A 144,179-nucleotide genomic window follows, 5' to 3' on the forward strand; every position below is an offset into this window, starting at 1 on the left:
AAATTAAAAGAATCAATCCCTGTCACACTCTTGTGGTTACTGCTCTGGTTCCCTGTCATTTATTAATTCATGTAACCTTACAGTGACAGATATTAAAATTTTTAAAACTGAAATTTAGCACATCCTCACATTGTCATGACATTCATGATTTAACAATAATAATAATAATAATAATAATAATAATATACTACTACTTATAATATTAATAATAAATGTTGCTATTTGTAAGAAAATTTGATTTTTGAGTCTCATTCTTAACTCGTCACATTATGACGCTTTGGGATGGCGGCCGACCAGTCCTACAATCCCAGACCATCATTCTTTGACGAGTTAGGAATGAGACTAAAAAATCAACTTTTCTTACACATAACAACTTTAAAGGTGCACTATGCAACAACTCCAAGTTGTTGAGCTAACATTTTAGATGTGTTTTGTAGCCATGTGTTTACATTTGCATTTGTAAACATTAGAGCAGGCTTGTATTTATGAGCTATGAGAACAAGAGAAGTACGACAGTTCAAGAATATAAGGCTATATAACCAAAATTGTGTTGCATATTGCACCTTTTAATATGTTGATTTTCATCATAATTCCCCTTTCATCCCACTTTTGTCAATTTTTAGTTGTATTTTTATTGTATATTTCATACTTTATATTGCCTATATTTTTTACTTATTATTTCTTTTTCAATCTTTCTTTTCACTCTTGTATTTATTCTTCACAAATATGGAAGTCTTAAAAACAAATGCATCATTTGAGGGTTAATGCAATTGCAATTCCGTTGTGTGTGCACATTGACAATAAAGTTTTTGAATCTTTCATATTACAGAAGAGGACATGTTTAAGTAACTGCATATTTTTATTGTGTTAATCAAAAACAATCTGACATGACATTTCACAAAGACCTCTGGGAGTATTACAGTGCACCATGTTAACTTTGGCCTTCCACCTTTGAACTTTCACCTACAGACCGACACACCACTGTTTCTTTGCCATTATATACAGAGCTCTGCTTTCCCCCAAAACTCACACATACACACACACACACACACACACACACACACACACACACACACACACACACACACACACACACACACACACACACATAAACCACAAGCACACGTTTCTCTCTCTCTCACACACACACACACACACACATACACAAGCCTCTCCTTGTGAGCTATCGTACATGGGGTGCGTCACATGGCATGGGATACAACAGGGGTGTTGATTGGAGGGCTGTGTGAACAACAAAGACTCTAATTGGACATTGTGTTCAGAAGGAGCTTTCCCATTGGCTGTAATGTCCAAAAGAAAATGTTGAGGATGAGTCCTTTTTCAGCAGAACATGAACAATACAGATGTCAATCTACATTTATAAGAAAAATAAAAATCCACCACAACATATCAGCTTATCTTTGCACATAAATACATAGGAATAATAATAATATTCAACATTGTGCTTTCTTTCTCTCGCTCTTTCTCGCCACCGCACCATTGTCAAACGCGTTAGCCACGAACATTGGTCATGCATTTTCAAAAGAGCACAAAACAACTGCTGGCTTAAAAGGGAGACTCGAGCAAGTTTGACATCACTACCAATGTAAATATTGAAGAAAAAGAAGTACAAGACGAACACGTTAAATCTCCATTTAGTGAGTGAACTCCGTTGGTTCCGTGGTTGAAATGCATCTTTAAAATCATCGGTTTCGCTTTAAATCCTGGATGTGGTGTCAAAATGCAGCGTGTCCCTTTTTCTTAGGAGTCAGTCAGTTCGGTTCAGTTCGGTTTAAAGAGTTAATTACATCTCTAGAAAGAAGGTATATAAATAACAACGACAATGATTCCATACATCTAAAATCCACTCAGATCTAATTTGTGCTGCCTCCTGTTATCAGGCTTCGGTTGAATTACTGAACACTCCAAAGCCTATTTAGCCAATTTCAGTATATTGATCTTTAAAACCATGATACTTGTGAGATATGTGTGGCAGCAACACAAATTAGACCATATATTCATCATAAAAATCATACTGAGTTTCCATGACTGCAAAACATAACTGCATGTTTTATCTTACAAGGCCTGTTGCTTTCTTTCATGTGGATAGACTATGATATAATGAAGCATCGTACGACAGGTAGGCTCTGTACACACAATAGACACTAGGGGGCAGGCTACACACACCATGTTAGCACAGACAACAAACAAGGTTTCTTTACAGATAATACACAGAGAGAGATCAGACTAAAGACAGAGAGAAGGAAGACCTTATCGTACTAATCGTCCGTTAGGAAGAGATGACATCGTTAAGCAGCAAAAGTCAATGATATCAATGACTGTAACACTATGTGGAGAAGTGGTTCCAACAGTGTGTGAAGTCAGATGGAAGTTTTTTGTTTGTTTTTTGCAGACAGTGAAATGCATCGTGGGTAGCACAGAATAGCAGCTTTCTGTGCATTTTACCATGCTGAACGAGGCGACTCGCTCATCTCATATTATTTGCATATATCTATTTATCGCAAACAACATACGCAAGAACAGTGTGAAAGAGCAAGGAGTAGAAGTACCGCTTAGAATATAAAAAAATCATAAAACTCATAAATATCATGCTAATATATAGATATATATGTATACTGTACTGTCACCCAGAAACATGGGTTGTCATTCTAGAGTCTTTCCTCTACCTCCTCATCGTGTTAATGCTTCTCACCCAAACCACCATGTCTGTAACTTCTCTTTAAAGGAGACATATCATGCTTTTTGTTTTTTTTACTTTTCTTTGTTTTATATTGGTTCATGTAAAAGTTCATGAAAGCTCATCTCTCGCACAGAAAACACTGCTCCTGAAGTGCCTGAAATGCCTCATCAGTAGTCCCGCCTTTAATTCCATGATTTTGTGAAATCACTACGTCAACACGTGACACATTGGCATAATGTATGCCTTTATTCACGGTAGAAGTGAAGCCAACTGGAAGTGGAAAACATGGTGAGTGGTGCTGGCCCAGGTGTGTGTGAGCTGACCAATCAGAGCAGACTGGGTGTTCAGGAGAAGTGCCTTAAAGAGACAGGAGCTAAAACAGAGTGTTTCAGACAGAGGGGGGATACAGTGCAGCAGCACAGTATGAGAAAACTGATGTATTTTTTGAGCATTAAAGCGTGTATAAAGCATGCATCTATTCTAGTAGTAACCCAAAATAAAATGATGAACCTGAAAATGAGCATAATATGTCTCCTTTAATGTTAGCGCACAAAACATTGAACATAGCCAAAACTAAAACCAATAAATAGCTAATTTTAGAGTGAGATTTTGGATTGTGTCAAAACTCTGTTATCTTACACACTTCCAATTCTTATTATAATATTTCTGAGCCACATAAAACCTAAAACGTGTTTCTACCCAGGTCTTTTCTGCTTTTAGAGATTGACGTCTTCGTGCTCCAGCTTTGCCTGTGTACTGTAAACAACTCATCTTTCTCTCACATCATGGAATGCCAGTAGTTTTTCCACCCCTCGTTCTCTAGTGGTTTTGGACCAGTAACGCAACATAATCACATCTGGCCAGATACGACTGCTCTCTAACCACGGCTGCATTTGTGTTGTGTGATTTATTTTGCTGCAACATGCCTCAATGTGCCTAAGGAAAACCGCTAAGAAACCTACTATATAATATAACCAGTTCTGCAACATGCTGATCTGTTCCACAGGCTGCCCCACGCACCTCTACCTCTTCTGTGACTGCGTTATGTAAGATGCACACAAAACCGTGTGAGAAGTGAGGTTACTGGAAATATATGCAACAAGAGCACCACAGGAAGTTGATCAATTCATCGGTTTATGAATGAATGTCTAAAAAAAGTGTTTGTCTGCATGCCTGTGCAAATGCACATAAATAGTTCCAGTTGGAGACCATTACTTTCCAGTTTATTCCAGTTGTCACGTTTCTCCATTCCTTCCCATTATGGTACGAAATCTTCAGGTAAGACAAGTTGTGGGGAGAGTTCATCCAAAACTCGGGGCTGTTTTTGTTCTGAGTGGTGTAGTCCAGAGAGTGGGTGTTCATAATGTGAGCAACTATCCACAGGTAAGCTGGCATGTCGTAGGCAAACTTTAATACCCAACAGAAGATATGGTAATGCTTCCATATACAGTCAGTGGCAAAGAGGACAACGGGTGAGTGGAAGTTTATTGTTGCGCACAGATAAAAGTGGATTCATCCCCACGTACCTGCTTGTACACTCGACTACGCTAGTGGAACAGTGTAAAGGGATCGTGCAGAATCAATTTGGGCAGTAAGGCAGCACATGCAGGGGCTGGCCAGTGGGACAAGGACTCGAGGATCAGGGGTACCTTATAGTGGGGGCATCCATAGATAAATATACACAATAGAGGAGGTGCCGTGTGTGTGTCTGCATGTGTGTATCTGTATGTGTGAACACCTCCAGGAGTTCATGGTCTCTCAGTCTCTTTCCACCAATCTCCTCCTTTCTCGTTGTATCAGTTCTTTTCTCCTTCCATCTCGTTCTCCAGGCTGTTACTCCCCTGCGCTGCGCGGCGCCCGAGGGTTCGGTTTCCCGTCGTGGGTCCGGCGGTTTCTCCCCTTCCTTATCTCCTGAAGATGCTTCCACTTCTTGTTAGCTGGGCGGACGGCGGGGCCCTGAGGCGGGACGTCCTTCCCAGGAGCAGGAAAGCTCTTATCCGCCTGGTCGATGCCGGCGTTCTTCCGCGCCCAAACTTGCTCACAAATCTGGTCGACGGTGCTCAGGTTAGGGTGGTCCACCAGCTGCATGAAGTCCCGGTACCAAAGCTTTTGATTGGTCATTGGGGGCCCACCTCCACTGCGGGGTTCTAATCGGACAGGGGCGTCAGAAGGAAGATTGGAGACTGAGGAGGATGTTGAAGGTACGACTTCCAAGGTGATGCCTAGTAATGTTTGGGTGAAGCCGTGTTCCATGGCGTGGCATTGGTAGATGCCGATGTCTCTCTTCAGGACACGGCGAATCAGAAGGCCTCTGTCTGTCTGGAGGATGCGGTCATCTAGACGCACCTGGAAACAGAAAGAAGTTTCATTTAAATGTTGGAGCTTAACAATGTGTACTGCTGCCATTTAGTTTGATAGTACAGGTGTACGTCTGAGCACCAATATCATCGAGTGAAGTTCCATGCACGTGTGCAAAGTTGTTTCTGATTTTTACCAATTAATGGAAGAGCTAAGATCTAAACAGCGACAGTGTAAACCCACATTCTTTTCAAGAGCTTGCACTGTGCATGCAACCTGATCTGTAAAGATTTGCAGCTGCGCAACCAGTTCACTGTAGGTGGATGTTCGTTAATATCATTTAAGTTTTGAAGATTCTTGCATTTTTTCCTGACTTCTTGGTAATGATTATTGATGCCAATGTTATGGTGCAGTGTCTTTCAGTGCCAGTGACCTTGCTTGGGTGGTACTTGCTGGGAAAAATGATTAAATCTGAATAAAATTAACATTTTAAAATAAATGTTGGTTATACCTTCTATGAAGCCCATTATGAACATACTTAAATGTGTTATCATGTGCCTATAGTGCCATGTAATCATATAAGCACTTATGAATATTCAAAATACTTTATAATAACTCCTTATTATATCAATAATGAACTATGAATATTAGTATAATGGATTACATTGGTGTCTTAGTCTTATTTTCTTCACTTTACTTAGAATACTAAAACATAGAATGACCAATTATAATTACTTATAAACAGCAGTGGTAGAAAGAGTACTGAAAAGCTACGAGTACAGTTACATTACTGAAATATTACTCAATTACAAGTAAAACTACTGGCATTAAGATAATACTTAAGTAAATGTATAAAGTATTCTTCTCAAACGCTTCTCAGATTAATAGTTACTTGTTAATGTTTGTTATCAATAGCAGGCATTCAATTAATGAGGTTTATTATTATTATCTATTATTAACAGTGGTCATGGTCACCTCTCCAACCCTGGGCCTGCTGCACAGTTTTGTTTTTGCCTGTATCTCAGGGTTTTCATTGGCCCGTTTGTGATCAGAGAGCCTTATTTGACCACAAAAATGCAGATGAAAGGTTTAGACATTAACTCAGTACTCAATTATGAAGTAGATTACAAGGTGCAATGCATTACTTCTTTACGGGTAAAATTACAGACTTGTAAAAATACTCCAAGTACCACAAAACATGACTTAATTACAGTAATTTGAGTAAATGTAATTAGTTACTTTCACCCCTGATAACCAGCTTGTAGTTACCTTATGAGTCAATATAAAATACTTTATATTGTAGATATACTGTATGTATATGTGTTGTGATTATTGTTATGAAGCATTTTAATATTTATGATTGCTATAACTATAGGCACATTATAACATAATGCGTTATGATGCATCATAGACATGTGCTTCATAGAAAGTCTCACTCAAATGTTTATTCTAATTGTACATTGTAAAAGATATGAGTTGATTTACTGATCCTGTAAAACATGTGACATTGCACAATGTCCTCGTCAGATTTCTTCGTTATAACCTCTCTCCTCTCTCCATCATCCCTCTCACCTCTTCCCGTGGGTTCTGTGGATGTTTCTGGTAGGTCCAGGTGACTCTGGCCTGAAGGGATTTGGGGATACACTCCAAAAATGTGCTGCTTCCCTCGACTCCATACAGCTTCCTCTCCGCAACGCGGTACTTATGGTGGTCTGCAGGGGGCAGCAGAGACAAGGACATTATGAGTCTAGTACAACTGGGGACATTCACTCACTAATAACAGTCCAGGACAGGAATAATACAAGAATGGAAAATGCAAAAAAGGAAAGAAAGGAAAGAACAATGCAGAACCAGTCAGGAGAGAAAAGAGCTAAAAGAACAGGACAAGAGCACAAGAAGAGACAGGACAGACCGGGGAAAAGACAGGACAACACGGGACAGAAACAAACTGAGCTGACATGTTTGGCAAAGAAATGAAACTTACGTTGAAACTGTTTTGCTGATTTATAAAGACAAAATTTAGAACAGTTACTGGATCTTTTGTCAGTTTTGTGATGTCAATGTACAGTTGACATAAAAAATGCTAAATACATGGAGTCTTAGTCAACACTAACTAATGACAGCCTCTGTGTGACTGCTGCTACAACCACACATAATGACAGCATCCTGTTGGATACTGGTGAATATCTGTCAGTTCTTTGAACATTTGGTCTCATGTTTGATGTTTAACACTAAACAAGGACTCTTATGTTTCAGGCTTTGCTTAGTCATGTATGTTGCCAATATGAGTGATGGGGTATAGACACTGATCCTTTGTCGTGAATAAACCTTCATCTTAAATACAAATATAAGATTTATAACAATAAAACAAACATTAAGACCTTGATTGGGTCAAAAAAGGCCAGTTTCTTTTCTAGGCACCAGCACCACGCAACTCATTGTATAAACTGCCAAACTGCTTTGGGCCAAAGTCATCAGAGACAATTACTCTGACCTTCGTTAGTTTTACACAACCCGGCTTGCATGCCACATGATGTAATCGTATTACTCGGTAGTTCCTTCAGTTTGAGCGATTAGGTTGATTTAGTTATGTGGCAGAAAGACAGATAGCAGCAGAATGCTGCTATTGTGGTCTGTGTGGACGGAGGTCACCAGGGGTGAAGGATTTAGTACTTTTTAGCAAAGGGACAGTGACATGTCAGATGCTGAGAGTCTCTGTGAGTCAGAGCAGGATCAGAGTGAGGCTTTGTTCTTTTTCACTGAATATACCTCTGCAGCAGCAGACAGAACTGATCACTAACATCAAGACAAAACAATAGTTTAGGAATAATACCTCCAGAGCACAGAGTGTTGGGATCTCCGTTCCTCACATCCTGGCGACGGAAACGTCTGTAAAATGTAATCAAAAAGGGTTTATTACAATTTACATAAGGAAAGTATTTGAATACACTCAAAACACAGTGCAATGAATCATAATCTGGCGTGTGTCATCAGTGTTTGTGTCATACAGACCTCTTGGTGTTTGGCAGGTAGCGGGTGCACGACGTTCCATCCCAGGCACAGTACGGGTCTCTGGCCAGACAGCACTCAGCACAGGCCTTCCCATACACACTGCAGCGGTGAAGGGGGACCTGGGCGATGCCTGTGTCTGAGCCAAGATACAGCTGTTGCTATGGGGACACAGCGGAAGGACAAGTCTTAAAAGAGGCTGGACTCAGGACTGTGCTCATATCAGAGTTAAAATCAGTTGTTTCTTTAATCTGAACATCCAGCTCTCTGTGTCTGTGACAGTTGATGGTAAAATGTTCAAAAAGAGGCTCAACTAATGAGAACACCCTTTATATGCAAAGATTAATATTCTCCTAAAAAGGGATATAATAAACTTACCCGTTTTGAGGAGATCTGCATGTCGATGATAGATGAGGCATCCTGAGGAGCAGAGAAGATACAGAAAATGAATTACAATGTTACATGTGAAAAAAATTAGCATTTTTAAATACATAGTTTAATGGTAGTTTTCTTACTTTGAAGACCTCCAGCTCTTCCAGTAGAAGTTCCTCCATGTTGTTCCAGCTCTCCTTGGGAACATTGATCACCTTTAGCACTGTCCCTTTGTCTGAAATAGGAGATGCAGTCCATCAAGTCAGTTTTCATGCATAATGTCGTCACTATCACGATTAAATATAAAGTTCAGAGTTCGAACTGAAAACAAGTAATTCACCTGTGCCAATAAACATGACATCATACTGTCCGTCGGCAGCGCTGACTCTGTCCACGGCGATCTGTGTGAAGCTGTAGTCCACGTTAGTTCTGACGAAGACAGGCCGTCGGCTCATAGGGTACACCGGGTTATACATCAGAGGGTGGTGACGCGCAAACTGGATCACATCGTCTGGGAACCCCTTCGTGGACTCAAAACTGCCAAATGTCTTGCTGGGACACTGATGGAGGGCAATGAAGAAAGGTTTCATTCATATTGCAGCATAAGGTCTTTATTATTTTAAAGTAACAGCTTTAAAATCATTTTGATGGAACAGTGTCTTGTAACAGGGTGAAGCTAAGGATTAAGCTACGGCCAAAAGTATTTAAATAATTCAGACAGCTCTGCAGAACAGGACTGACTGCATGTTCTCAGAGACTCTTTGCCTCATTTGGACAGAACATTAAATCATGACTCACACTATATCTGATAAGGAAGTTTGTCTTGTGTTTGCTCTGGATGTATAAAATGTCTGACTTGTCAGTCCAACGGGCCACAGGGAGGTGATTATGGTGTGGTGGGGTCACAGGGACGTGAGAGATTTTCTTCTGGGTGGTGTTCAGCCTCTCTTATTAAAATTCCAGTCTTGAGCTTGTATTCAGGATACTAAATTTCATCAAAACATGCTGCAGCATCAAGCAGTTTTAATCCTTTTTTATGGCTTGTACAGTAGATACAGTTTGCTCATTAAGTGGAAACCTTTTGATCTGGTTTAGGCATTTCAAACACTTAATCTGCTATCTGGGCAGTTTTGCCTAATTCACTTGTAAGTGTGATCGTTTCCTTTTTAATTCGATTCGTTCCGCTACTTTTACAACCCCGGTGAGGTGATGGTGGCGTGAGAGAGGGTTTACTGTAGGCCAAATACAATTACTATTCTGCAATAACACAATAGAGATTGTTCTGCTGTGAAGCTCTGCATAACAAATCCTGCTGACGCTACGCTTGTGTGCTTAGCAGAATGTAAGAGCCCTAATACAGTAAGCACATATTGATTGGAAGGATTGTGGAGAGCTTTTGGATGAAATGATGTCTAATAATGAGCACTACAAGTGTATGGTAAGGCTTATACCACAGGAATATTATACGAGATTGATGAGTTCATATTGATCTGACTTTGATGTTACAGTCCTGCGCCCCAATTAGAAATATTAAAGACCAGAAGTTTTCAAATCCGTTCTTATGACAGACACTGCGGTATGCTACAGTACTCATATGCAAAAGTACTCCATTACCAGTAAAGATGTTGCATTAATAATTTGATATAAGTAAAGGTTATGCATTATGCATTGTGTACAAGTCTAGAAAAATAAAACGTTCTTCAGTAAAAGTACTCATTAGGCAGAAAGGCTCTGTTCAGACTGTCTGCTGGTTTAAAGGTGCAATATGTAAGAATTGCACATAACAAACATGTATGTAAAATCTGAATTTACAAAGCAATTAGTAACTATAGCCATAATATTGTAAGTGTAAACGGGTGATGAGTGAGTACAATATTTCAGTAAGTCTATAATAACCATTTTTTTAATAAATGTTTTAATTTATAGTTAATTAAACTTTAGTTATTTGACTGTAAACAAACAATGAAGTGCTGTATAAACTGTTTATTAAAAGTGCAAGGTGTAAGAATATGTAAGAATTGGAGTGTCAAATTCATACTCAAAACGAATAGAGGGCAACATATCACTAAAATAACCGCTAACTGCTGCTAACTGTAGCTCCCGTTAGCTAGTTAGCTCAGTTAGCTGTGCAGCTAGCAGTCCAGATTGGGAGCTCGGAGCACTGGGGGGTGTGTTGGTGTTTACACAGCTAGCACAGGAGCTTCTGACTGTGAAGAGCCGGAGCTAGCTGGTTAGCATGCTAATTTCAGTAGATTTTTCTGCCACATAATACATAGATGTCATAATGTCAAAACTGTTATGTCTTTACATTCTGTAAATAGTCATTTTTTAAAATGTTTTCCTTTAAAATTCTTATATATTGCACCTTTTAAGTAATTGTTTATTGTAAAGTTGCAACTAATGTCTATTATACATTAAATTGTTATTAAATACTGTGTTTAAATATTGTAATTTATGAATGCAAATAAAAACCAGGAAAGTACAGGTACTTCAGGTTTGTAACGTTATTCTGTGCTTTTCACAGGGGCTGACACTACTCTTTGGATGGGTGTGACTGCTATTGACATACCATTCCCGGGCGGGGATAGGGCACTTTTCCCTGGAAGGGGACCCACTGGTAGTTGGGCCCCTCTTTGTGAGCGAAGGGCCCCAGGAAGGCCCTCCGGATGTCATTCATGGAGTAGAGACACACAGCTGAGCCTTTAAATACACTGCTGCTGGGGGACAGGGGGAGCTGGGTTAGAAACATCAAAACACACACACACACACACACACACACACACACCGTCTTTCTCTCCGTTCTCTCCATTTTGCAAACACACACACACACACACACACACACACACACACACACACACACTTTCTCTCCGTTCTCTTCAATCTGCAAACACACACACACACATATGCACACACACAGAACACACAACATGAATCGACTCTGACCTGGAAGTAGAGAAGACAGTGTAGACCAGAGGGTTCTTTCTGTCCCTCGTCTGCAGCAGGAACACATCGCCTGAGGACGGATACACACACACACACACACACACACACACACACACACACACACTCAGGTCAGGTGTTGGTGGTCCAGAGGTCAAAGGTTGAGAGAAAGATAAGCAAAGCCCTATGGCTGTGTCTAACTGCTTTAAAGAGAGATTTCACTAATAACTGAAGGTCGTGACATGGAGCAAAATCCACTACGGCTCCGAGCAGTGGGTTGTTAAATTAGTTTAAACATGTCCCATTAAAACAGTTTTACACTGGTCTGCTTGAGGTCTGCCACAAACAGCATGCAATATCAAATCTTGGCCCATAGTCTATCAAATACTACAGTTAAAGCTGTGTGTCTAAAGTGGGGAAGGTATTTCAGTGGAATGATTTCAACAGGTTCAGATCAACACAGATATTTTTACAGGGAGGTCCTTCTGCCTCAGGTATGGTCAGAAAACTCCTGGTCAAGATAAAGGACTCATTGTTCAGATGAGGGAATGTGATGGACAGATTTAGCCTCGGGTAGGAGTTAGGATTTGGACAAATTCTTCCACTTAGTTTACCTTTCACAGCATCCCGAGATAAGACAGATCATATTCTTGCCCACAGATATGGTCAGAGAGATCAATCAGAAACATCTTGAGAGCTGAAACTGCTGCACCTGGTTGGTTGTTTCTCTTTGTCAGATGTGATATTGTCATGTATTGATTGTTTTTACGAGACATTTTGCATTATTTTCATAGCTTAATTCCTCTAAGTCATGGCCTCTGAAGGAAGATGTGTTTTAGTTTGGTCTGACTGGGGCACATTGAAGTTTTTTGCAATTTTTATAACAATAGATCTTGTTCACACGTCGGCCATTTTCCTCCAACGTCATGCTCATGGTGGGAAACTTGAACGCTAACATAACGTAATGCTGCTGTGCTGCAGGTTGCAAGTGGTATAAACTTTGGAAATTTCACAAATTGTTGTTATTTTACAGACTCCAAATTGATCAGCAAATTAAAAAAATGATGGATAGTGAAAATCTGAAGGCGCATTCGGCCATATTTCAAGGTAAAACAATATATTTGATAGCCTGTTAGCTGATATTAGCTTTCAACAACTTCCTAGCTAACATGATTGTTTGATTTGATTGACACGTGCCAACTTACAATTACAACAATTGCTTGGAGAAGGGCTAATTGTTGCAGAGGAGCTAACATAACTTAGATATCTTTCCATGGATTCCCCCTCGACTCACCCACATTATTTCTTATTGTATAAAGTCGTAGCTTTCTAGCAGTTTTGAGCAGTTTTATCTCTAAACTTTACATATTTATGAGCACAATGCTCGGGTGACCTGGCACTAGAAGTTTGTGGAACAATCCTCGCGAGTGAAAGTGAAATTATCTCGTCTTTATCATAAAACATTTCCTCTGCCCACAATCCGTGCTTCAGAAATATAGCCCCGCTTCTGGCTCAAGTCTAATGAAAACACATTATTGCCTTTTGTCATACGAAGACTCACCAGAGACGAGCCTGCAACTTACTCTGAACCCACAGAGAAAACACACTGGCTTCAGATCGGGCCAGAATCTATTACCAATTAATCTCTCACTCATGCTTCCTCCAAGTCTGCAGGAATGTGGGTCTGAATGATAATCTACAGTTGAGGTCAGAAATCCTGGTTAATTTATTATGTTTTCTTCAACTTTCTCTTCCTTTGCACCCACAGAATGTGCTTCTGGGTAAAAATCTGACAGACACAACGAGGTTGGAAAGTTTGCCCCAAATTTCAACTCTTTGTTTTGCTTTTTCTTACATCAGATTAAATCAGATTACTTGATCATCCTGTTTTGGATAAGGATAATGTTGGAAATGGGGGCAGAAAACAGAAAACTTGATCTTTATTGTTTGAGTTGAGGAGTTCACATGACATGAGGAAATTTGTTGTGCTGGAAGTGGTCAAAAGGGTGATTTTGTCAAACTGAAAAAGACTTTTACTTCAGTATCATGCCTGGGCTTGACTTCAAACAGCAGTCATGTTATGTCACACTTTCACCCGACATAATCTTATTCAGCATAAATGAGCTGATTCAGTACAGAATCTGTCCGTCTGTGTACACAGTGACTTACGCAGCTCGTCGAAGTACGTGTCGCTGCCGTCGGCTCCTGGTACCGAGCAGATCAGACGGGTCTTGAGGAATGTTGTCCACTTGTTCACCAGACTTCGCTGACCGCCCATGTCATTCTGATTCAAGACAAAATGGTCGAGAGGCGTTAAACAAAGTTTATATGTAATATCCTGTCAACCAAATAAAAATTTTTAACCAGAATATGACCTAATTTTGTAACAGACTGTCAAATAGCTGGGTTGAGTGGGCAGATTCAAGTGATGAAACAATGTCTCACCCTGCACAGCTGTCCAATGCGGGAGTAAGTGGACTTCCCCAGCCCCTGGGCCTCCACCGCCGTCTCACGGAAGAAGAAAAACACCTTGTCGTCATCAGGGTTTTCACTCTCCGGAACCCAGAAGGAACCAACAAACTTTGGTTCTGGTAGACGCAAAGAGGAACAATGTCAGCTTTTTATTTCTCAAACGAGTTTTGTTCCAAACGCGATAGAACTGTTATGGAAGCGGACACACAAACACACACACAGACCATTGAGCCAGCGTGAGTCATGCTGCTCGGTGCGGATGGAGGGCCGTTTCCCCAGGCTCCTGAAGATGGTGAAGTCTCGTCCCATTAAGTCTGTCGCCACCCCTGCATACAGCTCATCACCTAGGAGACGAAACGGATCAATAAGTCATTGATTGGTAATGTGATCTTTCACTGATGACTGGGTCTGTAACATCTACCAAAAGCAGATAAAATGATGGCATGAAAATGTTAAACAATGATTTATTCCAATAATACACCTGTGAGGCAGAATCAATCTAACTTCGGTAAAGCCACACTGAATAAGTGATGATAAAACTTTATCACTCAATCCAAAATTTGAAGTAAAAGTTAATCAGCTCACCGACGAGTACAGACGCAGCATTGTGTCGAGGGTCATACGGACTCTTCCCCTTCCCGTCCTCCACCTTAGAGGGGTCAATCCTGAACACATGGTCCTGATGGAGAGACAGGACAGGGAGGGAAAACTGGATTTAAGATGTGATCACACACACACACACTTTGTTTTCTACTCTCAGAATCATACAGTGCAGTCATTTGTGGGATGAGATTTCAAGTTTGGGATTTTGGCAGCGTGAGGGACTAAACAAATTCGAAACCAGCAACTTCAGCTCACCATGATGGATGTCTGCAAACTTTATCGTAATTTACCTTCTCTGCATCATCACTCTAGACTAAAAAGTTTCCAAGCTTGAGTAACAGCTGGATATCAGATGTCAGCATTCACAAGAACCTTGTGTTTTGAGGTTCTTTTCTGCAGTTGTTTCAGATTATTGCATAATCGTTATTTAGTTATTTGGTTGGCAGAGGACTAATGTTCACAATTTAAGGCATTCGAATAACTTTTTGTTTGAGCTGGTGAGAACAAACAAAGGAAGGGGTAACCAGATCTTCTGAGGCACTTAATGAAAAATAAGAAAGGAATACTGCATCTCAGTAGTTTGTGTTTTTGGTATTCCTCACCTCCATCCTGTGTCCCACCTCTACGAAGGCACAGGTAGGGTGGAAGGCTCCGGTTCCACAGGCGTACAGGTGGGTGCGGTTATAGTGGTGCACGATCTTCACATAGTTCACACAGTCAGACTGAAAGGCAAACACAGATACACAGTCTGAGTATGAATAGCAGTTGGTGGTCAGTCTTTATTGATTTGGATCTTTGGGGATAAATTCTTCAGAAATCTATTGGTCTAAAATGCTCAGATTCAAATATACTGATTCAAATATACTAAAGATTTTGGTGGGATTTCCCTTAAAAATAAACCCACCATATCTAGCATGTGCTTGCACAATGTCAACTATACTTCAGGTCATCAGAACTAAAAAAAAGTGTGACCTCAGTTAGCTGCAGCCCCGCTAAACGTGTGAAAACAAGTTCACAAGACAATAAGAAACAGACAGTTAATCCAAGATCGACCACAATTTGGACTCTCTCTCTCTTTGGGTTTAGTGATGTACATTCCTCACATAGCTCCTCTCGCCCTGGCTGCTTGTGACAACACTGTCCCGTCCCCAGCTCCACCTCCCAACACACTGTTGTGACAGCCTTTGTGTCCTGGCTGGACACACACATGCTGACTAAAATGATCATATGAACCTCCACGTGAGCACGCAACACGGTCGAAAGTTGTGGGATTTCATACGACGCACTGGACATTTTGAACATGCATCACAGTGGTTGTGAAAACAGAAGAAGACAACTGAGAAAAATGTATTTCAGTTTTTGTATGAATTAGAGAAAATGGCTATAACGTTCTAGGTGATGACCCTGCGGACCCTGAGAAGAGGAGTTCAACAAAAACAGACTAAAGTAAACTGGTGCTTAATTTTCTCGCTTTTTATAGCAGGCCACCACTTATTTCTCGTCCTCCTTCACATGAGCAATTTTTAAGATCCTTATCCTTTTCTGTTCCCTCTTTTTCTTATCCAGACAGCAGGTTATTGATCCACAGTTACATCTGTCTATCTCAGACTCAAGTTACAGTAAACTGGATCCCAGGAGACCTCTGGAGAAAAGATTGACTTTACACTAACAGACTTGATGGTACACACCCCACCTTTCACCATCGTCCTGATCTTAACAACAGGCTTTGAGGAGATTGGCCTATTTTACAACTACCTCATTAAGTAAAGATAACACAGATACCATGATTATCTCCATGATTATCAGCAGCCTTTAGCCGCAGGGCTGGAGCTCTTTTCATGGTGTCAGTAATGTCGCTGCAAAACGAGGCCTAAAATCATTCACATTCACAACAATTCACTGCCTCTACACACTGCTTCATACACACTCTTCTGTCTACTTTTCCCCCAGACAGACCACTGTAACATCTGTCTGTCGATCAAATTACAAACACTGTAGGACCCCAGGGGCCCACTGGAGAAAAGGTTCATGAAGACATGAATCTGACTGTCAGACTGGGATACAATCATCCTGTGTACAAAGTCTGCACATGATTTGATATTTTTAACGTATGAAATACAAATACAATTGTAAACATATAGCTCATGCTAGCTCTCACAAACTGCTATTCCTTGTAACAACAGACCTGTCTCTGTTCATAGCTCCTTTAAAAACTTGCACACTGCATCTTTAATATTTGTACTTTTAGATTTTTTGTAGATGTTTTCAAAGATGGATTGTGCTTGTTGATAAAGATTGATCTGTTTCTATATTTTTCTATCGTCTACACCTTTAATCTCTTCTATGATCAAATTAATGAAATGTCTTTCCGTTTGTTCAGCCTTTCAGCCTCGCCCAAGGGTGACAGACAGACAGACCAGGTTGTGAAAGCAGTTACAGAAGCGGAATCGTGGCTCATTAAGCCCAACACACCTAATACACACACACACACACACACACACACACACACCCTCAGTGGTTAAGAACAAAGACCTTTCAGTCTTTGAAAAACTACCAGGGGGTTAAAGTTGGAGTTGTTGGTGTGTGAATACATACATGCCTGTGTGTGTGTGTGTGTGTGTGTGTGTGTGTGTGTGTGTGTGTGTGTGTGTGTGTGTGTGTGTGTGTGTGAGTGTGTTCACATGTGAAGGTGTTCAGCCAGTCGACAGACCGATTAAGCTGTTGACAAACACAGGAGACCTCTGTTTCCTTCTAAACAAAGGCGCACACACTTCACTTTTTCCTCCACCCTCAGGCTGACACACACATCTACACAACATACACAAACTCAAACACACACCTGACCGTCTCGTTCCATGTTCCACTGATAAAACATACTCGTGGCAAGTTTCAATCAGCCTTTCTTCTCCTGATTCCCAGGCAGTGAAGAAACAAGACCTCCTCATCCTCTGTCTAACTCCCATTGTGTTTTAGCGCTCAATTTGGGTGTGTGTGCGTCTTTGTGTGTGTGTGTGTCAGAGGGCAGAGGAAGGTGAGGGAGTCAGCAGAGTGGCATTTTTGACAAAGTCAATTCTTTGATGTGACAAAAGTGAGAGAGAGCAGGAGGAAAAGAAAAGGTAAGAAGAGAAAAGACGCTTGAGAGGCTTTGAAAAGATCAGAAAGGAAGGAGGAGAACAAGGGTGGTGAATTATGCCAGCAGTCGCATTTCCTCAGTGTGTGTGTGTGAAGGGTTCACCGGCCGACCTTTGACCTGCCACTGACTCATTAGTTGAAACAGTGAGCAGAGGCAGGCTGTGACCTCAGTACGGCCTGAGCTTTAGCTTTCTCCTTCATGTCTTATAAAGCTGCATTGTTCCTCAGTGGATGTCTTTTTTCCGCTTTTCTTTCTTTATCCTTTCCATTCTTGAAATGATTAACCCGATCTAGCGAATCATCATTTCAGCCATTATCTGTCCTTCTGCTACTTCTCCACATGTCTCCAATACTGTTTTCTTAGTTAAGCATCTTGTGTTATGAGTTATAAAAGTACAATTTGCTCAATATTGCGGAAATTTTTCATGATCCCTTGAAGCAAAAAGTTGGACGTTCAAGGCATTTTTACCACCATACTCATGTCATTGGCCAAAATCTGCTAATTCTTAAGAATAACCTCCCTCATTTCCCCATTTATCTGGCACCGACACCTATCTAAACACATATTTTCAGCTATCTTATTGCATCATTATAAAAGTTTAGATAGAAACAGAGCTACTGTTTATCTTTCTCTCTGTTTTGATTGCGTCTGAGAGCAAGGAGTCCCAGTGATCCAGCGAACTTTAATAAAGTTAATGGCTGAGAGCCTGTGACTGAACACACAGAATGATGGCATACAGTGGACAACCATTAGATACACAACACAGCACAGTGTAATAAACCAGGAATGCCTTTGATGGCTTCTGCTGAACAGGACAAAGAAGCAGCGTTCTGACATATTTCTCCCGCAACAGACTGATTTCTGCTCTCAGATAATACCACAGCTGTACACCGTAGAAGGTCAGAGGAACCCCATCAGCGGCTTTAAGCATTCACAGTCGCTCAGCCACAACATTAACCTCTTTCCCCAGCCACAATATCCCGGTCGGTCATTGAATTTTAAGTGGTAATCTTCTGTTAACGGGTGCGAACATGATGGTGTAAACACACAGACCATCACTTCTGTAGGTTTTAATACATGTCCCCTGGTCTATAGTGACGCCTCATTCAAAGTGCTGAGTCAGACTGAGTGTCTGGGTGAACTGTCAACTGTTTACCGCCGCTGTCTGACTGTGTTTATGTGCGTGAGTCTGTGTTTGTGTTAGTGTGTCTGCGTGCATGTTAGGTGGCTTTCCTGTGGTCAGTGGGCGTGTGTGCGCGTGTGAGTGTTCATTACTTGTTTTTATGTGGGCGACGTGTTAAGCCCATCACATGTCTTGTGCGTATTTGCTGAGCTACCGTGATAGTGATCATTTCTGAGGTAGCACTGCAGTTTGTTTGCATTTTTATAATACAAAATAAGGTAATGGGTGAAAATGCTGTATGATGTGCTGTTTATCAGACAGCACGATATACTTTTCCTGCCTGTAAACGAATGGTTTGACTTTCTGGAAGAAGCTTTTTTGCTTTCTTGCTGCCGGTTAGTGTATGTGATGATTGATGCAACTGTCCTATTAGGTTAGCCGAGCATAAAGGGTGGAAACAAAAGTTGGGGAGAAAATATAGCCTGGCTCTGACCATTTGTTGAAAAAACTGTCGTTTGTTTATTCCACATAAGAATAACAAGCTGCGTGTGCTTTATGTGGGTTAAAAGGCTGGATGATTTCCTGGTCAGGCGCAGTGACTTCTTGTCATCACCGTGAGGTTACCAAGCAACCAGCTGTGAAAAGCCACGGCCTCTTGTGACCAAGACTGCATTAGATGGATTAACTGTTTAAAACCAGTAAAGTCCTTGCATTGTAATCAAAATCATCCGACTTGGCGGCGCAAAGTGAGTACATTGGAAATTTGAAAGATCCAATCCTGCACCATGCTTGACTAAAAAAGGTCATTTGGTCTGAATACCAGGCTGAGAGAGAATCGCTACTCCAGCGAGTAGGATATGATCCCTCACTGGCTTCCCACCTGAGAACACTGGAGACTGTGTTCGATTGCTCGCTTGGTCAAAGTATAAATATTGATTGAACCCTGTGGTGCTTCTCCACACATCGTCCCTGTATTGTGAAGATGCTTCTAATAAAGAGTAATAATGTAATTAAGAACACAAATATAAAATATTTTGTTCTTTTATAATTAGCTTTAAAAAAAAAAAAAAGCTTTCCTGATCGATAGTAAATGTAGTGAGTGTGCAGGGTGGGACCGGCGTGACAGCATACACATCTGCTACATGTAACCACGACTGAACTCATGACCCTCTGTGATGCTCTCTGGACAGCTTCTCCACGTCCCTCTGTCTTTTTATTGGCTGCCAAAAAAAAGTTAAAAAAATCAAGATTTTCTATTTTGATCTACAAAAAGAGAAGCAGTCAGTTTCTAAGAATATGCTGAGCAAATACTGTATGTGATGATTATGTGAAGATCTGTGGATGGAGTCTGGGCTCGGCCTCACTGACCGACATGTAGAGGCCACGAGAGCCTATAGACCACCCAGGATTACATCACACACAATTAGCTACCTCTACATATATATAGTGTGTGTGTGGAACATTTACTTCAGTGTGTGCTGACATGCCACAAATCTGTCTATATATACTGTATTTATGCTCCTGTGTTTGACAGGGTGTGTGTCCATTTGTTCATGTGTGTTTAAGTATCCAATATGTGTGTGTCATTCTTTGTGTGTGTAAAACAAACCCCTCATCAGTGTGATTACACAGCTGTAACACACAGACAACGAGCTCCATTCATACAAAACTCCGGGCTCCAGTTTCACCTGACCAGGAATCTGTCTGAGTGAGTGTGTGTGTGTGTGTGTGTGTGTGCGTGTGTGTGTGTGTGTTGTGTGTGCTGGGGATTCTGTGTGTGTGTGTGTTTGAATATAGCAGTGGAGATGGTGGAGAGAATTAGTAATTGCTCAAGAAAAGGGGAAGGAGAGATGGAGGCAGACAGAGATAAGAAAATACAAGAAAGATTGGGGTTATTTTGAAGACAAGTTTCCCCCGGTCAGTTGTTATTCCTGCATTTCTGGCCTTTGAAATGTTATTTTAATCCTTTGTTTAACACCGACTCTCCTCTTATTCCTTCTGACTTCTAGTATCTTTGTGAACACTCACCCACACACTGAGAACTGAGCTGACCTCACGCCGTTGACCCTAATTACAGAGAAGTGTGTTTCTCTGTTGGAGGAGGCCAACATCTCTCTCTCATCCCTCCTACTTTCCTTACTCTCTCTTTCCCTCGCTCGCTCAGTGTTCTCTCTTCCCATGCTCTCTTTATATCTCATATGATCCAATCTCTGGGAACCAGAAGTTTCTCATGTTGTTTACGACCCCTCTCAGTCCCTTAATCGTCTCTATGTACTTGTTTGTTCCTCCCCATAAAACAACATTGTTTTTTTTAAATCTAAATACAAACGTACACAGTTACCCTCATATAAACATTTTCACTGTTGGATCTGCCTTACACTGTAATGTTTACTGTTAATTTGCAAAGAAGCACGTGCACTGCACAAGTTGTTTCAATCTGCATGCAATTAACATAACTTCAGACTTTAAGATTGCATGCAGTGCGTACCCCAAAGTCCAGTTTTTGTGCAGGTGCTACACCAATCTTTCCCATTTCGTTCACTTCCCAGAGTGAGAAAGTCCATACAAACCCTTGACTTGACCAAAAGTCATCATGGATTTGATGAACCTGTATCCGTAACTAAACAGACGTAATGTTTTAACTTACCTACATTAAGTACTTAATTTAACCCACTCTGAACTTAATCAAACAGTTTTTAGTCTCCTTACTATAGACGATGACAAAGGTCACCCGACTATGGATCTTTTCTTCACAGAAGTTAACGTGAAGGAGTGGTGTATCACTTGCATGCAAATTTAGATTTTTGTGTATGTACTGGACGCAGTTTGAAAGTGGAAAGTTATTTGAATGGTTAACTAGACTGCAGTTACTTTATCTGTGATTTTTTTGGCTTTATTGCTGAAACATGTATTGCCTTTGGCAGAAATAAAATTATTCAGCATTGGAGAAGAAAGCACAGGTTTTGGATTAAGATCAGCAGACTTCAAAATGACCACTGCCCAAAACGTCTTTCCACCATCCAACCTCAGGCTGGCCAAAACAAGAAATCAGAGACTGTTGTGTCATCATCTTTACAGAGACCCGTCTCCACCGCAACATCTCGTATCAAGCTGCTGCACTCGGCAGATGGACCGTGTTCTGAGCCAGCAGAGCGCAGGGCTACTAGAGGATGGTGAGAGGTGGACTCTGTGTTTACGTTATTGATGCTTGTTGCACAAATGCAGTCAAAGATGATGGACAGAGGTGAAACTTTGGATATGAAGATGCCGACCATACAATCATCACCATGTTGTTGCTGCTGTTTATACTCAACCTGATGTAAATTAAAAAAATGCAATACCTATTTATGTATATGTGTGTAGATAGTATAGTATATGTGTATATACTGTATGTTCTATGTTTATGTAGCATAAAACTTTCATTATTCATCTTGCTAGTCTGTACCTCACTGTTATTGCTGCCTATCATGGCCAGGGCACGGTTATTTAACTACAATCAGGCCTTCCTTGTTAAATAAAGGTTAACCTTGTGCAACCCTAATGTACGTGAACACATGTTTACATCCAGTGGGTCATTAAACAGATTTCCTCATCTACTTCTGACCTTATTTTGGGACCACGGCTTGATTACTGTTCATTAAGTTTATTAGTGATACAAGACGCGTCTGTGTTGAACTGTTCAGCTGTGTAACTGACTTGGAGGAGACAAACCATAGACTTCTATAAGCTACTTAGTGTTAATGTCAGTTGAAGTCTGACTTTTAGGTAATTTATTTAAGAAAGAACTGCTAAGATTACCAGTCTTTCCTTATAGTAGTATAGCAGTACTTTCCCTGGCTGAGGTCGTTCTCCCTCACCTCGATGTGTTTTAAACGCTGTACATTGCCAAGAAATCCAATTTTTCCTGCACAAATCTAGCAGTGCTGACAAGGTTTATCTAATTCCTTAACCAAATTAAAGTTTCTCATTTACTTAACATTTAAGAAATTTGTTAACTCCATAAAGCAAAACAAAACACACACTGTGGCGCTGACTGTAAAACTGCTGTGGAAAAACAACAGCTGCCTTTGGTTCAGCAGTCAGATTGGGTTTTACAGGGTTTAACTGATTCTGAGGAGGTGATCTCACCGCAGGGCAGGTCCAAAAGTAGGAGTGTTGAACCTATTATTACATGTTATCTGTTTAAACTTGGTGTTTCCGTCTTGTGATGACTCCCATGACTCCAGTGGATTAAAAGGTAGCATTGTGTTGTGCTGGAAAGGAGTGGACAGTTAACTCCTCCACGAGGGCCTCCTCAGCCCTCTTATTTTACCCAGTGTACAATGTCTGAGGGCTGATGGGGAGTACATTTTATAAAGGATGTTATGTATTGCATTATGGTTCACACACTGTTTCACTCAGAACTATTTTATTTAAGTTAATGATAAGTGTGGTCTTCTATTACAGAAAATGTAATTCACTTATCCAATGTTGAGGTTTGATCAAGACTTTTGCCAAAGAACACGATCCGACATCTCTTGTCAGAGATGTAGATGTAGATACGCATTTTCAGGTTCCACAGAACTGTTTATTTTTGTAAACTAAGGTAAAAGTGAAGCAGAACATTTTGATGAAATGAGATCAGGTACAGTGAAGTGTTGTGAAGAGACTTACAGTGATGTCCTTGCCAGCCCAGTTACACTCCTCCCTCCAGTCGACAGGAGCGGGCCAGTAGATCTGAAACACAGCAGGCAAAGATTAGATGATCCTGTGACCAGTGTTTTTTTTATTTTATTTTATCTTGATTAAGTTACCGATTAGAAGCTTGGTGGGACTTTTCAGAAATGATTTATCCTTTATCCATGCAAAACAATAAACGTTGTTTCCTCTAAACTAATAATAGGCCCTTGAGCAACGCACTTATCAAATCAGATGCCACGAGGTAAGAATAAATCAAGGTTTTCATCTCATTTCCTTTAAACCACGACCATACTTCCGTCCAACTTCACTTCCTTTCTTTCTTGTCCTCGCTCTTCCCATCTGCGTGCTTCTCCTCCTCATCCACCCAGCTCATTGTAACGGAGGATGAACCAACCACATTGCCAACCCTGGTCATAAATCAAACTCGCCCTTATGCCTAAACCCAATAGAGGCTTCACATCTAACGCACCAAGCATGTAATTTACTCCAAACAGCTGTGAACAGATGTCTGTAGATAGTATTTTACTTGAATATCTGTGTCTGTCTCTTTGATTACTTAGCACTGCTATGTGCACTGCTTTTCCCAGTGTGTACATTTATGTATATCAAACTCTGCGCAAGTGATTTAGGATGGATGCCCTCTTTTCATCTCCATCCACATCTTTGATTTGATTCTACCTTTGTCCATTAATCCCACATTTCTTTTTCTTCTCTGTGAGGCTTGAGTGGTCTCACATGTGCAACAGTGTGATTCAGATATTTTCAAAGGGGCATGTTGGTTAAATGTGTCCATGCTTTTTAAATATTTCTCTTTCTGCCACGTCTCTAGGACCACATGAAAACACACTCATAAAGGGTGTCTGGCCAGACTTTGATAACAACAGTAATAAAGGATACTTAGGAACCAGACAATACAGCACTTGTTGTAAATAAAAAACACTTCCTCGTTTCCATCCCTTGCCAGAACAATCTCCTTGATCTATTTTTATGTAATAAAATGCATATGTAATAAAGTATTTTTATGGCAGAAACACATAAGGTCACCAATTAAAGCAAAGTTCTCGTAAGTTCATCTCTTGATTAGATAAAAAAGTGTATCACCATGAAAATTATAAAAGATTTTTTTTAATGGGCTCCAATGAGTTCCTTCTTATTCGGCAGTATATTGCTGAATCCCAAGATATGGCGTTCACGATGGGACGCTGTGAGGTCACAGCGAGCTTGACCGTTGACCTTTTACCACCAAAGTCAAAACAGTTCATTGTTGAGTCCAAATGGACTTTAAAACCACAGAAAGAAATTTCCTCAATAATTCTGAGATATCGTGTTCAAAGAAATGGGTTGGACAGACAACAGGTGGGCGGGCAGACGGACACACAACCCGAAAACATGATGCCTCCGTCCACAGCTAGCATGGAGTCAAAAAAATGGTTCAGTATCATGTTGTGACATGAAAAGTTTGTTATAACAAAAAGTTCTTTATGTTAAAACAAGATATTTTAAAGCAACATTAACACATTTTTCTGTGATTTGGCGCCCCCCACAGTTTTTGACTGTGGTAAATACAAATCCCAGGTCTGTAACAATCTGTCAGATGTAATGAAGTGCTAACTACAAACAAAACTCATTGAAACATAACAATGTTATGTGTTGGAAACTTGTATTTTGTAGGTACGATCCAACCTGATAAGTTTGTATTTCATAATAACATTAAAATATCTTGTTATAACATGAAAACTTCTTGTTATCAGAATACATTTTTCATATTATAATGTGACACTGATCCATTCTTCTTTTTCTGATGTGGCAGTAATACACTTCTATATAAAACAAAGTATATAAACCCTCAGCAAAGTCATGGCTGAGTCATTAGTATTAATCAACAAACTGCTGTTTTTTCCTATTATGTGGCAGTAAAACATTAAGTTTTTTATTGTGTTACCAACAAAAATTGTTCCCGACTTATCGTGGTTTTTACTGCGTTTGGTTCAGACCAACCTTGTGCTCCTGCTTGGCAATATTGTCTAATGATAGAGATAGCAGGAAGTTCTTGGCCCCCACGAAGAGCCGGCCTCTCTCTTCATCCAACAGCAGAGCGCTGAAGCAGCAGGAACGCTCCAGCTCGAACCGCCTCACTCCATGGAACTGCTGCAACTCTGCAATCATACAGATATAAGGGATTACAGAGAGTGGCAGCCCTGAATCTGTCTTCTGTTACATGTGACATGTTGCATCCTGCTGTTGCACGCCACATGCAAACTCTCACAAGCTAATTCAACTCACATTGAGCTGTCGACAGTCAGGCCAAATTTAAATAAATCATGTTTTTTTAATGGTTTTTTTTTGTTGTTAGATAAAACAACAAGTAACAGTAAACAATGACCTCAGATAGAGTTCAGAACCAGCTCCAGTCATCAGATTCTTCAGATCTGAATCAGTTCGTTGGCCACAAGACTGAAACGAGTCATGTGGTTGATAAAGAAGATTACCATTTAATTTTTGTATTTCTGAGTCCTGAGGCCAGTGACTTTTCTACCGAGAGGACAAAATCCCTTGAAAGTAATGACACTATATTGGTTTCAATGGAAAAATTGAGCGTCCTTGCTATGTTTCCAAACTGGCAAGAACAAAATTCTGAGGGAATCGAGCCCAGGAAAATTGAGCTTGTATTTGTAAACTTAAGCTTTAATAGTTACCTCAAGCCAGTGGAAAAAAAAACACTGTTCTTGGCCTGAGCAGCAGAAGAAATAAAGGGACTGCATCCTCCCCTGCTGGCCTGGCTTAAACCAGGAGCTTAAGAAAACAAGACCAAGGGCCTCTTCGCTTAGACATTAAAACAGCTTTATTAGTCTGTTATTGTTCTAATGGGAATTTATAACTTTGTTTAAGACTCTGACGCCACCCAGCAGCCGCCTGCATGACATCAGGACTTTAAATCCGCTGCCTTTGTTTTGTATCAATGTGCCATTTTCAGCAAATGTGTTACTACTCAGTTCCACTAGACTGTGGTGACTATAACCTTGGGCCCAACGGGGACACTTATAGTACTAAGAAAATTACACTTTTTGTTTAAGGCATTTGTTTAAGGCACCTACGTGTTAAAAGTCTTATGTAGTCGACAGCTTTTAAATAGATCAAAATGTCTCAGTGTTACTTAAGTCTGCTTTGATGTCTCTTCTCTTTCAGTCTTAGTACACATTTTATTTGTCAAAACAAAGGAAATTATTCACTGGCAACCTCAATTCCTCCACTTAAATGGTAATTTCACTCAGTGGCTAAATTGCATTGTGGGTAATGTAGGCATCAGGTTTTTGAAAAAGCAGTCACCTGGTCCAGCATTTCACTCCTGGAACACAGTCGCACTCGTGAACAGTTTAAAAACAAATGATCAAACTCAACACAGCAGAACCAGAGGTATCGCCTTTTTTATTCCACATCACTTTCTTGGCAAAATCTGGCAACTTTTGAAAAACCAACATGTTCTATTTAGCATGTTAGCGTACTGACAGGTACCACACATTAACAGACTATTGTTTAGTATGCAATACACAATATGTAAGCAAGTGTAATGTTTAATATATTAGCATGATGATGGTCTTGTGTAGGGGTGTCACGTTATCACAATATTCATTATAACTATGATATTAAAAAATGAAATATTGATACCATGCTGACATTACATCTTACAGCTTGTGCGTCTTTAGTTTGCGTTCATCTCGTTGCCATTCTACTATTTATTAAATGTAAAAAGTATTTTTGTACACTATTTTTACAGCTCTCTCTCCACCTCCCTACACTTGAATGAATTTTAATTGCTAGCATCTTTTCTATAGATATCACAATAATATCGTTATCGTGAACTATTTGGCCATGATAATTGTGCACTGAAAATCTGATTGATGATAGCAAAGGCATAACCCCCCCTACTCTGCCTCCTATTGGCTTACCCGATATTCATCAGTCTTAATGCGTACACCTAACAAACACAGCTAACGAAGGCAACAAGCACTAGCCATCAGAAGCAGAGTAGGGCAGGCCATTCTGGGAAAAACACTGCTGAGTAGGGTATGTGCACCATTTGGGACAGCTAGGTACAACCACACCTCTTGTACAAACCACAGAGACAGATTTGCAGTAAAATTGTCAAATTGCTGAGTTTAGTTATGATTATGATTACATTTGATAATGATTATTTTAGCTGGTGGTGCATGGTTGCATGTCATAGCCTGTTGATGAGCGTGCGCTACTAAGATCAGGTAGTGAGAAGACCAACTTATATTGCCGTCCCATGAGCTGCTCTGCTAGGGTAGCTGAAAAGAGTTCCTCTGGAACCCATGATATTTATGTTAATGACCACCTACTTGCACGTTATCCTTCTTCTTCCTTATTACGAAATGCATTGTTTGATTAGCTTACAGCAAACCCGAAAGTAATTTCAATGATGCACAAGGTCATCAAGATCTTTAAGTCCATCACGTGCCAACTGTACTGAACTATTCTGCAGGCGTTCCCTTCCTGTACTGTATGCTATACATGTTACCTTCAGCCTAAATTAAAGGCAGCACATATCTCAGCTGGACAGACGGCCCTGAGCGAGCCTCACGTCCTTGTGATATAGTTCAGCCTGTAATTGCTGGCTTTCAATGATGGAACACATCCCCAGTTTATGTGGTTGTGTTTGGCACTGAGCCGCCTTCTAACTCACAATGCTCCAGATGAAAAGCAAAAACCCTGCCAATGTGTGTTTAAGTCGTGTGTGTGAGTGTGCATCTGTTTGTGTATGAGTGTGGCTGTGAATCAGAGCGACCGCAAATTACTTCTGGCTACCGTTCACGACTGTTTACTTTGAAAAGGATATGGCGAAATCTCACGTGAAACAGAGAAAGTGTGTGAGTGCATTACAAAGCTTAAAGTACATATACGAGGCAAAGATTCACACGCGGACCCATAATTAACGAGCCATCGCACACGGGCCGAAACGCCTCAGCTTCCCTCCTCAAAGCCTTGGTTCTTACCTTTGTATGAGAGCTTCATGCGTGGTGAGGAGGACGAGGAGGAGGAGGAGGAAGAAGAGGAGGAGGAGGAGGATGAAGAGGAAGTGCGGGTCATGGTGCCGGAGGAGGCGTGGGCGGCGGCCAAACCCAGCAGGAACAGAGAGCTGCAGGTGACCATCATGGCCGCCATCATCATCATCATGGTCATCATCTTGGCACGTTTGGAAAAAACTCCCTTCAAAAGTAAATTTCTTTGTGGTTTTCAGGTGGATTATGGGATATTTTTAGATCCCGCTCAGCAGTATGCCCAAGTCCACCTGCCTTCGGACTGGTTTAGTTCAGCTCTGCTGATTCTCCTTCTTGTTTGTTTTAACCAAGCTTAGGTCTCTTCCAGTCTTCCTTTCAAGTTCTTAATATTCAGTGTGATCTTTATAATATCCTCCTCGGCTCTGAAGAGTTCTCTTGGCAGATCCACAGCTCCTCCCGTGAAGGACGACCGAGTTCACCTCTCACATCCGAGACGGGACAAAAACGTCACACATGGGCACAGAGACCTAAAAATAGAGACAGAAAGGGAGAGGATTTAGAAATGGACAGGACTGAAGTACGTGTGCTCGTGCCAGGGATGCCCCTGCGCGCACACACACACACACACACACACACACACACACACACACACACACACACACAGAACACTGTCTGAGGTATATTTAGTGAGAGTCAGATTGATGCCCCTGCCAGGCTGTGTTAATGCCAGCCTCCATTATGGCAACAACACTATAATCTCTTCACATTACAGCAAGACTCGGGACAGTATCCAAAACACACACACACAAACACACACACTGACCGTGGCGATGAAGGCTGTGTGTGTGTGATAGAGATATGCCATGCCCACTGCCAAGCCAAGCACAATCTCTCCCTGTCTGTGGCACTGCCAACTCAAAGTGGCTTCCCCCTCTCTCTCTTTCTCTCTCTCTTACTCTCTCACACTCTCTCTCTCTCTCCTCCACAGTGGCAGACGGTGTCACCAGATGAGATCTCGTCACTGCTGAGGACTAATGAGCCAACAGTGATGTGGATGGATGTAGTGGATGAGTGCTCGGCAGAGAGTCATACAAAAATCTATGTTTTTCAAAAGAGATTCGGTGTCAATATTGGATCACAAATGACATTAAAAATTATCCAAAGTTGTCTAAATCTTGTTTAAACACAGCTTCTATAATATGAATGTGGACTTGCTGGTCAGGGAGTACAGAAAAAGAATCTTTATTAAGTAATTTGAGACTTGAGTCGAATTCAAAGCGACAGATTTCTTATTGTTTCGGAAAAATCCCCAATAACTCGCTGCCTCGGTTGCCAGCGTGTTGTTGTAAACCACAGCTCCACCACAGCAAGAGTTGGAATGAGGTCACCGCTTTGTAAGTCCACATCTATATGAATGTTGTGTGGTAAAAAAAGAAAAAGTGTGCGCACAGGACACACACACACACACCTCTCTTTCAGTACTTTGGACTCTGTGGTCAGCTGCAACAATAAAGCCTTTCAGTAGAAACAGTCTCCTTTATTATATTACACCTCACAGTTGGCACTCGGTCAGTAAGAGGCAGAGAGTCTGCTTTGCTCTATTCACTTTTAGTCTTATTCTTCTCCGTCTCCTTAAAAATATCTCTCTCTGTTCTTCATCAGGTCTTTTCTGTAAAAACACCTCGTGTCTTGGAGTGAAATCAGCTACTTGGCCACTACGAGGCTGGATCTGTCTGTGAGTGACCGGGGCAATATCACACATAAAACACCAGTTATTATATTTCTTTATATGGCAAAGAGCCAATTTTGAAAAGTTGGCCCAGCTGCAACCCAAACTTGGTACACTCACACTTCCCAAAGCTAGCCAAAGCATTGCTGCTGGAGCTGACTCTCAGCACAGATTGGCCCAAATATGCAACCCCAGAACTTATCCAAATCAGTCATAAAAATGGGCTAAACCTAATTTGCATTTTTGCCACTGGGGAGTCCATTGTCCCAGTTCCCCTACCAATGTGGTGGGCTTTTAGGATACTTTAATTGAAGGTAACACCTGTCTTATGGCTGTACCAACAGAGAAGATGCTCAAGATGCTGCAGCTTGGCGTTGTTTATCACAGTAAAAATGTATTCTGTGCATGTACAGAGGTGGTAAGCGTTGTATACGCAAATGAACTCTGCAGTAGACATGGTCCGCCAGTGTCTTCGTTGACATTTTTGTTTATTGTGATGTCATTTCTTGGAGGATCTTCAGATGCTCTCTTTCAAATCTGAACAACTGGAGCTAAATGTTTATGTAAGTGAAAAAACAATAATAAATGATAAAAGTTTTTTGATCAAATTTTATCAAATAAAAACACATTGATCCAAAGATTTCTAAATGTATGAACATGAACACAAAATGTCACAACTTATTTGAACTATGTGCATATTTTGCTTTTTGAGAAATGCTTATTTTTTATGAGCACAGTTTATTTTAGATTGATTAAAAGGTCCATTTCCACAGGGTTAATAAAGGAACTGAGATTTTTGATAGATGAATTCTGGTGATTTCTTGACTTAAATCGGTTATCAGTGACCAGAGATGACGTTTGACAGACAGCTCTGCTGTCTATGATCGGTGTTGATGAAGTGTGGTTTTGTGACAGTATCACCATCATCATCTCGACTATGTTTAAAGCTGAATTAACCAATAAACCCACTGAAAATTCACCTGATTTGTTTTTTAGCTTTACATCCATGTAAGCTGCAAGCCGCAGTGATCACCTTTAAGTATACACTATATGTCGACTGAAATACATAAAGATGAGAATACACACACATGCACACACACACACACAGAGCCGTCCAGGCTGTTGGCACAGAGTTTTATGAATAATGGAGCTATTGAGGCGTGGAGACAGGAGAGCTCTCATAAGCTCACGCTCCCAGGCCACAACACAACAGAACAGAGCTGAACAGGAACATAAACTCTCACATACCCTGCAGTATGTATACACGCACACACACATGCACACACTCATGAATGAACAAAAGCGCATATGCAACCTCTTGGACAGCACGAAACCCTCTGAAACAGTGAGTTGTAGCAGAGAGGCGTTGTGAGGTGTGAATCGTCTGGGATGCTGTTAGGGCTCTGGTCTGCTAAGTTTGGGTGTGAAGCAGAAAACAGTAAATCTCTCCAGCCGATGTCAAAGAAGTGATTATGTGTGTGAAATTCATCAGTAAAGTGTGTGAGGGAGATTGGAAGATGTGTGTGTGCTCCAGATTCTTTGCTGAGCTGCAAAGATGCTGCAGTATTTCAAGGAGAAGGACGTCAGTGCTTTCGTCAACTGCAGCTCCGTGACACACACACACACACACACACACACACACACACACACACACACACAATTCACCTCAGAGTCCCTGGGAGTGACAGGGGCAGAACTCTTACACTCTTGTCGGCTGCTATAAAAGGAACGGCCGGTCCCATTGTTCCTCTGAGTCTCCCCGAGCTGTGTGTGTGTCTCAGCATGTGTGTGTGTGTGTGTCTTCCAAATCAGCCATCATAAGTTGAAGAGAGCATCATTGTTCCTCACACATCCTCGCACAGGCACACACGTGTGCAGGAGCATATATACTCATCTACAAACTCTGACTTCTCAGCACTTAGATCTGCACACACACACACACACACACACACACACACACACACACACACACACACACACACACACACACACACACACACACACACACACACACACACACACACACACACACACACACACACACAAACTCTTCACATGCTCCATAATGCATCTTAATAAAAAAGCCATTGGGCCCACTGACACTTGCATTCAGTTCAGCTTCAATAGACACGGAGCAGCGGCATGCCAAGAGGGAGTGGATTAAAAATAAAGACAGAGAGAGATTCTTTAGCAAGGGGGGGGGCCGTCCTGTCAAAAAACAGCCTAATAGACGTGGGCAGACAAAGCGGGCCGCCTCCAGGGTGAGACGGGCCTTTCAGAGCGAGGTTAGAATGCAGCCCTACAGTACAGCACACAGTAATGAATGAATGGGTATCAGCAGTTTAACCTGTAGCCCTCCACGACAACAGGTTAGAGAACAGAGGAAGGAAATAAAGAGTCAGAGACAAATAGAGAGAAAGCAACAGAGAGCGATACAGAAGGAGAAAGTACAGAAATGGAGGACAAAGATGTAGAGGAGAAGGAAAAAGTGTAGGTGACAGAGCAATGTATAGACGGTACACCACTTCAGTCCTGTCCCACGGAAAAAGGGAAGGCGACTGAGACGGAGGGATGGAGACGAACATGAGCGAGGTGGGGGAGAGAAAGGAGCCAATTGTTTGGCCTTTGGGAGAAAAGAGTTCCCCTGGCCTGGAACCAACAAGTCTAAGCCTCCCTGCGACGGGGAAATGAAAGGAGAGAGGGATGGATGGAGGGGAAGAGAAGGAAGAATGAGGAGGAGGGAGGGCTGAAACAGCAGGTTAGTGAGTGATAGAGAGGAGTTAGAGGGGGCAAGAGGCGGTGGGAGATTAAGTAAATTATTTGACATGCACAGCCCGTCCTATAACTTAAAAAAAAAACTATAACACTGGCTGATTGTTAAGGGGTTAAATGACCAATGTTTATGTTGGCGGTAACCACTACTGACCCTAGTAATTATAATGGGAGCACAAAAAAAGAATTTAATAAAAATCTAATTTGTTATACAATAATATTTTTGCCTAACTGTTCTGATGTTTGACGATATATTTTTGTTAAACAATGAGAAAAAAAAATCCATTTCAGGTAAAAAGATTTTTTAAAGGAGACATAATATGCTTATTTTCAGGTTTATAACTTTATTTGCGTTACTACTAGAATAGGTTTACATGCTTTAATGCTCAGAAAACACATCAGTTTTCTCATACTGGCCAGTGCTGCATCACTGTATCCCCCTCTGTCTGAAATGCTCTATTTTAGCTCCTGTCTCTTTAAGGCCCCCCTCCTGAATACCCAGTCTCCTCTGATTGGTCAGCTCACACATGCCTGAGCCAGCACCACTCACCGTGTCACTATTAATAGTCTGAATGATCTGTTTTTGATTCATGTAACCACATAACAAAGAGTTAATGTGTTACATTCTTATCAGACTCTGTCATTTTGATGATAATAAAACACATCTGAAACACATTGGAACACGTGGCATGGCACTAGCTGTTTTCATTCTGGCAATTTACTGCTGTTTGAATCAAGTTAATAAATTGCGTTGCCATAAATTTGATATGCCTATCATAAAAAGTGCTCATAGTATGCATAATATTTAACACAATGTGAGGGTGCACGCTGTGTATTTATCACATTATGAAGACTCACCTCCTATCTGAGGACAAGTAATCCACACAATGTTAAACTTTTTTGTTAATCTTCATATTTGGTTTCAGGGTTGAGGTTGGAAATAACAACCATTTCGATATTGAAGGTTTGGTGCTCAACATGTAATTGTGTTGGTTAAGGTTTGGGAAAGCATCCAGGGGCTGAATGTGAGCCAGTGTCTTCGCAAGTTAAGTGCAGCAAGCATGCAAAAAGTAGGAAGAGTTGGTGTTTTGATTCAGCTCAGATAAAAGTCTGTTTGGCTTGAGGGTCTGATTGCTTCGTTTCCAGGCAGAAGAAAAAAAGCAAATGGAAGCAGAAAGCCCTAAATGTGCAGCAATAAACAAGGGAGGAAGAGCAGATGATGCAGGGCAGCGTGGCTGTGCGTCAACATGCTGCAGACCTCTCCAATGTCTAGAGGGAATAGATGCAGAATACAACAAGCATATAACAAACAGCTCTTTTACAATGACTTGAAGCATGAGGTCTTTTTTTCTTGTGCAGAACAGGGAGAGGAGCGCTGCCTCATTACCCTTGAAACCAAGGAAACGATAAAAACAGACCACCAATGGAGAGAACGAAGTCAGTAGAAATTAGTGTGTGAAGTGAAAGTACAGGATTATACTGTTCTGTGTTGTATTTCATGCTTCTAACACAATACTTAAGTTTGCGGACAGCACTGTGGTGTGGTGTGCAGACAATAACCACGCCCTTAACACCTGAAAAACCAGGGTGATTACAGTGGACTGTAAGGAGCGACGCACTACCTCAAGCTGTGAGTGTGTGTCAAGCTTCCAATTCTTTGGCTTTCACATCTCTGATGATCTCATCTGGTTCCTTGACTCCTCCATCCTGATCGTAAGGGCACCTTTACTTCCTGCAGAGCCTTTAAAAAGCTCACCTGTGTCCCAGGATGCTGAAGGACTTTTAACCCTGGTATCATTGAGAGCATACTTAACAACTGCATCTGTGACTGTGGTCTCTTAACTGCTCCGCATCAGACCGTAAAGCACTCCAGCAAGTGTTGAAAACTTCCTACTGGATGCCTTTGAGGATATTTACCATAAACACCTCCTGGTCAAGGTGAAAATCAAAGATGCATCCTACCCTGACCGTGGACTTTTAACTTTCCTCCCATCCGGCAGGTGTTACAGGCACGTCGGCTGAGGAAGAGCTTATTCCCTGAGGCTGTGACCCTACTGAACCTGTCGCAGCGCTTCGCATTATCGCATTACATATATGACATTCACATATATGAAACCTATTTGAAATTGGAACCATTTAATATATTGACATACACTGTATATCCAGCCAATACAAATGTGTATGTTCATACATGTAAATTACGTATTTAGACATACATGTCACATACAGGATATTGTTATTTCTACATATAACATACGTATTTGTATAAATAGCTAATATACAAACTATACATATATGCATATAATATAATGTGCACATATTTGAATGTTAATGTCTGCGCATATATACATTTTATCGTGGGTATTTCATATATATTATAAACTTTTATCTTTACATATACATATTGTTAACAGGTATGAGCGAGCATATAATACCAACATATAGACATGTTCCATATATGTACAAATCCAAATTTTACTATGGGTATTTTATATATGTTATAAACCTATATCTGGATATATCCAAAGGATGTATGTACCGTTGTTAACAATCATTTATCGCCTTATAGGTAGCATAAATGGCAGCATCACTCTTGATATAGGGCATACGTGTGATATATTACATTTCCATATGGGGGTAGTAGTAACTTCTGCACCTGCACTTCTGGATAGACGCTAGGCGCATTTTATAGGCTTTGTACCTGTACTCTACACATTGACAATAAAGTTTAATTGAATATAAATGAGCCATAACTGTTACTAAGAGCTACAGAGATTTACAGGCTCAGTTATATGAAGGCTCAGAAAAGAATTTAAAAGGCTCTCTATCCTCTGTGTAATGTGGCTTAGAAATACAGTCTTGTGTTCAGTGGAAGTTCTCGGGACAAAGCTGGTTACAGGAGTAAATGTTTCACACACACTCATCCACACACTCAACCGGCAAAGTAAAGCAGCTGTAAGCCAAGAGTGACTACCACTCTTTATGGGATTTAGGCTGAAAAAAGAAAGTGAGAAAGAGAAAACGAGACAATCCGGGGCTGGAAGCCTGGTTGTTCTGAAAGACACCCAGTGAATGAAGGAGCCGGGGAGGCTACAGCGCTCTGCTGGTCGCTGGTACCGAGCCATCTGGCCCAACATCATGAGTGGAAAGTTTCCCAGCCTGCGAACCCGTGGCTAGCGTTTGTTCAGTCTGGCTAAATTGTTCTCAAAGTTTGAATGGGAAAAATAGAAGAAATAACAAAATAGTGTCCGCCAAACCTGCTCGGCTGGTGCACAGAATGCGAAAGCTGTGCATCCTGCCAAGTCAGATCTGTCCTACTCATGATTATGGATATCTTTTTATTCTTACTCTTATTCTTTTATCTGAGTAGGCTGCACAGTGAGAGCCAGGAGTGGTGATTGGATTAGTATTTTTGTGGATACCCTGCTACACAAGGAAGAAATATATATTGGAGAACTGCCCTGCTGTGGTCAGAAGAAGGCTTAAACCTCTTGTCTGGAATAACAAGCTCTGAAAAAAGAGACAATGAAGGAGCCACTAAGGCGAGGGCAGCCTGCTGGTAGCTGGTCGCTGGCCATTTGGCCGTGTTAAACCCAAGAGCAGCAGTAAGTCAGGACCTTACAGAGCTGCCTCTGGTCTCCTGACTGGAGCCGCTCCAAACAGCTCTCTGAGGGAAGACAACTCACTCTACTCTCTGAATGAAACAACAGAGCCGATTTCAAAGCAGTTCTGTGAGGAAGAAGCCCACATGTCATCAGCATGACTTGTTAAAATATATTGTGGCTTGAATTGGCTCTGAAGTAGCACTGCTGCACAGGATCAGGTCACAAACACAGCAGGCTAAGTGAAACATGAACTTTATATAACTTTATTAATTATTTCATCATTATTTTACCTCTGCTCAGTGTGCCACCTTCAGTTAGTTTGTGATTGAATGAATCATTTATGGAACCCAAAGTGACAAGTGTGTTATTAAAGTCCAAACCACAAGATTGATTAAAGCATTGATAGAAAAGCCTGAAGTATTTCTGCACCACGTCATTATGTTGAGTCTAACTTGAAATGAGTATAAGCAGTGACCCTAAATCTCCTCCTGACTGGACCGCAGTCCAAATGAACTCACCTGTCCATCCGTTTCCAGGGGAACCGAATTCCAAAGGAGTTCAGAACATTCCGGGTCGGGATCAGCGTCCACCTGAGCCCAACAAGCCTCTGACAGCACTGACTGTTTCCATAGTTACTGTTCTGCTTTTTCCTGCTTGACCTCTCATAGTCCTTCCATTGCAACCGAAAAGAAAACAAATGTCCATATGAGACAAACCCTCTTGATTATATGCTCACAGTATAGAGAGTGCTGTATACACACCTACACAGACTCACTGAGCTCTTGATATGTGCTTGCAAAGCAGCCATTCTCAGGCTTGTGCATGTCTAAATTCAAAGAGAATGCACAGAAAAGTTTGTCTGGAAGCAGGTGGAAAGTCCATGAATTGGGAGGATGAATAAAATTAAGTATGAGGCAGGTAGAAATTCCTGTAAAAAATGGTTTTCAGAAAGCTGTGAAAAAAGCTCTTGAGTAATTCCAATGATGGGAATGGTGCCTGGAGGGCAGAAAGAGAGCAGCGACACAGTGCCACTCTGGTGCGTAAAAGTCCAGTGAGTCTTAAAAAAAGTCCAAAAAAGCAGCCGGTGTGTGAGTTAAAGAGCGGCGCAGTGAGATCTGAGTATTCTCCCTGTCTGCAGTCAACTCCACTGATGAACGGCTGCACTCCAGCTCCACTTAGAAAAACACACAGCCCTATGCACACACATAAAACTCCTCTTAACACACACACGCGAGGAGTTCACACACACACACACACACACTCACACACAGAGTTTTCACGGGAGCTGAGCAGAGTAGAAGTGCTCAGAGGGAGAGCAGGCAGGAATAATGGACTTAATTCAAGAGGAGAGAGAGAAAGAGGGAGAGAGAGGGAGGGGTTGAAAAGGTGGGAGGTGAGCAGAGGGGAGTGGAAAGGGGCAGGGACATGCACTGTGTTGCTCTGTGTATGCATGTGTGTGTGCTACTGTATGTCCATTGGCCTTTAAACTCCATCACTGCGATCAGTGACTTTAATTAACATCTACTGAGACTAAATACGGCAGCAGAGAGACTCCCCCAGCAGCACAGACTCGTGACTTGGGCTCGAGTCAGTCTGAAAGGCCTCTATTCACTGTGTGATTCCGGTGAAAGTTGAAACTGTGAACTGTGAATCACTAAAACCATAATTTGATAAGCGTGCAATGGAAATTGGCTCAGTGAACAATGCTGACGTACATGAAGCAAGTAACCGAAAACGTCCACTGAAGCTTCGGCTCTGCTTGCATTTTTTAAGATCTGCATTCGGGGTGTCACCACATGCAAATTTGAATGTTAACCGTAATATTTAAATATGAAATATACAAGGTAATTTATGGGTCATTATACAACACAGGGGTCGCAAAAATGAAATTACAGTTCTTAAACTCCTTCATACTGCAAAAACATGGGACAGATAGTATTTACAGTTATTTATATACATAAACACGTGGTGCATCTTTTGAATTTGCATCGGGCTGAATGTAAACAGCAGCAACAAGATGGTGATGATAATGTAATCACCATCTTCACAACAGAAGTTCCACATCTGGGAAACACTGTCCATCAACTTTGACTGTTAGCACCAAGCATCAGTATTATAAACACAGTGTCCACCTTTCCTTGTCACGCTGTTCTGTCGGCTCAGAACACAGTCTGTCCATCGCGCGCAACAGCTTTCAGATTCAAGATGTTGTGGTGGAGACCGATCTCTGTAAAGATGTGGGCACAACAGTCTCTGATTTCTCGTTATTTGTCCCATTTGTCCATTTCATTTAAAGATCGCTGTTGTTACACCGTAGAAGCCTCAAGTCACAAAAACAAAGTTTGAGACCTGCAACTGCTGTGTGATGTGACTCGACTTGAGGCGAGACTTGACACTTACTCTAACTCATGACTTGCCTCTAAAGACTTTGGATAACAGAGCAGTTTGGATAAAAATCACAACAAACACAAACAGAGAGAAAGGGAGATATCCAGATTACGACTATATGCTGGTGTGGCTGATAAGATGCTGTAAATACAGTGATTGGCATTATAACATATGAGGGTTTACATCATCCACTGCATATCAAAGTTGAAGTATGGGTCAGCTATTCATGGCCATGTCAGCCTCTGACAACATGAATGTACATTATGAAAGGAACGAAAAGTGATATGAAGTTTCAAAAAGTTTCCTCAAAGGTGGTGTGGTAGGACTTAAAGTAAGGGCTGTTTGTGTCCTTTTTTTTCTTTTTCCTCACAGAGTATTAATTTCATGACAAATTTTCACGAGGCATGAAAAGTATCAAAGCATCTATTCAATATGTCAAACTCCTCCTGCAGCATAATCCTCTCCTCTACTGTCCATTATATACTTAGAATGCTCCTAACACGAGGTGTGGATGGAATATCACATTAAAATATATGAGAGAATGGACAAACTTTCTTAAATAGTTCTACTGAGGTAGTTTCATCACCGTCACAGGTGCCATGTTTTGCCACAATATGTAATTTGTGTTCCATAAGAAAAGTGTTTGAGCATATTCAAAATAATGTGGCTGTGATAGCATGCAGTTTAAGAGCTACACACATCCTCAGAGAACTAAAGTTGCATCCAGTAACTACTGTTTTCTAACGCCGACTTTGGTATCACAAACATGTTAAAGTAAGCCAATTTTTCCGTTGTTGTCTGCAAGAACCAACACAAACATCTTCATCTACTCCAGCCATTAGTGAGGATTTTCTTTTTTGATGGACATGTCGTCACTGTAACAACAACTGTAAAACTCTGTTTGTGCTTACCATTTTATGTCGGACTGATCTCTCAACGAGAGCCAGCAACATGAATAGTAAGATGCGCTTTCAAACTCAAACTCAAACTCAAGGATGGATCATTTCCAAGTTCAACTTTTGAAGCTGTATCCTTTGCCATTTTCCATCTATTGTAGCATGCTGGAGCAACGTTATAATCGAATATTGTGATATAATACTGTCACTGCATAAAACACAACAAAAAAACAACCACGATGGAAATTTTTGGTCATATCACCCATCCCTTGTGCCAACTACCAGAGTTACATGGTCTGCAGGGCTTTGCAGACCACATGGGATGTGACACCAGAGACTTTATATGGACCAAATTCCAAAATATGAGTTTTTCATCACATTACAGTCAGTTCTGTACCACTGCCAATTCTTAGTAACAGTGTTACACTCACAATTTTACTCTGTGTGTGTGCATCCATCTTTTCTCCAATTGCCCCTCTTCTTTAGTTTTCATTCCAATGACATTTGCAGCGCTGTGCCTAGGCAACCCAACATGCACACACACACCAACAAACCCAGTAGGGGCAGGGTCCCAATACAGAGAGGTCATGGGTCACACATTAGGGGTTTCACTGCAGTATGTGTGTGTGTTGTTTTCAAGTTTGCCTGCATTCTTACACACAATGCACACTTGCTTTCAATGCTTTAAACACTTTGATGCAGATGGGCATGTGCACAATTAAAGCTATGTAAGCGAATGTGTGTGTGTGTGCTTGTGCAGTACTTTTTCAGCCCACTGGCTGCCCCCTGCTGACCTGTCTGTCATAAACCAGTCTGATGTCTCTACAGGCTGCAGAGTGAGCACTGTGATCCTGACAAAGGCTTTTGTCTCAGCGTAAAACCTCTGTGCTTTTGAAACAGATGAGGGCTCAGTTTCCTAATAGCGTCTTAGTGAATCTTTGTTTTATTGCGAGTCAATGAAGCGAAATGATCTTTAGATTGCAGTGGGACCACAATCAGACTGGTGTCTCCCACGTTGGAGTCTCCTCCTGTGGTCTATTGGGTCTATTTATTATTCAATTATTCAGGTATTCCAAGAATAGATAAAGAATAGAAGAGATAAAAGCAGAAATCTATAAATATTTAATTTATTATATGTCATATTTTCTTTTTTGAGTTGATTTTTGAGTTTTGCACGCAAAGGGCTCCGTGGTCAATTCACCACTAAAACTTTATATGCTACGTCCAGTGAGACTTTCAAAATAAGGGCTTCTTGGTAAAGTTAGCAACAGTACACAATATACAACACCCGGTTAGACTTTCAAAATAAAGCATGCTGACAGACAGCTAGCACACATTATGACTTTTAGAGTGTTATTAACATTTAACGATCTCAGTTTGGTTAGGCTCAGGCAAAAAAAAACTACTTGGTTGGGTTTAAGCAAAAATACTAATTGGTAAAATAGGCAAAATAAACTTCTTGGTTAGTAATTCAGACTTGCTTGCTCTTTATACTACTTTACTAGAGGGGCGCTTCGATAAGTGATGCTAGAGGGGTACCTCCAGGGTCAAACGTTAATGTTAAGGGCCACTGACCAGGCGGCTGTATTTGATGAGCTGGGAGTGACAACAGGCTGATTTAGCAGAAGAGCTTGAGCCATGCAGTACACCAGTTATATATTTAACTCACATTGTAAAATGCATATAGTCACATGTAATAATACCTAAACAGAATATAGAACCATAAAAGAAATCGTGACATTATTGGGCTGGATTCATTCCCAAAGTCAGACCTCACCATAAAGTGATTGGGATATTGTTTTGTGGCTTGTGTTTTACATTGTGCAATCAAACGAGCAGAAATGCTCACATGACAGCACTAACTACTGTACTTACTTATACAATACTATTTATGTGAGTACTTCCAGAATGTGCTCTTATACTACTTATACATTTAGTGTCTCCTGAGTAGGTTTGATTTGTATACCAGAACTAGTTCATTGAGGGAGCCTATAGTCTAACGCTTTACCTTTCAACCTAGAGCTGATTAAATATTATTTAATGCTACTTTTCTCAAACTGTGTTACAAGTACCATTGGTGGTATGCAGGCTCCCTATAGTATGTGGAGGAATCCCAGAAATGTGTTTTGAACATGAAAAAAGCTTGTATTAACTGTATGTTTTTTTATGATCAAATTACTGTAGAAATTCAACGAATAATACTTCCTGTAATATCTTTGTTTCAGCCAGCTACGTAGTCACATTCACACACGGCTTGTGTGTATACATCATCCATGACTGGTTATGAGCTAAACTGATGGCAAGACAGTAAGCGTCAGTTCAGAAACACTACAAATGTAGCTCCAAACGGGAACTATCGGGAAGAGGAATGTGGAAGAGAAGGGGAGTATATTGTGTAGCCTTGTTGAAATGGAAGTTGACAACAGCGAACTCAGCACGAGTGCTAGTGGCCACTTAAGCAGTGGCACTGAAGTGACCACAGCACCTGCTGACATTAGCAGCCCATCAACGCAGAAGAGTACACTGAACAGAGTAGGCCTACTGCTGTATTTTAATGTCATCATAATGGTGGTACCTGAAGAGCCAAATATTTTCTGAGGTGGTACAGAGTGTAAAAAGTTTGAAAGCACTGATTTCATGAACAGGAAACATCAAAATATCTTTAAAAAATTGAAAAAAAGAGCCGATTCCAAACATAACCTAGCTTATTGCATATAGACTTTTTTTTCAACACATGACAGAAATAGAAAGGACTGTTGTTCTCTTAAGATGATTATCTTAACCATGTGTGTTATATAATGCTCAGTATGCATAATGCACAACATCATACACCAGCACCATCAAAGAAAAATGTTCTCCTGCTGGATTACGTCACTGCTGCAGAAACATTCCTGTTTATTGCATTACATAAACATGCTTCTATGGCGCTTACAGATTCTAGAGGATATACCAACATTTTGAAAATGTTATAACCTACTCAGCAGATACAGTAACACTAACCTGAGTGTAGCTGCACAGTGACAGCTGCCAGCTACTCTTGACGTCTGCTGCTAAATAGAAATATACAGTCAGACTGGGCCAGAAGGGTCAGAAGGGCCAGACCCAAGAATAGGTCTACCAGGTATTTAGCATAAGGTATTCCAACTGTGAGGGCACATTATACTAATATTAATGCAGCAATGAATCACTTTGACGGCATGGTTAAACAAAACAGCCAGAATAAAAGGATAATACAAGTGCCTCAGGGTTGGGAGGTCATGCTTCATTGAAGTTAATGACACCATATTGACTTTAAAAACTGCACCTATTAACACAAGTGATGTGGAGAGCAGAGTGTTGTTGTTGGAAGAGAATCTCTGAGCAAAATATTGGATTCAAATAGTGATTTCAACACTTTAAGACGTGATTTTGTGTGTGGCTGTGAGGTTCAACAAGCCTCAAGCTTGATTCTGTACTGACTGACATTGTACCTGTGTCCAATTTCGGGCCACCTTCTTGGAAAAAAACGTGGCCAGTGAGTGTGTGATGTTCATTGGACCGAAGACAAGTAGGCTGATTGTGCATATCCTTCCTAAAGAAGATGGGTTACAGAGAAATCAGTAGCCAGCATGCAATGAGTTTTGGGATTTGTACATGGCTTTTGAAGACCTGACTGTGCTTGGTGAAATCAATCGATGAATGAGAGTGTTCATCTGAATTAATCTGAAAAACTATAAGAACTGGGCATTCGCCGTACCTCATCATGGATGAGTACATTGTTGAGAAACTAATTCAGGAGGCAGCATACAGCACTTTTTGGCGCCTGCTGATTCCTCCTGATGATGCCCCTCTTTCCGGTACAAGCTGGCTTTGTTGGAAACATGCTTCCAGCCTATTCAGTTACGCTGAGTATAGTTTGATCGATTGTAAATGTACTGTCTGCTCCCTTCAACATCTCTTCATATTTGACTGGATAACTGGCATAAATCTACACTGGCACATTACATTGCTTCGATGAGGACTGGTTTTAAAATCCTGTGGGACAGATGCTGTTTTTAAAGATTCTTCAAAAGCAAGGGTGGAACAATGGATTCAAATGGCATGTATCTACAGCAGATGAACCGTGGCAGTAAAATTAGATTGATGGTGGGTTAGAGTGACAACTGCCAACAGTCATGCCAACAACAGTGCAAGTGTTGCGTTATAAACATTTGCTCAACAGATGCAGAAATATCCGTGCCTAGATGCCATGCCTGTAAAATTAGCAGCATGAAATACCAACTAGAAGAACTTTTTCTATTTCTCCATGTGTTTTGAGCGCTTAGTTGGTGCTGCACACCAACCTGACATAAAACAAATACCAGTACTAAGTGGATCATTAGTACCATTGCAACTATGGAGCCCGTTCTGCCAGCTGTAACCACATTCGTGTCTCATTTACTGTACGTGTGTGTGTGTGTGTGTGTGTGTGTGTGTGTGAGCTTTTGAAGTTAATTTGTCTATTAATAGCGTCCACAGTATTGGGCCAGGAGTTGAACACACATGAATGATGGAGTTTAGATTGGCGAGGACAAAAATGGTGTTTTGTGGGGGTTTATGGTGAAGAGCCATTTGTTCACTCGGGCTGACCTAAATTCTTCGAAGCTTCTACCGTTGCTGTTGTAATCAAACTCAATTCCAGATTTGAAGGAAGGAGACATTATGACAGCTGCACTGCAAAAGAAAAAAAAGACTGATAGATGGGGCCCTTCTATTTGGGTTCGAAGAGTCTCAAAATCCGCAAGATAAAAACCAGCAAGGGAGCAATTCTGCTGCATGCACACAAATGCGATCTCGCGAGCACAGGACAGTGACCAACCTCGCTTGCAACTGCTCACACCCACTTGCTTTGGACTTTGGAGTTGGGGACAGTGGCAGTCTTCATCCCCTATTAGACTCATAATCAAAATAATACCAATATGTATATAATGTACAACCCAAAATAAATAATGACAACAAGTTTGATAGCTTGTGTTGTGCCTCCCACCCAAGCCAAAGATTTAAACGTTTGTTAATAATTCTCACTAAAGATTCAAGCCCGGGAAAGCCCTATTTTTAAAGGTGTCAATGGTAAATTATTGCCAGATTTCAAAGGTAGCTCTCCGAAAACACAAGGGGCGGCAAAACAGCAGATTAATTACAACTGCTGGTCTTTGGCCGTGGAGCGAGTTCTGGGAAGCGTGGACACGAGAGGCGTGCAGCGGATTGAGGATTGAGTGATTGTGGAAAGACAAACCAAGACTGTTTTGGTGAGTTTCATTTAGTTAATGTCGAGTTTGAATGAAGTGTGGTTTACAATGAGTATGTTTGGTTTAGTTTTTTCTTAGGTAAAAGAGAGAAACTTGGATTCAGAAGGTGTACAGTTGTATGTCTTCTGTTTAGTAAGGAAAATAGCAGTACAAGTATTTCATTTCTTGTGGATTTACATTGTTCATTTTATTTAGCTGTGCTATCAGACTATTGCGTCTTGCCGAACTATTACAAGACAGGATGGACCGGGGCTAGCTGGTTAGCATTTATAATGTTTTAAAGTATAATTTCAAATACAAATAGCTCCTTAAACAATTAAGCGATTCTGCCTCTGAACAGAAAGAAATTACACAAACAAAGGTTGGAAAAATACAGATGAAAGGTAGAATGAAAATAAGCATAGAAAGGAAGGAAATATGGAAATGAAAAATGAAAAATGACACAAAGAAGCAGGAAAAAAGTCTCGTCTTAACTAGTCTCTGTATTCCCGCTCAGCTAGCTTGCTATCAATATTCAGCTGTACAATATGTATCCTGACGAGTCATCCATGACACGGTCCCCTGACCTCCTGACACCACGGGGATTATTGGGGCCCCGGTGGAGAGTGGCAGGAACGTAAAAGAGAGAGAGAGCGTTACAGTTAGAGACTGAGAGAGGTGAACCCTGGGGGCACAGGAACCCGTAATCCTCCCTGTTTCACTTTGATGTGATCACACCCAACTGAAGGATGGAGGATGAAGAGGGGGGCCGTGGTTTGGTGTGTCAGGAGGGCAGTTTGTGTGGGTGGGTGAGGGGACTAACTGTGGTGCCAGGAGGCTCAGAGGTGGGGAACACACACTCACAGGCACGCAGTCACACACCATCTGGCTCAGAGGGTCAACGGGTGGATGAGACCACCTCCAAGCACAAGCATGGTTTTAGTGACACATTTTCACACACACCTCGGAGCAGGTTCTGAAGGTCACTGAGTGGATTATAGCACCTTGCATGACCATGGCTTTGTCTCTTCCACACACACATACATATAAACACACACACACTCACTCACAATAAGCAGTATTTCTTGGTGGAATGCACACTGCTGCACTAGTTCCCACCACTATTATGTCTAGCTGACTGATCACCAGTGTAGGCCTGTTTCTACCAGATTTGAGAAAAGAAAAAGTGATCAGGTTTATAAATCAGGACCGACTGTCTGACCTAAAGTAACCTGAATTTCTCTTCACATTTGTGAAGAAATATTATTTTATTTCTGTCATATATAGACCTGTGTTAGAGCGGGCAGGCAGAGGCTGGTTTTCGAGAGAGAAGTACTGCAAAGGGCCCTGTAATCCTGAGCTTCACTTTAATCAAACCTTGGCTGGTGGTACACTGCTGCTATTTCTGAGAGAATTCAGCACAGATCACAGTGAGGACGGATGAAAGACAAAAACCTGGGAAATCACCTAGTAAAAGAACGAAGCTTTAAACTTCAGCCCGCACACAGACAACACACTCAAACTTGTAGTCTTTAAGGGGCCCACACATACATCATCTGTACGGTTGGGTACCGAACTCTGAATTACGTTGGTAGGCTACTACTATCAGTAAGTACTGATTCACAGTAAATCAAATTTCAGTAGAGTGAGACTACCTCACAGTCACAGTGAGGAAGGGAAATGGCAACCCGAAAGTGTGGTTACACTTAACAAAATCAAACACCAACGAAACACTCGTCATAGCTGGCCAGGACAACACACCATGCCCAGGCGTGTGGGGAGGGTAGAGGGAGGAACAGGGATCTGGGTTTTATTGTGTGTGGTATGAAAATGTTCTAAATAAAATAACTAAATATTCTGAATAAACAAACAGTGTTGAAATTGAGAAGTTTGAACTCATTTTTTGACTGAAATTACATTTTTCTAATTAGAATGATTAAGTACAAAATAGGTTACCGGTACTGAATTCCAGGTACCCAACCCTATAATGTTTCTGTATGCCACTAAATCAGTTCTGGATGTATTTCCTTGACATTTTGAACTTATGTTGTACATGTTATACAACATACCATCCCCTCATCACATGGTATGTTACCATCCCCAACATACCATGTGATGAGATTTTGTCTTTAAAATCATTAGAATAAGAAAATGTCTTTCAGTTTATTAACTGAAAGACATTTTCTTATTCTAATGATTTTAAAGACAAAATCTCAAAATCCGGACTGTCATTAAAACATTTGGATTTGGAAAGACATTTTTTTGCTGAAAAGCAGGCAGATAAGGCACACACACACACACACACACACACACACGGACACTGCAGTGCTGCTGTGCTGCCTCATTAAGGCCTGAGACGTGATAGCAGTGAGCAGACCCAACGAAATGATTCCTGATCCTGATGGGCACTGATCCAACCAGACAGGCTGCTCTCAGCACCACTGCGGATTAATAATGTGTGCACACACACACGCACACGCGCACACACACACACACACACACACACACACATCATCGCAGAAGCACACAGTACCCAAGGGGTTGTTGAGACACTAGATTGTGCAGTTATTAGTGTGTGAGTGTGCATATACACCCCCGGGGTAAATCTGAGACAAGCTCAGCAATGAGCAGATTTCATGAGAACATTAGTGGTTCTGACACACACACACACAGGTGGATGTACTTGTTATGCACATACACATATATGCACACTGTATGACACTATCTGGGGCAGTGTGAACACAGTGGGTCGAGCTATAAGTCACAATATGTGAAAATGTATTATTTATATGTAAACCCAGTTTTGACTATATTTCATTTGTTACCTTAGCCTTTCAGCTAAAACCTGTCATGCATGGTATAAGCATTGCAGAAATGTGTGGATTCAGAGTACATCACATTTCTTAGGGACTAAGCTGCTCTGGAGGCAGAAATAATCCTCCTGGTGAGGTAAATCTCACAGAAAGAGTTGTTGAATGAAGCTCAATGAAAAAAGAAAAGGGCAGTGGAAGTGCAGGAGGTAATTTAATGAAGCCCTGAGCTTTTGCAACCACTGAAAGAAAAATGCAAATCTAGCCATACTGACCAACACCAACACATGTTCATTAGTCTGATTCACATGCATCTTTCACATTATAGCCAATCAGTGTCAGACCTTAAAACCAAGTCGGGTGCAGGGAAAGGTCAGATAATGTCTAAACCTGTCAAACCAATGAGGGAGATTCTTCCTGGCACTGGTGGACTCAGGGAAGGGGGACTGGGGGTCGATCACCCCGCTGGTGCCCCCATGTTCAAAACACTCCTACGGTAGATAAAACGTGATAGAGTGGCGTCTAAGGTGCCCTCCCTGCGGAGAAAATGTGATAAAGTGTCCTCTAGAGTCCACCACTGCTTCCTGGATACTTGTTTTGGTCTAAAAGGGTTTTTTTCAACCAGTTGTGCATCCATTAAATTCCTCCAATCAGGGCATCTACCTCAGTGTTTCACTTACTCATTAACAAGTGAGTAAGAAAGTACAAACTTCAATCAAAATTTTCAATTTCAAGTCCTTTCAGTTTCAAAATGTGTCATAACGAAGCCGGAGAGATTTATCACTCTGGTGAGAAGAAATGACTGCTTATTCTGAACCCCTTGTACACAACACGCTATCAGCCAAACCTGTAAGTACAGACTGTGTCAACCCTCACTTACAATCACTTTCCCAAAGTGAGGCATGCAAAATATGCAGCTGCTCACTTCTCTCAGCCAGACATGGAGAGCAACAACACACATGTGCACACACAAAGACACACACACGTTTATCCTGCAGACGTTTATCAAACACGCAGCCTGTGATCATGACTGCTACAGCGGATTACACGAGTGGTTGAAGTACTTTCAGCTTTGCCATAACTGTGATTTCACTTTTATATTCAGGCTGTCAAAACAAATGCTCACACACAAACACTCAACTCCAGCACACACACATTATTTCTTAAGTGTATTGAGCGCTGTCTGTGTCTGGCGGGCGAGAAATCCCCACCGTTAACTGGTAATTGAAGGAAGCCAGAGGGGGAGCATAAAAAGGGTGAATGAATGAATGAATGAATACCCAGGAGAGGAGCAGGGATGGAAGAGTGGATGGATGGATATGTAGCAGTTGTAAGACCATTAATGTGGGGCTTCATCTCCTTGAGTGCAGTATCTCTGGCTAGAACAAGTAACAGACTCTGCTATGTTAAAAGTTTTTCCATTGAGGCCACCCATAAGGCACCTGATAAAGTCTTCAGTGGAGGCAATGAGCAGGGAGGATGATAAAGGACTGGAACAGGAACTCTCACAAACTTAAAATGATTAGATGATGAGAAGATGATAGAAGAAGAAGGGATATAAAGAAGACCGCAGTGGCCATACACATTCTTTCCACCATCTTTATAAATTTTTCTTTTCATTTGGGGCAGATCCATGTCCCTTTGTTGTTTCAATTTCAAATATCCACCTCCCTCTGGACTGCAGATCTTGTCACTGCTAACTCCTCTGTCACTGTGCTGGGAAGAAGTGCTACATCCATGAAAGGCTATGGAGCTACCCATCTCTGATCCACCTACAACCATGCGGATAACCAACCTATAGAGCAGAGACATGATCCCTCACCGGCTTGTTCAAACTCAAAACTATAGCTTGATTTATGCTTCTAAGTCGAATCTACGCCATGATAGACGCATGGCCTACGCTGTAGCTTGACGCGCACCTCCTTAGAAATGTAACTGCATGCTGTGGTGACTCGGACCGCGACGACTGTGATTGGTTTGCTTGGTAGGATCCCATTTTCCAGCTTTTGTTCTGGGGCTTAGTGGTGGTGGTAACACAGGGAATTGTGACCTTAGTTTTATTTTTCTTTTGCTGCTGCAGTTGCTCCTTACCGGCTGGATGCTGCTTTTTGCTGCCAAAGTGTCTCTGGGCTACAGAAAGCGGACAGGCTGGATGTCTATAGTGCATGCAGCCCCTCCACAAGCAGCCTGGTTGCAAACGCCGCCTGGCTGAAACATAGTCCTTCACGCTCTGCCTGTCCACTCTGCTTAGCCCAGAGACACAGCTGCCAGCCGAAGGGGTCCGTTCACCACTGCCAACAATGCAGACATGCCAGCGCACATGCATAAATGCTCACTATGGCATCATCTACTTACATATCTTACAGCGCGGGCTCTGCATGGAGCCTACGTGCAACCATAAATCAGCCCTTAATCTGGCAGCCCGTCCTCATCAGAAAAACAATCATATAAATTGACTGTGAACGCAGCTTATAACAACCCATACTGACATCTGTTCTGGCAGGTGGCAATCTCTAGTGGCTTGGTAATTATTGAGGCCGCAAAGGAGGAAGTCAGGTGAAGTAGAATTAAGAGTGTCAGTCATTGGAAGGAGGTAGGCACAAACAAAACCTACATCCTATTCATGTCCAATAGAAAAACAAAAGTCAACAGTGAGTTATTTTAACATACTAATGTAGTGAGGTTATGTCACGTACATAAGTTTAGTTTCATATATAAGTAACCTAGTTTCTTAAACCTAACCGAGTAAATTTGACATGACTGAACGACGGAGGGCTGGTATGTCTGTCACCGGTACGCTACAACAGTCATGTTATTTTGTGATCAGTGATACAGTATATGTCGTTTCACTAGACCTATTCAGTTGTTTACGTATGAGGATGAGTTGGGATCATGCTACAATAAATTAAACCAAAGCTCTCTAAAAATCCTAAATGCTGCATTCAAGAGCTGAACTAAACTGAAATTGGACACTAGAATAGGAGCAGACTATACTAACTGTACAAAAAGCAAAATCCTGCATCTCACAGGAACAGCAGAAAATTTACTGCAAGTCATGATGCGAATTTGGTCCCCGAGCATGAAAGTTCAACATGTTTCGGGTTTTAATGCCACTAAAATTTAAAGACCTTTTACAAATCCTGATTGGAGAACAAAGGCTTTTTAACAACAGCACTCAGCTGAACAGCAAAGCCTTTGAAGAACAACGTGAGCCCGCATTCATTCCAGACACAAAGCGGGGCAAAAAAGAGTCACACACCTTCACACACACCGACAGTAGATGACACAAGGTGTGATTTCGGGTTGCCAGGGGAAACCTGGGAATTCACCTCGTTATCATGGAGGCAACAGCTGTTATTAACATGGCCCCAAAAATCACAGAGAACAAACACTTGCAGACACACACCGAGGCAAAATGTGGAACTTATATACTTGAAGAAATATGCAACAACTTCTAGTTTCATCTGATGCCAGCCCTGGCTAAATATAGAAAAACCTGCTCTGCTTTAGTTTGAACAAGCACATCAACTCAAGATGTCCAGTCACAGCTGGCAGACAGGAGGCAGTATTAAATCATCACACACCAAATTTGCAGTTTCTATAAAAATGTTGAAGTATGTCCTGGTGCTTCTGATTAATCTGTTGCCTCTCTTTAAACATTCGCTGTGTTATATTCTACAACTGCTTCCCCCGCTGCTCGCTTGTGTGTCGCCTATTTTCAGACCAAAATTTATGGAAATTTGTGCCGTGCCTATTTCAAGCAAAACCTGGTAGTTTATTCTATTTATGGTGCTAAACTGGGTCAAATATACAAATATAATGAAACCATTTATACACCACAGCCTCTGCCTCCAGGCTCACTCCATCCATCTTGTTTGAGGTCACAGGTAGTCGGCCAAGAGAAGGAAGATTAGAGTGCTCTAAGTAATAGGCTGTCCTGACCAAACAAACTGTCATTTCCCTCTGTTTTGGCTCGGCTCTTCTTCTCCTTCCACCCTTACTTTCCTGCCCTCCCTCCGCTCCTCCCCTCTTCTTGGAGCCAACGTGTCAAGAGGAAAAAAACAAAGCTGTTTAAACTCTGAGCTGCATGAAAGGCTAAAATGAGGGAGGAAGGGAGGAAGGTATAGAGAGAAGGATGAAGGAGGGAAAAGTTCAGAGGAAAAATGAGACAGATGTTTAAATTGCAGCTGATAGACACTTTATTTCTACATAAACAGCACGACATGTAAGAGTAAAAATATGTATTTTTGATTTTGGGCTGAACTGTCGCTTTAAAATAACTTAATTAATTCATATCTTCCCACAAATATGACATGACAGCAGAGACAAATCCTGCCCAATCCGCTGAATGATCTTGTTTTGATTATTTCCCCGCTCTCAGCAAGTGGTTTAGGTTGTTATTAAATGATGTATGGCACATCAAACCATCACTCACTGCGTCTTATAATATGAGCAGTAATCCAAATCATTAGGCAACATCTTGGACCTGGAAACTTGGAATGAAAAATGCTGCAATCCACGGAGGAGAAGACAAACTTAAACACAAGAAGTGATCAGCAGCCAATACTGATCAACAAGTACAGGACATCCAAACAGGGATGGGACACACTGAACCTGGAAGACAGCACACGCTCGCTGTCACCGACAGCATGGTTCCAGCTAATGCTCCATAAACATCATCCAAGTCACACACACAAACACACACTGTTCTCTTTTCGCTTTAGGCTCTTAAAAAAGATTAATTACTCAGTTTTATGACTCTAGGTTTGTGCCTTGGTTTGCCCTCCGCAGTGTAAACATGTGGAACTTGTGGGTCCCTGGTCTGTATTATCTGTACCGTCTCTCAGAACTTGCACAGAGGCTTTTACTTATCCAGCAGCTGCAGCAAAACTCTTACCAGAAAGTATTAAATCTATCTTTTTGATCTTGGTGCCATCTTTTGCACAGGCTTGTGTCAGAGGACAAAATCAAGGAAGTATTAAATGCCAAGCATAAGTGAAATCTCCTTCCAGAACCAGTGTCTCTTTTCTATTGGATAATCTTAAAAACCTCCTGTCAACACTTTTTAATAGAAACTAAGTTTTAATGAAAACTTGTGTCCTTTAAATGGTCTTCCCTTTAAATCTAATTCCCTTTTACTCCTGCTTTCCCCGTAATTTTCGAAGTAATACAAGGATGCATCATCACTCCCTCAGATGGACACCTGGTTTCAACCACAGACTGTGATTAATCAAGAGGCCTTCCAGCAGTGCTGCTATGCCTCATACAGCAGATAAATGGGCACACGATCTCTCTCACTGTGTAAATGAAACCACAAGTCCATTTACGCCAAGACTCCGCAGCCAGGCTTGGCTAACGTGACTACTCCCGAACACATTAAACGTAGCCTGCAGCCTCCCTCCTGTGACCGCAGCACACCCCGCTCCAATGAAAAAAAGAGACAACAGCATAGTCCTTCTCCACATGTGTTATTACTTAAATAGGAATTGCCATGTTGGCTGAATCAGGTAACATACTGTATCTCCCCGAAAAGAGAGGCAAACAATTTGACTGAAATAACATGAGAGACAGAGACGGAGATATAGACGATGACGTGGAAAAGAAAAAGGACAGTTTTGGACAGCGTTTTTAATTTAAGGTTAGAATAAGTTTAGTTTGAGGTAATGCACCAGATTTTGTCAAAGAAGGAACTCTTTCTTTATACAAACTCTTATAAAAGTACATATAGTATGTGTGTGCATGATTAATCACATTGTGGGGACTCGGCTGCCATCAGAGGACAAAAAGCTGCCCTCCACAAGATGAAACATAATTTGAGGTCCTGTCCTTAGTTTTGCGTAGAGATATGTGTGTGTGAAGAGGAATCTGTATCTCTGTTTTTGATATCTTAATGACTGTACAAAAGGTAATGTTGGGAATCATGCACAGCTTTGAAACCCAGAGGGGTTCTCATTAAAGGGCAACTCCACCAATTTTACAGATTACAGTGCGCTCACAGGTGATGTCACTCTTTGGCTAAATTGCATTGTGGGTAATGTGGCGACTTTGAAAAGCACTCCACATTGCATTCCTACAACACTGTTGGACGGTTTAAAAACAGTCAAAATGACACAGCAGAACCAGAGATATCACTTTTTTTCATTACAAATTTTTCCTCTAATTCAAAAACTGGCTCCTACATTACCCACAATGCAACTTAGTTACTGAGTGACATCACTGTAGGGAAGTTTATCGGACTACATTCAGCCACAAAAGACTGTATACTACTTTTTCCGCATATAAAGTTACTCTTTAAGTGATTTTTATGTCCACTTGGGGCCACATAATTACAACACTGACGTACAAAGTTAAAAAACAAACAAACAAAAACTCAAAGTAACTTAAACCTTTAGTGTGGGACTTTTGTCTTCCTCTTCTGGCATTGAGAGTTACTACACAAACAACCTATGACGCGATTAGTTTCTCCCTCTTTTACTTCTCCCTTCAAGTCTATCTTTGCTGGATGATGTAAAACGCATCGGTACCGGTGACTGTAGACACTTATTATAACAGAAATACAGGGACATTTATGTGGCGATGATCAGCTTCTTAATCAGCATTGTGTGAACTCATTGGGAAGGGCTTGAATGAAACTTTCATCAATATGTAAAAGTCTCTCACTGCAGGTTTACGATGTTATGCAGAAGTACCGTTTAGAACTCAGTAGCAAAGTAAAGTAATACTTCTTAGTTTCCCCTGTGTGTGTGTGTGTGTGTGTGTGTGTGTGTGTGTGTGTGTGTGTGTGTGTGTGTGTGTGTGTGTGTGTGTGTGTGTGTGTGTGTGTGTGTGTGTGAGGCCTGTGTGACTCGTCTTGTACATCTGTTGATCATTAGCGGGATTCTCCCTCTGATACTGTCTCAGTCCTTCTTGCTGTCTCACTGCGTGTTCCTGTGTTTGCTTCTCTCATCTTTGTCCTCACTTTTCTCTTTGACATCTGTCTTACCATTTATCATGTTAAAATCACTTCTAATACGTGATGTCATGTGTAAATATTCTCTCTCGACTTGAATTCTATCTGCCTCCAACTCCTTAATTTTTTCCTCCTTGCTTCTGCTCTGTCCAAAACCTCAAACTGTTGAGCTGAATTTCAGGAAGGATTTGAACTAAAGCAATTAGGAGAAAACGGCACCAAAGAAAATATTTAACACAGGTTTTCTAAGAAATTTTGGTGGGACACCATCTCAAAGCCTTCTGACGTAGATAACCACATGGAGGATGAAATGTGATCCACAAGATGATTCTTTAATTTCCCATTTCAGCTGTTTTCATTGATAAATAATTTGCAGACGTGCAGAGGTGGTAATTTAAAAATTTTCCACTCAGGCTTTCGCGCACAGTTCTGTATCACAAATCTTATTCTACCATCAAATGAGTGTGTGCATGTTTGGGTCAGTGGCCCTCATTATCACACAGAGTTTCCAGTTTCCAGTGACCTGTGTGTGTGTGTGTGTGTGTGTGTGTGTGTGTGTGTGTGTGCATACTGTATGTGTCCTCTTGTGTGTGTTACATGCAACCTCGTATAACCCCAGCTAAGAGTTGGATTCAGAGTGTTTGAGGACACTGAAAGAACATTGCCTGTGGTTTACCGAGGCTTGGCCAGAGGAGTTGAAAAAAATTGTAAATTTTGAATAATGAGCCGACACACTGTAGATGTCCTTCCTTCCTTCCTTCCTCTGACCGCAAACTGTTCATGTAATGCAAAGCTGTGGTGCACGCGTGCTTGTTTTGCTGGCTCAGGGCTCAGGTCTTCGTTTTTCCTTTTTCGTCACCAAGTTGTTCTGTGATTTGTTTCTTTAAATCCACTTTTATAGACGTTTAAACGTTTACATTTGGTTGGCCAGCAGAAACAAGTGGTTTGGCTGGTAGAGCACTCTATAAAACAGTGAAAAAGTATGTTAGCATGTCAATGGTTTTACCCATTTTTTCCTGCATCTCATCAGTATATCTGCAGCAAAGACAACTCACAATGGGTTGATTCCTAATGCAAGACAGATGCACGATGGGAGACATTTGTCAATTTCACCACAGTGAACCCGACGGCACTTCGGTCAGCTGAGCCTCGCAGCGGCAAACTGGATCTCCTGCCATGTGTTGGAGGAAGGATTGTAAAATAGGTGGTGCCTTTCAGCATCGCAAATACTGTATGTGGTCAGCGCTCGGTTAGAGGAAAAAATGAAGGAGCAAAGTTGTGAATAAGTTGTGCACTGGTCACAGAAGCCCTCCTCTCTCACACACACACACACACACACACACACACACAGAGAGGCATATGCAGAGATTGGCAGCAATCCACAACCACAAGAGGGATGATGCCATTCGGAGGAGCTCTGAAGGGGATTGCCTCCCTTCTCCTCTACTTCCTTTCTGTTGTTTTCCTCCAAACCTGCTCATCAATTTCATCTTCCTTTTCCACCTATTCTTCATGAGTTACCCCACTCCCTTTCTCCATGTCTTTCTCATTTTTTCCTTTCCTCATCATCTTCCTTCCTCCATGTTTCTCCTCTGCCCTGACTAATCAACTTTCCATCCTTCATGACCTCTATCTCCTCCTTCTCATTTCTTTTCCACTAAAAAAGATAATAAAAAGAAATGAAATAAAATAAGTCTAAATTAAACTAACTGTGAAGGCAGCCCATACCCATTGCGGTTCATTATTTTGTCTTTCTCATTGCCATGGATTTCCCCGGCTGCAGCCTCCTTCCAGCACATCCAGTTGATCCCTCAGATGGGAAACACATCAGACAACGCAAGATCTGCTCACACTGACACCCTGGTTGTTTCTGCGCTCTGTCCAAAGCTGGATAAACACGCCGCACCTGCAACAGAGATCTGTCTCGGATATCAACCTGAGATGGAAAGATTTCACAGTAATTCAGCTCAAATAGGTCTCTGATTTTGTGACTTCCACGCTGGTTTTACTTAGACAGCCATGTGTTTAAAAGGCAGCAAGTAAATCAGATCATATTAAGACAATAAGTCATATGGAGAATGGAAGATATGCTGAGCTGTTATAGCTCTAGCGCTGTACTTTATATGTGAAGTCTAAACTCACATGCAAGGTCCACACAGCCTAAAGAATAGACAAGAGAGCTTTGACCCTTAGTCTTTAAAGTTATCTCTCTAATTCTTCATCAAGTTATTCATATGCTTTAACAATGACTTTTCCACATCTATTGAGCTATCTAACCCACTATCCCGTGACAGAAGTACTATAGTCATGGACGGATGTGGCAATGATCCGAAGTCAATCAATTCAGTGAATTGACTGAAATTTAGGACCGTGGTGACAGTGTAATCATAGACTGTATAAAAGAAGTGGATGTAGCCATCATGACATCAGCCACTGGTTTGTGGACCACCGTTTTAAAGCCTTTTTTTCATTTCATCAAGAGTTTTTTTCATTTTGCCCATCGCCATCTTGTTGGGGAGGAAATCCTGATTGGACCTCACTGCGAACATGAGGACAAGGTAGCCACGCCCTAAAGAATATTTCCTTGTTTCTCTAAATGGGACCATAATTCACAAAATGGACATCCTGCTGTACTAATGAAGACTTGAAACTTTTGATTGAGACCATAAACTCATTAAAAGAGTGTTTACTGAAGTAATAAATCAAGTAAGAAGTAGGGTCATTTTTTCATAAGATTTTATATAATCAGATTTCTTTTTGCAACCAGTGGAGCTGCCCCCGTTTGGCCATTAGAAAGAAAGCAAATTTGAGTCACTTACTCTTCCGCGTCACTTTCTTAGGCCCCTGAGGCTTTGTCTACTTCTTTTATACAGTCTGTAGGTGTAATACAGTCATCAACACTGATGCTAGTGTCTAGGTTTAGATAAAGATGAAAGTAGGCAGCTGTCTTGATGCAGTATTTGCCTGTTTTTTCTAACCTTAATGGTGCTAAAGGCATCGATCAGAGAGTTGAAGACCTTCCTGTAATTATCTTACTTTCTTTTTACTACAACATTGATTTCCTGTGTTCCAGCCACTAGCTACAGTAGCTAGCTAACTTTACTGCTCTTGGTGTTAGCCTAATCTATACAGCCAGATGTCAATGAAGTATGGAATAGGCTTGCCAAAAAAATTCAATCCTTTTCAATTCACATTTAGTTTGGATACATGACTTCTTGCTTAAGTGCGGGAGGTTTGGGAAGCACCAGCGACACACAATTAATTTATGTGTCAACGATGTGCTCATAAAAAGTAGCACCAGGGTTGTGGCAAAAATAATGGCTGCCACGAGAATAAGGTCAATCATCTCTAGATCTTGCACAGTTTCTACAGTAAGTGCACCATAATTATTGTGAATTGGTGCAATCAATCATATCCCAAGATTGTCACATCTTTAAGTTGAAGGCCATGCCGCCTTGGATGAGGACAATATACTCTATGCTATAATTATTTCCTCCCTGTGGTCATAAATACTAGTCATTGCTTTTCTCTATAATTTCGTTACGGCATGCCTGTTTTGTAGTGGCCGCTGGGTGATATAATGGAACCGCTATGAATACTCACTGGAGAGTGTTTCAACAAGAATCTGAGCTGTAGGCCAGACACAGTTAATTAGGTTAGTCAAACAACACATGCACTATAGACAGAGAGGGCAGACGACAAAGATGTGGAGCCAGAGAGAAGAGGGATGGATAATAAAACCAGCAGAGGAAGAAGTGGAGAAAAAGAGCAGCAGGAGCCAGAGGAACAACTGAGGAAAGAATAATACTGCCTGCTCGTAAATCATTTCATCTCCTCTTTTTCTTTCCTCCTGACGACACTCCTCACTCCACTGCCATCCTGCTGCTCTCAGGCTGCCAAATACCAGAGTCCCGCTTGGAACGTCACATAATTACATCAGTTACAGTAACGATCTGTGACATTTTACTGTATATTGTAAATGTCTGGATTCCTACTTTCCTTCACCAACTGGTATAAACGATATAACAGCAAATCTATAGCCAGTCCATGACAGCTTTTAACTGGTCTCATGCTTCACCTTTTGGTACAAAAGTTTATTCTCTCTGCTTGCAAGTGAGAATCTATAGAGGGTAAGAGAAACAAGCTGATAAAGAAGCAGTATTGTCTACACAGGAGTTTGAGGGACTATATAAAATATTGCCATTACCCCAGAGTTTACTCATTTAAAAATACTTTAATGTCAGCATGAGGGTTTCTCAAAAATGCACACAAATTTACACACACACATATTTCTTGTGCATGTGTGCCTTTAATCTGACCAGTTTTATGTTCCCACCAGTGTACTTGGTACTGAGTGTTTTTATCCCAAACACTCAGTACCAAGCACAGAGAGGAGAAACCCCAACATGACCTGGTATGGCTGGACTACCAGGGTGACCACCTCATCTTTAAACTAATGAACTGAACTCAAATGCACACACACACACACACACACACACACACACACACACACACACACACACACACACACACACACACACACACACACACACACACACACACACACACACACACACACACACACACACACACACACACAGTAGTCCACAAACCTGAAACCTACATCTGTCTGCCTGTCTGTCTCGGGGCCATTAGATGCACATTAGGAAACACTGATACTACCTTGATTATGTTTTTTTTTTCATTTCTAATTTCATCATTTGTTTCTTTTTGACAAAATATTGTAGAAGCCAAATCTCAATCCTAAATGCATAGTCTTGTGGGAACCACCTTTTTGACTTGCCAACCACCTCACCCCCTCCAAGTGCCCCCCATTTTTGAAAATGGAAAATGAAATCTGCCCCCTGCGCCCCTGCATACAACTGGTGCCCTTATTATTTGTTTTGCCCCTGCCCAAACATCCTGAATCCGCCACTGCTCAGACGGTAGATGAGTCCCTGCATTTTAACTTTAATGCATCCATTCATACCTGCTTTTGGTCTTACGATGAATTTACTACCACATAACCGTATCTTTAATGACGACAGGCCAAACTTCAACCCACAGTGGTAAATTGTTAACTGTAAAGTTGGGTGTAAATATGACATAACTCAGCTTCTTCTCAGTGCAGATTACGAAAGATGGAGAGCACATGAAATGTCCTACTTTGTGTACAGTTTCTTGAACACTTACACATTGTTGGAGTGAATACGTCAGCATCAGTAGCTCTTGAAAAGTAAGACTGAAGAAAAAATATCCTGTATAATATGTCACCTTCATCCTACATTTTGCAGTCTTTACTCTATAAATACAAGAACACAGAGGCTTTGGTGTCTGGGTCTCAGGCAGGCCGTCAGTCAGAGCAGTGGGAGTGTCTCACCATCCACACTGCTCCCCACATTCACCCTGCCTAATTAATTAACACACTTAACGAGTTCATAGTTAACGAGTTCAGCCTGAACATTGCCACTAATTGGCCATGTCAAACTGCATGTGTCCCACGCTAATTGTCTCTTTGATTGGGGCTTCATGGAGTTAATTAGCCAATTAACCACTTCAAGCTGCCAGTTCGGTCTCACTGTGGCTCATGTGCCCGATGGAAGGATGATGAAATATACTTGCTGACCTTCGGTCATAAAGCAAGATAGCGTGGACGAAAAGATGTGATACCATCATGTCGCTAGATAAGAGGTTAGTCATATCAAACAGTGAGGGAGAAGAATTTTGACTTGCTTTCTGAGGAGCACGGTGAAGTAAATTAGAGAGCTGTCTTAATAATGTATAGCAGAGAGAGAGAGAGAGAGAGAAGAAGGAAGGGAAAGGAACAGGTCAAAAGGTTAGAGAAGTTCTTTAAGGTCAGCAGTTTAATTCCTCACACCAGCAGCCAACTTCTGAGAGGGAAACATAAAAATGTTTCCATCTGTCCTCACGTTTACAGTCAACATTATCAAGATTCCTTATTGAAACCAAATGGGACAGCTACAGGCTAACATAGCCCAACTGTCCCTTTGGTCCCCATGAGGAATGCGAACAATGAGAGCAAGCCTTTGTAGGCAAACTGAAGGTCAACTGTAGCCACAAGTGCCACAATGTAGAAACACATTGTGAAATGTGTGTGATCCCTCTCATGCTGAACACGCCCCTGTTAAGAATTCTTTTGATATTTCTGCTTCATATTTCTGTGGTCGATCTTCAGCACAAGTGAATTAAAATGTAAAGTCTGTGCATGAACAGTACAAAACGATTATATGAGCAACATGTAACAATGAGACTGGCTGGTATTATAGGGTGAAAACAATACCTGAAATTCCTTTGATATTGTCAGTCGATGTGAGAACGTTTAAGATATATGAATGGAGCTTCTCACAACATAAATATCTAGAGATTGTGTGTCCTCTTCAAATAATCAGCAATCATAATTATTTCACCATGAAGTAAGTAAGAAGATGTCTTTGTATTCTCGGCTCTGGGTCAATTTCAGTGTCTGTGCACCTTTCAGTGTTTTTTTATGAGTTTTCATTCATTTGGGAATGGAGCCAAACAGGTGCAGCAGCATTAATCAAGCATCCATCAAAGGTTCGACGCTGATGCTTTGGGATTGCTGCCATCCTAAAGCATCAGTATTTTACGAGTTGGGAATGAGACTCAAAAATCGACCTTCTTTACAAATTGGACCTTCAGAAAGTTACAACTGTAAAGACATCAATTACTAAATCATGGTCCCTGGTTCACTAAGGCATAGAAATGTAATTGCTTGAGCAAGGATCAACAGATTTGGATTTGCGGACACTTAAGAAGATGACAGATGGGATTGGTTTCAAATCTAAGGCAGCTTTGGCTCACTTCATTTCCTTAAGTGACAACATATCTAAGGTATTGTCATCTCTGGAGAAGTTAAACCCGGTGAGATGTGACCCAGGAGAGTGATGAATTATGAGCAATTACACAACGGTCTCAGCTTGAACTGAATTCATTTTCCAGGCAGGAAAAGGAACGCTGCTACTGACAAAAGTGCAACATTCAGCTTCTGGCAAAATTACATGTTTTGAGTGTTAATCTGATGACTCTACATGTTGTGTATTCACTAGATGGTGCAGTTAGCAACGCTAGCCATGTGAAATGGTCTGTCTGCACTGTAAGATTTATTACTGTAATTTTACAGTAAAATACAGGCTAATAAGTGCAGTAAATTTTAAAATAAATAAATAAAATTTTTTACAGTGATATAGATGAGAATCACAGTAATATATTGTGTTTTTACAGTCAACTGGACACAATTTTTCTGTGAAAATACATTACTTTTATATAAAAAATCACATTGTAATAAACATCTACAGTTATTGCAAATGTATACATTTAAAGTAATATTGTCAGCCTGTTAGCACCTATGTCTTGTTTGACGACTTGTGGGCCTGTTAGCCTGTTGTTAGCATGTTGTTAGCATTTTAGTACGCTACCATGTGTGCCTCCTTGTTAAATCACTATATGCTATTGCTCAATTACTGTATGGTGCTGTACTTAGCTGCTGTATTTCTTTGTAATGTACCTTTTACCATTTACAATCACTTCACTGTGCATTGCAATAGCATAATTACAGTAGTTTACTGTCAGAATTTAGTGTGAGAGTGAAAACCTGGTGTTTGTTAGCAGTTTGCTTTTATCCTGCACATGCCCTGCAGTTTCTCCATGGGCAGCTGTTTCAGACTAATCTACACCAAACTAAAATGGCTGTTGAGGTTTCTCCAAACTAATCTTTTTAGGCTGATGGATTCCAGTTGTGGTAAGTATAAACAGTAAAAAGTAAAACCTGCACCTGTGAAAGGCTTCAGCCCAACTGTAGCTCATCATCCTCTCAGCAGAACTAGCATATAATCCGGGATTTGAGACCACTTAGGAAGATGACAGATGGGATTGGTAACAAATCCCCTTATCCTCAGCTCAATTCATTTCCATAAGTGTCAACATGACTGAAGTCTTGTAGTGAGACATTTTGTGAAGTAGACAAAAACATGGAACCCTCCGTGCCTCAGAGATGATCAGTCAGCGTCGTGCGTTGGAAAATGCAACATTTCTGAAATTCAGCAACAATACAGGGTGTTTGCTGTCAGCAGTCTGGGAATATGAGGGGTGTAGATGAGCGTGCATTTAAAGATAAAGTCACCTTAGACATTGACTGTGAGGGGATCTGAAACCCCCTGCTAGTTCTTGCACACTCACACACTCTCACTCACACACACACACACACACACGCCCTAAAGAAAGATGCATACGGACAAACAGTCACTGAGGAATGCAAAACACACCGAAAGAGGGGAGCAGCAAGAAGGTAATAAGCTTCACTGTGTGTGGCACTGTCATAGTGGGAAAGGATTCACACACACACACACACACACACACACACACACACACGGGAACGGATTAGAGGATATTGGGTGTCACCCATCTCCCCTCTCTCTGCCCGTCTCACTGTCAAAGTGAGTAGAGGTAGGACAAATGCTTACTCTACGGTAAAACAGGCTAAATAGAGAAAGTGTGAGACAGAGTGCCGGATCATGAGACAGACTGACAGTTTAATTGGCCAAGAAAAGAGAAGAGTGTGAACGTGTGAATAAGAGAGCGAGCGTGCACTGACAGTGGTGTGTATGGGAGATTTTCACGGGAGAAAGAATGCAGTCAGGAATTCTTTTAATTGTCCGAACTCCGCCTCGATGTTGAGCCTACTCACCCGTCCCAGGACACACACACACTGTAGTATATACATACACATACCAGTCATTCTGTCTGCACAATGCTCCGTTGCCAACCTCCATAGGACGCCATCTCCCGCTGCTTTTCCTGGCCAACCTGCACTCTCGGCTCTGCACACTCTTAACAAAAATGACTTCGTGACATTTTTTTTTTTTTCCGTGGCCACATCCAAACCCAGACAAACTGATTTATGTAGCTCTCCTAACACAGCAGGAAAAAGTCACAAGAAAGATGACAGAAATGTGTTTTTTTCCCTTCTTTTTTGGCTTCCTGCTCACTGCTGTTTTTTCATTATTACAAAATGCAAAACAGAGTTGTTTTGTTCAATAAGGCCAAACATCATGCCGTGTCCTGAATTTTTAGCACATAATCTAATTTACCGGACTGTTAATCTTTTGGAAGGTTTTTTTCCCTGTATATTTTGGTATTGTTTAGTCACTGTTTTAAACTTTTGTGATCCATGTATTTTCATTATCGAACATCATTATGTGATTTTTTTCAAATTTTCCAATCATGTATTCTTTCTGCAAACCATTTTTCAGATTTCATTCATCTTGTATCAACTTGTAGGTGTTATTGATAACATTCAGCCACTAAATGTGGCATTCCATCTCCCACTTCCATCGCATTCACGTTACAACACTGTTGTTCGAATCATCTGCCCCCTCAGGTGGTTGCCAGTTTGTGCACTAGCTAATATTGCTACAAGCCAACATTGCTAATGTAAACTCGCAAACATTGGGGCATGGTGGAGCATACTGTGGAACTCACCCTTTCGAAAGGGTTTTTTTTCCACAAACTGGCAGTTATCAAGACGCCTGATGAAACACAGATACCACGAGATACTAATGGTGTTAGCTGACAAACCTTGTTAGAAGCTGGAACCAACTGTCAGAATTCTTACATAAAGATAAACAAAACAATCTTTTTGGACCCGACAAACATTTCAAAATTACTGATTCACCATCATGATAATGTTTTCAAGGAAAAGAGATGCTTTTATTCTGTGCCTTTTTACAAGCTCTGTAGATGTACGAGTTTTTTTAAATAATTTATCTACATAAAATTGTTCATCAAATCAATATGACCTTTGTAAAGTTATCCAGTCTTCTTGTAAGCAATAACAACTGTGCTCACAAAAACTATTGTGTGTCTTAAAGATTAAAACAATGTGTTGAATGTCTGTCCTTCTGTATCAAACAGTAGCCAATCGTATTTTTTACATTGGCCAGCAGTCTTTGTCTTCTCTCCCGGCATTTGCTGGCAAATGCTGCTGTGTAAAATATTCTCGTGCCATAAATCAGCACAGCGGATTCCTCAGAAAGGCCGACCCAGTAGCACAAACATAAAACGTTAAGAGGCTGTCAGTAGTGCAACAAGGATTCATTGATTTTAAACAAAGTCAGCATCTTTAATCAACTTTAATCAACAGCCTTTTCGTACTCCATCAGTCAGCTGGTTCTGATCAGCCGTCACACAGTAGTTCTGCAGTTTGGTAGCTGCTTAGTTCCTCTATAACATCTTTCTCTTCCTGTAGTTTATCTTGTCCTTCCTCTCTGTGCACAGCTGTCCTGCTCAAAGCTGCCCTTGGGGTAGGATTCACTGTGTCCAGGTGTGCCTCTGAGTGTGTGTGTGTGTGTGTGTGTGTGCTATGTATAGAGTTACTGAGGGGCCCCTAAGTACAGCTGTCTCAGATCTGGGTGAATCAATGAAACGCAACACTGGCAGATAGATGACAATTTCTGTTGACACGCCGTCATTATACACTCAGCTTAATTTAATAATAACTTTAACTGTTTTCGGTCAAAGTTTGTCTGTTTTTGTTACAGTTTGAGCCTAAAGTAAGTGAAAGCACACACCGACTGTAGGTCATGTATTAAAAGATGTAGGTCTGTTATGTGCACATACACACACAGACACACACACAATCCAGACATCGAGGCGACAGTCACAGAAACCTGACATCAGATGTCACCTTGTGATGTCTCTCTCTCCTTTGTGTCTGCCTCTTTTCCATTTTCTCCTCCCCTATCTCTCGCGCCTTGTCGCAGGAGTTCCTGTTTCAAAGAGGGAAATTACCTTATTCATACACAAGACACACAATACCAACAAACCATCAGTCATGCCCTACAGCGCTGCTCTTCCCTCCCCGTCTCCAAACCGCCGCTCCCCACCGTAATGAGAAAAGCTCCACTGCTGCTGTTTGGCACCGCTCACCAACAGCAGCTGAGAGAAGGAATCAAGATTTTTTTTTTTTTTTTTATGAGTAAAGGAGAGATAACCTCAACAAAGGAAGGACATTCAGAGGAGAAAGTGGTGTTTAGAGTTTCGGAGTTGAACAAACTTTACTTTTCTTTCCTGTGTTTCCTCCTCCTCCTCCTCCTCCTCTTCTTCTCATCACTGTCTTCTATTCTTGCCTCTCCTCGTCTCTCCTTCATGTACTTCTGCCTTGTCTTTTCCTCTCCTCTTACTTGTTCTCACTGCTTTTATTATTTAGTACCTGTCGACCGGAGAACAGCAAACCTTGTCATGCGAACCGTCTGACGTAGAAACACACACACACACACACACACACACACACACACACACACACACAAAGCTGCAGCCCTGACAGAACCACACACTTCCGAATGCTGACGCACGCAGATCCGCATGCACGTGGTTCCAGATACTGTATACATGAGCACACTGCACACACACACGTACACACTCCTGACGTCTCTGATGCACATTAGCTAATGTGGAAAGACGGCTGGGCCAAATTACCACTACACCTAATGACTATTTCATGTCAGGATGAGAGGAAGAGCAGAGAGGAGGACGAGAGGCCAGAAACTGAATACAGGGTTTCGACTCTCCCCTCTTGCTTTCCCTTTTGCTTATCTTCTTCTGTCTCGTGTCATATCAGATTGATCTCACAGTCTGGACGCAGTTAAGTGTTTTTTCAAGGATATTGGCAGGCTCGATGGTATCACAGCTCACTGATTTTGCCAAATGAAATTCAAACTCACAAGGATTAAGTGTTGAATCAAGGTTTACGACTCAAACCAAATCAAACTTTTGAAGTGGATTAAACTGAATCAAGTGTAAAATTGGTTTGAATCAAAGTTTATATTGCGGTTTAAGCTTCCGTTTGGATTAAATCAGATCACTAACTGAATGTGAATCCTTGTAACCCTGACATAACGTGGTTTCAATTTGAAAACGTTCAACAAAAATGAGAGACACACTTGGTGCACCCAAGATTCTACAAAATAAAATGTTTTCATCCATCACCTCAAAGGCTTTCTAAAAGCTATACAGCTGTTCTCACATCCCCACCTACATACTTCTGCTGCTCTGTTTTGTGTCCTGTACTTCTTGCTCACATCCTCACCTTTCAGAACTGCATTAATGACTGGGGTTTTGGTGTAGATGCAGGCCGCTCTGCCGGTTCAGTCTGTCAGGTGGTCAAACTATCCTGGACAGTAGTGATGGCAGGAGGTGCACTAGCAGGGGTCACTGGAGGTGGTGGAGTAGGAGCCTCAGCAGTCTGGTTCTCTGGTGGTCTGCATGCTTCAACATCCAGGACTGATGTGGTGACTGAGGATTCAGCAGGAGGAGTCAGGAGGTGGAGTAGCCACAGGAGACTCTACTTCAAGGCTGAGTATAGAGGAATACTCCTCTTTTTCTTGGAGCAGATTCAGAACTGAGACTCAGAGAAGTGAATGTAGGAGACAGCTCTGGTGGTCTTCACTCACTCCAATCATCACCATCCAGGACTGATGTAGTGACTAGATGCTCAGAGGCAGGGGACAGAGGAGGTGGTGGCGATGACACCGCAGCAGACAGTGTGTCTCTGGTGCCGGCCGCCCTGCAGGTCAATCTGGATGATGTCCAAACCGTCCTGGACAGCAGCGATGGTAGAAGATTCATCAGCAGACATGAAGAAGAAGATGGTGCAGCTGAAATCGCTGCAGACTCTTTTTCATCAAAGCCAATAATGGCAGCAGGTTCACTGGGAGTCAGAGGAGTGGATGGACGAGAAAAGAAGAGTCTGTTTCTTTGACTGGTTCTCCGTCTTCCTCTGGATAAGTTTCCTTATTCAAATGTCCCACTGGTATTTTGTGGCCATTTTTAGCCGTGACAAATTGCAATGCCATGATCCAGGAATCATCTGACTGTCACTGACAGTGGTTCAGCTGTTGTTCGCCACCAATTTTTAACTCATAATTATAGTAGTTTTAAAATAAGTTTTGAACAAAATCAGTCATCTATACAATGGAATAAACAATAAAACCGTTAAAGTCTTTTTTTTAGGCCGGAGAAACTTTCTAAACTTTTTTTTTCCCCTAAAAGATTTTTTTTCAGAAAAACATTGACAAAAAGCACATATACTGACCTCACCTGTTCAGCATGAGGTTTAAATGCACATTTTTTTTTATACTTACAGGGATTCCTAAGAGTTTGCTGAAAGTATAAGCACTGCCAGCTTTAAGTAAAAGTATACATCAAGTGGTATGTGTAGAGTGAAGGTGTGTCCAGGTATGTAGGTGAAACCAACTGGTGTTTGGCGTGTCACAGCCTGCTCTTTTCTCTCCTCCACCTATATTTCCAGCACACAGACTAAACTCCCTGCAGAATGCTGGTCACTAATAATGTCTCTGGCTTTCATCTATCACCATTACTGTCAAAAGACAGACGGAGTCGTACATGCACACAAAGACATACACACTCAAATACACACAATAAAGACCTCATAACAACAAATCCAGATGCTTTACAGGCATTAAAAACATTTTTGTTCCTTGTAGACATCTTGTATTTTTGAAGTTGCTATACATAATTATTTTTGCTTTCATGATTTCTGGTTTTTGAGCTGCATCTGGATGTCAGATGCACAGTGCTTGCACACATATAGAACACCAAAAACATGTGTAAAAATTGAAGAGAAAAGGTGAGATAGAGGTACAAATGAAGGACATGGGTGTGTTTCTGTTGCCCTCAGGTAGTAACCATCATCAGCTACCGACCTCTGACTCTGACCTTATCAGTAAATAAGTACAAATGAAGATTTTATGAGCCAGTTGTACCTCTCTCATTACCTCAACCTTCCACCATTTGGCGGTCACCACAACAATTCTTGTAAATCTTTCCAACCATCTTTAATTATGAGGAAAAAAAAGGCTGCAGATGGAATGATAAGTGGTGGAGTGTTTCTCTTTAGAGAAAAGAAGGGAGAAAAAGAAATAGAGATGGAGAAGAAAGGTCTAAACGGGGAGTTAAGTGACTTGGTGCATCTGTAGCTCTAATTGTTGCCTAACAGAATATTCTTATATAATGATGAAATAATAAGGGACAAACTGCTGTAGCACATTTATCAGGAGTCTGTCCTCCTCAGGAAAACGACCACATAGCCTTGGTTGGAAATTCATACAATTCATATTTACATTTGTTGTTAGTCAGTAAGTTATTAGAGCCGTAGAGGAGGAAATAAGAAGCCCAAATCCATATAGGGAGACAAGCAAAGGACTTCCACTCAAGAGAGCAGCCTTCATGTCCAGGGTGAAATGAGAAGTCAACAGGGAGTTTCTTTTAACTCACTAGCATAGTGAAGTACTGTCACATACGTAACATAATTATATATGTATTATAATGTTAGTTACATAGGTATCTTTGTAACAGAAGTTAGTATTCTTGCCTAAACCTAACTAAGTAACCATATTGTGAGCGTACAAAGAAGGTCTGGTGCATGCTGTTACTGTGCAACGGCCATGTTGCCATGTTGTATTGGGTACAATGATATATGTTGTTTTGGGCAACGCAGACAGTTGACCTATTCAGTCATTTAGGTACTATATGCGGATAGGTTGTTTTTCCGTCCCTGCATGCTTTTAAAAACTTTTCCTCCATCCTTCATTCCCTTCAGCCTGTATTCCACCTCCCTCATTCTCCTCTACCTCCAATTCTCCTTTCCACTCTTTCTCCTCTTCCTCCGTCCCTGCTCCTGTCAGCAGTCACATTCGACATGTAAGTAATCAATCAAATGTGTTGCCCCTCATCACAAGCACATGCATTAAAATGCATGCAGTCGATATATGTGCACAATCAAGCGTATATACGCTGTATGCAGGAACAGACTTTCCGCTTTTAATCAGCATCAGAATTCACAGTCGAGGTGGTCATCAAAAGACACACACATACATACACACTCACGACTGCGGCTAATGAGGGATGCAGTTAGCGGTACATAAGCATATGGGGTCTGGGGCATGAAAGACTTTGCTGTTTGAAGCCCCCTCACCCACACATAAGACACCAGCCAATTCTCTCCATAGCTCCAGTGGTCACATTAAAGACTCTATATTTCAGAATGGTAACTTTTCATTCCTGCCAATAAAAACAGGTTTGAATTTTTATCTAACTTCAGTGTCTTTGTAGTTCATCCCCGCTTGTAACAGAAGGTATGGGAGATAACTGTTGTGACAAATGTCTCAGGTGGGATCATTTACATCCTCAACGTAGCTGAATCTGCTTTTGTTCTGTCCAACAGTATTTCAGTTCATCATGCTGTTGTTACTTCGACTCAGTTGAGCTGAAAAATAAAATGAAGATGGGGTCAGTAAAGGGTTACCTAATCCATTTTGAAAAACAACATTGGAAATGTTCCCTTCTGTGCTCTCAGCGGAGCAGTACCCTAAGTGCATGATGGTACAATTTCGAGCAGATCCATTTGTATCTTTCATCTATCTATCCTTAATCAATTATAAACCACTTATCGGGGTTGGAGTCATTGCAGTAGATGGCAAAGCAAAGTAGTCCCCAGACTCTACCTCCAGCTCCTCCTGCGGGATCACAAGTCGTTCTAATGTCAGACGGGACATAAAATCTCACCAGCGTGTTCTGCCCCTGGATCTCCTTCCATTTGAACATGCCCACAGTAGGTCCACAGAGAGCCGTGGTCAGAGGACCATGTGGACAGTAGTACACTATGTGGAAAGACCAACCAGTAGAAATGGTAGCGTTCAAATACAGATATGATCCCTCACTGGCTTCCCACCCCTGAACAGGATAATTCAATATGCTCTCACTCCCAACTTGTCAAATTCGGGAGCTTGATCAGTGGCTTTATGCTTCAAATTATAAAGCTCTACCTACCCCCTATTATTAACATTGGGTTAAAATAACTCGCTTCAGTCTCGTAGCATAAGTTACTTAAAAAATGTATGTTAACTTAAATCACTCATACGTAACCAATTACTATAGACTCTCTCATAAACGGGACACGGACTCCTGTCTCCAGAGGGAAGGTCCACTGTATGACCTACCCATCCACCCCCTGATGAAGGCCTCTCTCACTCTTTATACTACTGCAGGTAATGTAGTGCAGTAGTGGCACTTTAAGAAGAGGCACTATGAGGGGGCCTATAGTGTTCAAACTTCGTTCAAACACTACTGTTGTAAATACAAATTCCATGTCTGTAACAATTTGTCAGACTAAATACAAACAAAACTCATCACGTCATAACAATGTTACATGTTGAGAACTTGTATGTTGAAGTAAACATGTATGTAATGCTGTGATCCTACCCTCTCACTGAAGTTACATAGTGCAGACACAAGTGATGGGGGGGTGGAGTGGCTGAGACAGAGACACCATTTACCTTATGACAAGACACTGTACCACTGTACCAAAATGCTGTTTAAAGCTGTTATTTTAAGGTAGAAAAGTAGAAAATGTTGCTTTAAAAGTACCACTGTACTGACCCTGGGCATGGTGAATCTAGAAACTGCTCCTTTAAGCTCAAGCTAAACTGGAATGATTTTTTTCTTAGTTAAATGTCCAAAAACTGGATCAAAACGACATCTGGGGCCCATTATATTTATGTTATGTACATCTGGGAAATATTAAATGCAAAATGTATCTGTCCTGTACATCTGTCTGAGCACAGAACAAAAGGAACAAGGTACAAACGATCAGCCAAGCCAGCTCCCACTTGTTATTCGAAAATAGGAAAGCCTTTTCCACTCTTCTATTAATACGAAAAACAGACCTGAAATCTTTCCACATACTGTACTGAAGGTAACAACTCTCTACGTGTCAAATGTCTTTTCCACAAGACTGGCCGGCCCTGAGCCTCAAGCTAAACTACCTTATCTGTCCATCTGAAAATGCCATTTTACTAATGGCCACAGCTACTGCTACATACCAAACATGCTTCCTGCACAGAACCTGTCAGGATGCCTGACTTGTGCTACTGCGTGTATAGCTGGTGTGTGTTTGTGTGTGTATTTGTTGTTTCATTTCGGCCACTGTATCATGAAACTCCTCCTTGGGTCAACGCTCTTGAGGTTTACTCCACCTCGCTTTTGTTAGGATATTTACACACAAGACCTGAAATGGTTTTCTTACTGCAGACTGAAAACGCACACAGATGCCTCTCATGCATTCAAACAGACAAAAAAGTATAAAAATCAGTGCAGTATAAACTCTACACACACCTTTATAGGTTCACAAAAAGCCTTTTTTTCTGCCGTTTGGTGAACACAAGTGCAAAACCTCCTATTCCCAATCTGGGCACGTTGGAGACTTTTTTGATTATTTCTTCTGATTCTGAAGTGTCATACAATCAATAGCAAAATGTCTTTGTTCTCCATCTGTCTGCTTGTTAGCGGGACTGGAGGCTCGGTCTATACACACATACGTGCGCACACACACATTGAGACACGCCCATCGTAGTCCCCAGGTGCAGTTTCGGAGATGGAGGCTCTCTGAAGGTGAACCCCATGGTGCGCTGAGGCGAGGTGCTGTGCTCTGTGAGTGTATGTGTATCTGTCCTTTCATGTATTCAGTTGCCTATTATGTCTGTATTTTGGGGCTGGGAGTCATGTCGACAGCCAGCTAAAGAATAAAAAAGAACGATGTAAGAAAGGATGTAAGAAAGATACATAGAAACATCTCAAAAAACACGTTTTTAAGGCACTTAAAGATGTGAGTTGCCCAGCCTTAACTGTAAAAAATGTAGAAAATATAAAAATTTAAAACGAGGAGGATGGATTGATAGAGATTGAAGGCTCGAAAAGAGGAGGGGTTGCAGGATGGAGGGATGTAGCTTTTATCTGGAGGAGGGGAAGCCAAATTAGAAATGTGGCATGATCCCCCCCTCCTGGGACTGAGTCAATTAGCCTGCCTGGAGGAGCTGCCAAGAGGCTGGGGCTGGGGGATGGTGTCACTAAAGAGGGTGGTGTTGGTGGTGGAGGGTGACTGGTTGAGACAGGAGAGGCCAAGGGCGTAGGCAAGAGGGTTTTCATGGCAGGGCGGGTGGATGTGGAGGGAAACTGTGTAATGTAGACAAGACTGAACACTCTGCAACATGAAGGCCTGCTGGGAGTTTGCTAATATTAAATATGATAACATCATAGTAGAAAAGGTGAAGGCGGTTACCTGCAGATGAAAGACGGAGGAGCAACTATTTCATCAAGCCTAAACACAACCACATTTGTTCATCGAATGTCTTTATCACAGCCTGGTACTGTATGCCAGAAAGAAAGTCCACTGCAGCACTGAGTCCTGGTCATTATCACAAATATAAAGACTTATGTTGCAATAATTAGCCTATTTTTGATTAGACAGAATCTAAAACATGTTTTATAATCAAGCAAATATCTCAAATGTTGGCATCTGTGGCTCAGCAGGTAGATCAAACCGTCCACTAATCACAATGTTGTTGGTTTGCTCCATGGCCCCTTCTATCCACATGTCAACTGCTCCTGGAAGCTCTCTGCTATTGGAGATATGATCAAAAAGGAACCCAAACACACAAAAACGCAGGTTGAAAAAACAAACGAGCAAGCTTTAAAAACAAGCTGAAGTACCAAAATCCAAAATGCAAGCAACAAAAAAGCTGGCAACGAAAAGGCAACAAGGAGACTCCAAGAAAACTAAAGAAGAATGTAAAAACAAGAAAAAAACATAAAGCCAACAAATCAGGAACACAGGGAACACATGAGGACTGGGCCAGGAGAAACAGACCAACCAATGAAGAGCGAAGGAAAAACACAGACTTAATTACACATTGGCTGGTAACTAATGGAACATAGTTGAGCAGAAAGATTGCCGGAAAAAGACAAAGACAGGAAGTGGAAAGTAAAACATGACACATGAGGATTTAATCTGCAAAAGTAAAACAGGAACTGACTAAACTGTGACAGGTATTTCAGTTTGAATGGGTAGATACAAATTGTAAAGCATTTTCTCATAAAAGTGCTGAATATACTGGAGTGAATATAGGTTTAGAAGTTTTAACCATTGTAAATTTAGCTTGTTCAGGACAAAACAGGCAGGCTGAAGACGTCACCTTCTGGCTTTGCAACTGTGATTGACTTTTTAAAACTTTTTTCTACTTTGTATACCAAAAATTAATCAGTAATCATAAAAATAAAAGACAGATAAATTGAAATAGCCATCTAGCATCTTTCTATATGCCCGCTCACTGCAAACAGACACGGTGGCAATTTTCTGCTGACGTCACACTCACACTTCTCGCCCTCGAGTGTATTGTCAGAGGAAAATGGCCGCCATGTGAATATGGTCTATTATCCAGCAAAGCACAACAAAGAAAGAATAGTAATCTATCTTCACAACCTGGCTTTAATTGGTACGTTTGAACATTAAAAACTGAAGTAAATTATCGGACTAACTGAAAGAAACAAGAAAGCATGAAAAACAATGTGATGGTGTTGGTGCCGGTGCACCTGCCAGCAGCTGTACTGCAGAATTCAACAGAAGAGGGTGGAGAGAGGCTGGAAGTGCTGGCAAAATGCCACTCTCTTACCAGGCAGCTCACCCATAGACCAGATCAATCATTAGCGCTATCACTATTAATAATGAATATAATTTCGAAGAAACAGCAGCAGCCAAAAGAAATTTTCACTCTCTCTGATTTCTGTAACTCCCAATCTCTCCCCAACTGTGATCCTGAGCAGCTGCAGAACAGCGGTAAGCAGGATTACAGGTGGTGAGAGGAGAGGAGGGGGGGATGGGGGATGTGAGGGGGGTACACGAAGGAGAGGGATGGAAAGGTGGAGGAAAGGGCCAAAGAAGGAGGTGGAGAGGAGTTGGGGGGTTGTTGAGGAAGGTGGGAGGACAAGGCGAAGGAAATAAAAAGAGGAGAGTTAAAAAGGGAAAAAAAGCAGTGAAAAAGGAGTAAGAAAAGTGCAGAGGATTCTGCTTCAAACTACCAATCACTAACCCACTTTTAAAGAAGGTTTGTTTCTATCATTAAAACATGGTGGATACTAGAAAACCAGCATTCTAATGGGAGTGCAGCTCCAGTAGTCTTCTCATTAGAGCATGCTGGTCCAAGTCAAACTGGCCTGACAGAGATAGAGGAGGTGTGAGCAGAAAAGCCACTGCCAGTGTGTGTCTGAGTTTACCAGAGGGTCCCTGTGTGTTTCGTATCATCACCAGTGGCAGCAGAGGGTGGCAGGTGACTTGAGTGACAGCTTAAAGAGGGGAGGGGAAGGAGAGGAGGCTGTACTGCACGCGCTCAGTGGCGTGTCACCAGGCAGACCCGCGTCTCCTTCCTTATCTGACAGGCACACTGCAGAACAGCAAAATCCCCTGCATAAGCCCCTCGAGCGCTCCTCTGGGACACTGTGTGTGTGTGTGTGTGTGTGTGTGTGTGTGTGTGTGTGTGTGTGTGTGTGTGTGTGTGTGTGTGTGTGTGCGTGCGTGCGTGCGTGCATGTGCATGCCAGCGTGCGTGTAGAGACAGAAACAGTTTTTGAAACTATAAGGCTGCTTGTATGTGTACGATAATGTGTGTGTGTGTGTGTGTGACAGGGACGGTGAGAATCTCGTTATTTTCCTATCTTCCTGTGTAAAGCCTCCTAATTCCACCTCACCTTCAATACTGCATGACCGCTCAAGGTGATGGGACAGGACAGGCTCGAAGTATAAACTCACACACTCACACACACACAAAGGCGCACACACACACACACACACACACACACACACACACACACACACACACACACACACACACACACACACACACACACACACACACACACACACACACACACACACACACCTACACAAATCAAGAGTGCAATTACAGGTCAGCCTGGCAAAGGAGAGGCTGTTCTGCAACAGTGCGGGACGGACCTGGGCATTCGAGGGAACGAAGAAATTAGGAAGGACAGGAAAGGTGTGTATGTGTTTGTGTGTGTTTGTGTGTGTAAGAAGGGGGAGTGGTGGGTGAGACAGTAGAGGGAAAGGAGAGGTGAGAAGGGAAACACAGATGTGTTGGGGAAGCAGAGCAGCATTTATCCACCTTGTGTGCACAAACCCCATAATATGCAATATATTTAGCTTAAGGTTAAATGTGATTTGTTTGTGTTTGACTCGTGGATTTTTAAGTCTCCACATTATAGGCTAAAAGTGGCACTGACTGAAGTTAAATATTCAAAAAGAATTATTAATTAATAATAACCATATTTTTAGTCTTGGTTTGGTTAAAAATTAACATTAAGGCCCTGATCACACAGAGACTTGTCGCTGCAGGTGCGGATGCTTCAAAAACATTTTGGTAAAGCAGGTTTTGGATAAAACAGTGTGAGTGCTTCTTGAGCGGGGCTGCATGCGCAACAGCCCATCATATGTACTTAATGGATAAAGCAGTGCTTTGAAGTGTGCTGAAAACAATGGTTTTGGTGCCGACACGTTTCTCTGGCTGTGATCAGCCACTAGGAGACACAATTTCTGGCCTCCATCCCCAGGACAATAATAATCTGACACTGATTGGTTGTCTGCCAACTATACTTTAACCTGCAGTGTGTTACATTCCAGGTTCTCCTTTTACATTCCGTTGGCTCGTTCGCCAAACAATACAAACACAGCTGAGCGAATAGGCTTCAATTAAGTGTAAAGTCATGCCATACATCTTTAGAGAGCTTAGATTCTTCTGATTATGTTAATGCAAACCATTTTCAGATAAAACCACATCAGGCAGGTACAATCACCAAACAAACAAAATAGCTGAGGAAACAAGCACAAATGTACTACAACTCGATGGAGGGTCTGGGTGTTTCAGTACTGCATCAAACTCTTGTTCCCAAATTTCCATTAGATCCATTTCAGTAAAATATTTAGTCCAAAACATAGTATTTCATGCATAAAAGGGGGGAAATCGCAACAAACTAGGGATGCTCCGATCAGGGTTTTTTGCCCCCGATACGAGTCCGAGTCCTTTGATTTTTGAGTATCTGCCGATACCGAGTCCCGATCCGATACTCTTATAATACATTTAAAAAATTAAAAAGATCGAAGAAAACTATCCAAGGTGTCCCTTATTTTTTATTATATTTTACCACCCCTCGATATCCCAAATTTACATATCTGACAGTTTGCAACTGCATCGTTCTCGTCACTCACTTTAAAATACTTCCACACAGCAGACATGGTGCGCCACAACTCGCCACTCCGCTTCAAAACAAACTGGCGTGCTGGTCTTCTGCGCATGCGCATGTCGTAAACGGTGGTAGTAAATACTCATTTTATTTTTTTTATTTTGAATCACCAATAGCCCATATATCAACAATCTAATACAAATAATGACTAAATAAATATATATAAAACCGATCTCTGATCGGGTCGTAACGTCCGAGTCCCGATCGAGTCTTCAGTGGCGTGATTGGCCCCGATTTCCGAGTCACGTGATCGGATCGGTACAACCCTACAACAAACCGCAATCACAAATTCTATTTAGTGCTTTTGTTCGTCAAAAAACGTATCTGACCAGTTATCAGCTTCTATGCCCGCCCTGTGGCCTGAAACAGCCAATGAGTGATCTCTCTTCTCATAAAATACACACATCTTTTAATGAATATCCAGAAAATCTTCTCTTAAATCTTTCATCTTCTCCCATTTCTCATTACCAGTATCATTTTAAGTAACTACTGTCCCTGTGATATAAATTTGTGTGTTTTGTTTTAGTTTTTAAATATTAAGTATAACTTTTGTTACTTAAAATTGAACAACTTAACCATGATTCAAGTAAGGCATATGAAAGTCCTCAGAACTCACTGAACCAGAACACACTTTTATATCTCTGCCTCTGGAGCAGAGGGATGTGTGTGGTTAAGGCAGTAGGTATAAACACAAGTGATGAAGAGAAGCGAGAGTCCTGTCCAAGTCAGGCAGGGAGTGTGGTTTTATCGCGTGCCAAAAGAAATTTGCACACACCCTGTCCACTGAATTATGTTTTTTCTTCTGCAAGACCATTCCTGTAACTCACTGTTTCTCTTTTACTAAAGTTTTGCAGCTATTTTGTGAAGGTTTGTGAACTTGAAATATGTTAATTGAATAGAATATGCATGAATTGTAAGTTTCCCTCACTTATTTTGACACGTTTCACCAATCAAAACAAATTGCTTTTGTGAAGCTGGCCCCTTAAACACCTTAAAGAGCAGTTATTTGCATATAACTAAAAGAAAAAAGTGTCTTGACATTGATCATGACTTTCTAATTTCTTTTTAATTTATACAACATTATAATTTTAGCTGGAGTTCATGAACACCCTTCAAAGCAGCTCAGGGAACAACAAACCAGTTAACCAGTGGTCTAACGTCCATCCACTCAGTATGAGCAGTCCACTCACAGTGAACTGAGACTGACCGCCCTTGTCCTCAGCCTAACCTTTCCTTCAGGCCATCATCAGTAGACGTGAAGAGCTTTTATCTGATGGCATGGGGTCACATATCATTCACCATCTACAACATCTGCGCCGATACGTTATCCTAATTATCCCATTCCAATGTTTTGGGTCTCTGATGGATCAGTAGCTATCATCAGATTAAACCAATTAGGCTAAATTTAGTCTGCCTTTACAGCCAATCAGATGTCAGCACTTAGCCTTTCTCTTCTGTGGAGCCTTAGATGATTCTGAAGTTTCCTACTGAGAGTTTCTCACCAAATCTCCTCAAACTTTTTGGTTATTTATACAGTTGCCAACGCAGGTCCTTAACATTTAACACCTGGGTTTAATATATGTATAATATAATATGTCTTTAACTCTCCTACTGTTTTTTTATGACAACATAAATCAGTCTTTTTCATGTGTTCCCATGTATTGAAAGTCAACATCTTTACAAAGAAGTGTTTTTACTTTCTTTCACCTGTCCTTGCACGTGTCTAATATTGTCTTCACTGCTCTCTCACACTCTCAGAAATCTGCCATCCTGATTTATTTTATACGCAGTTTCCTCATTTAACAGATTATCTTTAAAGACATCTTCACCTTAGAAGGTTGCGCTTGAACATCAGTGAAGGTGTTATCTTCTTTTATCTAAGACAGAGTGGCTCACATCCTTCATCTGCCTTTTTGACACGGTGATGAATTAGGTAGACTATCTTCGCTGACCTCAGGTTCAGCTCTTTTGTCATCCATCCATCCATCCATCCATCCATCCATCCATCCACAGGTTTAGGTTTTCTACACATATCCAATGACACCTTTTGAACATTAGATCTATCAGTCCATTTATTCATTTTCTATGATTTGGAAGACCAGATTATTTTCAGCATGTGTTTATTTCTCCTTTTTTTTTTTTTTTTGCTCTTATTAAATGAGAAAGAATATTCCTCCCCACTTGAGGACCTAGTTTTCTTTAGACTGCAGGTAAACAGTGTCTTCACGAAGCAGGATATTTTTGGAATCTGTAATAATTGCCTTTTCCCTCAGTAATAATGATATGAATGTAAACATGTGGGCACTCTAGTTCACGTGTGGGAAAAAAGCCAATCACATGTGAACGAAAGTGGTTCATACTGTATGTGAAAATGTAAGTTTCATTTATATGTGAAAACTTGTGAAAATATCCAGTTCACATATGAAATAGTTCAAATAATAGTTCAAAATTCACGTGAAGAAGCAAATTTCATGATCTCATGCACATCTGGAAATTCTCATTGACTTGTGAAAAAAAATCACATATAGATATATGTAATCTAATACGTAAAAATGTACATTTCAGACGTGGACATTGTCATTCAAATGTGAAAAAAATGGGATCACTTTTGACAATGTCCAGACATTTTCTCTAAGGGCAAAACTTAACATTCAGATCATTTACAAAAATGCCAACACTGGGTTTTTACGAATCCTACATGGTTTTATTTAGCATAACAGGCGCACTATAGATTTATAAGAACTAGATACCAATTTGCGAAGGGTTAGGGTGAGCAGCCAACTGAATATGCAAGTTCCCGCTTGGCCCATAGACTTTACACTGTGATGAGGTCACAGACTTTTAAATCACTTTTCTTGGCTTGAGGACAAACACAAAACCTCCATGAATTAAAAGACGCCTGAAAAAAGGATTAATGGTTGACCTTGTTTGCATTTGGATGTGTCCTGTCAACAGTTTTACAGACGTTTCCTGTATAACAGTGCTCGAAGGGGAAAATGCTCTTCAGGCCACGGGAATTTTTCGCTGCAATATCGCGAGTGGCCACTGGGCAAAATTGGAAGCAAGACTGAGCGGCTGAGCCGTATGCAGGTCCATAACACATTCATGAGATGGACTCAGAAAATCTACAGTTGCACACAAACTCTCTCCTACTCACACACACACACACACACAGAACACATTTTCCCCCTCATTAGCAGCGACTTCCAAATCAAGGGCAAGTATCATGTCTTTTTTTAATCAGACGGATCGAAAAAGAAAACAAAAAATAAATAAATAAAAGGAACTGATGAAAGTTTGATGCTAACAGCCTTTTGCTTTTTATTTGAACGAGAGAACAACCTCCGCTCCCGTCTGTCCCCTCTGGCTATATGGGTAAAAGTCAATATTTCAAGAGAGCAGAGGCACTCATTAAATATTTCAAACAAAGGAAAACTGACATCGCTGCCCCGTCTCTCTCTCTCTCTCACCTCATCCGTTCTCTGTATCTTATCCTATTACTTTGTTCACTTCATATAGAGAAAGAAAGGCAAGCAGTCAATCTAGACAGAGCTAACACTGACAGTCCAAGAGAAGATTTATCCTGTTCTCCACAGACACATAAGTCATTTTACCACACTTGTGTTTCTCTTTACACATTTTTCACCAACTTTCTGCTGACCTGGTAGAAACTTCAGGCTGAGGAAAGGGTTAATGGGAAGGTTAATGGGTTTTTCCGCAGAGGAAGGGTTGAGATGGGGGTTAATGGGTTTCAAGGTGTGGCAGTGGATCAGTGTAGAGACATCCTAACCATGAAGTTACCTTGGTGCTTGATTCATCACCAGGCAATCAGCGGCGCCACCTTGAACCCACAGGAGCTGTTAGGTTAAATAAATGTCCGCTTTGCTGCTCTCTGATGTAAAATGATTGAACACGCGAGCGAATGTGACCAGGTGGTGCAAGCTATTATACGTATGCTGTTCACACTGTGTCTGCCCTGGGAACAATCCTCTGACACACAGGAAGTGATGTGTCTTTAAATTTGCATCAGCAGCAATGTGTTTGGAATTCACAGAAGAAGAGCTGGGTGATTAGCATGAGCAGCAACAACCAACGCAATGCAAAGAGTGACACCTACAGAAGCTCAAGAACATCCAAGATGAACGATGGAGTACTTGGACCTGAAGTTCCACCTTTGGTCCTCACACAAATATCTCCTCACAGTAAAGCACTGGGGAAAAAAAACGGGCTTACAAAGACAACAATATCTGTTTCTGAAGTGTGGTGCAAACACAGACGCAGATTGAATTTTAAATTATTAAAACCTTTTCTCAGAGGCAGAACTACTCTGAAAGGAAGAATCATGTCACTGCTTGTGATAAATAGCTAGTTTTCTGGCCAAGTTGGAGTTCCTAAAATGTTCAGAAAAACATTAAAATGTGCTAACTTTTCAGGACCTGGTAACACAGCTACTCAGATTCACACAGTGATCTGCCCCCAATGTGGCAGCTCACTAGTTAGCTTTTTTGTAAGCTAATGCTGACCTCTTGGAAATCATAAAGCCATTTCTGTATTTTTGATTAAATTTGTAAATAAAAAACCTGTTAAATCTTTACTGCAATGTACAGTCCAGAAATGGATCTTTATCAGTCCTGACATTTTGAGGATCTCACTTCTTGAAGAATTTGTTTGAATGTTTCTTCTTTGTTCTACATCAAAAATAGCCCAAATAATGTAACACAGTCTTAGAAGAGAACTCCAGTGACAGTTTTAAAGGATGGAGAGGATCAAAGTCGACACAATAAAACCAGAGTTTTATCTTTTATATTACACACGTTCTTCTTCCTTGTCAAAAACAGGTGCCTACATTATGCAACTTGGCCAACGCAGATTCGGGTGCTAGTAGTGGCTAATGTGGCCTTTCCAACTCCACACCCACAGATATTAAGTTGGCTTTCAAACTTGTAGTCTTAAGACCCAACCGATGCTGACTCAAGTGACATCATTCGAGGCAATTTATCACATATCACATCTGCAGCCACACAAGGCCTGCAAACAGCCTCTGATGTGAAAAAATTGGTGGAGCTTCCCTTTAAAGTAGGGACATAAAATATAAAAACCTGTTAAAGAATATGTCCTCAGTCATGTTTACAATTACTATCAAGTGGAGGATTCCATTAAAACCATCAGGATATGTCAGTAAGCTGGAACAAAACTCTGCCTGCTTGTCACAGAAGATATCACCAAAATGACAGAGCAGTGCGTGTATGGTCACATTATTATTAACACAACATAACTATCATGTAACGCCTCATTGGACCATCCGCTGCACCCAGAACACACCTCCCTGCAAAGGCAAATGAAGGGTTAAGGTGCGGTTCAGTGGTATGGTAATGGAAGGGTTACTGTGCAGGTTAAGGTGGGTTTGGGGCGGAGGGGTTATAAAGACCATGCGAGACCCGGGATTAAAAGACTGAATAGGTGAGATGACAGACAAAATGCACACCTGTGAGCCTGAAAACACGTACACACCCACTGAACACACAAAACATTGTGGTGATAGCTGAAAAAAAAGATGCTTACGCTACAAAAGAGAAGATAATGTATATGTGAGGCTTTATAAAGGCCGGTGAATTGTCATTAAGAGGATGAGGGAGAGAAAAGAGAGGGGTGGGAGAGAGGATGAGAGCCAGGCAGAGTGGCATGGGATAAGCCTCTGTCATTAGTTGTGGGATTTGAGAGAAAACCTGCAGAAAAGGCAGAAGTAAATGAGATTAGAGAACAAAAGTGGCAGAGTGTGGCAGGATGGAGGGTGGAGGGAGGAGGCACACAATAACTGCAGGTGTAAGAGGACCAAAGACTTCTAATCTTCTGTATGTCCAATGGGTTCTTTATTCATTAAATTCATATAATGATTTATCGTTTGAACACAAAAACTGGTCACATTTCAAAGCTATAACATTTATGTTATGTTCCCCAAAACAAAAACTCCTCAATGCTGACTGAAAAAAGATAGATTCTCTGCAAAAGCAATAATAATTCCCTCTAAATCCCCCACTTCCACTGGTGCACCATCAGGAAATTGAACATCCAGGACAGACGCTCTCCCACATGCACACAAACTCTTCCTCCTGTCCAGATTTATGCTCAGATGGATCACCCGCTGATCAGATCCAATTAACAAACCCACAAAATGTTTGCACTTGCACACGCTCCCTCTACAGAACTCATTCTGTCCAGCAGTCGAGCTATTATGTTACTGAAGGAAATCACCCTAATGATAAACACAGCCCAGTTGACACACATTCAGAGCTGCACACTTCCAACACAAACACCTACACAGGGTTTTCCCCAGCTTCACTTTTTACTTCAAGAAACTGAGATCATTCCACTTTTCTTTTTTTTTTTTGCTCAGTTATAAGTTGAATAAATGAATAAACTCAGATTTTTACCCAATAATCAAACACAAAAACTTCTTCTTAATTACATCCTTGAATAAATGTTGTATATCACGGACACATATCCTGGCAGAAAAGACAAAGACACACACTGGAGAGATTCAGAATATCAAAATCTCACCTTCATCAGCAGCTTCCTCCGCCTGCGTCCCGTTCCAGCGCTCAGCCCCTCCTCGTCACTTTCCCCTCGGCAGGTGCCATCACGGTCAAATAGTCCAGAGGAAAGGGCTGGAAAAGGCTATTCTCTAATTGTCTCTGTCTCTTTCTTTCTTATACTCCCTCTCTGAGTCCTGTATCACCACCAGAAAAGCAGCTTGTGTGTGTAAAGTGTGTTGTTTGTGTGTGTGTGTGTGTGTGTCTGTGTGCGCGAACAACTCCAAAGGTCCTGGAATTCCTGAGTCCTGCGCTAAAGAGCAAGCGTGGTTGAGCTCCCTCTCCCTGTCTCTCTCTCTGCACTCCTTTTCTTTTTCCTCTCCCTCCCGGCCGGGCAGAGAGGAGGGGAGGACAGTGAGGGGGTGGGACGGAGGACAGAAGCTGCTTTCAGCCAACTCTTTCTCTATCTCTTCTCCTCTTTCCTCTCTGTCCTTTTACCTAACTTTTACGCTCTGTCTTTTGGCTTGTTTCTCTGTGACAGATACTCTTTCACTGCTCGGCAAGGCGTGAAAGCAAAGCTCTCTGTCACACACACACTCACACACACTCACACACTCACACCCTCCTCTTTCTTTCAGCGCCACTCCCTCTGCCACAGTCCAGAGGTAAAGTCACTCCCTTGCTGTGTCACCCAGCCGCAGTGTCTTTTCTCCACGTTATGATTCAACATGCTTTACCCTCAGAGAGGTTTAGTGTTGGTCCATGTGTCTGTGTGTTTCTTTGTGGTGATCCGGCAAGTTCTTTGGCTGATCGAGCGGCGATAAGGATCAGAGTGTGACTGGGATGAGGGTGCACTTAACACTTGGATTTCAGTTTGAAGTTTCTTCACAAAGTTCACACATTCTTTAAAATGTCAACTCAGCCGCCAGTTCATTGTTCAACACATAAAGTGTTGGTAGTCCTCTTATTCTTTTTCCCTTTAAGACATTTTTGGTGTCAATATTATTTGATTCAAGGTTCAGCCCATTATAATGAAGCCCTAAACCCTGGTATCCTTGTTTGTTTTTTTTACTTTTTACTTCGCAACTTAATGAAGAAAAACAGAAAAAATAGCTGCACTGCTTGCATGCAGACCTGATGCAGAACAGATGCATGATTAGGGTTTTGGGTGAGGCTTTTATAGAATTTCTCTTGTCTAATAGAAGAGGGGAAAATAATAGCTTGAAGCATGAAAAGATGCTTCTCTGAATCCTTCCAAGAAAGCCTGGATGGGTTCGGTGATACAGCCGATATCTTCCTTCCTCCTAATTCAAAAGTTTGCCCTAGAAAGTGGCAGTGAAATAAACACCCTTGGCATTCCTGGCTTCCCGTAACACCTTGAAAATGGCTAAGCTGCAATTCAACGGCACAAGAAAAGAAAAAGACATCCGTCCATGTCGTCGGTGCCATGGTTTCTGTCCCTCGCAGTGAAAATACTGAAACATGACCAAGATTAAAAATGTGTGTGGCTGCTATGGTATAGCTAATGTCAGGGAAATGATTATTGCACATACATTGTGGTTATGGTACGGTGAGGTTTCAGCAACTGTAACAAATTGGTTAAGAGTGGTTAAAAAAAACCCAAACTCTTCATGTTAAGGGTCAGGGAAAGATTGTGGTTATGGTTATAAAGAAGGAAGGCATTTCAAACTCACAAACTCCAGTCTTTAGACATGAAAGTCACAACACGCTACAGCCTGTCCACCACCCCGACATTCCCTTGCTACATATAGAGATTCTTGCTTTGGTACTCACTGCCCAGTGAGCAAAAAGTGGTCTACGTATAAAAAACTTTCATTCTGGCTCCCCAGAGGACGTCTTTTAGACGTCTTGGATGTCCATAAATGATGTCTAAAAGATGTGATCTAGACCACTTTTTGCTCACTGGGTGGTGGTATTGGACATAAATCGTGAGATGAGGAATTGTACAATACAGATGTTATTCCTTGTTGTATGAGGCTCAAATGGCATCCACCAATTCCATAGTCTTACATAGCCATCCCTCTGATAGGTGGAGTCTGGCTGCACCAATTCTTATTCTGGTATAGTGGGAAATACCACTCTGGCTTGTTTGCATGGCTTTAAATGAATCACAATTGTCTTAGGCGACATTTAGCCCACGATGAAGCGGCAGTGCCCCTGCTTGTTAACAATCAGTTAGCAAACGTGTTAGTTTAGCTCATTCACACAAAAAAAAGGTTCAGACAGTTTATTGAAAAGATGTATTCGTACCATCAGTTTCTACTCAGGACTTTGAGTAGGTCAAATCAAAGTCATTAGTGCAGCACAGCTAATAGCTACTGTCCAGTTTGAACTATCTGGCTCCAGGTCATGTCAAAGGTCAGCACTGTCAAGACGGCTTTCTAATGGTCAACAATGTGAATTTGCTTGTCAAAGTTCACCAAGTTGAACTCCAAGCCAAACATTAATGCAATTAAAGAGGTCATATTATGCTAATTTCCAGGTTCATACTTTTATTTGGGGGTCCTAGTAGAACAGGTTTACATACTTTAATAAAAAATAAAAACACATCCCTTTTCACACTGTGTCTTGAACACTCTGTTTTAGCTACAGAGTGAGACATCTAGCCTCTCTTCAATCTTTGGTGAGAGTTGCACATGTGCATTACTTAACTTGCAGGATGTATCTAATCAAAGGCAGAGTAGGGTGGGTCATGCCGAACAAGGTAGTGTGATCTAAAATAACACCGCTACAGCGGTAGCAACTCTATGTCTGCTGACTGACTGGAATGTATATATTTTATAATACATATATAGAAATATATATTAACATAATGCCTGTTACATAGTGACGTACATAAGTTATGGAAATAAAAGCTCAACTTAAAACCAGGCATTTCAGGCAGTGCAGCAGTGTTTTCTGTGGGAGAGAGTAACTCCCTTTAGTGTGGACTTTGGGCTTTTTCACTTTGCAGACCTTTTACATGCACAACAATGTTACATAACACAATAAAGGAAAGGCAAAAACCCCAAAAGCATAATATGACCTCTTGAATTGATTTTACCATGAAATTTTGCCATTATTAAAAACTGGTGTGACCAGGCCTTAACGGGAAGAACCCAAACAAGTCAAATTCTCTCTTCTTTATTCATCCACCAAGAGCACTACATGTAACTATACTTGGAAGCTGCCAGAATATGAATTTATAAAATAGTATAGGAACAAAACAGATGGAGTATAATGACGATTCAAAAATAAAATGGAGGAAAAATAAAAAGCTAATAAGCTTTCAGTGAGCTTAAAGTGATGTCATTGAGGCCATGTCTGAGTCTACAGTATATCACCTGCACACCTGTTAATCATTTACTTATACAGCATCCACACACCACCACAATGTAATGATATTTAAGGTAAATCCATGAGAGAGAGAGACAGACAGACAGACTGAAACCAAAAGAGACAGATAAAAATAGAGAGTACACACAGCTGGGTGAAAACCTACACCTGATGGGAAACACTCAGAGAAAACATGGACTAATTTATTGTATTTATAATCAGGTTCCAGACAGCAGGGCGCGGCACAGTATCAGTGATACACACACACGGGCACACACGCACAGGTCATGTAGACAGTGCCATAAGGGACATTCACACTCACACACTGAGATCCACACTCATGCAGGTACACACATACACACGCCCACAAACACCTGCTGAAGGTACGTTCATGTGAGCCCGAATGCACGCATAATAAACACACACACACACACATAAACACAGTGTGTGCCGTCTGTCTGGCGTCTAGCTGGCACCATTCAGACGGCCATCTCTAGAGGCCGCAGAGGTAGCCAATCACAACTGCCAGTCAGCAGCTTTCATTATCACACACACAAACACACACACACACTGTAGGTCCTTGGAGACACAAGACTGGGAGAAGAAGTGTGTGTGTGTGTGTGTGCGCAGACAACTGGAGATCTCCTGCTGCTCGTGTCTCCCTTGTTACCTGTGAGCAGAATAAAACAGAAGTAATTACAGAAGAAATAGAGCAGAATGAGTTGATATGATCAGAAAATAAGGAAACACACAAATGTTAATCATTACTATCATACAGTGGTATTGACAGATGTGCCCTCTGTTAACGGATGAAGAGCTTCTCTTTCTGCTGTAACCAGTTTTTATCCAGCTGTGATAGTTTACTGGAGTAGAGATAATAGTATTATTATTCACTATATTACATTATTATCAGTATGTGTAACACTCAGACCCAACAACTTTGAGTCAAGTTCATTTCTGCATTAAAGCAACATTAAAAGATCCCAGTGAAAATTAAATTGGAACCATTAATGAACTTTACATAAATGCATTCATAATATCTGCAATTTTCCATTTTGTTTGAGATGTTCTGAATGTTTTTCCTTCATGCCAAACAACTTGAAGTATAATGCACTGTGAAAATCAACTTGCAGAGACTCGCTTAAAGCTCCTATTTGAAAGATTAAGTTCATTTTTGAGTGTTTTTCCCAACTCGTCAAATAGTGACGCTTTGGGATTGTAGGTTGGGTCAGCCGCCATCTGAAATCATCAGTACAAGTTGAGGAATAGTGTCAGAGGCTTTCAGACGTCTTTTCTGAGTTATTGGTCATCAGTGGGCTAAAACATGCTGAAAAAAATCTTTTTAATATATTGCATTGTACTTTCTCATATGACTTGCTGATACACCAGCTAGTGTAAAGATAATAACAGGGTAAACATTTTTTTGATTTTTTTTTTCTCATTTGTTTATTGAAATTTCATTGTTTACAAGTAATTATGTTGTAAAAGTAAATATATATAAAAAAGTACACAATAATTACAAAACATTGAGTAGCATCTTTAAAGGATTAGTCTGCCTCTCTGCTCTCCCCCGCCATGGTTTCCATCATGTTGATGGGTTGGTTGTTGGTTTAATTCCTTCCTTCCGTACTTCTCTTTCTTTCTTTAGCACATGTGCTCTTCCAAACACTGAGGCCGCATGTGTGTGAATGAGGCTTTTCACATAAACTGATATCTGACACCAGACACAAAGACTGATAAGCCTGTGAAACACTCTCTGATGTCACAAACCGGACATAACCGTGTAAAAATGTCACGCCAGGCTGACAACATCAACACCTCCACAACTGATCCGGCACATATTTTCCATTGCAACAACAGAAACACACACACACACACACACACACACACACACACACACACGCACACAGCAGTGCATGTGTGTGTGTCTACATCCCCCCATCTTTTCCCTCTTGTAGCTTGTGAGTATCGAATCATTTGTTTTTGCCGGTGCCTTTTGAAATTTTGTGGCTTATTACTTATTTATCAGTTATTGATTTGCTACGCCTACTATACCAGCACACATACACACACTACAACCCCTATCCCTCACTTTTTTATACACATAGAAACAGGGAGTCGTGCACGGCAAAGCAAAATCTCTTTGTGTTGCTCTGTCACACACACACACACACACACACACACACACTTGACCCTGTTGCCTCTGTCCTCCGTCACAGCTAACCTTTACTCAAAGAAGCCTGTGGTTTTGCTTTCAATTCTTTCCTCCTTTATCTTAAATTGCCTCCTCCCCTTTAAATCCTTCCATTTCTCCATCATCAGGCTGAACCCAATCTTCTGTCGTCCAACTCTTCTTCACCCCACCCTTCTTTTGCCCCCCTCTTCTCCTCTCTGTCGATCCCTCCATCTTTAATCATTTTGTTTCATATTCTGACTTCATTTGCCCATTTTATCCGTCTCCTCCCTGTAGCGCCACCACCTCCCTAATCCTTCTTCCTCTCCCTCCTTGCCTCCAATTAGTCTTTGTTAAATCTATTCTCTTCCATCTTATTTCCCTCCATTTTTACCCTCATACACCCCTTCATGATAGTCTTGTTTTTCTCTTTCCACAATTCACCTTAACGCAACACATCCACATTCCCCTCATTTGTACCTTTTCCCCTCACTTTCCCTCCAAATGTTGCCCCTGCATGCATCCCTACCTCCCTCCCTCCCTCCCTCCCTCTATCCTTCCGTCTCTATTCTCTGTTTGTTCAAGGCCTCTTTTAACGAAGCCGGTCTCCTCCCAGGTCTCAACAGGCTATTGTCAATACTGACGTCTGGCCTCACACACGCACACAAACACACACTCATACTGAGACTCATGGGTGAGCGCGAGCACACGAACCCTCAGACTCATAAACATGCACCCGAAAGTACACATGGCTCTCTATAAAGGTCTCAGCCTCCTCTGTCCTTTGTCCTGTCCGCTAATCGCTCAGTTTAGCCTTTAACACGCCCTCAACACACACACACACACACACACACACACACACACACACAGAAGGAGTGCCAAGTTCACCAGCTCTCCTCCACTTTTCAGGGCTGTATTCACTGATTTGGATTGACAGGACATTGTAATGCAGAGAAAAGTGCAACAGTAACAGCATGCTGTTTGCTTGTTGCTGTTGTGATGGATGGAAATCCTTTAAGACCAAAATCTGTGTTAGAAATTCACATTTTAACAATCGTCCTAAAATCACATGCAATTCAGGAAGTTCACTCTTATTTATTGCAACAATTATTCATGTTTGAGTTATCGGGTTGGTTTGTGTGATGATCTGTAATAAATCTGAGCCAGCTTGACACAGACTGTCTCTGAGCTCACAGCCCCAGGCAGAGACTGAGATACTCGATGAACATGAACACGTATTGAAAGAAACATTCAAAACTCATGCATGTCTAAATGCTAACACACGAGGCAGCTGAGGATGTTAAGGGAATTAAATCTGGTGGAATCTGGCAGTATTGTAGCAGAAAGGATGTGGTGCGCAGTCAGAGTGAAATTAGAGCCCGAATGATACCGATACTCAATTTATGGGGTCGATGCTGATACTGATATTAGGAAGTAAGAAAAATCCAATGTCGATATATTGGCCGATATACAGTCATTTTTGGCAGTGACCCCTCAAACGTGGTTATCAAAATGCTTATGAGAAAGATATGTAACAGAGGCATTATATGTTACAGTTTAACAATAAACTTATCTAAAATGATACCAATGCACTGAAAAGATACATTTTACTGGAAATGTAAATAATTATAAATTATCCGCAAATCTCTTTTGCATTTTTATATTGAAAAAGAAATATGCATATTGAGCAACATATACACCAACACTGATATATCTGTGATATGCCAATATCGGATGATAATATCGGCCAACCAATCTGTCAGGCTCTAGTATAAATTAATTTTCTGATCCGCTGTCACTTTCAACAGGACTGACCTGGTTTAGTTTGGGCACAAAACAACTTGGTTAAGGTCAGGCAAAGATTATGATTTGGGTAAGATAGGTGAAGGTCAGGGAAATATTGTCTTTTAGATTAAAACGAGTACTTTGGAGATCATTGTCACAATAATGTCCAATTTTGGGGGGTTAGGGTTAGTGATGAAAATTGGTTGGAAAAGGGAACAAACTGTAATCTCCTGTGTTAAAATCTTAAACTTTGTTGCTCCCATTAAAACACCTACAGTAAACCTCCTCCCGCTACTTCCAACTCCGCTTCCAAACAAGAGTCAATGGCCACCAGAAGGCTTTGGTAGTTGAAGAATAAACTTTTTCTTTTTATGGTTTTTGCTGAATAAACTGATGCTGTTGTGTTTCTGGAGTGGACAGTCTTGTTCATATATAACACCTTGTGATAGGGTTTGTTATCCTCATATTTGATTGGGTGCTACATGGAACCATACGGTGACTTCTTCTATGCCCGCTTTAAACTACACAAATGTCCAAAAACCTAATTATGAACTTTTATCACTGACTTAATCACTGTCTCGTAAGCTATCAGGTCTGCCGTTAATGTTAGTAAATTTAATGCATAAAGAGAGTTGTTCTAAAGGGTAATGGTTGAACTTTACATTGATGGATTGCAGGAAAGCTCATAAAAAGATAAATCAAGTTAGTGGAGGCAGAAACACACTAAAACAGCTAAAATAATTTTTTCATCTCATCCCAGTTGCTAAATTACCATTTTTGTTCGATCTTCTTCAAGATGAAGGAACTTTTTTGAAGATTTCTGAGAAATTTAAGACAATAATAATGCTACAGTGCATAGCAATGGTATGTGACAGGACACAACCGAATCTTTTCAGGTCGATTTAATAATGGACTGGCTCCAAAAGCCACCGTGGCTCTTTGCTTATTTGTTGTTTAAAGAAGTTCATCCTCTCCGTCCTCTCCTCCTTTCCTCTCAACTCGTCCTCCCAGAGCAGCACTCCTGCTCATATAAATATTTCACATCCAAAACTTAAAAAGGCCTGTTACTTTACACTTCAAAGACCCCAGTGTATGCATCACTCCCTCACACACACGCGCGTGCACGCACACCCGATACAAACACACCTACTCTTAATAATGCAGACATACATGCTATATTTACTGAAGCACGCCAAAGTCATAGTCACACGTACAAACACACGTATAAACCTTCAAACATACAACACAATGTGGATTAGCACACACACAACGCACGCACACACACTCGCCGCTGTGCACGGCAGGCCCAGGACTGACCATGGAGAGGTGCAGGCAGATACACACACCTCATTAATGATTTATGTCATGAGGATGAGAAGAGAGGAGCTGATAGATTCTGCTCTCCAAAACATTCCTATAGCTTCCTGCTTGACCAAAACACAGCTACTGCGGAGGGTCTCATGTATATTCATGTCAGTATCAAAAGAGGCCAGTGCATCATCTAAAAATTAACAATCAAGTATCCTGCAGCTAAACTGCCTTTTTTGGATTTGATCGGGCAAAGAACCAAAGAAGACTCCTGTTTTGACCAAATAAAAGCATGAAAGAGACTCAAGAGGAGCTGCCAAAGTGTCTAAAATGACCATATTTGATTACTGCATTAGTAAGAAAACCCAATGAAAAGATTATATTTAGGACTCCGGGGAAATGAGTGTCACGTTGCGCAGGAAGGCCAAACAGTCAACACAGAAACAACACCAATCACATCAGCAGACACTTGACAAGAAAAACTCTCTGATTGACTATAAAATGTAATTGTAGTGACTTTAGGGGCCTTGCCTCGAGGTCAGAACTGGTTTATTTTGGGGAAGGATAAATTGGTGAAAATATGATTTCCTCAGTTCTGACCAACACTAGACCTGCATTGCTATCCCAAGACACTTTCAATTTCCTTGTGAAGAATTGTGACTTTCTTGCTTTGAAGGACTTACGATCCGTCTCATTGATGTAAAAACAGCTCTGTTATCGTCTTATTATTACTTCTGAGCGATTCATTGATTTTCAAAAACTGTCAAGGCCTTATTTAATTTCTTCCTTTGGCCAGGAAAGGACATTTTCAAGGCCACTGGAAACCCGGTCCATTTTTCTTTGTACCCTTCTCCCCCATGGCCCATACATGTATGAAGAAAAATGTGTGTGTGTGTGTGTGTGTGTGCTCACACACATCAAGCAGGTGCAGTCGCAGCGCCTAATAACAGTCAAGCAGCCATCCGTCAAAGCCTTTGTAGGCAGATAGAATGAACCAGAAGTCAGTGGTGTGTTAGACTCATCAAAGCCTGCCAACACTGGACCGAAAACCATTTTACTGCTGTGGAGAGCGCACAGCTGAATGTGATTGGAAAACCACCTGACCTCCCTGAGTGTGTGTGTGTGTGTGTGTGTGTGTGTGTGTGTGTGTGTGTGTGTGTGTGTGTGTGTGTGTGTGTGTGTGTGTGTGTGTACAGCCCTCAGTGTGAGTGACAGGTGGCGACCGGAAAGTATGCGTTTGCATGGACTGGGACATTTTTGAAAGTGTGAGTATTGTGGTTCGACTACGTGCTCGTATGTGCGATGGTGTATGTTGTGTGCATGTGAGTATATGGGTGTGTGTGTGTGTGTGTGAGTGTGTGTCACTGTAGTCCTGCAGCCTATGTAATTGCCTGGCTGGGAAACCCTTGACTTCCTGACATTTGAGCCCACAGCAATCTCTCCCTCTCTCTCTGTCTCTCAGATGGTAAACAGTGATCCATGCAAAAAAAGACAAAGAAAGTGAGTGAGGGAGAGAGAGAGAGAGAGAGAGAGAGAGAGAGAGAGAGAGAGAGAGAGAGAGAGAGAGAGAGAGAGAGAGACTGAGAAAAATGAAAATGAAAGCATGAGAAATAGAGAGAGAGAGAGAAAAGGACAAAGTGTTCCCTGTGCTGGGTTCTGAGTCCCAGAGTTCTGGGCGACTCTCCCAGGATTGGGGGGTCAACCAAGTAGCAGAATCATGAGCCAGTGATCCACAGCAAGGGACTGAACGATGATGAAACTTAAGTGAAAATACACAGCGCCGGAGCACATCAGGTCAAGAAGAGCCGGTGAGAGGGAGTGTTTAAAAGGTGAATTGCTTTGGTATCTTCTGGCTCCTTTTGTTACTAAACAGTCCCAGGAACTGAGGAGCCACCAGGAACTAAAAGCAGGTCACGAATTGAATAAAAAAACCTAAATAACCAAAAGAGGAAAACAAGCGTAATCTCAAACATTTGCACCACGCGTGCCAGCAGCATCTTTAATCTCTCATTCCTCTCATTTCTCTGTGTCAGAACCTCCCATTTAAAGGAGGACAGGAGTCCAGGAGCGTCTGAAAGGTAAACACACTTGGCCGATCATCCTTCACTCCCTCCATCGCTACCCGCACAGGGCCCCTCTAATTGGATAAACTGCCTGTCCAAACAGTGAAATCAGCAGCTACTGTATCTAAACTTCACTCTTCCCCTGTCCTCTCCTCATCCGTCTTCATTTCTGCTCTCTTAAATTTTCTCCTCAGCTTAGCCTCTAAATAAACCCTTATTTCCCACAAACTGACTCTCTTATCAAGACTGTCTTCCCAAGAAAAATGGCAGCATGAGTTGTTAAAGCAACTGCCCTTAAACAACTTGTGTTTATGTTGAAGTGGCAAAGTCCTCTAGCGGCTGTAGTGATTATGACGGAAGCAACGGAAGTGAGATGACTTGATTATAAAGTGACAAAGTCCACAAAGGGAGGAGGTCAGGTGGTTGTATGGGTCAGCAAAGAATTGCACTTTAACACAAGAGACAGCTGTTTGTTTCCTGTTTCCAACTGACCACAGAGCATGACAGCAATCCTTCTCTGTCCCACAAAGGTTTCTTAACCTTAACAAAGAAGTCTTTTGTGATGTTTTCCTAACATTAACTAACTTTTAACCCAAACTGTGATGTTTTCCTAAACCTAACTAAGCTGTTTCTGAGCCTTAACCTGAGCAAACAATAGCCATTATGTTGTCATATCACAACCCAACTGCCAGAATAAATGTTAGCTAAAGACGTTTCTGCGAAACCACAGGTAAGTTCAAACTGAATGTTTGTTTTAGGTTGAATTTTCTATTTCTTTCTTGTCACAGCACTTTGCCTGTTTAGGTTTGGGCACAAAAGCCACTTGGTTAGGGTTAGGAAAGCATCATGGTTTGGCTTAAAATACCTGTTTTGGTCACCACAATCACAGATGGAGATGGTCCCAAGCCAGGGTTTTACCCAAATGTAGTGCAAATTTTAACCAGATTTCCAGAAAATCAACATAAGGTGAAGCAAATAAATGTCCTTCCTTCCATCCATCCGCTACTGTTATGTGAATATTACTGGCTGCTGCTGGCATTGATGCTTCAGTCAGGAGGCATTAAACCACTGCGGAGGAAGAGGGTGTGGAAAACAATGTAGAAAAACACGATGGAACCATTACATTTATGTTTATTTAGTATCATTTTTCATCTGTTGCCTCTCCAGTACAGTGGATGTTCAAGTCACAAAAAATGTGCCATGAAGCAAGTGGATGAAAATGCAAGTCAGCTGATCTTCCACTTTTCTTGTAAAAACCCTCCTTCCTGCCCATCCCTTCCCTTCAAATCTTTTTTCAATTATATATTTGATTTGATTAGCCACTAAATTCTTTCACGACTGAGTATTTCCAGAACTAGAAATAAACAAAAGATGAAGGAAACTGGCAGTGTAGGCACATGATGACCATGTTTGTCATAACAGATGTAATGAAGTCAAATTATGTGTGGTACATTGTGTTATTTTGAAACATTATCATGAGAGTGAACCAAACTAAATTGCAAAATCGTATTAAAACCATTAATTAAGCTACTAATTTGTAGTAGTTTCCTTATTTCATTTGCCCATTGTACATCGTTCCCCCAGTTAGATATGAATAAATGTGAAGAATAATGTTACAACAGTTTTAGATTCATTACAAACCATCTGCCCTCCCTTCTCTCTCGCTCACTCCATCTCATCTCATCCTCCCTCTTTTTTTCACCATTTGAATTCTTTCTGCTGCAGGAATGCTGACGGAGCATCACTGCCAAGTAGGACACTGACCTGAAGGTGCAACATGATCCTGAGGACTCTCACAGCCACTGCTTTCTCCCCGGAGCTTCATTTTTCCATCCATCTCAGTTCCTCACCTGCACCACTGACACTGATAGAAGTCCATATGAGGGAAAAGCAGAGAGGAGTCTGCCATCAGTCTGTTCACAATAACAGCTGCTCATTTCGTCCTGGAAACAAAGAATATATTCCATAACAGTGAATCATTCCTTTCTATTGTAACCGTATCACCCAAATTGTAGTTTGATACTTTGGGACAACTGTTCCACATTCAAGGGACAAAAGTACAAAGTCAAAAAATTTGCTGGAAATTGTTTTTTTATCTATAAGCTTTTCTTGCCCAGAGACATGAAGTCTGCCACGGTGACCTTCTAGATAACACCACTACCACCACTACCACTATGACCTGTTTAAATGGGAAGTGACTTTGTTCTCTCAGTTTAATGATCAAGGGAGAAATGATTGGACAGGAAACCCTCTCCTACTACAGATGCAAAACTATCCACTCCTACACAATAATAAGCAATTCAACAGCAAAAATCTGTCCAATAGTAACACAGAAGTTCTAACGTTGGCAAAAATTACAATTACAAAATGGTAAATGATTTTTGTTTGACGTCCTGAATATAGAAAATGCATTGGTGTGTCTGTGTTTTGCTAGCTAAAGTCACTACAGTGAGTCAGGATCACAGGACCACATGTTTGTGTAATGATTTGCATTTCTGGTTTAATCATTTCCTGATTTACTTTGTAGGTGATGTGTCTCATGTGTCATGTTTTACTTTCCACTTCCAGTCTTAGTCCTCTTTTCTCCCTGTTTTCTCTGTACGCCTGTGTTTCATTAGTTACTCAGCCTCTGTGTATTTTGTGTTTTTCCTTCACTCTCCGTTGGTTCGTCAGCATTCTTGTGTTTGTTCCCCGGTCGTGTGTTGCTCCCTGTGCGTTCTCTGTGTTCCTGCTTTCTCTGGTTTGCACTTAGTTTTTTGTATTTATCTTTCTTGGACTCTTTAGCCTTGTTTCGTTCCTGACTTTTGTTGTCTGCATTTTGTGGATTCCAGCTTACTTTAATAAAGCTCACCTTTTGTTTTTCACACCTGCCTGCCTCTGTGTCTTTCGTAAGGGTCCCTTTTTACTAAACACATACCGGTATGTGCATACTTTCCGTCATCGAATAATGAAAATACACTAGGCGAGATGGCCTGAAATAATATTGTGATTTGAAGGTATGGGTAAGAAATTCAGCTAAATGACAGAAATGTAGACAGAAACATATGCAGTATGTAACTCTGTGTGCCCATTTGTGTCTGTGTTTGTACATCATCAGATCTTAGGAAGCGCAGCTATATATTGCTTCCTGTGCGAGGCCACTTTGACCTTTTCTGGGGCCAAGAGTCCGAGCTTTTGTCCATGTATGCATACATGTATCTACCGTGCATACCACACACACACACACATAAATACACATGGAGCTGTTATGACACGACGCACAGATAAGCCTGGCGCTTGCAGACCAAATACACTCACACTGCACCGTGGGAAACAAGAGTGTGTGTGGAGAGAGAGAGAGAGAGAAAGAGAGAGAGAATCCAAGTCTATGCTTCTTTATTTTCTTCTGTCCAACCAAATTGTCTTTGTGTGTGATTTTGTTATATATCCTCATATAGTGGCTGTCTTTTTCCTTCGTGCTTCACCTCTTTTTACACCTGAAAAATGTGTCAATTTACTTCAATGTGGACATAAACGTGCACGTGGATGTGTGTGTGTGTTTTCAGTGTTACTCAAGGACACTTAAACGCTGATAAGTGGCAAGACACAACAGTCCCACACCTAGAACCTTGAGAGCAGTCAGCCGAAGTGTCTCACACGCTAACAGATAAACACGCACACGCGCGCGCGCGCGCGCGCACGCACGCACGCGCACACACACACACACACACACACACACACACACACACACACACACACACACACACACACACACACACAGAGGAAATAGACACTTATTATTGTGATAAAATAAGCCGCTTTTGGAAAAGGGCAGACAAGCACAATTTGACACCCATGAGATGGGACAGCAGTTTATATAATGCACACACACATATACAGGACGTGGTTAATGGATAAAACCGACTTTAAACACACACTGAAGTGCATAAACACAAATGGTGACACTGTGCGCTTCCTGTCCTTTTCTCTCATTTCTACTCCTCTTCTCTCTCCTGTCCTTGGTTTTTATTTGTCTTTTCTTCACTTTCTCCTTCATTTTCTCTCTCTCTCTCTCTCTCTGTCCTGTCCTTGGCTCTCGTCCCTCGCTCTCTATTCTGTCTGTTCCTATTATCATCTGTGGCTTTTTTTTTATGTCTGTCTGCCTTCCCTACTTTATCTCCATATACAACCACCACGCACACTGAGAGTGCACATGTGTGCTGATTTATTACCGTTACAAAGGGTGTGTATTTGTCTGTGTGTTTGTGCACATGTGAAGGTCCGTGTCATTTGAAAAGAGAGCGAGAGAGAGAAAAAATGTGTGTGAGAAGACGAGCAAGGTGAATGTCTGAAGTAGGAAGAAGGAAGGTGACTGTATATCTAACTGCTGAAATAAAAGTGAAAATCCTCCATTGGACTACTGGAAAATTCAAAGCTATTCGTCATATTTTTATTCAGACTTCAACATATTCTTGAATTTAGGTAGCTGCAGTATGGAGACAAAGGCAAGTATACACCTTCTGGTCATAATGGACAGTAATAATAATAATAATAATAATAATAACAATAATAATAATAACCTGAAGCTATTGTCTATTATTCAGAATTGGTAGTTTTATGCTAACCAGCTGCCGCTGATGTTTTATTTACTGTTATTTCCAAACATTTTCCAAAACATCAACTGCCTTCATTAAATGTTTCACAAATATTTTAAAATACTGCCACTAAAAATCTAATTTGATCCAAAACTTTGTTTGTAATATTTGTTTAATTTTTATTTATTTATTTATCAATTTAAGTCTTAAACATAAACATCATTAGTATCAATGTGCAGGAAAATGTATTTCCGTGGTTTCAACTCATGGAGAGAGCCTTTTATAGCCCATATTTCATATAAATCCTAAAATATAAATAAATCAGCTGCTTATCATGTGGCAGTTTAGTCATTATGTTACTTTACCTAATATTAAAATGTGCGTTTAGGGTGGGTCAAAAAAACTACACCCCGCCTAGTGTAATCTATCCATTTAACTCGCCCCTGCTCACCAGATGTAGACTGTTGGCATAACTCTGCCAACTGTCAACTATTTTAGTCAGCATTCTCCTCCTCCTTCCGCTATCTGGGTGTCAAAGTTTTCAAAATCCCTGCCTCTATGGGAAAATCACAACAAAAACCTCCAAGCTAGCTGTCGTAGCCATGAGCTACAGCATCCATTTCTACCAGCCCTTACGCAAGAGGCTGCTCCCCACCTATAATATAATCCTGTGACGTAGATCGTTTCTTAAAAAGAAGAATCGGTTAGGAGTATGACCCAGCTAATGTATAATGTACTAAGTATCTTTTGTTCATCATCTTTGACTTGATAATCAAACTTTAAGGCTGATGTTGCTCCAATACTGTTCCTCTTCATTGTTCCGTCTGCTCTCTGTCGGGGAAGAGGTGTATAATTCGGGTAATTTAGATACTAGTATAATCAGCTCATTTCCTATGCTGTGCTTTCTGTGGACACCCTGGTCGTGCAGCGAGCCACAGCGGCAGGATGAACAGTTGAACCATCGTAAACCTTGAATGCAGCAGCAAAACTGCAGAACAGCTATACTTCACATTTAGTAAATATCTTTTTCATTTCTAAATTGCCTGTTTTGACCGTTCCTTAGCTATGTATAGTAAAAGAAATGATGAAAGCGAAGGAATAAGGGATTTAATAAGACAGAAAGGTACTGAAGAGAACATTTTGTTTTGTTCGAAAGATGCAGGAAGGTTTAAACAATAGATTTAGGACACACGGAAGGATGGGGAACAAAATGTGGAAAGGAGTGATGTGTATCATGTGCAGCATCCCTAAATGGAATACATACATCCCAGGCTATAAGTGAATGATGAATAGACATGAGTAGGGATTCAGATGATCCCAAAAAAAACACAAAGGGGGGGGGGGGGGGGGGGGGGGGGGGGGATGAGGGAGCAGCTGGATGGAGGGATTGAATGGGGGCGCTGCAGGGAGAGGAGAGGATGTAGGGATTGAGTTGAAGTGCTGGAGGGAGAGGAGGAAGGTAAATGCAGGGTGGGAGGGTGAGGGGATGGAGGCAAAGGTAGGATGAATGGGGTTTTTATGGAGGATAGGAGAACTTGAATGTGTGCAGAGGGGATAAGAAAGTGACCTAAAGGGGAGAGAACGGGTGCCAGACGGATCGGATGAGAGATTGAGACGGAAGAAGAGATGAAGAGCAGGAGAGACAGATAGATCGAGGTTTTGGGGATAGATATCACCATTGTTCAAGACTGTGAACTTGTGCCAGACATGATTAAAGACTTGGCCAAAAAACCCTTAAGCATGGGTAAAACCCTTCGCTGAAGTCTGCGCGCTAAAGGGATGAGTGGGCGGGTTAGTAGGATCAAGAGAGAAAGAGAGGAGAGACGAGGAGTAGGGAGGGAGAGTTGAGGAAGACGAGGAGGAAGGTGAGGATCCCCTTAGGAGGCTAAATAGGCTTATGTAAGGGCCCTGCAGAGACAGGCGAGAGTCATGGCCGTTTACTTCTGTTTATATGCAAACGCACACACAGAACCAGTGAGGTGCTGGCCAGTGTCCAGACATCTCCCCTGAGTATATGTACACACCGGCACACTCAGACAAAGACCTGGATCTGTAGACACACTTTCTGTAAACACAAACAGAAATGCTGATACAGAGAGACAGTGGAGAAAAAGAATATAAATCACTGGCACGAGGTTAAATAATGTCTTTGTTTGGAGAAGGATTTAGCTGCTGTTTGGGGTAACTGGCTAAAGATAAATGTTTATTTTCAAAAGGTCAGAGAATAGTAGAAATAAACACACAACAGACAGTAAGTTCTGTTAAAGGAGACCTGTTATGTTTTTTTGTTTTTTTTCCCTTTCCTTCAGCATTTTACATGTTCCTGTGCATGTAAAAGATAATGAAAGTTAAAAAGGTCAAAGTCCACACCAACAGAAGCTCCTGTCTCCCACAGGAAACACTGCTCCTGAATGCCTCGTCAGTGCCTTTGTGACACCACACTATGTCACCATGTCACACATTTGCATAATTTATGCCTAGCAGCTAATTTAGCACGTAAGAATTGTTTTAGCACAGCTGCTCTGTTGTTGTTAGCGGTGCTGGCTCAGGCCTGTGTAAGCTGACCAATCAGAGGAGACTAGGTATTCAGAACGGTGGGGGAAAAACATTTTAACATTAAAGCACGAAAACCTTTTCTAGTAGTAACCCAAAATAAAATTATGAACCTGAAAATGAGCAGAATATGTGTCGTTTAAACTTATTTACATTTAACAGAAAGTTGATTCAACTTTTGGAAAAGCTTAAATGGTTATTAGGACTGGACATAATGTGACACAGAAAGTCTTTTACATTTATTACTTCTAAGAATTTCTGCTACACATGCAACTGATTTAAAGGTTATGAGCCAAGTTGACAAACAAAAAACTGGTTTTTTCTGTTTGCATTTTGTTCGAATGTTTCCTTTAAAAATAGCCACAATGCTTAAAGTTAAATGTCCAAAATATCAGCCTATAATTTCCTCATCACATCCTGCCTCATTTCCTCGCCAGCACAGCAGAGGTGAGAGGTCAGACAGAGGTACTGTTAAATGGTTAATCCTGTCATAAACTGACACACCTGTAGACATTTTAGAGAGACTAAAGAGAAGACAGCAAAGGAGATAGAGGCGCAGGTGCAGCCAGTAAGAGTGGGATTTAACGATGGGTTTGAAACCTGGAAAATCCCACCAATTATCACCCAACTGTGGCTAATTCTCATGTGCATTTCACAAGTGAGAGTCCTTATTTATGAACTGCAAATCACAAAGAAAACAAGAAAAAGTCAAAAGCTCTAAACATTTTTCCTGCAGGACTAAGTGTAATTTCGATTTGAACTTTTATTTTTAGCGGTCATTTTGAAAATGATTCTTCCTTTAAGAAAATGTCAAAAGCTTACAAAAGGGTTGAGGGCATGCTAAAAACATAGCATGCTAATATTATGTTAGCATGTAAACATTAAGCACAAAGCACAGCAAAGCAAAGGGGCATACTTGATTAGACACATCAGAGGTTTGCTTATGGCTTCTCCGTGTGTGTGGGTACTCACCCACATCCTGTTTCCCCCTTGTCCCACTGGCGATACCCCTCAGTGGGTGATGTGTTTGAAATATGAGTATAGGTGCAGCCCTCTAAGATGTTGGCCCCATTGGTTTCTTTGACTAGCGCAGTTAGCTTTTACTCTGGTGATATACTACCCCATAATTGTTTTGCATATAAATTTGTGGCCAGTTCTTAGATATTGCCCCTAAAACACTGGTGCCAAGGAAAAGTCAAAAGGAAACAGAATCCACTCACACACAACCGTGAAGCTCACCTCACACGATATGTATTGTTTAATTCGTACAAAAACCAAAGTGTACAAACATCACAATGTGATTTTATATTGAGGATATTCGCTACAATGTATCTTGGCTAGGAGCAGTCATTTCCTGATGTCTCCGCTGGTTGCCTGGCAACTTCATGGTTATGAAGTGACCATCTTTGGGTAAATCTTCAAGCGTTTTGTCCCACTAGCTGTAAGAATCTAAGAATAGAACAGTTGTCTGTCGATTTTTCATCCATCCAACACAAATGTTTACTTGCATGTAGCATTACTGGCTCACAAGTACACCAGCAGGGCTACAGACATTTCAGAGGCTTAACATTGTTTGAAGGCTGGATGGAAACATATGATTCAATATGATTTGATTAAAAACAGTTTATTTAGTTAAGTGGCCAATGTACAACAACACATGCAAACCACTGACCGCTGTAAAATACCAAGAGAAAGTTTCCATCACAGAGACAAACACCAGGCTCTTTTTCAAACACACAGCCACAAGCATCACAGAGCTCCCACGGATTTAAAAAATAAATAAATACATTTTAAAAAAGCCAGAACAGGAGTGAGTGATGTCATTTTTCATGTATATCAGAGAAGGCTGTTCATTAGCCACTTCTTAAGGTGGTCCCTGTGGATTAAATGAAAAGCAAAGCCAGTTAGTTCAGCATCAGCAGTGGCTATCACATCACCCACACTTCTTCTCATGTTTTCTCTAACACAAGCACAACCCTGTATTTACCATCGCAGATGAAAAAGATAGAAAGATAGATGAAGAAGAGAAAGCAATGAGCTGAATAAATGAGCTTTAACAACGACAGAGAGAACTTGTGTTGTCGTGTCACGTCATGTGCGGTAGTGAGCTCATCCTTTTATTGAACAAGACGCGCACAACTGACGCTGATGTCATCTTCTGATACACAATGGGGGCCCATAATGACAAACTAACACCACTGACCGAGTAACAGATGACAAAGTAACACAAGACAAATTAAATGGGTGAGGGAGGAAGTCCCCCATTTAAACCTGTAATTTTGGACAGCACAGCCTGTATTTATGAACACGAAGAATGTTTCCCAAGAGAGGACTGTTGTCAGCGTCATGAAGAGACACACCTTGTATCTGGGGGGTTTTTCACTTCAGCAGCAGTGCTGATCACTCATGACAAAATACTATAAATATTTCAAAAGACAATACAGACAGCACGTGTCACAGAGGTCCAAACCAGTTGTTAGTCAGAGCCGCCCACTCCATTCCTGACCCATGAGACTTGGCCATATCTGTCGTGTGTCCTCTGCCAATGCAGGGAACAATGAATCATTGACGAAAAATCAAGTGTCTTTCTGTTTTTGCTCTCACTGCAACTCATTCCACGCTTCTTTTATATTCCAATTTACATCCCTTCATCTCAATAATTCGCTCAAGGTCGCTCCATGCCTGCCTGCAGCCTGTCGGCGAGAGAGCTGCGTGTGTGTCCTCGCGCACGTGTGTCGTATTACGCTTGCCACATGAAGGCAAAAGCAGCTTTCAATTTCTAAAATGCAATTCCAGATGACAGATTTGTAACTGCTTAACAAGACCCCATAACAATCATTTCCTTTTGGAGTTTGACAGACCTGAAAATGCGATCGAGGCCAGACCAGAACACCGACACCTCCTGTAAGAGCCCGTGTGGCAGCCAAGTGCTTTTAATGAGGCTGAACCAAAGCCCACAGTTCCGGATAATGTCATACTAATTTTTACATGCAATATGGTATTTTCATCAAGTTCGCATAATAGCCCACCTGCAGTCTCATTCAGCACAGGAACTAGATGGAAAGCTGTAGGAAGTGAGAAATAGTTACATGGTTCTTGAGTGGCCAAGATCCCACCTGAAATGTAGCTTAGTAAAATACTGAACTCAGAAGTTATGATTCTGATGGCAGTGAAGAGTGTGTCTGTACTGCTTGGTCTTTTTTACATGCTTGGGTGATTACTGCTATCATTTATTCTAATTTTAAGGTAATTGAGTGCAGCCCCCCTTAGTTATTGTAACTAGTCTGGCAAGCTTGACAAAAAAAATAAATGGCGACATCAGTCTCGTTTAGCCGGGTACTGGTGTGTTTATAGCTAGTTTGTGGGAGTCAGGCAATCTAGCTTCAAGAAGCCAACAGCAAGTACTAAGGTACGCAATGGAAAGCTTTATGAATGCAGCAAAATGAAGTAAATTGAAACCAAATCATTCCAGTTTCAGTGAAATTGAGAGAAGCCTTAATCTTGTCGGGCTAACAGTAGTTAATGTCTTCTTAAAAGTATGTCAGCAACCGACCCACAGTATCTGTGCTCTCCCAAATCTTTTTACCACTAAACAAGGAAGAAGCAAACATGGCTGACGCTGGTATGTTTGGTAGGGTTTGTCTATGCCTCACCTCCACTTTAATTGATATTCAAATGTAGATTTCATGGCTCCAATAACTGATCATTTTCTAGGAGAGCAGCAAACACAACATACTGACATTCATGTTTCCCCTTCAGACAACTTTTTGACTCTCTTTCCCAAATCTACTATGTAGTCCCAGTCCCAGAGTGTATGTGTCTCCTTAATCCTTCTATACGACTCCCTTCAAACCCCTTTTTAAACTCCGTCATGCTCCTTTCATCTGCTCCTGCAGTTTTCCTTCAATCCCTCCATCCGTTCCACTCCACCTTTTCTAGCAAGTGAAAAGGTCTGTGACCCCGTATCATCATAAAGCCTCACTGTGACCTTCAGATCACTCCTCACGCCCACAGTCTTCTCCTCCTGCCATCTATCCTAACATCAGCCTCTCCATCCTCACCTCCTCCCGTTATGTCAATTTTTACTTTAGTTCCTTTCTGGTCAAACTATACCCTTTCCTTCTCACTTATTTCACCCTTCATTTTTACCACTTGCCGTGCCTTTCCTTCGATTACCCAGCACGCTATTTTATTTTCTCATTTCTTTCTTTTTTCTTTGATCTTTACTTCCTAATCTCTTCCAGAGGGGATCTGTTAGTTGGTTTACACTGCTGTAGCTCTGGAAATGACATCCAAAAGCCCTGCACCTCACTCTGACTTACCCATTTTTATCCTTACTTCAGCACGGTTCAAAACACTGAATTTATTAGATTTAGAAACCGTAAAATATTCAGCACCATTGAATTAAGTTCTCATGGACTAGCTTCAGAACCAGTGAATTTCAGCAGGCAAAGGAGAGCTGACAGGTCTGTATATTTGATGATTATTACAGTTTTATGTCCAACTGGAGAAAAAAAAATTGTTTTAGGGAGATTCTGAGAGATTTTCAATATATTCCATTTCTTGTTAACCTGCAAAAGTTCTGTTTTGGTACAAAATGTCTGACTTGCTGTCTTGAGAACTTTGATGATAGCGCTAAAATGGAAGAATCACACTTCCCTATTAGTATTTCTGTTTTAGCAGAGATTAATTTAATAATGAACTAACAAGAACACAAATATTGGGTCATCACATTAGTTTTAAATAGTGTTGTAGTACTCGAGATCGGTCTTGGTCTCGAGACCGGTCTCAAGACCATTTTTTGAGGTTCTTGGTCTTGTCTTGGAATCGAGGGCATTTTTACTCGGTCTTGTCTCGGTCTCGGACTGGGCGGACTCTGGTTTTTTGAAGACCGGTCAAGACCACCGCTGATAGGCTTTTTGTCCATGCCTTACTGATAAGAGTGAAAAAGGACCCTCTCAAAAACAGCTAATAACTTCAAATCATTCGTAGTGTAAAGATTTCCCCCAGCTAAAAAAAAGAAAACACATTTTGATGTTTTGTTATGATTTTCCTTTGATATATATGGTGTTGGTCTTGTCTCCGTCTCGACCTCTAAAAGTCTTGGTCTTGTCTTGGTCTCGACCTCCAAATGTCTTGGCCTTGTCTCGGTCTCTGTAATGTCTTGGTCTCGGTTGGTGCGGTCTTGACTACAACACTAGTTTTAAAAGGTGCACTATGTAAGAATTGGCTATCAAATTCATACTTCAAACAAATAGGGGCAGCATATCACTAGAGTAACTGCTAACTGCTGCCAACTGTAGCTGCCGTTAGCTAGTTAGCCCAGTTAGCCGTACAGCTAGTGGTCTGGACTGGGAGGTTTGAACAGCGGGGGAGTGTTGGTGTTTACATCGTTAGTTCAGGAGCTTTGGAGCCTGACGGGCCAGGGCTAGCTGGTTAGCATGCTATCATGAGCAGATATTCTCTGCAAGAATAGACGTCAACATCAAAGCTGTTACTTCTTTGCGTTCTATTGACAATTTTAGTTACAGTCTTACATATTGCACCTTCAACAATCTCTGATCATTTTGTCTATTAAAATGTGTCTCCTATCAAAAGCATTGCAGAATCCCCCACATAAGTGATGATATCCTCAGTGGTGTCTCAGGTGTTGCCTGACTGCTTGGTTCCACCCTCGTTATTGAGCTCATCTGTGAGGGAGTCCTTTAAAGCCACACAGTTTCCACTCTCTGTTTCTCTTGCTGAAATCTTTGGACTTTCGTGTTCTCTTTGGTTTGGTTGTTGTGCATTTTTTAAATTCTGAACCGAAGGTCTACAGATTCTTTCAAGCTGTCTGTCATAAATTATTTGTGCAATCAATTCCTGCTGTGAGCCATAACAGAGCCACATTTGTTGTTCTCGTGCTTTTCGCGATGACCACCTGCCCAGTACTGTGAATCGCTTTCTGTCTCAACTGTACCAAATTTTAATGAGCTGCAGGTACCCATCCCTGGATACTTGGCTACCTTGTTCCACATTGAGAGCGATGCTGCTATGTTTAGCCGGCCCTGTTCTGGATAACCTGCACAGTCAGCAAACTTTCCCCAACCTTTCTCCTCCATGTTTCACCCGACCGGATCTTTTCCTGGTCTCTTCCCATCAGCTCAGCCTCTTTGTCTTTGCCATTATTTTCCGTGATGTGAGCAGTGCTGCTCTTCCCTGGAAATTCCTCACTCAGCAGCCTCCGCCTCACCCTTGTTTCACCCCTTCTCACCCAGCAGTGCAAAGACACTAATTAGAACAACTGTAGTTGTGGACATTTTTTTGGTCTTTGCTGTAGTCCTGAATCTAGCACGGCCGATGCTGATGAAGGATACAAATGAGAATTATTTATTTATACAAAAATCAGTGATTTGATCAATGAGTGATTTTTTTAACATATTCAAGAACGCTCAACTTCAAGTCTTTATCATAATCCCGGTAAGGCATAAACACATCTGAGCAGCACTGTAAGGTTTAACAGAGTGTAACATGTGCTATAAATCTGCACATACAGGAGATCACCCTGCTGTATCTACCTGTCTCCCGCTGACACTGACAAATGTACAGTAAATACGAGCAGATTCGTTCGGATGGCCTCGTAGAGAAGCTGACACTGTGAGCTGACCGTAACTCTCACCCTAATCTGTTGCTGTACGATGCTGTTACACGCTCCGGTAGTTTCTTCTTCGAAATCTAGAATTTATCCACAGTCAGCAGCTTCCACCAAGACTCCTCTTTTTTCATTCAGGTTGTACTTTTCGCCAAGCTTTCCAAGAATCTAGTCTCTCTTACCGCCAACCACTACCTTCAGATCGGTCAGAGTGGCATGATTTTGACATTTTAAAGTAATTATTATCTAGTGGTGTGTTATTTCAGATACATATACAAATGTACACTTTAAGGTTGGGAGCGCTCTCAGTCAAGTACAAGTATCATCTGAGTAAAGTGTGTTAAAATCCATATTCGTGATGAAGGATAATCCTCATTGGACGGCTCCCTGAAGTTTATTCATTCAGGTTTCTAAAAGAAAAAAAAATAGTTATGTTTCTCTTTCTCTTGTGATCAAAAACACTTCAAACTACAGTTATGTTTCAACTTCACCTTTCTGAAGGTTTTATTTTCACATGTTGTGACCATTCTGTGCTCATTGTAAGGTTTAAACACAAAAAACAAGTGGACAGGGTCGTCTTGTCAAAAATATCTGTCTTTTTTGCCACTAACACAGCTGGAAAAAGTCCTGATGTATCCTTTTTAAAAATATCCAGTGGTTTCATGCTTGCAAATGTTTAAAAACTGCCTCAAACAGTGGTTTCTTGCTTGGCAGCCGCCTCACTCTGCTTTACCGCCACAATCACGCCCTCCGCCTCCTGACACGAAAGTTGACTAACATAAATGTTGTGTTTATGGAATGTGACACACGTTCAAATGTTGATGTGCAACGTATGACACATAGAAATTTGAACATATCATTGTTTGCAGGAATGTAAAATGTCAACATTTATTCTGTATGGTCAGTGAAATAACATATCGATCACAAAAGGCTTTTACTTAAACAATCGTCTCATTACACAAGTTTTTTAAATCTCATATCTGAATATTTGTGGCTGCACATCATGTTTTGAAAACGTGGTGTATTCCATCTTCATGCTTTTCTTGGACCTTTTTTTTTTTTTAAAAACCTGTTAAGCTCATTCTTTGCTCCTGTCCTTCGGTTTATGTCACTCTTTCCGCTTGTTTCTCCCCCTTTCATTCTTAAGAGTAAAGCCAGACTGAACACTGTGAGGCAGCCAGGCGCTGCTTACCACAATTTGCCACTTGTGGGCAGATCAATCGTGCTGTGAACCCACATGCCGTTTTCTGCCGGCTCCCATTGTTGTTGCTCATTAGACTCACAAACCAAACAGGTTTGTGTTAGAGGCTGCGACTGAATATAGCATTGTAGTATTCAGTAAATTCAACTTTATTTGCTGAACATAGTCTCCTTTTTTTTTCAATTGCAGTACTCTTTGTCTCAGGACAGAGTTTGGTTTTGGTAGATGCACAGCAGACACTGATGTCCTTGGTCTATACGTTGGTAAGAACTGAAAATAACTTACGTATAACCTGCAGATCAGAGCTCAGACATAGAAGAGTATGTCTGGAGCCCTGGTCAAAATTCCACGGTAAAGAAAGTGAAACTGGAATAAACATTTCCCAGAAAGAGCACGCTGACCACCGTTTCCAACTGCTCTGGAATATGAATCAGCTTTAAGCCTTTCCTTGCCATATTTCCTCATTTTCTATTGTCCCCTTAATGTTTTCCTTCATTCACTGTCCTCTCTCCTTCTCATTGCTTCCCTTTACTTTATTTTGTTTCTCTCAGTCAACTTTCCACACGCTCATCCTCCACTTTGCGTGTGTTTCTGCCTCTGACTCGATGCATCACGTTGTTTTTCATATTTAACCTGTTAAAACAGTGAGAAGAAAAACACAGACGTGACCTCACTCCCATTTTCTCTCCTCCTCATTTGTTTTTCTTCTTTTCCACCCCTCTTGTTTGTTAAAGGGCAGGTCCCCAGAGGTGGGAGTTTTTGTGAATTAAGGTGTCACGTTTAATTTTGATTCTCATAATGCTCCACTCAGAACAACATGTACATATCACAGTCTATCACATGCTAAGTAGGCTTCAGAAGGTTAAACAGTTAACCAGTTCCCTGCCTTTTATGTTCCTCCCTGCTTTTGAATCATCCCCTCCTCTCCCCATATGGCAGCTCTGATGTGTTTTTAACAGTCAGTCCTAACCCTAATCTTCACACTCCCTCTCCATTCTCCTCCATATGGCGGCATCTCTCTGTTTTAACAGTTAACCTGCACTGCGACCCCCCATGGCTAAAGCAGATGTCCGCCTGCTCCATCCATTAACAATAACGGCAAAAATTCACCAGCCTATTTTCCTCTCACACTTTTCCTTCTGTCTCCCCAAACTGCTCTTTCTGTGTTGACCGGTGACCATGTGACTGATAACAGTGAGTCATCATGAGGCTAAAAGTAGCTCCTAACTGGCTGCGCTGGGAGAAACTCCTGAAGTCCTTAGTTTTTGTTCTGAGAGTAATTCACAAATCATTCTAACTCTAAAAGTAGATCCTAACTCTGAGAGAAGGAGGAGGAGGTCCAGAGGAGCCTAAGTCACCAGAGCTGGTTCAGGATTAGTCCAATGCTGCAGGTAATGTGCCTCATCAGGTCACTGTTTTGGAAAAATACAACAATAGTCAAACTTGAAAGCATATTTCGATGGCACGATTTAATAAGAATCAAGTCTGCGAACCAACAAATTGAAACAGTCCAACGACACCGTGACAGTTTTCACAACTGTTCACGGTTTGAACAAAGGAAGCAATGAAGTTTGCAGTCGGCTGTCAATGAGATTCATTTTATAGTTTAACATTTGTTTTGTTATTAAAAAAAAACATACGTGGAAGCCAAATAAAGGTTGTGCCCTTTTTATTTAAAAAAAAAAAAAGCTGGTGAGTGGTGAGGGAGTCGGTGGTGTTGCTGTGGCTGGTGCAGAGGAGGTGGTTGAGGGCGGAGGGGTCGGACTTGTACTGTACGTTGCCTCCAGGCGAGCGTTCATGGTCTGGATGTCTGGACTGAACTGCAAATCCATGAAGAAGGGCAAGAGAGGAAAAAACAATCCAACCTAGGACCAACCAGTGGCTCTTCTGTGGGATCAGACAACACAAGCAAGCCTTCGCTCCCCCAATGCATCAGTGAGCTTTGGGCGCCCATGACACTGTCACCGGTTCAACGGTTCTCCTTCCTGAAACCACTAACTAGGGACTAAGTAGGGACTAACCACTGCAGACCTGAAACACCCAACAAGACCTGCAGTTTTGGAGATGCTCTTGGCCCTTGTCAAAGTAGTTCTGATCCTTACGCTTGCCCATTTTTTCCTGCTTCAAACATCAATTTCAAGGACAAATTGTTCACTTGCTTCCTGATACAACCCACCCACTGACAGGTGCCATTGTAACGAGATAATCATTGTTATTCACTTCACCTGTCAGTGGTTATAATGTTACGGCTTATTGGTGTATATATATGGATAAATTGTGTTGGATTCACTCTGATGATAATTTCATTTAATTTCAAAAAGAAGGAATTTTAATGGGGTTGTGAGCTCTGGCATTTTTGGGGCCGCTGCATCAGCCTACAGAGGCAAGGGAGGGGAAAGGAGTCTCCAACATACATGTTGCACAATGACAGACAGACAACTGTAGAAGATTGTGCTGAATAAACGAAAGAGGTAAGCTCTGTAGTGAACACCATGTTTTAACAGGCCACAAGCATGGTGCTTTATTTGATTTAAAAGAGATGATTTCTAAATCAACTGACAAAATAAATAGTCAAAGACTAGACAAAGTAAATGAATAAATGTCTTGATATAAGAAAATCTTTTGCTCCGTGTTGTGTTGCACACAGACATGACTACACACATGCATGCAGACAGACTCATGTATATGATGACTGAATATTTTATACCAGGCAAACTCATTCATGCATACACCCATGCATGGCTTCAAACAACTGAACAACGACCTTCTGCAAACTCATATTAAAACGAGCTATCTCACGAACAAATCATCCTGTCTAGACTTCAGTGTGTATCTGTGTGTGTGTGTGTGTCTTCCCTCTTGTATCCATTCTTCACCCCTTAATCCCTTTACCTTTTTCTTCGGCCATCACGGTGACCTCCTCACTGTCTAGCCTGCATCCTATTTGACAATTTACCTTTTCCTGGTTTCTACTCCTCTTCTAGATCACTCGTTCATTACACCTCTAACCTCACTTTAACTCCCTCGACCCTCTTGGCAGTCTATTCCCCAGCTGCACAGATTAGCGTCCTTGAAAAACACATTTTCATTTCATTTCTGCGCTCAATTCCATCTATCATTCAGACTGTAACCTGCTGAACTTTCAATGATGTACATTTCTCTAGCTCTCTACCTTCTCCACATCCAAGGCCGCAGCTATATTTGTGCTGCATGTGGAGCAGACATAAATTAATGATCACATCACATTAATACATGGGGGGCACTAATACATGTTTGACTACCTATGTTTTTAATCTTTTAATGAATTCATCTCTTAAGGCCCTGTTTTCACGGTGGCCTTTAAAACTGAACTACATATCACTCACTGCACACCCACTTGTGTAACTGGAGTAAAGCGTGTTGTGGTCCTCAGCTTACGCATTTGTGTGTCTTTGGAGCTTTTTTCTTTTCGCCTTGATCCTGAAATGTTTTGCAGCGTTGTAGTGTGGCAGTTAAGATGCGCTCCATCTGCCTCTTTCCCGACATCCTGTTCTCGCTCACGCCATCCACTTTCATTGTTAACACATAACTGCTGTACTAATACAGAGACACATGCACAAGGACACATGCACAAGCAGGCACGTACAACACACACAAGCAACGTTATTCAGTGTTAACTGCCCGTCACAGTCTGGAAGAAGTGACCTGTGCAGGTGTAGAAACTCAGCCCCCCTGAACACACACAGGTTTGTTGTGTCTGAAGGAGAGAAAGTACTAAATGGGTTTTTGTCTTTGAGTAGAAAGGCAAGAATCTACTAATGCACAGTTAACTTCCATGATGAAGTGATTGATGTTCCTCTTTCTTCAAGTCATTTTGTCTCCGTTCATCCATCTGTCAAGTCAGGGTTTTATTTGACTCTTCGGCTGATAAATGTGTTCACTTTGTCTCGTAGCCAGTGCAAAATTTTGGCTTAGATTCTGCTGTAAGACCGAGTTAAAATCCAATTGCCTAATTAAGATAATTTGTTATAATTATTTAAATACCTACATTATGAGAAGTAAGAGATCTCACAAAATCATTTGCTGCTAAAAAAAAATTAAATAAAAAAACTTTGATTGTTGCTTGGATAGATGGGACGGGACAGATAACAGCCAGCGTCAGTGCTAATGCACGGGCTTGTGACCAGAAGATTTCCTGGTAAACACACCAACCTCTTCCTTCACCTGTCGGGTTATATTTCTCCTCCGGGACCTCTCTTTGCTGTACTCACTTTTTTTCACGTTTTTTTAATTCTTTAAATTTTTCATTAAAAAAATATTGAGTACATATACAGTCGCAGTTAACATCTAACCTCACTTCTCTCCAAGATGCGTCCAACAGTTGTGAACGATCCTGATGCAGCCACATTCCTTCAAAATTCACCAAAGCTGCACAGTGCAAAGCTCTGAATGCTTTTTCTTTTATTGTGCTTCCAGTATCTTCTGTGCAGCCTTTTCTCTCCCTGCGAGAGAGGAAAGAAAAGGAGTCAGTTTATCACTGGAGCTTCTTATTTAGACGGAGGCGATGAAGGACGATGTGACCTCCTGCACCCTCTACTGTAGGCTAAACGGTTACTGGAGAAGTCTTTGAATTATCTACCCACTCAGACAGCCTAAGAAGTGAAAACATCACATACCAGGGCAGCCAAGAAGCCAGCCAACTCATTCATTTTTCAGGTCGGAAGCTATTTCAGATATGTGATTTGTCAGAGTCTATTGTAGTTTGTGTGGTCTACAACCCCCCCACCTTCCTCCTGCTCCTGTTGTGGAGCTGCTTGGGGGCCCTGACCCTGAGTTCCTGCTCTAACCCCTAAAACACACACAGCCTGCCTCACCCACTGTTTTCCTCTCCTGTCGCCGCTTTCACCTTTCCACTCTCTCTTTTCTGGTACGCTATTCAGCCGGCAGTTCTGCTCTGCTTCGTTTCCTTTCCAAACAAACAGCAGCAGTTTACTTTCTTTCTTGTCGGTTTTTGAAAGGAAACCTTTCCTGATTGTAGTGCATGCATGGCCTATAAGTGTGTGCGTGTGTGTGTGCGTGTGTGTGCGTGTGCACGAATGAGTGCAGCGAACCACAAATGACTCACAATGTGTCAAATTAGTAAAAGCTGCACCTGCCTGCATTCACGTGTGTTAGCTTTGTGTTTTTATAGTCTCTACTCTGTCACAATGGTGACATTTCCGTTTATGAAAATATTTCAAGCTAAACAGTTTTCTCGGTCCATTGATGACCTAAAATAACTGCGCCTCGACTGAACATTGAATCAACACACATCATTTTGAGTGTCTTGGTGTAAAATCTGCTCTGTATTTTGATATACAGCAACAGAACATCCACAAGTTCATTGAGGGAAGAGTTGGCGTCTACAGACCCGTCAGGGTGCTGTTAAACACACCTATTATTACAACAGACTCTTTCAATCTGCTGGCACATCAGATCTTACATGAGCTTCTGAGGCTTCAGCAGGACAAGAGGATCTCATCTGAGGTGACTGTCAAAGATATGACGGGCCTGCTGTTAGAGCAAAGCAAAGACACATAAGAGTGCAGCTCTGGGATTTTGAGCTGGCGGACTCTGATGATGAGGCGGCCAAGCCTCTGGTCACGCGCGTGTGTGAGGTAAACAAAAGAGATGTTGTGTTTAAATCCAGAAGGCTGCTCAACTCTCCAGAGGACATCCCTCCTTGTTTTCAGCATCCAAAGATCCTTTCTTTGGCTTTATTTGCATGAGTAATAGACAAAACAGAACAAGTATCCAAATGGGACAGGATGTAAAAATTGGATAACTTTGTTGATGTCTGAAAAGATTATTATATTTTGTAGGAACTGAGTACACCATTGCTGTCTTGTTTTATTCATTTATAGACAGTTTAAAAAGTGAAATCCTAATCTTTAAAATTAATCCTAAATCCAATCCTAAAACAAATATTTTTTTCTGCGTAGTTGTGCTGCCAGGTGGGAGGTGAGTTCCATCAGTGTCACTGTGAGACAGATTAACAGGTTTTTGTCCTGGTAATGTGTTAAGTACATGGCAATAACACAGACCGTCCTCAAACCCTGTCATCAGTCCGTCAGTCCTGCAGGGCTGCTGTGTGGCAGTGGGGGTTCAACAGCGGGGTGTAACACACACTGACACACTGATGCTCACTTCCAGAACAGGAGAAAAAATGTCAAGCACAATTATTAGCCGAGCAAGCGAGACCGCTCTGAAAGCCAATGAACCGTAGGGTGTAAAAGTAAAACCACTTCCATCCCATACTGTGTGTTATGATCTCGCAGTGCGCTTTATGTGAGGTCCTGTCATCCATCCTCTATATAAACTCTGTAACATGACTCCGTAAAGTTGTCAGGACTGTCACCAACATACATTGGGCTTGAAAGCTCTGCACTGCTTTAAAAAGAGTTTTTGTTTCCATTTTGTTTGGTTCCAAACTGTTCGAAAGCCAAACTATGCATGCACTTAATGCACCCTATAGAAAAAGAAATGTATTAAATCTATAAGGATACTTGTAGTTTGACTAACCATCAGTACATTTCAATTACGTTAATGATTCATTAACTTAAAGTTTGCTATTTTGGAACAACTAATGTACCAAGTATATTTTAGTTCTAATTAAATTGTTGAAAGCACAATTTGAAGTGTACTTAGTGTACTTTCAGTATACTTTCTATAAGCACACTAATTACTACTATAAGTATTTGTAATTTAGTATACTTTTTAAAAGTGCTCAGAATTACAGCTTAATAGATAAATTAATAAATGAACATTAAAGTGCACTGTTTGTAAATCTACTAAATTATACCTATAATGAAAAGTACACTTTAAGTAAAGTATTGTTGATTAATATTTGTTTTTAGTACACTGAAGTTGAACTTGATGACATCTACTTCATGATGGCAGGCTAAGACACTTCTGGACTTTATTTAAGCTGAGAAAACTCTCATGCATTTAGTCCTAAAAGTCAGAGCAAAAATGAGAATTGTTAGTCAGCTAGACGTACAGGCCCAGTTCTATGAAAACAGAATAAGAAAGGATATATCCGATGGCCATGCTCAGACCAATAGCACTGCATCAAAAAGTGCAGCCTCCTCATTCACTTCAATGAGACGACTGCATTGGCAAAGCAGGATTCCCAGCTACCAACATGTTTCCTTAGAGAGAGAAACAAAAAGAAACAACTTTGGAAGAGTTGGGAGGAATCTGGCAATTTTGATGTCAAAATTTTGAATGATATCCTGATATCCCAAGCAAAAACCACACCACACACACACACACACAAAAACACACAAACTGTGGCAAGTTGACTTGGTAAAAATGCACCACTCCTCGTGAGTTTAAATATAGGTCAGTCTCTTCCAGCAGAGTCAGCGCTCTCTCTCACACACTCCACAGTACTTAATGGGGACAGAGTGGACAAGCCCTCCAGTGTAAACCAGTGTCAGGAAGCACTTTACATCAAGATTCATGTCAAGTTGTTTTTTCCTCCTATATTTCTTTCTGACTCTGACAACTTACTGTGTGCAGCAGCAGCAGCAGCCTGCTGGCCCAGCAAGATGTAGCACAGAAGGATTTGATTTAACCTAATTATATCTGCAGTACAATATCTCCAAGTTAAAGCAGTGTGAGTAACTGGTTGGTAAATACATTTTAGGTCAAAGAGGGGCAGCTGGCACAGACAAGAGACATGAACAAAAAAAAAAAGAGCGTGTCTTCAAATCAACCTTCGCTTGAAAAAATATCTCTGCTCTCTACCCCAAGGCTATTCAGGACAAAACTGCACATAGCCTCACAGCATATACTTTGTTTATATACTTTAGTGTAATGAAAAGACAGTAAATGAAACAGATCGAGGAAAGATGAGTCAGAAAAGGACAAATAAATACAGGCATACGGGGGAGAACTTCAAACACAAACCAAAGTACCTACTGGAGTTATCTTGTATAAACTATCTTTAATTGTTGAATTCATAAAACATTATTGCAGTTCATCACAGCATACATTCCAGTCATGCACAGAAACCTGCAGGCTTCTACATGTGTAACTGTTCCTGCAGCCTTGTTCAGATACATCCTCTTACTCATCCAGCTTATTTCATCATGGAATGAACCATGAGGCTCCATAAACCTTTCACCACTGACAGGACTGTAAATCTAACTGTGATGGAGAAGGGCGAACATGATTGATAACAGGGGTGGACTGGGTACATACGTACACTTAAAATCTGTGTCTGTAAGTCAGCAGTGAGGAGACCTCACACTGGAAATGTCACAACAGCAAAGCAACCGGAAGGGCTGTGTTGTTTCGGCTTTAGAGGTAAAAGATGAGGTAAAAACCTACATGTTGGCCAGCGCCATCCAAATCGATCTATAATGTAACATTGGCTCTTACTTTCTGCTGTGTTTTCATTGTCTGTTTCAGGTGTTTTGTTGCAGCTTCCTGTCAATAATTTTCTGTAGATTGCAGATGAATTGAGTCCAGACGTGTATTTCTCCTAAGAACCAGTTACATCAGATAACATTACTGACAGACACAGAACGTTACTGATGGAGGATACTTCTTATAACCAGAGGTGGTGGAAGCACAGATATTCTTTACTCAAGTAGAAGTACAGATTTTGTGTAAAAAGACTGGTAAAAAAAGAGTTTCAAGCATGTTTCAGGCAAATTGGAGTCGGTTGGTACCTATTTGTATTGACACTTTGTTAGATCACATAGTTGGATCTAGGGTTAGGGTTAGTTTAGAGGCAGGCTTTAAAATATACATGAAATTTAGAAATTCCATCAAAATCCAATAAAAACAGATGTGTCACATTCAACCAGTGTAGGACGACCTTTTGCTTTTGATTTCGAGTCAAATTGGTCAAATTACCTGGGAGCTATTGAAAAAATTCGGCCGATGTTTTCATGAAAAATTGTGTTCTTTCTTTAAGATATTCATGAAAAACACAAATTTCACTAAATTCCAATGAAAACAGGTGTGTCTCATTCAACCGATATAGGACGACCTTTTGCTTTTGATTTCGAGTCAATCGGTCAAATTGTTTGAGAGCTATTGAAAAAAATCAGCCGATGTTTTCTTGAATTTTTTTTCTTTAAAATATTCATGAAAAAAAGAAATTCCACTAAAATCCAATAAAAACTGTTGTGTCTCATTCTACCAATATAACAAGACATGTCGGCATTGATTTTGAGTCGATGGCACAAATGACCTGGGAGCTATTGAAAAAAATCGGGCGGTGTATTCGCCAAAAATGGAGATTTTTCATTAAAATATTCATGAAAAATAGAAATTCCACTAAAATCCAATAAAAACTGTTGTGTCTCATTCTACCAATATAACAAGACATGTCGGCATTGATTTTGAGTCGATGGCACAAATGACCTGGGAGCTATTGAAAAAAATCGGGCGGTGTATTCGCCAAAAATGGTGATTTTTCATTAAAATATTCATGAAAAATAGAAATTCCACTAAAATCCAATAAAAACTGCTGTGTCTCATTCTACCAGTATAACCAGACATGTCAGCATTGATTTCGAGTCGATGGCTCAAATGACCTGGGAGCTATTGAAAAAAATCGGGCGGTGTATTCGCCAAAAATGGTGATTTTTCATTAAAATATTCATGAAAAATAGAAATTCCACTAAAATCCAATAAAAACTGCTGTGTCTCATTCTACCAGTATAACCAGACATGTCGGCATTGATTTCGAGTCGATGGCTCAAATTACCTGGGAGCTATTGAAAAAATGTGGCGGTGTATTCGCCAAAAATGGTGATTTTTCATTAAAATATTCATGAAAAATAGAAATTTCACTAAAATCCAATAAAAACTGCTGTGTCTCATTCTACCAGTATAACCAGACATGTCAGCATTGATTTCGAGTCGATGGCTCAAATGACCTGGGAGCTATTGAAAAAAATCGGGCGGTGTATTCGCCAAAAATGGTGATTTTTCATTAAAATATTCATGAAAAATAGAAATTCCACTAAAATCCAATAAAAACTGCTGTGTCTCATTCTACCAGTATAACCAGACATGTCGGCATTGATTTCGAGTCGATGGCTCAAATTACCTGGGAGCTATTGAAAAAATGGGGCGGTGTATTCGCCAAAAATGGTGATTTTTCATTAAAATATTCATGAAAAATAGAAATTTCACTAAAATCCAATAAAAACTGCTGTGTCTCATTCTACCAGTATAACCAGACATGTCGGCATTGATTTCGAGTCGATGGCTCAAATGACCTGGGAGCTATTGAAAAAAATCGGGCGGTGTATTCGCCAAAAATGGTGATTTTTCATTAAAATATTCATGAAAAATAGAAATTCCACTAAAATCCAATAAAAACTGCTGTGTCTCATTCTACCAGTATAACAAGACATTTGGCCATTGATTTCGAGTCGATGGCTCAAATGACCTGGGAGCTATTGAAAAAAATCGGGCGGTGTATTCGCCAAAAATGGTGATTTTTCATTAAAATATTCATGAAAAATAGAAATTCCACTAAAATCCAATAAAAACTGCTGTGTCTCATTCTACCAGTATAACCAGACATGTCAGCATTGATTTCGAGTCGATGGCTCAAATGACCTGGGAGCTATTGAAAAAAATCGGGCGGTGTATTCGCCAAAAATGGTGATTTTTCATTAAAATATTCATGAAAAATAGAAATTCCACTAAAATCCAATAAAAACTGCTGTGTCTCATTCTACCAGTATAACCAGACATGTCGGCATTGATTTCGAGTTGATGGCTCAAATTACCTGGGAGCTATTGAAAAAATGGGGCGGTGTATTCGCCAAAAATGGTGATTTTTCATTAAAATATTCATGAAAAATAGAAATTTCACTAAAATCCAATAAAAACTGCTGTGTCTCATTCTACCAGTATAACCAGACATGTCGGCATTGATTTCGAGTCGATGGCTCAAATGACCTGGGAGCTATTGAAAAAATCGGGCGGTGTATTCGCCAAAAATGGTGATTTTTCATTAAAATATTCATGAAAAATAGAAATTCCACTAAAATCCAATAAAAACTGCTGTGTCTCATTCTACCAGTATAACAAGACATTTGGCCATTGATTTCGAGTCGATGGCTCAAATGACCTGGGAGCTATTGAAAAAAATCGGGCGGTGTATTCGCCAAAAATGGTGATTTTTTGAAAAATATATTCATGAAAAATAGAAATTCCACTAAAATCCAATAAAAACTGCTGTGTCTCATTCTACCAGTATAACCAGACATGTCGGCATTGATTTCGAGTCGATGGCTCAAATGACCTGGGAGCTATTGAAAAAATCGGGCGGTGTATTCGCCAAAAATGGTGATTTTTCATTAAAATATTCATGAAAAATAGAAATTTCACTAAAATCCAATAAAAACCGCTGTGTCTCATTCTACCAGTATAACCAGACATGTCACATTGATTTCGAGTCGATGGCTCAAATGACCTGGGAGCTATTGAAAAAAATTGGGCGGTGTATTCGCCAAAAATGGTGATTTTTCATTAAAATATTCATGAAAAATAGAAATTCCACTAAAATCCAATAAAAACTGCTGTGTCTCATTCTACCAGTATAACAAGACATGTCGGCATTGATTTCGAGTCGATGGCTCAAATGACCTGGGAGCTATTGAAAAAAATCGGGTGGTGTATTCGCCACAAATGATGATTTTTTGAAAAAAATATTCATGAAAAATAGAAATTCCACTAAAATCCAATAAAAACTGCTGTGTCTCATTCTACCAGTATAACAAAACATGTCGGCATTGATTTTGAGTCGATGGCTCAAATGACCTGGGAGCTATTGAAAAAATTGGGCGGTGTATTCGCCAAAAATGGTGATTTTTCATTAAAATATTCATGAAAAATAGAAATTTCACTAAAATCCAATAAAAACTGCTGTGTCTCATTCTACCAGTATAACCAGACATGTCGGCATTGATTTCGAGTCGATGGCTCAAATGACCTGGGAGCTATTGAAAAAATCGGGCGGTGTATTCGCCAAAAATGGTGATTTTTCATTAAAATATTCATGAAAAATAGAAATTCCACTAAAATCCAATAAAAACTGCTGTGTCTCATTCTACCAGTATAACCAGACATGTCGGCATTGATTTCGAGTCGATGGCTCAAATGACCTGGGAGCTATTGAAAAAATCGGGCGGTGTATTCGCCAAAAATGGTGATTTTTCATTAAAATATTCATGAAAAATAGAAATTCCACTAAAATCCAATAAAAACTGCTGTGTCTCATTCTACCAGTATAACAAGACATGTCGGCATTGATTTCGAGTCGATGGCTCAAATGACCTGGGAGCTATTGAAAAAATCGGGCGGTGTGTTCGCCACAAATGGTGATTTTTTGAAAAAAATATTCATGAAAAATAGAAATTCCACTAAAATCCAATAAAAACTGCTGTGTCTCATTCTACCAGTATAACCAGACATGTCGGCATTGATTTTGAGTTGATGGCTCAAATGACCTGGGAGCTATTGAAAAAATCGGGCGGTGTATTCGCCAAAAATGGTGATTTTTCATTAAAATATTCATGAAAAATAGAAATTCCACTAAAATCCAATAAAAACTGCTGTGTCTCATTCTACCAGTATAACCAGACATGTCGGCATTGATTTCGAGTCGATGGCTCAAATGACCTGGGAGCTATTGAAAAAATCGGGCGGTGTATTCGCCAAAAATGGTGATTTTTCATTAAAATATTCATGAAAAATAGAAATTCCACTAAAATCCAATAAAAACTGCTGTGTCTCATTCTACCAGTATAACCAGACATGTCACATTGATTTCGAGTCGATGGGTCAAATGACCTGGGAGCTATTGAAAAAAAATCGGGCGGTGTATTTGCCAAAAATGGTGATTTTTCATTAAAATATTCATGAAAAATAGAAATTTCACTAAAATCCAATAAAAACTGCTGTGTCTCATTCTACCAGTACAACAAGACATGTCGGCATTGATTTTGAGTCGATGGCTCAAATGACCTGGGAGCTATTGAAAAAAATCGGGCGGTGTATTCGCCAAAAATGGTGATTTTTCATGAAAATATTCATGAAAAATAGAAATTTCACTAAAATACAATAAAAACTGCTGTGTCTCATTCTACCAGTATAACCAGACATGTCACATTGATTTCGAGTCGATGGCTCAAATGACCTGGGAGCTATTGAAAAAAAATCGGGCGGTGTATTCGCCAAAAATGGTGTTTTTTTGAAAAAAATATTCATGAAAAATAGAAATTCCACTAAAATACAAGAAAAACTGCTGTGTCTCATTCTACCAGTATAACCAGACATGTCGGCATTGATTTCGAGTCGATGGCTCAAATGACCTGGGAGCTATTGAAAAAAATCGGGCGGTGTATTCGCCAAAAATGGTGATTTTTCATTAAAATATTCATGAAAAATAGAAATTCCACTAAAATCCAATAAAAACTGCTGTGTCTCATTCTACCAGTATAACAAGACATGTCGGCATTGATTTCGAGTCGATGGCTCAAATGACCTGGGAGCTATTGAAAAAAATCGGGCGGTGTATTCGCCAAAAATGGTGATTTTTCATTAAAATATTCATGAAAAATAGAAATTCCACTAAAATCCAATAAAAACTGCTGTGTCTCATTCTACCAGTATAACCAGACATGTCGGCATTGATTTTGAGTCGATGGCTCAAATGACCTGGGAGCTATTGAAAAAAATCGGGCGGTGTATTCGCCAAAAATGATGATTTTTCATTAAAATATTCATGAAAAATAGAAATTTCACTAAAATCCAATAAAAACTGCTGTGTCTCATTCTACCAGTATAACCAGACATGTCACATTGATTTCGAGTCGATGGCTCAAATGACCTGGGAGCTATTGAAAAAAATCGGGCGGTGTATTCGCCAAAAATGGTGGTTTTTTGAAAAAAATATTCATGAAAAATAGAAATTCCACTAAAATCCAATAAAAACTGCTGTGTCTCATTCTACCAGTATAACCAGACATGTCGGCATTGATTTTGAGTCGATGGCTCAAATGACCTGGGAGCTATTGAAAAAATCGGGCGGTGTATTCGCCAAAAATGGTGATTTTTCATTAAAATATTCATGAAAAATAGAAATTCCACTAAAATCCAATAAAAACTGCTGTGTCTCATTCTACCAGTATAACAAGACATGTCGGCATTGATTTCGAGTCGATGGCTCAAATGACCTGGGAGCTATTGAAAAAATCGGGCGGTGTATTCGCCAAAAATGGTGATTTTTCATTAAAATATTCATGAAAAATAGAAATTCCACTAAAATCCAATAAAAACTGCTGTGTCTCATTCTACCAGTATAACCAGACATGTCAAATTGATTTCGAGTCGATGGCTCAAATGACCTGGGAGCTATTGAAAAAAAATCGGGCGGTGTATTCGCCAAAAATGGTGTTTTTTTGAAAAAAATATTCATGAAAAATAGAAATTCCACTAAAATCCAATAAAAACTGCTGTGTCTCATTCTACCAGTATAACAAGACATGTCGGCATTGATTTCGAGTCGATGGCTCAAATGACCTGGGAGCTATTGAAAAAATCGGGCGGTGTATTCGCTAAAAATAGTGATTTTTCATTAAAATATTCATGAAAAATAGAAATTCCACTAAAATCCAATAAAAACTGCTGTGTCTCATTCTACCAGTATAACCAGACATGTCGGCATTGATTTTGAGTCGATGGCTCAAATGACCTGGGAGCTATTGAAAAAATTGGGCGGTGTATTCGCCAAAAATGGTGATTTTTCATTAAAATTTTCATGAAAAATAGAAATTTCACTAAAATCCAATAAAAACTGCTGTGTCTCATTCTACCAGTATAACCAGACATGTCACATTGATTTCGAGTCGATGGCTCAAATGACCTGGGAGCTATTGAAAAAAATCGGGCGGTGTATTCGCCAAAAATGGTGGTTTTTTGAAAAAAATATTCATGAAAAATAGAAATTCCACTAAAATACAAGAAAAACTGCTGTGTCTCATTCTACCAGTATAACCAGACATGTCGGCATTGATTTCGAGTCGATGGCTCAAATGACCTGGGAGCTATTGAAAAAATCGGGCGGTGTATTCGCCAAAAATGGTGATTTTTCATTAAAATATTCATGAAAAATAGAAATTCCACTAAAATCCAATAAAAACTGCTGTGTCTCATTCTACCAGTATAACCAGACATGTCGGCATTGATTTTGAGTCGATGGCTCAAATGACCTGGGAGCTATTGAAAAAATTGGGCGGTGTATTCGCCACAAATGGTGATTTTTTGAAAAAAATATTCATGAAAAATAGAAATTCCACTAAAATCCAATAAAAACTGCTGTGTCTCATTCTACCAGTATAACCAGACATGTCGGCATTGATTTTGAGTCGATGGCTCAAATGACCTGGGAGCTATTGAAAAAATTGGGCGGTGTATTCACCACAAATGGTGATTTTTTGAAAAAAATATTCATGAAAAATAGAAATTCCACTAAAATCCAATAAAAACTGCTGTGTCTCATTCTACCAGTATAACCAGACATGTCGGCATTGATTTTGAGTCGATGGCTCAAATGACCTGGGAGCTATTGAAAAAATTGGGCGGTGTATTCGCCACAAATGGTGATTTTTTGAAAAAAATATTCATGAAAAATAGAAATTCCACTAAAATCCAATAAAAACTGCTGTGTCTCATTCTACCAGTATAACCAGACATGTCACATTGATTTCGAGTCGATGGCTCAAATGACCTGGGAGCTATTGAAAAAAATCCGGCGGTGTATTCGCCAAAAATGGTGGTTTTTTGAAAAAAATATTCATGAAAAATAGAAATTCCACTAAAATCCAATAAAAACTGCTGTGTCTCATTCTACCAGTATACCAAGACATGTCGGCATTGATTTCGAGTCGATGGCTCAAATGACCTGGGAGCTATTGAAAAAATCGGGCGGTGTATTTGCCAAAAATAGTGATTTTTCATTAAAATATTCATGAAAAATAGAAATTCCACTAAAATCCAATAAAAACTGCTGTGTCTCATTCTACCAGTATAACCAGACATGTCGGCATTGATTTCGAGTCGATGGCTCAAATGACCTGGGAGCTATTGAAAAAAATCGGGCGGTGTATTCGCCAAAAATGATGATTTTTTGAAAAATATATTCATGAAAAATAGAAATTCCACTAAAATCCAATAAAAACTGCTGTGTCTCATTCTACCAGTATAACCAGACATGTCGGCATTGATTTCGAGTCGATGGCTCAAATGACCTGGGAGCTATTGAAAAAAATCGGGCGGTGTATTCGCCAAAAATGATGATTTTTTGAAAAATATATTCATGAAAAATAGAAATTCCACTAAAATCCAATAAAAACTGCTGTGTCTCATTCTACCAGTATAACAAGACATTTGGCCATTGATTTCGAGTCGATGGCTCAAATGACCTGGGAGCTATTGAAAAAAATCAGGCGGTGTATTCGCCAAAAATGATGATTTTTTGAAAAATATATTCATGAAAAATAGAAATTCCACTAAAATCCAATAAAAACTGCTGTGTCTCATTCTACCAGTATAACCAGACATGTCGGCATTGATTTTGAGTCGATGGCTCAAATGACCTGGGAGCTATTGAAAAAATTGGGCGGTGTATTCGCCAAAAATCGTGATTTTTCATGAAAATATTCATGAAAAATAGAAATTCCACTAAAATACAAGAAAAACTGCTGTGTCTCATTCTACCAGTATAACCAGACATGTCGGCATTGATTTCGAGTCGATGGCTCAAATGACCTGGGAGCTATTGAAAAAATCGGGCGGTGTATTCGCCAAAAATGGTGATTTTTCATTAAAATATTCATGAAAAATAGAAATTCCACTAAAATCCAATAAAAACTGCTGTGTCTCATTCTACCAGTATAACCAGACATGTCGGCATTGATTTCGAGTCGATGGCTCAAATGACCTGGGAGCTATTGAAAAAAATCGGGCGGTGTATTCGCCAAAAATGATGATTTTTTGAAAAATATATTCATGAAAAATAGAAATTCCACTAAAATCCAATAAAAACTGCTGTGTCTCATTCTACCAGTATAACCAGACATGTCGGCATTGATTTCGAGTCGATGGCTCAAATGACCTGGGAGCTATTGAAAAAAATCGGGCGGTGTATTCGCCAAAAATGATGATTTTTTGAAAAATATATTCATGAAAAATAGAAATTCCACTAAAATCCAATAAAAACTGCTGTGTCTCATTCTACCAGTATAACAAGACATTTGGCCATTGATTTCGAGTCGATGGCTCAAATGACCTGGGAGCTATTGAAAAAAATCAGGCGGTGTATTCGCCAAAAATGATGATTTTTTGAAAAATATATTCATGAAAAATAGAAATTCCACTAAAATCCAATAAAAACTGCTGTGTCTCATTCTACCAGTATAACCAGACATGTCGGCATTGATTTTGAGTCGATGGCTCAAATGACCTGGGAGCTATTGAAAAAAATCGGGCGGTGTATTCGCCAAAAATGGTGATTTTTCATTAAAATATTCATGAAAAATAGAAATTCCACTAAAATCCAATAAAAACGGCTGTGTCTCATTCTACCAGTATAACAAGACATTTGGCCATTGATTTCGAGTCGATGGCTCAAATGACCTGGGAGCTATTGAAAAAAAATCGGGCGGTGTATTCGCCACAAATGGTGATTTTTCATTAAAATATTCATGAAAAATAGAAATTCCACTAAAATCCAATAAAAACTGCTGTGTCTCATTCTACCAGTATAACCAGACATGTCGGCATTGATTTCGAGTCGATGGCTCAAATGACCTGGGAGCTATTGAAAAAAATCGGGCGGTGTATTCGCCAAAAATGGTGATTTTTCATTAAAATATTCATGAAAAATAGAAATTCCACTAAAATCCAATAAAAACTGCTGTGTCTCATTCTACCAGTATAACAAGACATTTGGCCATTGATTTCGAGTCGATGGCTCAAATGACCTGGGAGCTATTGAAAAAATCGGGCGGTGTGTTCGCCACAAATGGTGATTTTTTGAAAAAAATATTCATGAAAAATAGAAATTCCACTAAAATCCAATAAAAACTGCTGTGTCTCATTCTACCAGTATAACCAGACATGTCGGCATTGATTTTGAGTCGATGGCTCAAATGACCTGGGAGCTATTGAAAAAATCGGGCGGTGTATTCGCCAAAAATCGTGATTTTTCATGAAAATATTCATGAAAAATAGAAATTCCACTAAAATACAAGAAAAACTGCTGTGTCTCATTCTACCAGTATAACCAGACATGTCGGCATTGATTTCGAGTCGATGGCTCAAATGACCTGGGAGCTATTGAAAAAATCGGGCGGTGTATTCGCCAAAAATGGTGATTTTTCATTAAAATATTCATGAAAAATAGAAATTCCACTAAAATCCAATAAAAACTGCTGTGTCTCATTCTACCAGTATAACCAGACATGTCGGCATTGATTTCGAGTCGATGGCTCAAATGACCTGGGAGCTATTGAAAAAAATCGGGCGGTGTATTCGCCAAAAATGATGATTTTTTGAAAAATATATTCATGAAAAATAGAAATTCCACTAAAATCCAATAAAAACTGCTGTGTCTCATTCTACCAGTATAACCAGACATGTCGGCATTGATTTCGAGTCGATGGCTCAAATGACCTGGGAGCTATTGAAAAAAATCGGGCGGTGTATTCGCCAAAAATGATGATTTTTTGAAAAATATATTCATGAAAAATAGAAATTCCACTAAAATCCAATAAAAACTGCTGTGTCTCATTCTACCAGTATAACAAGACATTTGGCCATTGATTTCGAGTCGATGGCTCAAATGACCTGGGAGCTATTGAAAAAAATCAGGCGGTGTATTCGCCAAAAATGATGATTTTTTGAAAAATATATTCATGAAAAATAGAAATTCCACTAAAATCCAATAAAAACTGCTGTGTCTCATTCTACCAGTATAACCAGACATGTCGGCATTGATTTTGAGTCGATGGCTCAAATGACCTGGGAGCTATTGAAAAAATTGGGCGGTGTATTCGCCAAAAATCGTGATTTTTCATGAAAATATTCATGAAAAATAGAAATTCCACTAAAATACAAGAAAAACTGCTGTGTCTCATTCTACCAGTATAACCAGACATGTCGGCATTGATTTCGAGTCGATGGCTTAAGAGTCGATGGCTCAAATGACCTGGGAGCTATTGAAAAAACTGGGCGGTATATTCGCCAAAAATGGTGATTTTTCATTAAAATATTCATGAAAAATAGAAATTCCCCTCAAATCCAAAAAAAACTGCTGTGTCTCATTCTACCAGTATAACAAGACATGTCGGCATTGATTTCGAGTCGATGGCTCAAATGACCTGGGAGCTATTGAAAAAAATTGGGCGGTGTATTGGCCAAAAATGGTGTTCCAATAAAAACAGGTGTGTCTCATTCAACCAGTATAGGACGACCTTTTGCTTTTGATTTGAGTCAATCGGTCAAATCATCCAGCAGCTATTGAAAAAATTGTCTTATCTTTAAAATATTCATGAAAAATACAAATTTCACTAATATCCAATAAAAACAGGTGTGTCTCATTTAAACAGTACAGGACGACCTTTTGCTTTTGATTTCGAGTCAATCGATCAAACTGTCTGGAAGCTATTGAAAAAAATCGGCCGATTTTTTCATCAAAAATTGTGTTTTATCTTTAAAAAGACTGTTTCTGTCTTGTGATGTCTTTTACTTGCTACGTCTGCCATGCGTTATATGCACTGATAGGTTGAAATCAGTCTTGTGAGGTTGGGAAGGCAGCGAGCAATGACATAAAATAAAAATAATCCATAATTTGAGTAGAAAGTCTGGATATTTGTGTTAAAATGTAGGGAGTAAAAGTAAAAATTGTCAGAAAAACAAATTCAGTAGTAAGTACAGATACCTGAAAAATGCTTGAGTATCGTAACCAAGTATTTGTACTGAATTACTTCCTACGTCTGCTTATAACCGGCAGTGCAACAGGTCAAGCGGATAAATCAATCGGAGCTAGGCTGGTGTGTAATTCCACAATGTGTAAATTCATGCAGGTCAATTAAAAATAATTTGCATGAAAAACAGTGGGCAATGTAACTCAGTAGATTTACTAAAGTAGTGTGTAGCAACAGACTAACCAACATTCATCGCCAACATTAGTCACTAAAGACAGAAAGGCTTTTCCCCTACAGCGTGTTACTGATATGCCTGTATGAAGCTGGAGCACGTGTGAAAGACAGCCCCTCAGAAAAGAACCGGGCAAAGAAACCAAAAAGATTTATGACACCTTTTTGTCACAGGCACTTAACAGTACAGGTTGTTTAGGTAGAGTGAGGATCCATTTCCACTTTATTTAGGCCACATGCCAATCATCACACAAATCTTCGATGTCACATTTACAACCATTGTGAAACAAAAGAGCTGGAAACGAGATCTGCGAAAATGCCTCCATACTGACGCTGCTTTCAAGAGCATGAGTGATAAAGGAAAGCAGATCCTTTTACACTGTATTCAGGCCAGATGCCAATCACTGATGAAATTAGGAAACCTTCAGCATGAAGAAGTTTAAAGAAAGTTGCAGAATCAAAGAGTCGGATGGTCCTCGGGTTTCAAAAGCGGATTGAGTTGGCCTCTGGTCTTGAAATGTAATCGCTTAATGGAGTATATGTATGAACACAAATACGCTGGAAACACAGTTTCACTGAGGATACAGTGACATGAAGGTGTGTTAATGGAATATTCCATCAGTGAAGTCTAAAAATGATTTACACAGTGAAATTTAGATGTCAGAAACTATATACTATGGATTTTTGTTTTGGGTTATATTTCTTTCTGTTTGGGTGCTGAAAACAACGGAACTAATTTCTAAATACAGTATACAGTTAATTTAAGTATAGAATTATACTTGCATTTTTCTAATATTAGAAGCATTTCTCCAGGATAATAATGGTTTATTTAACAGACTGCAGTCAACTTTATTTTAATATATTGCTCTCAAACAATGCAAAGTCTCAAAATGCCACTGTTTTCACATTTTTTGTTTTTGGGACAGAATAAGCGAATGAAGGCCACAAACTCCCTAATCGAGTTCCAAAAGGAGGTGAAAAAACTGTGTTGGGTGTAGGTGTGATGGGGCTATTGGCTCACCTGGACAGGTAGAGACCTGTTTGGCCGACAGGAAGGGGGGAAGGAGGAGGAAGGACTGGGGTGAAGTCACCTCTGAGCTCATCTTGCCCAAAGCAGTGCGGTCGAAACTCACCTCACGTGGACCCCTGTGTGTGTGTGTGTGTGTGTGTGTGTGTGTGTGTGTGTGTGTGTGTGTGTGTGTGTGTGTGTGTGTGTGTGTGTGTGTGTGTGTGTGTGTGTGTGTGTGAGTGAAGGGGGGCCAGATGTCAGGGAAAAGAGGACAGAAGTGATGGAGGGTGGAAAAGAATTGGAAAAAAACAGTTTGAGGACAGCCTTGATATTTGACTCCCTGACCCATCCTGCAGTGTCGACATTGTATCAGGTGTTCATATTGACACAGTTATAGAACCTGAATAAATATTGTAGAAAAATTAGTTATAGCTTCTTGTACAATGCTATAAAAAGAGCAAAAATGGTAAATGTTTTTTCTCTTTAAAGAAGATGCTGTAACCTGCCATGCTGTTAACTAACCTGTAGTCTCTGAAGATAACCTGTTGTTTGGCTGTCAGTATATATAATGTGGGGTTGAAGGTCAGAGGTTAAGGGGTAGAGATGAGCAGGGCAGTAAAGAAAGATCTGCACAAGCCTGCCTCTTTACCCTCAGGGCCCGATATCATGTTTATTCTGTAAACACAGTCACAGCATGTGAAGCTTACATGTTATACACATACACACAAACCTACACAAATGGGTTCAAACATCACAAAAAGAACGCACAAGCATTAGCCTTGCATTCCTACATATACACATGACCTTTAGAATGACTGTATAAACAGCAAACAGATGCGCTGTGAAGGATTTATTAAGCTCTCCTGCAGCACAACACTTGCACTTTTTTGTGCACTCAATTGTAACATCTCAGATCGCACCAATCAGAAACAGGACAGAACCATGAAACTCAGTGAGCACATGGTCTGTGATGATCCCTCTCTGACTACCAAAGGAAGAACTAATGTCTCATACTTTTTCAAGACTTAGTTTTTGAGGTATTAAAGTCTTTTGTTGTATCTCCAGTATTTCCCCAATGCTGCCTTAACCTTCGATGTCTGTGAATTTACATCTATCTAGGTTTGATGACCATCATGTTGTCTAACGTTTGATATCTTTGTGTCAAATGTTTATTGTTTCTAGGCAGCAGGTTAGTTTGTGTCATGGGTGGTATGGATGGGGGCAATGGTAACGCTGTATTACAACTGGCAATATGAATATTGTGACTCTAACATTGCTTGTGGAAACAAAAGTAGAACACAGATACAAGTTACCTGCATAAGCATTGTATCAAAATAGTTCAAAAGGTTTTAAAGTTATGCCATCAAAACAAAAAAATTGTTCCAATTGCCCCCGGTCTCCCCTACTTCTGCTGTTAAACTTCCTGAGATAGAGTAAGAAAGGGAGGATGCTACAGAGAAAAAGATATTTTGCAAATCTGTTGCATCTGTTCAAATTTCATGCCATTAAGCATGACCTTGAAATTTATAGAGGAGCAAGAAGGTTAAACTGAAATAAAGCCAAATAAATTATGAGTTACAAGCATATCAGCTGTGTGTAATGTCTACAGCTTTTTCAGTATGTGGATGTGTTAACAGTAACCGTCGCATTTAGTAAAATGTTGCAACAGCTGCTTTTAAATTTTCATTCAGCAAACTGCTCAAACAATCAAACTGAAAGAGAGAGCGAGAGTCCAGAGAGAACCTGCAGGCAGCTGGTGTCAGGGCCTGTCTGGAAGACAACAGTCATCGTGGACGAACTACGTCCTGGAAAACACACACATACCCATATGCACACCCACCCAGAGACTTTGTTCTGTACACGCATCCACCCACACATTATAAAAATGTACACAATATTAACAACCCCATTCATAAAACAGACAAGCTGACACGTGTAACATTAACCACAAGCGGGTCATGTGGAGACGAATACATGTTGAGAACAAAAAAAAGGATTTGAGCTCGCTGCCAAGTACATAAACTTCTCACATCTCATTTGAAGTAGGTGTGAAGACATGCCAGTGTCCTCCAAAGAACCTTTGTATGCTTTTCGACACTAACAAAGGCCAAGTTCAGCTGTTGTGACTCAGAATTGGTGTATAATTACAAGAAAAATCCCCTGTGAAAACATTTGAATGCATTGACCTGCCCGGAAACCCAGCAGACAAGACACAAGCCAAGACAAACAGGTAAACAGACCACAAACCACAAACACACAGACACCCTTATGACATCTGGGGTGCAAGAGGTCAAAGGTCATGGTCTCTTGGTGACCTCAAGGGGCCTGTAAACACTTAGTCTGATCCCCATGACTGAGCAAACAGTGGTGACTGACGGGACAGAGGCAACCTAACCGAGGCAACTGACAGGTCGCCACGGTGACTGACGGGTGCTGACACTGTTGCCACAGTAACTGACAGGTGGTGATGGACAGGCTGTTAGAAAATGGGTGTGAGGGATTGATCCACGCTGAGATGCAGAAAGGAGAGATTAAGTGCATAATGGGGCTGGGATTAGTAATCTAACCAGTGCTTCACTTCAAGGGATTATTGAGACTCTCTGTTCATATTCTTTAATTACTCTCTTTGATGACTAATCATACCACTTACATGAAGAAGGAGCATGTAAAGGGTTAAGAGTGCTGGGTTATAATAACAGAAAATTCACACTGTGTGCTAAGATCACAATCAGACTCAGCCGCTTTTCACAAGGGTCACCTTTGTCAATCAATCAGATTTTCTTTGTTCTTACCAAATCAATGTGATTCTGTTTCCTGACCAACAGTTCCACCAAAATGGACAAAACATTCACTATAACCAAAATCATGCCAATGATGTCAACAAAATTTATATGAATGCTGACTGGCAAAAATCTCTGAAAATGATGCTTGGCACACACGGATGGAACCAATGTCGTCTAAATTACACAACAAAATACGTTGTTTGTCCATGCCCTCTAAATCAACACATAGAAGTGCTCCCATCAGCAGGATGACATAATTTGTGCCTTTCAAATCTGCTGCATATCATGGTTGAAACATAAATCTGTTGTAACAACGCTGCATGAAGATTTAATTAGGTTAGATTTAGTAAGGTTTTTGGAAAGCCCGTGGTTTGGGTTAAAATAAGTACTTCGCTGAGGTTAGGGAACTTTGTCATCATGGTTACAATAAAAATGTGGTTAAATACTCAGTATGTAATGTCTACCACTAGAGGTCCCACAACGTAAAAGTCTTTACTGTTAAGCAGCCACCACTGCCAATGAAACTATCAACGTGACTCAGGCAGAAACGTTAACAGACGAGGTAATTCCTCATTCTCTGACTCTCCCGGAAGTTATGTTCAGTCTTTTAACATTGTTGGGAACATTTGGCATAATGTTACTACACAACAACAAAATATATAAGGTCTGGTTGTTTTCAGACATTTATATCTTAATGTTAAAGGATGGTCTTGCTTAAAAAAAAAGTCTGATGTGTTGTTGATTCATACATCCACCCCAACCTCCTCCATTTGTGGGCTGTGTCACTTGATAATAAAGTCACCTGACTTCCATGTTTGCCATCAACACAATTGCCAGAATAAATATTGACTATATACATTTCTGCTCAACATGGATAGGCTTAAACTTGACATTTGTTTGCGTTGTAACTTTACATTTCATTACATTCAGTTTTTTATTTTATCTGTGCTCATGGTCTGGTCAGGTTTAGGCACAGGAAACACTTAGGGTTATGAAAAGATCTTGTTTTGGCTTAATGTTCCTGGTCTCACATTTACGTGTTGAAACACAGTCTCAAGCTGCAGTCACCTGGCAGCCTTCTCACCACGCTGTCACGCCACCACCATCCGGTTCACCTTCTGACATGAAGGTCAGCTCATATACATGTAAGGTGAACATGATGTTACACATATTGTAAAAAAATATGTATGGTAGGTAAGACATGTACAAATTTGAATGTATCCATGGTTAGCACAAACATTAACTGCCAACACTTTATTCTGGCGACTGGTCTGGTCTGTTGGTGAAGGAGGAGGCAGTAGATGATGTCTTATGTTGGTACAGCCCTTTTTGTTTGTTAGTTGGTTCTCTTAAAACTGTATTATACAACCTATTTGGCACCTGTTAGCTTGCCAATTTACCTCATCAAAACATCATAATGTAATGAATTAGGGGCCATACCAAACCTGCGAACACACCTGCCACCTGAAATCACTTAACTACTGTAAATTACTGCACATTTAACTTGAGAGATGCATTAACCAAATTGTTCAAGCCAACCAAAGCACAATTAAGGGTGAGATTGAGGTTAAATGATAGTTTGAGGCATGTGCTGGAAAGGAATAATGGTTAGAACTTGACACATAATGTGTTAGTGAGCGAGAATGAGTGTGTGTCTGTGTGTGTGTATTCAATAAGGTGCGGTAAACTGCATGATGCTACTTCACCCTCAGAGCACACAAACCACAAGCTGGCTCACCTCCACATGGTAGAAATCACTGCCAACACAAAGCTGGTACTGCAAACACAGCTGTGAACCCACACACACACACACACCCACACACACACACACACACACACAGTAACCCAGCAGAACAAAAACACACCTGACAGTGATGTGATGACACAAACCAAAACTAAAAATCTGGCACAGCAGGCATACCTGGTGAAACACGTATATGATGACATATTTGATTATAAGGTTAGCTAATAAGACATAAAATACTGTCTAACAATAAGGTACAAGAAAATGACAGATAAAATGTTTAACTGTTTTTTGTAGTAGGCATTATTTAGGGCTGTTGCTGTCATTTACTTTGGTAATCGAGTATTCTACCGATTATTCCAGCGGTTAATCAAGTATAATATTATTTTTTAAATAATTTTTTCAGTATAATTTATTGTTGATATTTATTACTCAGCCTAAAAAAATATCTGGTTAATATACATTTATGTACACTGTTGAAATGGTGTCCGATACCTTCTGACCCTACTTAATGCAATCAAATCAAAATGAATATACCTGCCGTACTGGGTTGGTGCATTTCAGGCATTGATTTACATTCTTTACTAGCGGTTACATGTAGCATGCATGTATTGCTTATATCAACGTTACCTTGTTGTGTCGGCCCACTCTGTGGACTGGATGCATAGAACGGATGCTTTCTGTTAAGGTGCTGCAGCATTGACGTATTGCGATAAGCCAAGTCAGTTTTACAATAGACACACAATGTTACCAATGCTTTTTAGTAATCAAGGCACTCAAGCAAGCGTTTCAGTATTATTTCATATGACATCTTTGCGTATTATCAGTGTTATTATATCAGCAGCTTACCTAAACAGCAGCTCAATGATATAAATACAGCGTAGTAGCAGTTAGAGATGTACTGTGAATATTCCTCCATGTTTTTATCAGTGATATAATAACATGTTGCAGGTTTCAGGCTTTATTCTGTGGAGGTTTTAAAAAAGAGTTTTTCAAATCTAAAAAGTAGTGCACCTCTCTCACTCATTTCTTTCCTACACTCTCTCCTTCACTGTCCTCCCCTCCTTCTCTCTCTCCTCTCCCTCCTGTCGAAAGGGAAGGGAGAGCGAAAGAGAGAGAGATCATGCCATACGGAAAAGAAAAGGATTATTTGTTGGTTAAAAATCTGTCACGTCTCAACTAATCCCAAGTGTTTAAGTTCCACTAAGCTCTCCTAAAGACCAGGGAATGACAGGAATGGCTGTGTGTGTGCATGTGTGTGAGACAGACTTGCCACTTTGATCCAAACTCTGCTGGTGGTTTCATACCTTGCGTCCAAAAACTGACCAATGGCACACAAGGTCACCATCCAGCCAGAGTGTGGTCCGATCCAATCAGAGGAAAGTACAGCAGGCAGGGGTGGGGTGGCAATGAGGTGGCCAGAGGACATGAGGAGGAGGAAGAGGAGGAGGAGGAGGAGGTGATTTTGCTCCCAAAAAACCTTCACATAACTCTTATGATGGAGCATAATCGGATTCGGAGGAGCTTAGTGGGAATTTGCCCAGAGAAATTGTCTTATTATTACGACTTCTTTGTTTAGCGGATGCCCTTATCTCTGGGCTGAATTAGGGGGATTATTCCTTTATTCCAACTCCAACACATAATACTGGGAAACTGTTTCCTCGGTAATTAGGTCTAAGTGCCCTTGTTTAGTCTGCCACAGCACTGTTAGCAGCCACAGAGTGAACTGGTACCACACAGTAGTTCATAGTTGAGAGGTTGAATGAAAGAAATACCTCAGAGTTTTGAATTTGTTTCTCAGCAGAAACCTCGAACTCTGTGGGAAAAGTTCCTGCGTGTTTCCCTACAATGGGTCGGCATTCATTAGTGAAGCAACAGAAGGGGAACATGAGCGATGAGTCTGTACCCGAGTGTTTTGTGAAAAAGTGTTTTGATGGTGGCTCTGCACTGATATAAAGCCTTGCGACGACAGCCTCGACAGCTCTTAATAAATTTTATTTCCCTGTTATGTAGCGTGTTCATTCATTTCATTCACATATCAAATGCTGGATGCCTAAGCTGTCTTTGTTTAGTTGTTTATGTCTAAAGATTTCTCAGGGATGGTGCAGGAGGCTCTGAGTACACATCTGAACAGAAACACATCACACTCATCATCATCCTCTCTGCAGGATGAAATTTAAGTGGCTAGCAGTCAGATTTACTCACCATTGTGCAAGAGAGAGTTTCTCTTCTCTGGCAGATGTTCTTTTTGTGTTTCTGTCTTGATGAAAGTCGCTCAACACTCAGGATATGTCATGGCATATTACCCGTATCTGAATGTGATGTTATGAGCATTGTTCTATACTGTCTTTTCAGTGTATTAATCCACCAGTACGACACTGTGGCGTTAACACAGGAGGTCCCTGGGTGCTTTCATTCCCAATCAGAATTCCATTAAGTCAGTCGGAGTAAATGGGCCCTTAAATCCGGCTTTTCAGCTGAAAGATGCATTAGGGGCAGACAGACAGGCACGGAGAACTGAGGGAAACTCTGACAGCAGTGATAATGATGGTGTAGGTGGGGTTTCATTGCAGTTGTAGTAAGGAGTCTCCTGTCAAAGGATTTGCATAAATCTAGAACAGGTATGACAAATTCTTGCATTACTGAGAATAAAGACGACCTGCTTTATGATAGCAAGTCAAAAATATATGCAAGTTACATGGATGCAGCCCTGAATATACTGTATATGGCTCCATTTAGGACCAATTATATTCAGCTGAATTTAGTTTGAAACAAAAAACATTTTTGCCAAGAATTACACAAACAATGCAAAGGTCAACACATCATCTCTAAGGAAAGAATTGAGAGCTTCTGTGCCAGGAGTTTCAATGGTACTACACAATGACACACCTCACTGGATCTAATTAAGATATAGAGACATCCCTCTACCGGAGATCATCGATCAGTCACAGATGGCTAACGATAAAGGGAAACAATTAATGACACGAAATGGGAGCTGAAAGTATTGATGATTGGAGAGCAATGGTTATCTGCGGACTGAACTTGGCAGCAAATGTTCCATTTTCCTCATGAGAGGGTAAAGACAGATGAGATGTCAAGAAGCAAATTTGTACATGTCATAGTCTACGTAACATATTGACATATTTACAGAATGTGTCACATCACAATCACGTTATATGTTTTTCATCTGACTTTCAATTTTTGTAAGCATGATACCAGTGGATATCTTTAAGGAGACCCCAGAGCAATTTCAACCAAAAACAGGAAGACAGGCCATCTGCAGCCATGTTTTTTGACAAAACTTGCTGTTTTTAATGAGACCTCAGGACAAGTGTTTTTTGTGCCTAAACCTAACCAGAGCATAAAAACAGTGTTTTGAAAAAGAGAAAAATTGAAAATTACCCTGAAGAAATTTGAAGTTGCAACTTAAAAAAGGGTTAGGGTTTTCTGTGGTTTTGGAGAAATGTACTTTGCCAATATGTATTCTGGCGATTGGGTTGCTTCTTCACGTACAGTTAATTAAGCGCTACAAGTAAAGAAACTAAAGTTAAATGTGATGAAGAGAAGTGGTTGAGAACTTGCAAATATATCTTTTTAAATGAATATGTATTTGTTATATAGAAAACAGTTGTTTCACGTGCAGCTGCTCTAAGATTACTGGTATTTTTTGTAAATGACGGGACTAAATGACGGCTTTTGTAAGGAAACGCTCATAGCAGCTTTAACAAACTGATGTTGATTTGTTATATTCAGTATATTCACTTAAAATACTCTTTTTTTTTTTTGTTTTATTTGAACCCTAAAGTTTAGGCAGGGCCAGACTGAAATAATAATACAGGACGATGTCAACACATTCACAACAGACCATTCTGTACACTGTAATCTTTTTGTTTAAATATTTTTTTCTGTTTAATGTTTATGCCAGTAAAATATCTTTAAGTTTTGTTTCTACACACAAAAGCTGCTTCAGAAGACATCCGAAATAGTTCAAAACAACCTCAATTTTGAGCGTCAGTCAATTAAACTTCCATAATTAAGGCTACAGGAATAAACATATAATTTTTGTGCACGTTTGTTTTGCACCTGGCGTTTCCACAGAGCTCTGACTGGATGCACTTCCACCTGACAGAAAAGCTTAGAGGGGTCTTCTTTTTCAATATTATTTCCACGTGTATATATCTCCTGTTTTCTTTCATGGTGTGATACAGTGATAATGCCATTCCTTAGTTTTTGAAAACATGTAATGTCACAACGACCCTTCCAGAGTTGATTCTGATGTGCTGAGAGCGCCTTTGCTAGTTCATGTATATTTTGCAGATGTTTTCCAGACCACCACGGTGTGAATGTTGCAACGACGAAAGGGAGGGAGGGATCGAGAGAGAGAAATGGGTTTTCCTGGGCTAATAACAGCCTTCTAAGTGCTTTATCTCTGTTCTCATTGTCTCTGAATCCCAAGGACAAACTGTGGCAGGCAAACCCAGCTGGTCACAGTCTGTCAGCTAAAGCCTTGTTCATCCACTAATGACTTCAGATTCATCCATCTCTGGCCACACCAATTGGAACACACACACACACACACACACACATACATACAAAAACACCTTTAACAGCCTAAATGTCCCTCCATCTGTAACAACATGCACATATATGCCTAAATACGACCATCACTCTCCAGGTGGTTCTCAGTCCAAATGTGTTGAGGCTGGTGGAGCACAACAAGGACAGATAAAGACACACTGCAACAGCTGTTCTGTCTTCCTATCACATTCCTCCTCTCTCCGCCACTTTGTCTTTCTTCACCTCGCATCTCTTGCTTTCATTATCCAAGCACTCATCCTACTACCTTTCTCATCTATCATGAGGATGCACAGCGGCTTCATATACATGAAGAGCGTGTCTTTTAACAGAAAGGTGATATGTTTGATGTTGCAGCCTGGAAGCATCTTTGTGCAAGATTTTAAACCTTGATCTAGTCTGACTGCGTTTTGCTTTGGATATTAAAAACCCAAATTTATTCTCTTTTCTAAATCCCCATGTCTCGACTCAGCCAACATTTTTACATCCTTCCTGTGGATTAACCCTCTTGGCTCACTGCTACAGGAAATACCTGTCCTCAGCTGACTCACATGCAGTTGGTTTAAGAGCCAAATACAGTCACACACAATGTCTGCTGTACCAGTGGCTCCTGACCATTTTTAGCCACACTAGCAGCTCCGCTCCAAGGATGGAGATGTTGGTCGTTAACTCACTCTGTTACCCAAACACTCTGTTCAGACTATTGAATAATCAGTAACACTTTATATTAGTGTTGCTGTTATAAACATTGATTAATAAGTCCTTATATGATGCTTAGTAACATGAGTTACTCTATTTAAGTAAAGGTTAGGACATGTTTAGGAATGAAATTACAGGTAAGTTAGTTAATAAATGTGTTTGTAATGCTATTATAAACAATTATATGGAATTCAAGGATTTTAGTGATGTTCTTAAACTGTTAACAAGTAACTTGCAAGTGCTCATAAATGTTTTATTATCATGTTTATGATGCTATTATTACACTTATATAATATTAATGTTAATAAGCATTATATATTAAATATGCTTGTTATAATGGCCATAATATAAAAAAATTAAGGATTATTCAATTGCTTTTCAGTGTTGTTAACACAATCGTGAATATTTAATAGTTTTATATCACCCTTCTTGAGACACACTGACAGTGCCTGCTTTTGTGCAAGTGTGACATTGCATGGAGTAGGGTTATTGGAGGAAGTGGCTGCATTCTCAAGGGTGGGCCTATGAACCACAGCGCAGGACACTGCCCTGATTTTCCGGTCAAAGCTCAACTGAACTGAACTCTGATCCCAACTTGCTGACCTCTACAGCACCCGACCAATGATGTTCCAGCACTGACAGGAGACAGACATTATGGTGGCACCACTTTCACTGAAGAACAGAAAACTAAATTCTAACTAAATTAATGGAGGTTCATCACTCCTATGTCATTCTAATCTTATTTGGGACAGACTATTGGGACAGACGAAGTAAAAACAGACTTGCATTGTAGTGTTTGTATATGTCATGGGCAGTCAGTTTGTTGTAGTGGTGGGATTGAAGAAGGACCACACCAGCATCTAAAGGGACTGAAGTGATAATAGCGAGTAAGTTAACATGCCGTTTAATGTGACCAGCAAACTGACATCAGCAATGCGCTTTTTTACTTCACCACTGGAATCCAATGTACAGTAACTGAATGAATCAAAGCTGATCACAGCCACTCTTCTCCGTCAAACTACTTGACGAACAACGGCTCCACCACAGGAGCTCTTTAGAAACTGAATGGGTGACGTCGTGGAGGCTATGTCCATGTTTTATACAGTCTACAGTAAAGACAGGTTTATGATGACGTAGTAGTAAGCCTTTATTTGTAAAGTTGTTTCTTTCATTTGTTAACCTGCTGATTCATTTGTAAGATAAAAAACATCTTTATGTAAGGTTGATAAGTTTCATGAAGCAAATGCAACCAGATAATCTAACACTGCAACACACACCCCATCCACCAAATACACACATGCACAAATCTAAGGGCCCTCACATGAAGCCAACCACAACACAAACAAGGTGTGCGATATGCTACAACTGGAGAAGATAAAGTGGAGCTGAGTGATGGCGGAAAATCTCTTTTCCTGACTTGGCAGGTGCTCCAAGTCGGCACAAAGAGCGTCTGTCACTCACACAGTAAATGACAGGAGAAACTCTATAGAAAATTACTGTATACAGTTCAGCTGACAGGTAGATATCCAGGAACCTGGGAAACACTGACATCTGAGTTCAGAAGGTGGGCGCACAAACACACATATCAAGATACAGCTTTCATAAGGTCGTAAACAAAAATGGACAATAACACACACACACACAAACACACACACACACACACACACACACACACACACACACACACACACACACACACACACAGCAGAGAGAGAACCATGTCTTTAATCAAGTCTAGTGCATCTGTCAACGGTGCTGTGAAGACAGGGCTCTACCACAACAGAGAGGCACACCGGGGGCGCGCGTGTGTGTGTGAGCGGACATGACCAAACAACATACCCCTCCATCCATCACGTTGACAGGACAAATAAAGTGGAATTGCTCCTTAAGAAAAAGGGGCATGTGTACTTATAGCCTGCTAGAGACCGACTTTACAGGAAGGACTGAACGCAGCATCTGTTAACTGTGTTTGATATTAAATCAGAGCCTTTTTCTGGTTAATATTAAGTTTGTTATGAATCATGCATGCACAGATGGCAACAAAAGATTTTTGTAATCCTTGAAAAATTCCTCAAATACTTTTCAAATCTAGTCCAGAAGGTATTAACTACATCCACACATTGTTGTGTGCAGAAAAACACACACACATGCACACATACCAACAGGTTTCTCTTGGCACACAGTCAGATGCAGGCGGAGACGGTGCAGACAGGCTTTGATGTGGAAATCAAACAGATAAAATACATTAAACGGTCATGTTAGTGTGTGTTCAAACTGCGATATGTCAGAGTGTGAGTGTAAACAGAGACGAATGATTAATTATGCACAGAACTTCAGCAGAACTGAAGTCAGGAATCAAGGTTCAACGATAACCAGCTGAAGTTAAAAGCATTTCTTTCTATGTCCCTCGGTTCAAATAATGAATGCAACCAAAAGCCGTGGGAAGGGAGTCCAAACAAATAGTAAAACACTGGCAAAAAATACAGTAAATGTCAAAATAATTCCTGGATGAAAAGCGCACAAGTAATGAAAATCAGTAGCAAAAGTGCTCAACGCAGAGTTTGTTTGGTTTTTTTTGCCGTGGTTGGAGCTGCAGTGTTGTAATCAGTATGTGGGTCGACATCCTGATTACAGTTCAGCATCGCATTCCACTTCTGTTACACTCAGCTGTGATTAGCATGTGGGTGAGCCCGCAGGGCGTGTGTGGGTGGATCTGTGTGTGCACCTGCCTCTCATCCTCTGTGTGTAAATGTTGTTAGCAGCACACTGACCTTTCACGTCTGTATGATGTGTGTGACTTGATGTGATGAAAATACACATCTGGAAACAACAAAGTGCAAATTGCAACTGTGAATGGAAGCAAAATCTGCCACTGAATGATCTGTGCTCAACAAGTCCGAGTCCATGACCTCACTGCAGACTCCTCACACCATGGACACAATTTTTACTCTAGCTACAGAGTACTGTATGCGTATATAACTATCAGACACAAGAAGTGTTTCATTCCAAATGTCATTACTTTCACATTTTTTGTGAAAGTAATGACGTGGTAATGACTTATTAGCCATTTTGGCACAGCTGAAACAAGCTGTAAACATTACAATGTTAAAAGTTAAAAGTGTTCTGGCCACCAGGCAAATCTTAGTTCAGTACTGACTCTCTGTCTCTGTTTTGCTCGTTAACAACTAATTAAGGAAATATCTGGCTCTTTATCTGCTCAATGCTCCACTATGTTCATCAACACTGCAGCACACTTTGTCTTCCATTGGGTGCAGGGCAGGTTGTTAGAGCCAGTAAGCGTGAACCAAACAGTAGAGTTGCACAACAAGCTATCACAGTACAGTTGACAAGATATTGGTCCAAAAAAGTTGGGACGCTGTGTAAAACATGAATAAAATAGAATGTGATCATTTGATAATCCTTTTTGATATATACCCAATTGAAAGCAGAACAAAGACAATATATTTTATCTTTTATCTCACCAACTTCATTGAATTTTGTAAATATATGTTTATTCTGAATTTGATGCCAGGACCAGGAGTAGTAGTAGTCCCATTAACTAAAAGCAAACCCAACAGCTGGATATTAAACTAAACAAACAACAAAAGAAAATATTTAACCCAAACAAATAAACCAAATAAGCAAAAAGAAAGAAATTAATCAAATCAACAGGAGTTGTAGTGGGATGGAGAACCCGAAGCTGCGTGAGCACACGGCGGAATTACTGTGCAATTTGATCAGTTCATGTAGAACATGCAGCAGCAGCAGAAGACGGAGCGCCTGCACCAGGGCCCAAGTCACCGAGCTGCGCAGTGCAGCCCCGTACAGAGCGCAGGAGGAAGAGAAGAGACACAAGCTGTGGCCTCAACAGCTTCAGCAGGACAGAGAGTAGGATAACTTTTAACATAAGGCTAATAAGCTAGCAGAAGTTAGTAATAAAAGAGCAAGCTTACCCGAGCGAAGAGAGCTTAACACACAGCCCAAAACACAGTCACCGTCTCGCGGTGAGGGCAGAGAGCAGACGTCACACTCCTCAAAATCCCCACGAAG

The 144,179-nt window shown here is 40.7% G+C and overlaps 1 protein-coding gene across 1 annotated transcript; it reads right to left on the reverse strand.

Annotated features, from left to right (window-relative positions):
* Nucleotides 1-840: 840 nt before the first annotated feature.
* Nucleotides 841-83,569, reverse strand: sema3b (sema domain, immunoglobulin domain (Ig), short basic domain, secreted, (semaphorin) 3B). Its single transcript, XM_073470523.1, has 18 exons — nt 83,508-83,569; nt 28,347-28,879; nt 25,330-25,487; nt 23,305-23,367; nt 14,998-15,117; nt 14,378-14,471; nt 14,017-14,136; nt 13,766-13,908; nt 13,490-13,604; nt 11,324-11,393; nt 10,950-11,094; nt 8,721-8,940; nt 8,524-8,615; nt 8,387-8,428; nt 8,012-8,169; nt 7,833-7,888; nt 6,572-6,711; nt 841-5,047 (listed from the first exon to the last, which is right to left on the reverse strand). The coding sequence occupies exons 2-18, from the start codon at nt 28,534-28,536 to the stop codon at nt 4,535-4,537; spliced, it is 2,439 nt and encodes an 812-aa protein (XP_073326624.1). The 5' UTR covers nt 28,537-28,879; nt 83,508-83,569; the 3' UTR covers nt 841-4,534.
* Nucleotides 83,570-144,179: the final 60,610 nt, after the last annotated feature.

This window comes from Pagrus major, chromosome 7 (genome assembly GCF_040436345.1).
Source record: "Pagrus major chromosome 7, Pma_NU_1.0".
Lineage (NCBI taxonomy): Eukaryota > Metazoa > Chordata > Actinopteri > Spariformes > Sparidae > Pagrus > Pagrus major.

Coding starts and splice junctions, on each gene's coding strand:
- sema3b (XM_073470523.1), bottom strand. CDS start 28,536: ATGATGACCATGATGATGATGATGGCGGCCATGATGGTCACCTGCAGC. Junction 25,488..28,346: donor CATGAAGCTCTCATACAAAG/GTAAGAACCAAG, acceptor GTATGATTGCAG/AGTTGCAGCAGTTCCATGGA. Junction 11,394..13,489: donor CACGTACTTCGACGAGCTGC/GTAAGTCACTGT, acceptor ATCCGTCCTCAG/GCGATGTGTTCCTGCTGCAG.